Source organism: Eucyclogobius newberryi, unplaced genomic scaffold (assembly GCF_026437365.1).
Source record: "Eucyclogobius newberryi isolate DKJ021-1_F unplaced genomic scaffold, fEucNew1.0.hap1 SCAF_19, whole genome shotgun sequence".
NCBI lineage: Eukaryota > Metazoa > Chordata > Actinopteri > Gobiiformes > Gobiidae > Eucyclogobius > Eucyclogobius newberryi.
The window spans coordinates 6,953,481-7,076,502 of record NW_027315823.1 but is presented as its reverse complement, the minus strand read 5'-3'; the positions used below and the strand labels follow the sequence as shown (position 1 = coordinate 7,076,502).

At 44.7% G+C, this 123,022-nt stretch overlaps 1 protein-coding gene across 1 annotated transcript; it reads left to right on the top strand.

Moving 5' to 3' along the window:
* The first annotated feature begins 16,960 nt into the window (after positions 1-16,960).
* Positions 16,961-102,147, top strand: kif21b (kinesin family member 21B). The gene is made up of 33 exons (XM_072451534.1): positions 16,961-17,121; positions 46,823-47,045; positions 47,792-47,974; positions 48,046-48,195; positions 48,776-48,904; positions 49,388-49,636; positions 50,376-50,491; positions 50,932-51,127; positions 55,222-55,544; positions 57,270-57,467; positions 60,072-60,249; positions 60,396-60,546; positions 61,517-61,705; positions 61,823-62,022; positions 63,019-63,126; positions 64,237-64,550; positions 65,831-66,014; positions 66,175-66,378; positions 66,460-66,561; positions 68,475-68,640; positions 68,975-69,035; positions 69,144-69,201; positions 69,871-70,124; positions 70,973-71,041; positions 72,010-72,120; positions 80,387-80,425; positions 87,080-87,216; positions 87,327-87,507; positions 87,701-87,865; positions 88,916-89,033; positions 91,608-91,778; positions 98,189-98,388; positions 101,984-102,147. The coding sequence occupies exons 1-33, from the start codon at positions 17,078-17,080 to the stop codon at positions 102,030-102,032; spliced, it is 5,220 nt and encodes a 1,739-aa protein (XP_072307635.1). The 5' UTR covers positions 16,961-17,077; the 3' UTR covers positions 102,033-102,147.
* The last annotated feature ends 20,875 nt before the right edge of the window (positions 102,148-123,022 follow it).

Below are 123,022 nucleotides of genomic sequence, written 5' to 3'. Positions count from 1 at the left end.
AGACTCTGCTCCTCTCTCTGCTCCTCAGACTCTGCTCCTCTCTTTGCTCCTCTCTCTCTTCTCCTCTCTCTCTGCTCCTCTCTCTCCGCTCCTCTCTCTGCTCCTCTCTCTGCTCCTCAGACTCTGCTCCTCTCTCTGCTCCTCTCTCTGCTCCTCAGACTCTGCTCCTCTCTCTGCTCCTCTCTCTCTGCTCCTCTCTCTCTGCTCCTCTCTCTGCTCCTCTCTCTTTGCTCCTCTCTCTCTGCTCCTCTCTCTGCTCCTCTCTCTCTGCTCCTCTTTCTCTGCTCCTCTCTCTGCTCCTCTCTCTGCTCCTCTCTCTCTGCTCCTCTCTCTCTGCTCCTCTCTCTCTCCTCCTCTCTCTCTGCTCCTCTCTCTCTGCTCCTCTCTCTCCGCTCCTCTCTCTGCTCCTCTCTCTCTGCTCCTCTCTCTCTGCTCCTCTCTCTCCGCTCCTCTCTCCGCTCCTCTCTCTGCTCCTCTCTCTCTCCTCCTCTCTCTCTGCTCCTCTCTCTCCGCTCCTCTCTCTCTCCTCCTCTCTCTCTGCTCCTCTCTCTCTGCTCCTCTCTCTCTGATCCTCTCTCTGCTCCTCTCTATCTGCTCCTCTCTCTGCTCCTCTCTCTGCTCCTCAGACTCTGCTCCTCTCTCTGCTCCTCAGACTCTGCTCCTCTCTTTGCTCCTCTCTCTCTCCTCCTCTCTCTCTGCTCCTCTCTCTCTGCTCCTCTCTCTGCTCCTCTCTCTGCTCCTCTCTCTCTGCTCCTCTCTCTCCTCCTCTCTCTCTGATCCTCTCTCTGCTCCTCTCTATCTGCTCCTCTCTCTGCTCCTCTCTCTGCTCCTCAGACTCTGCTCCTCTCTCTGCTCCTCAGACTCTGCTCCTCTCTTTGCTCCTCTCTCTCTTCTCCTCTCTCTCTGCTCCTCTCTCTCCGCTCCTCTCTCTGCTCCTCTCTCTGCTCCTCTCTCTCTGCTCCTCTCTCTCTGCTCCTCTCTCTCCGCTCCTCTCTCTGCTCCTCTCTCTCTGCTCCTCTCTCTCTGCTCCTCTCTCTCCGCTCCTCTCTCCGCTCCTCTCTCTGCTCCTCTCTCTCTCCTCCTCTCTCTCTGCTCCTCTCTCTCCGCTCCTCTCTCTCTCCTCCTCTCTCTCTGCTCCTCTCTCTCCGCTCCTCTCTCTCCTCCTCTCTCTCTGCTCCTCTCTCTCTGCTCCTCTCTCTCTCCTCCTCTCTCTCTGCTCCTCTCTCTCCGCTCCTCTCTCTGCTCCTCTCTCTCTCCTCCTCTCTCTCTCCTCCTCTCTCTCTGCTCCTCTCTCTCCGCTCCTCTCTCTCCTCCTCTCTCTCTGCTCCTCTCTCTCTGCTCCTCTCTCTCTCCTCCTCTCTCTCTGCTCCTCTCTCTCCGCTCCTCTCTCTGCTCCTCTCTCTCTCCTCCTCTCTCTCTGCTCCTCTCTCTCCGCTCCTCTCTCTCTCCTCCTCTCTCTCTGCTCCTCTCTCTGCTCCTCTCTCTCTGCTCCTCTCTCTCTGCTCCTCTCTCTCCGCTCCTCTCTCTGCTCCTCTCTCTCTCCTCCTCTCTCTCTGCTCCTCTCTCTATGCTCCTCTCTCTCTCCTCCTCTCTCTCTGCTCCTCTCTCTATGCTCCTCTCTCTCTTCTCCTCTCTCTCTGCTCCTCTCTCTCCGCTCCTCTCTCTGCTCCTCTCTCTCTGCTCCTCTCTCTCCGCTCCTCTCTCTGCTCCTCTCTCTCTGCTCCTCTCTCTGCTCCTCTCTCTCTCCTCCTCTCTCTCTGCTCCTCTCTCTCCGCTCCTCTCTCTGCTCCTCTCTCTCTGCTCCTCTCTCTCTGCTCCTCTCTCTCTGCTCCTCTCTCTCTGCTCCTCTCTCTCCGCTCCTCTCTCATTTACATACATGTTGAGGACATGTTGTTTCTTGGCAGCTAAAACACTTCTCTTTATGAGCTGCTCCTCTGACTCTGCTCCTCAGACTTTGCTCCTCTCTCTGCTCCTCTCTCTCTGCTCCTCTCTCTGCTCCTCTCTCTGCTCCTCAGACTCTGCTCTTCTCTCTGCTCCTCTCTCTGCTCCTCTCTATCTGCTCCTCTCTCTGCTCCTCTCTCTGCTCCTCAGACTCTGCTCCTCTCTCTCTGCTCCTCTCTCTGCTCCTCAGACTCTGCTCCTCTCTCTGCTCCTCTCTCTCTGCTCCTCTCTCTCTGCTCCTCTCTCTGCTCCTCTCTCTTTGCTCCTCTCTCTCTGCTCCTCTCTCTCTGCTCCTCTCTCTGCTCCTCTCTCTGCTCCTCTCTCTCTGCTCCTCTCTCTCTGCTCCTCTCTCTGCTCCTCTCTCTCTCCTCCTCTCTCTCTGCTCATCTCTCTCTGCTCCTCTCTCTGCTCCTCTCTCTCTGCTCCTCTCTCTCCTCCTCTCTCTCTGCTCCTCTCTCTGCTCCTCTCTCTGCTCCTCTCTCTCTCCTCCTCTCTCTCTGCTCCTCTCTCTCCGCTCCTCTCTCCGCTCCTCTCTTTGCTCCTCTCTCTCTGCTCCTCTCTCTCTGCTCCTCTCTCTGCTCCTCTCTCTGCTCCTCTCTCTCTGCTCCTCTCTCTCCTCCTCTCTCTCTGATCCTCTCTCTGCTCCTCTCTATCTGCTCCTCTCTCTGCTCCTCTCTCTGCTCCTCAGACTCTGCTCCTCTCTCTGCTCCTCAGACTCTGCTCCTCTCTTTGCTCCTCTCTCTCTTCTCCTCTCTCTCTGCTCCTCTCTCTCCGCTCCTCTCTCTGCTCCTCTCTCTGCTCCTCTCTCTCTGCTCCTCTCTCTCTGCTCCTCTCTCTCCGCTCCTCTCTCTGCTCCTCTCTCTCTGCTCCTCTCTCTCTGCTCCTCTCTCTCCGCTCCTCTCTCCGCTCCTCTCTCTGCTCCTCTCTCTCCGCTCCTCTCTCTCTCCTCCTCTCTCTCTGCTCCTCTCTCTCCGCTCCTCTCTCTCCTCCTCTCTCTCTGCTCCTCTCTCTCTGCTCCTCTCTCTCTCCTCCTCTCTCTCTGCTCCTCTCTCTCCGCTCCTCTCTCTGCTCCTCTCTCTCTCCTCCTCTCTCTCTCCTCCTCTCTCTCTGCTCCTCTCTCTCCGCTCCTCTCTCTCCTCCTCTCTCTCTGCTCCTCTCTCTCTGCTCCTCTCTCTCTCCTCCTCTCTCTCTGCTCCTCTCTCTCCGCTCCTCTCTCTGCTCCTCTCTCTCTCCTCCTCTCTCTCTGCTCCTCTCTCTCCGCTCCTCTCTCTCTCCTCCTCTCTCTCTGCTCCTCTCTCTGCTCCTCTCTCTCTGCTCCTCTCTCTCTGCTCCTCTCTCTCCGCTCCTCTCTCTGCTCCTCTCTCTCTCCTCCTCTCTCTCTGCTTCTCTCTCTCTGCTCCTCTCCCTCTCCTCCTCTCTCTCTGCTCCTCTCTCTATGCTCCTCTCTCTCTCCTCCTCTCTCTCTGCTCCTCTCTCTATGCTCCTCTCTCTCTTCTCCTCTCTCTCTGCTCCTCTCTCTCCGCTCCTCTCTCTGCTCCTCTCTCTCTGCTCCTCTCTCTCTGCTCCTCTCTCTGCTCCTCTCTCTCTGCTCCTCTCTCTCTCCTCCTCTCTCTCTGCTCCTCTCTCTCCGCTCCTCTCTCTGCTCCTCTCTCTCTGCTCCTCTCTCTCCGCTCCTCTCTCTGCTCCTCTCTCTCTGCTCCTCTCTCTCTCCTCCTCTCTCTCTGCTCCTCTCTCTATGCTCCTCTCTCTCTTCTCCTCTCTCTCTGCTCCTCTCTCTCCGCTCCTCTCTCTGCTCCTCTCTCTCTGCTCCTCTCTCTGCTCCTCTCTCTCTGCTCCTCTCTCTCTCCTCCTCTCTCTCTGCTCCTCTCTCTCCGCTCCTCTCTCTGCTCCTCTCTCTCTGCTCCTCTCTCTCTGCTCCTCTCTCTGCTCCTCTCTCTCTGCTCCTCTCTCTCTGCTCCTCTCTCTCCGCTCCTCTCTCTGCTCCTCTCTCTGCTCCTCTCTCATTTACATACATGTTGAGTACATGTTGTTTCTTGGCAGCTAAAACACTTCTCTTTATGAGCTGCTCCTTGTGTGAACTGAAGCCTGAGATTTACAGTCAAACCTCATCAGACGAAACACTCCACGTAATGTGATTAGAACAGTATTTATGTGTTTCAAGTCAATACAACATGCAGCGGTCAGGAGCAGCGGTCAGGAGCTGCGGTCAGGAGCAGCGGTCAGGAGCAGCGGTCAGGAGCTGCGGTCAGGAGCAGCGGTCAGGAGCTGTGGTCAGGAGCAGTGGTCAGGAGCTGCGGTCAGGAACAGTGGTCAGGAGCAGTGGTCAGGAGCAGCGGTCAGGAGCTGCGGTCAGGAGCTGCGGTCAGGAGCTGTGGTCAGGAGCAGCGGTCAGGAGCAGCGGTCAGGAGTTGTGGTCAGAAGCAGCGGTCAGGAGCTGCGGTCAGGAGCAGTGGTCAGGAGCAGCAGTCAGGAGCTGCGGTCAGGAGCAGTGGTCAGGAGCTGCGGTCAGGAGCTGAGGTCAGGAGCTGCGGTCAGGAGCAGTGGTCAGGAGCTGTGGTCAGGAGCAGTGGTCAGGAGCTGTGGTCAGGAGCTGTGGTCAGGAGCAGCGGTCAGGAGCTGCGGTCAGGAGCAGTGGTCAGGAGCAGTGGTCAGGAGCAGCGGTCAGGAGCTGCGGTCTGGAGCAGTGGTCAGGAGCAGTGGTCAGGAGCTGCGGTCAGGAGCAGCGGTCAGGAGCTGCGGTCAGGAGCTGTGGTCAGGAGCAGCGGTCAGGAGCAGTGGTCAGGAGCAGTGGTCAGGAGCTGTGGTCAGGAGCAGCGGTCAGGAGCAGTGGTCAGGAGCTGCGGTCAGGAGCTGTGGTCAGGAGCAGTGGTCAGGAGCAGCGGTCAGGAGCTGCGGTCAGGAGCTGTGGTCAGGAGCAGTGGTCAGGAGCTGTGGTCAGGAGCTGTGGTCAGGAGCAGCGGTCAGGAGCTGCGGTCAGGAGCAGTGGTCAGGAGCAGTGGTCAGGAGCTGTGGTCAGGAGCAGCGGTCAGGAGCTGCGGTCAGGAGCAGCGGTCAGGAGCTGCGGTCAGGAGCAGTGGTCAGGAGCAGTGGTCAGTAGCTGCGGTGAAAAGTTACAGTTACATCTACTGCGCAACAGAAAATAGTTAACCCTAAATGTTTATGTATATAACCGTAGATACAGGATACAAGTATATTTTATTTAGATTATTTTTATTAGATACTTTATTTGACTCACTGTCGACACGTTTGACCAACATTTCATACATAATGTACATATGTATATATACTACACACAGACTGAACATACATGAAACACAAACCACTCGCTCTCCTAAGTCTGTTTAGGAAAGATCAACGTTTCTGTGTTTTTGATTTACCATCGATGCTCGTTTAAATCATTATCTATAATTAAATGAATATCTGGTTTCGATACTAGTTTTATCGGCTCGTATCTGACAGGATCCTCAAACAACATCCTCCTTTGTCTTCTCCTTTTAACGTCCGCCGTCTCAGGAACGTGACTCCAGCTCCAGTGAAGCAGCAGCGGTCAGAGAGGGTCAGTGACTCCTGTAGAACGCCCTCAAATCTACTGTCAGCCCCCCACCTCGTCCTCCCCCGTCTCACCCTCTCCTCACCCTCTCTCTGCTCGTTCTCTCACCCTCTCCTCACCCTCTCGCTGCTCGTTCTCTCACCCTCTCCTCACCCTCTCTCTGCTCGTTCTCTCACCCTCTCCTCACCCTCTCTCTGCTCGTTCTCTCACCCTCTCCTCACCCTCTCTCTGCTCGTTCTCTCACCCTCTCCTCACCCTCTCTCTGCTCGTTCTCTCACCCTCTCTCTGCTCGTTCTCTCACCCTCTCCTCACCCTCTCTCTGCTCGTTCTCTCACCCTCTCCTCACCCTCTCTCCGTTCGTTCTCTCACCCTCTCCTCACCCTTTCCCTGCTCATTCTCTCACCCTCTCTCTGCTCGTTCTCTCACCCTCTCCCTGCTCGTTCTCTCACCCTCTCCCTGCTCATTCTCTCACCCTTTCTTCACCCTTTCCTCACCCTCTCGCTCATCGCTCCGTCGTTAAAAAGCTTGTGGTTCCCTCCAGGGCCTGAACTCTCTTGATGATTTTCTGAGGGGCTTTTGTGGGACTTTCCCTGTCAAATAAAATAACCTTTTCTTTCTTTCGCTCTCTGACCCGTCCAGCAATTTCCCCCCCGTTTTATTTTGCGTTCCATTTACAGCGGCTGCTTGGGATAAATCCGCAGCGATCCTTCTACAGTGGCATTTATAGCGGTGCGTAAACGTGCAGCGCCGTGTCGGAGCCGAGGTGGGTTTGGGCTGCTCTGCAGTCCAAACCCACCTCTCGCTCTCTTACATAAGGCTTTTTAAAGGGCTCCGACCGTGTGACTGTGATACAAATAGACTGCGGTCCCCGGATCACTGTCGGCCGGGGCCACACTGACTCACTGTCGACACGTTTGAGCACTTTGGGGCTGGAAATGTACTGTACTGGGGAAAGGACCCGTCCCTGAGGTCTTCCGACATCTGACAGGACGACGCTCGGGATGTTCGGCGAGTCTTCGGCGGTCGGTGCCGTCGTGTACGCTCAATGAGATCGTGAAGAAGGCCGGACGTGTCGAGTGGGCCGTTCACGTTCTTCTTCTCTTTGTAAAGTCTCTTCTTCATTACACTGCAGCTTTTAGTGTCATGTATTTTCTTCTTACAATGATTTAGTTCCAGATTCTTCATTTATTTAGGATCGTTTTATTTCTTCTTCTGGTCTTACAAAAATAATTTCCAAAAAGTAATTCTGATCAGACCATCCATAATTCTTGTTTTGGAGTGTGTTTAATTTGAATAAAGAGTGCATCTTCTATGTCAAAAAAGGCAGCAATAAACATAAAACAAAAACTGAAACTTGTAATCTTCGTGTAAGGTTTTCAAATTTTACAGTTAAAGCTGCAACAATTGATTCCTGCCTAGACTGTAAAAAACACAATTGTAAGTGTATTTTGTAAGTGTGTTTGTTACCCGGACGATACAGACTCCGAAACACATACAAACATAACTTAGAAAAATAGGTAAATAAATAAAATAACGACAGTAATGACAGCAGCTTATTAAATCAACACAGTTCAACAATGTCTGACTTTCAACTAGAAGCCTTCAGTCATATTTCAATCTTTATTTGCTTGATAATGTATTTAAAACGTCTCAATCTACAATATGAATATAATAATCGAAAAGACAAACAAGTATGGACTCGGCGACTATTAAAATAATTCAACCTCAACCGCGATAATTAGGCGCATTAATAAAGTCTTTCATAAACCAGACTCCGAGCCAGGATCAGAAGTATGAGGAAGATCAAAGTACTAAGCCTTGTCAGGGCGGAGTCACACTTGCAGACGGACGACACGTCAAACCCGAAGATCAAACCTGAAGATAAACCTGGAACCAAGAGTTTACATGCACCGGGACTTAGGAGGACCTCAGGAGGACCTCAGGAGGACCTCGGGAGGACCTCGGGAGGACCTCGGGAGGACCTCGGGAGGACCATGTGCGTGTGTTTCCTCCTCCTGAAGCTCCACAGTGAGTTTGAGCCGGTGCCTGGAGGCCTCAGGCTGCGGCTCGCTCTGCGTTTGTGGGTCAGCTTCAGAATCGAGGGCCTGGTGCAGTGACACACTTTCTGCTCTCGGGGCCAAACTCACGCTCTGGAACATCACTGGACCATGAGCGCTACAAACGCACGTGCGCTACAGCATAAACGTGAACGACGGCAGGCAGAACCATCCATCTGTCCGTGAGAGGCTTTTCCCCGGCGATTTTAACATTAGCAAAACAAGCGTAAGGCAGTGTTAAAAGGGCTTTTTCTTCTTCCCACTCCGTTTTCAATCTATTAGTCTATTGTTAGTTTTTGGAAACATGGACACACGGTGGACACACGGTGGACACACGGTGGACACACGGTGGACACACGGTGGACACACGGTGGACACACGGTGGACACGGTGGACACGTCGGTGCGGTGTGAGAATGGGCGAAGTCGATGTCATATTTTCTGGTCCTCTGCCCAATCGGATCAATGCTGAACTGTACAGCCGCTTTTCAGCATTCAGCTGTTGGCTCGTCATCTGCCCCCCTCTGTCCTTCTGATGGTTCTGGACCCCCCTCTGTCCTTCTGATGGTTCTGGACCCCCCTCTGTCCTTCTGATGGTTCTGGACCCCCCTCTGTCCTTCTGATGGTTCTGGACCCCCCTCTGTCCTTCTGATGGTTCTGGACCCCCCTCTGTCCTTCTGATGGTTCTGGACCCCCCTCTGTCCTTCTGATGGTTCTGGACCCCCCTCTGTCCTTCTGATGGTTCTGGACCCCCCTCTGTCCTTCTGATGGTTCTCGACCCCCCTCTGTCCTTCTGATGGTTCTGGACCCCCCTCTGTCCTTCTGATGGTTCTGGACCCCCCTCTGTCCTTCTGATGGTTCTGGACCCCCCTCTGTCCTTCTGATGGTTCTGGACCCCATCTGTCCTTATGATGGTTCTGGACCCCCTCTGTCCTTCTGATGGTTCTGGACCCCCTTTTGATGGCTCTGGACCCCACTCTGTCCTTCTGATGGTTCTGGACCCCCCTCTGTCCTTCTGATGGTTCTGGACCCCAGAATTTATAAATCTGTTCTCATAGAAGTGCCTGCCCTCTCAGGACCTCCTCCTGCTCCCGCTCTCAGGACCTCCTCCTGCTCTCAGGACCTCCTCCTGCTCCCGCTATCAGGACCTCCTCCCGCTCTCAGGACCTCCTCCCGCTCTCAGGACCTTCTCCTGCTCTCAGGACCTCCTCCTGCTCCCGCTCTCAGGACCTCCTCCTGCTCTCAGGACCTCCTCCTGCTCTCAGGACCTCCTCCCGCTCTCAGGGCCTCCTCCTCCCGCTCTCAGAACCTCCTCCTGTTCCCGCTCTCAGGACCTCCTCCCGCTCTCAGGACCTCCTCCCGCTCTCAGGACCTCCTCCTCCCGCTCTCAGGACCTCCTCCTGCTCCCGCTCTCAGGACCTCCTCCCGCTCTCAGGACCTCCTCCCGCTCTCAGGACCTCCTCCTCCCGCTCTCAGGACCTCCTCCCGCTCTCAGGACCTCCTCCTGCTCTCAGGACCTCCTCCCGCTCTCAGGACCTCCTCCTGCTCTCAGGACCTCCTCCCGCTCTCAGGACCTCCTCCCGCTCTCAGGATCACGAAACATGATGTTGACCTGCAAATGCTTTATTCATTTTGATTCAATGTCTGTCTTTGTGCAAAAGGCACGTGTCTATTTATGATGCAGATAATAATGAACAATTATTAAAATGGTCAGTTTTCCTTTCAGAAATAATTTATAGTCACTATGATTTTCCACATCATTATTTCCAGCTCCTCCGGAGTTTTCCCTCTGTGCTGGAGCAGAAGCTCTACTCCGTGCTCTTACCTTTTATTATTATTTTATGGCTGACCATTCAAAAAACGAATTAAATGAACTAAAATATGACAAAACCAGGAATAGGATCAAAAAAGTCTGGAGTAAACCTGGAGCAATCTACAGATAGAGTTTGTACAGCACAAAGTAACGAGCTTTAAAGAGCTTTAATTAGATTTAAATCATCCTTTCACGTTTCATAATGAGGTGATGCAGCCGTCACTGAGACTTGACTTGCTTCAGACCTCTTCCATGGAAATACTATGATCGTACGTGTCAAAAATTACATAATTCCTGGTTTCTGATTGATGCGTTGCATTTCCTGGTTGTCATTTCCAGCCAATCACACTCCTCGGTTTGTGCAGAACGAAGGATTATCTTCAAAGGCAGATTTTGAATAGAAAAATGGATTAAAGACACTTGGAGTCGCACACGAGAGACTACACACTGTTAGACACTGCTACACACACTGTCACACACACTGTCACACACACTGTCACGCACTGTCACACACTGTTACACACTGTCACACACTGTTACACACTGCTACACACACTGTCACACACACTGTCACACACACTGTCACGCACTGTCACACACTGTTACACACTGTCACACACTGTTACACACTGCTACACGCACTGTCACACACACTGTCACACACTGTCACACACTGCTACACACACTGTCACACACACTGTCACACACACTGTCACGCACTGTCACACACTGTTACACACTGTCACACACTGTTACACACTGCTACACACACTGTCACACACACTGTCACACACTGTCACACACTGTTACACACTGCTACACACACTGTTACACACTGTCACACACACTGTCACACACACTGTCACACACACTGTCACGCACTGTCACACACTGTCACGCACTGTCACACACTGTTACACACTGTCACACACTGTTACACACTGCTACACACACTGTCACACACACTGTCACACACTGTCACACACACTATCACACACACTGTCACACACTGTCACACACACTGTCATGCACTGTCACACACTGTTACACACTGTCACACACTTACACACTGCTACACACACTGTCACACACACTATCACACACACTGTCACACACTGTCACACACACTGTCACGCACTGTCACACACTGTTACACACTGTCACACACTGTTACACACTGCTACACACACTGTCACACACACTGTCACGCACTGTCACACACACTATAACACACACTGTCACACACTGTCACACACTGTCACACACACTGTCACACACTGTTACACACTGTCACACACTGTCACACACACTGTCACACACTGTCACACACACTGTTACACACTGTCACACACTGTCACACACACTGTCACACACTGTCACACACACTCACACACTGTCACACACTGTCACACACTGTCACACACTGTCACACACACTGTCACACACACTGTCACACACACTGTCACACACACTGTCACACACTGTCACACACTGTCACACACTGTCACACACACTGTCACACACTGTTACACACTGTTACACACTGTCACACACTGTCACACACTGTCACACACACTGTCACACACTGTCACACACTGTCACACACTGTCACACACTGTTACACACTGTCACACACTGTCACACACTGTTACACACTGTCACACACTGTCACACACTGTCACACACTGTCACACACTGTCACACACTGTCACACACTGTTACACACTGTCACACACTGTCACACACTGTTACACACTGTCACACACTGTCACACACTGTCACACACTGTTACACACTGTCACACACTGTTACACACTGTCACACACTGTCACACACTGTTACACACTGTCACACACTGTCACACACTGTCACACACTGTTACACACTGTCACACACTGTTACACACTGTTACACACTGTCACACACTGTTACACACTGTCACACACTGTCACACACTGTCACACACTGTTACACACTGTCACACACTGTTACACACTGCTACACACACTGTCACACACACTGTTACACACTGTCACACACTGTCACACACTGTTACACACTGTTACACACTGTTACTGTGGATATTGATCAAATTATTGTCATGTCTGTGCCCTATTTATCACTACACACTACTACACACACTGTTACACACACTGTCACACACTACTACACACACTGTCACACACTGTCACACACACTGTTACACAACTGTTACACACTACTACACACACTGTCACACACTGCTACACACACTGTCACACACACTGTTACACACTACTACACACACAGTTACACACTGTCACACACTGCTACACAGTTACACACTGTCACACACTACTACACACTGTTACACACTGCTACACACTACTACACACTGTTACACACTGCTACACACTACTACACACTACTACACAGTTACACACTGCTACACACTGCTACACACTACTACACAGTTACACACTGCTACACACACTGTCACACACTGTTGCGGTTTAAACGTTTACGCTCTGCAGAAAGGCTCCAGAGGTTATAAATACTCACCATCACATGTTTCATGGTTTAATGTACAGTAAATGTTATGATTATTCATGTTGTTTGTAGTTTTTAATGTTCCTTTTCTTGTTCTGTAAAGCACTTTGAAATCATTTGTGTTTGGATTGTGTTCTATAAATAAACTTGCCTATAGCAGTAGAAAAAGAGGAGAAGTGATACTACCTTCAGCACTGGGGTCAGTGGCTCTACCAGGATGTGAATGTCGGGAGCGGGATTCGAACCGCAAACCTTCGTATCAGCTGTGACCATTCAGGGCACTAAAAGTGGCAGGAGGGTTTTTGTGTTGGGTTTTTACTCCAAAATCCTCTGCAGAGCTAACCAGAGCGTGTAAGTCCTGACTGCAGACAAAACAGAAACACTGATTATTGCCCCTGATGATGCCATTCCAGGGCTCTAGATTCCAGGGCTCTAGATTCCAGGGCTCTAGATTCCAGGGCTCTAGATTCCAGGGCTCTAGATTCCAGGGTTCTAGATTCCAGTGATCTAGATTCCAGTGATCTAGATTCCAGTGATCTAGCCAAGTCTTAGAAACTTGGGTGTTATTTTTGACAGAGACATGTCTTTAGCAGTTGATGAGGAACTGTTGAGGAAAATCTCTAAACTCAGGAAAATGGTGTCTCAAAATGATCTGGAACTCATAATTCATGCTTTTGTGTCTTCACGTTTAGACTATTGTAACAGTTTGTTTTCCTGTCTTAACAAGAAGGAGCTCTCTCGTCTGCAGCTGGTCCAGAACTCTGCAGCGAGGAGCTTGAGCCGCACAAATAGAAGCACCCACATTTCACCCATTCTCAAAGCCCTTCACTGGCTGCTGGTCTCCTACCCCAATGTGATGACTTAAGTGTTGGTTTATAATATATTTGTCATTTGTGAACCTTTTGCACAATAAGGTTAACTTTCTGTAACATAAATAGGTTATTGTATCAAACATGGCCCTACATATAGAAACATAAAATAAAATATTATATGTAATATTTAATTTAATGTAATGAAATCATCTTGCATGAGTTAGAGACAATTACAACTTCTACGGAACTTAATACGGTCTTAATTGTAGAAAGTCATTAAAACGTTTTGATTTGAAATGTAACCAATTTCTTTATTTAGTACATGTTTAAAAATCTAGTCAAAAAGTACAATTACCCCAAAGATCTACTCAATAACATGAGTATTTCTAATGAGTTACTTCCACCTTTACGTTTTATAAAGACACTATTTCTATAAAACATCTTGGGCTGTAGAAGCCTTTGCTGCAGTTACATAACGATAAGCAGATAAACAAAGACTTAAGTAACGCAACACACCAGATGGATTTCACAAGCTCTGTGTTCTTCCAGGAGCAGCTCGGGAGCCGCTCGGGAGCAGCTCGGGAGCAGCTCGGGAGCCACTCGGGAGCAGCTCGGGAGCAGCTCGGGAGCCGCTCGGGAGCAGCTCGGGAGCAGCTCGGGAGCCGCTCGGGAGCAGCTCGGGAGCAGCTCGGGAGCCGCTCGGGAGCAGCTCGGGAGCCGCTCGGGAGCAGCTCGGGAGCAGCTCGGGAGCCGCTCGGGAGCCGCTCGGGAGCAGCTCGGGAGCAGCTCGGGAGCAGTTTGGACAGTGCAGTGCAGTGTAGTGCTGTGCTGTGCTGTGCAGTGCTGTGCAGTGCAGTGCAGTGCAGCACTGTGCAGTGCTGTGCTGTGCTGTGCAGTGCTGTGCAGTGCAGTGCTTGGGACCGGGCTCTGCAGATTTGTGGATCAGACTCATAATCTGGTGGGGAATCCAGCTCTGCTCTGGACTCACACAAAACAAAACATAAGCTACTCAAAAACGCAAGGGATTATGGGTAAGGCAATGTACACAGGTTTCATAACTGTGTCAGGAGAGAAGGATCAATGTTGTATACAAGAACTGTTTCATAACGTGTGCCCGGCTTTTACAATGACAAATGTATAAATCAGAACTTTGACTCATCACAGGAATATCATCGTTCAAGGGTAAATGCGGCTGCACAGAACCTTAAAAGATCAATTTAATGCCGCACTGAGCAACATTCTGGGCAAAATAATGACAGACTAGTGGTGGTTACGTAGAGCAAAGATCAGACACAAAAAGATGCTTCTTTATATATATTTATTTGGATTTCATGGACCGCACCAGTTGTCCTCTCCATACACCAAAACACTTGGTTACACCTTGTGACATCATCAGGTGGAAGTCCGGAAAGTCTTTGCTCTGTTTTTTAAAGTACAATATCCAAACTACGGTGTCCAACGTTGTTTAAAAAGTCTCAATAACTCAGAATATGCAGAACTTTAAGATTGACCTTATCTCGCAATGCCTTCAAATCCTTTAAAACTCATGGAAATTAGTTTTAATGAATGCCAGACTCCGAAACAACAGGTTCACTTTATGGAGGAAAGATTTACATAAAAACACAGAAGAGAACAAAGCGTGTCACTAAACGCCACATCAGGACAGTAGTTCCGCTTTCCTGACTCAGCGTTTGAGGAAGTGGAGAGAGTGGAACTTCTGCTGCAGATCTCGACACTCCAACGCAACAACAATAACCCCCACACGTGCCTCTCACCTTTGACCCCGCGGTGCTGGAGGCGCGCGGGCCCCACCTTTCCGCTCGTGGGAACAGGCGCGCGTCTGTCCGTGCGTAAATGTGATCCAGGTTTGCGTCCGGAGCGGTGGGGCCGTGGAGGCGGGACCAGACAGGCAGAGCGGGCCTGGGATTGGTCGGAGGGGCGTGACTGGCAGCTGGGGGCGTGAATGACGGTGGCGCTGCAGCCTGTCAGTTTAAAGAGATGATGGTGCGTTCAGGAAACACGGGATTTAAGGCTTCTGTCAAGTGTTCTTCTTCAAACCGGTTCGATGTGGCGTTTATCGGCGGTTCTTTCTCTCAGTTTATTCCTATATAAATCAATAAATGTTCAACAAGATATTTTAAATGAGTTTATCAGAATTTGAATCACAACGGGGTTTATTTACCATTGTCAGTGAACAAAAGTCACAAATTAGGAACTTGCTTTAACGTTAAGGTGCAACACAAATCAACAATAGTAGCAAAATATATAAAAAAGGGCATGCATAGATATTTGGAAAAATTCAGAATTTACAAATAGAATTAAATATTGGTCTGAATATACACACAATGTACAGATGGTCAGAACGAGCAGTGCAATGAATGTTTATTGGTTTGAATAATTGTTAAAATCAACCACAACAACTGCGCATTAAATAAAGACATTTCACTTTTATGACATTTGCTGTGCAACTTTTATGTATAAGGACCACTTTATGTACGACACGACGCAAGGCTGACATAATATACATGTGACAAATACATTTAGCATTATCGGCCCCGGCTATAGTTACGGTTGTCATAAAAAAGCGGCGCTCCACTTCCTCCTCCACTTCCTCCTCCACTTCCTGCTCCGTTCATTCCTTTAATTAGCCGAGTCCCACTCAAATAAATCAATAATTAATGAAGTGAGTAACAGATGGATAATCACAGTCAGCGCGTTGAGACCTTTACGAGCCGTGTAAATACTTATGTGCAAGTGCTTTTGTCTCTAAGCTAATGCTAACGCTCAATAAATGTCATAATGTGAACACAACACCACAAACTGAACTAACCTGTTTACATGTAATTCTATCACTTGTCAGCTTTATATTTCAAGGCGTTATGGAAGATTTTTCGGCGATTTGAGAACGCAGGCGGAAGTGCACATGCCACTCCCCCGCGTGGACTGATACAACTCACACGTGCGTTTGTTTATTAGCGCGACGGATCGCATCGCATCTCTCGTCTCCCGTAGATTTTCGTCTTCTTCTGCGTCAGCTCGAACTGTCTTTCTCCGTCTTCATTTTGTCCCGTACACTGAGGGAACTATATTATGATAGATCAATGCACTTACACACGTGGAAACATGCTGCTCATGGGGACGAGCCGCACGCGGCTGCAGGTGAGCGGTAGGTGAGTTTTATGATTGATACGTGGCAGGACTAATTGGCAGTCCACGCCACGAGGAAATGAGACTCAGATTTGGGCCCAAAAAATTGTCCATTCAACCTTTAAGTTAATTTAGTTATTGACATATTTACATTGTGGTAAAAGAACGCGCTGCCAGCGATAATCCACCTGGAACTCGCTTTGTAACAAAATGTTTTTGAAATCGACACGTTTCGACTGCCACCCGTACGTCATTTTCAATCTGAAGGTACCAGTCTAAAGAGCGAGATCATTTATACCGTATTCTGTTAATTACAGCCACAAACTTTTCAGACCAAAACCCACCAAAATAACGGTATAACCAGCCCAGAACCCGCAACCTGTGCAATCTTTAATCAAGCAAGTTTAATTGATTCATATTTATTGCGTTATTTAACCTAATTAAACAAAAACATTCTGTTATTTACAGTGTCCACTTCCAAATTATCCCGCAATTCCCACTTTGGAACCCACATTTTTATTCATATTCTATTATATTAGTGTTTTTTCATTATTTTTATTGGAATCCTTCAATCTTTTCATGTTTGTTATTATTCATTTTGTTGACACATCACATTTGAAATGAAAAACTTCCCCCTTTTCACGCAACAAAATGAAACCCGCACCGACACGTTCATCCACGCGCCTTTGCCACACGACGCGTCACTCTTCCCAGTTTCCCGTAGGTCCCGTGAACGCACCGCGAGCCCTTCACGTCCCCGTCGCGTCTCACATGCGGCGTGTCCGTGCCACAGCGGGGCCAGAACGCATCGCACTCGTGCCACAACCTGACGTGTGCGCACACGCTCCGCTTTTACGCACGGGATTAACGACAGGATGCGGCGGCGGCTCGCGACGTCGACCGCGGAAGCCCTCGCCACTCTCGCCCGGCTTTGACACGCTCCGTGACGGCCGAACTTCACCCAGAAATGCCCGCGTCTCCTTCTATAACCAGCAGCAGCAGCAGCAGCCGTACGAGCAGCACCGCCGCGGAGGACACGCCGCAGCCGCAGACGGGAGCGCGGAGGAGACGCACCAGCAGCAGCAGCAGCAGCAGCACCACGGTCCCCGGCTCTCGCTGCTCCTGACGCCCGCTCCATGCCTCCGCGTCCCCGCCGCTCCCCGCACGCGTGTCCCCGTCTCCTTTGGGTCAGTCCTGCCGTGTGAGAAAGAGGAAGGAGCCGCGCGACAATGGCCACGCACCCGGGCGACTGCTGCGTAAAGGTGGCGCTGAGGTGAGAGTCGAACCCGCAGCCGCCGCCTCTCTTGTCCCCTTCTTTATCCGCACATTGCCGTATGTCTGTGCATGTTCGCGCGCCCCGTGTCGCGTTTGTGGATCTTTGGACTCTTGCGTTTCACGCGTCACCCCTGCGTGTGTCACCCCTGCGTGTGTGTGTGTGTCCCCGCGTCTGCCGTGCGTTTGCGCCGCCGCGGCACGTTTTAACGCCTCGCTGTCACCGCAGCCGCGGGTGGGGACAGTGCGCCGCGGCCGTGTCTGTCCACGCACGTGACACAAGTTCACGGCGCGTCTGGTTTCGCAGCCGCCGCGCCGCGTCCCGATCCGCAAGGTGAACGCGCGGGACAAACACGCGTCTCCCTCCGGTTTATTGTGACGCGCGCGCACGTCTCGCGTTGTTCGCAGCGGGTTCTTGCTGAGTCGCATCACAAAGAAACACGGGACGCGGGTGGGCTTTTTTCCCATCTCTTTTATTGCCTTTGTCAAGCGGGAGATAAACGCGACCACCGCGCGCGCGCTGCGGCTCGGGACGCGGAAAGGTGATTGTTTGAAACGGCCTCTCGCGGCGCGCGCGGGGCGTGACGGCGGCGTGGGGTTTGGCGTCACGCGCGTGTGTTTTGAGCTGGTCTTTATTTATAACTTATCCCAATTTGTGATATTTTATGAAAGACAATAAAATAATAATTGAATGAGAGGCGATTCGCACTTTTCCTCTTATTAATTGTAGAATATTCAAGATTGTACAGCTGTGTCAAGATAATAAGCGTCATTTTTAGTGAGAAGAAACATCACAATTTGACGATTTTTCACGATTATTGACCAATAACTGGCCTGCCACGAGCGTCTTATTTCTAGTGTGTTTTGATACTTTTGAAAACCAAATAATGAGTGAAATATTGTGACGATGGAGAATATTATCAACGAATTATATTATTGGTGAAATTCTGTTTGACATTTTGATTTAATAATGCCACTTTCTTCGTTATGAGCGGTCTTTTGGCTTCAGTTTAGCCCCGTTATTCATTCACTGGTGTTTTGGATTATAAATATGATGTAACTCCGCCTCCCGCTTATCTCCATGGAGATGTTATTGCTCTGGCTTAAATGTTCCGCAGTAAACTTGTCTCTGTCTTGCATTTTTAAATTACAGCTGTTTTTTGCATCATTATTTTATTTTAAACACGCATTCATACTCATGGAGACCAATGAGTTTAATGTTGTAATGTGGAACCTTCTGGGCAAAGGGCCTGGATCTCCGTGGAGACGAGCAGGTGGCGGACCCTCCTCTATAAAAGTTAGAAGTCGGTTATGGAGAATGTTGTTTTCCAGTAAAAGTACTACTACTTCAAATAATATCACTCAAGTTGTACACAAACATCCTCACGTAACAAATGTATATTAATTATCACATAAAAGTGATGGTTCATTGTAAACAAACACCAGCTGACGAATCGGAATTGGCATTTTTGGCAGTCGGGCCCACCTTATTACTATGTTATTACAATATTATTACCATGTTCTTACTCTATTATTAGTATATTTATCACTTTGTTATCACTATTATTACTATTTTCTTACTCTATTACTATGTTATTACTATGTTATTACTATGTTATTACTATGTTATTCACATGTAATACTCCATGTGCATAGGAAAAGCAGCCAGTACGCAGTACGTGTCAGTATACGTTGTATGTGGTTGTAAAAATATGGTCAAAGTACGTTAGCTTTATGCTAATGCTAACCATCCTCTTCATCCTGTAACTAACAGTGAAAAGTGGCTTTATTAAGGAGCCATTTGGAGGTCAGTTTGTGGTGCATTGATTGGTCCTGGAGGGGGGCAGCGGCCAGGCGGGGGTCTTTTTGGGGCACAGCTGATGTCCCCTGGCCCCTGGGGAGGTCTGTGACTCTGCAGCTCTTTGTGTTTGTGAGATCTGGAGGAGCAGAGGACACAGCTGGGGGGCTCCAACGCATTTATTGATTTAAGGTTTAAGAGGAAAGAGTTTGTTGAATGAAGAGCAAGTGAGGCTGCAGATACCGGCCTCTTCATCAGGATCACAGCGCAAAGTCCTGGTTTGGTCCTGTTCTAGTCCTGGTTTAGTCCTGTTCTAGTCCTGTTCTAGTCCTGTTCTAGTCCTGGTTTAGTCCTGGTTTAGTCCTGGTTTAGTCCTGGTTTAGTCCCGCTTTAGTCCCGCTTTAGTCCTGGTTTAGTCCTGCTTTTAGACCCGGTTTAGTCCTGGTTTAGACCTGCTGTAGTCCTGGTTTAGTCCTGCTTTAGACCCGCTTTAGTCCTGGTTTAGTCCTCCTTTAGTCCTGGTTTAGTCCTGGTTTAGACCTGGTGTAGTCCTGGTTTAGTCCTGCTTTAGTCCTGCTTTAGACTGTTTAGTCCTGGTTTGGACCCGGTTTAGTTCTAGGTTAGCCCTGGTTTTGTCCTCATGTGCCCCTGAGCATCAGAATGGAGTACCACTACTACTATTACCATTACTGTTACTACTGTTACTCCAGTTGCTATTACTATTACTACTATTACTACATCACTATAATACTATTACTATAATTACTACTATTGCTACTATTTCTATTGTTACTTCTATTACTACAATTACTACTGTTACTACATTACTATTAATACTAATACTATCATTACCACTATTACCTTTACCATTACTACAATTACTATGACTACAGTTACTATTGCTACTATTTTGATTACTATTATTACTACTACAGTCTCATGTTGAATCTAAGGCCCTCAGGCTTCTTTATGAGTTTTCTTTTTACTGTACAAACCCTTTTATAAACCCCATATAAACCCTTTATAAAGCCCATATAAACCCTTTATAAACCCCATATTAAACACGGGTTTAACCTGTGCTAAATGCACACACTTTCACTATAGTGACCATAGCTTCATTCTTCTATTTATGTTTTACAGCTCATGCTTTTTAATGTATAATACTATTACTACTATTACTACTGCCACTACTACTACTGTTATTGTTTTAGCTCAGTTATTTCTTGCTTGTTACATCCTTCAGTTTCCTCATACTCTTATCTTCTCCTTGTACACGCTGTACATGTGGTACACGTTGTACACGTGGTACATGTGTTACACTTTGTACATGTTGCACACGTGGTACATGTTGTACACGTGGTACACGTTGTACATGTGGTACACGTTGTACATGTGGTACACGTTGTACATGTGGTACACGTGGTACACGTGGTACATGTGGTACATGAGGCACACGTGGTACACGTGGTACATGTGGTACATGAGGCACACGTGGTACACGTGGTACATGTGGTACATGTGGTACATGAGGCACACGTGGTACACGTGGTACATGTGGTACATGTGGTACACATGGTACACGTGGTACACGTTGTAGACGTGGTACATGTGGTACATGAGGTACACATAGTACACGTTGTACACGTGGTACATGTGGTACATGAGGTACACGTGGTACATGTGGTACATGTGGTACATGAGGTACACGTGCTACATGAGGTACATGTGGTACATGTGGTACACATGGTACACATGGTACACGTTGTACACGTGGTACATGTGGTACATGAGGTACACATAGTACACGTTGTACATGTGGTACATGAGGTACACATGGTACACGTGGTACATGTGGTACATGAGGCACACGTTGTACACGTGGTACATGTGGTACATGAGGTACACATGGTACACGTGGTACATGTGGTACATGAGGTACACGTTGTACACGTGCTACATGAGGTACATGTGGTACATGTGGTACATGTGGTACACATGGTACACATGGTACACGTTGTACACGTGGTACACATGGTACACATGGTACACGTTGTACACGTGGTACATGTGGTACATGTGGTACACGTGGTACACATGGTACACGTTGTACACGTGGTACATGTGGTACACATGGTACACGTGGTACATGTGGTACATGTGGTACATGAGGTACATGTGGTACATGAGGTACATGTGGTACACATGGTACACGTTGTACACGTGGTACATGTGGTACATGAGGTACATGTGGTACATGAGGTACACATAGTACACGTTGTACACGTGGTACATGTGGTACATGTGGTACATGAGGTACACATAGTACACGTTGTACACGTGGTACATGTGGTACATGTGGTACATGAGGTACACATAGTACACGTTGTACATGTGGTACATGAGGTACACATGGTACACGTGGTACATGTGGTACATGAGGCACACGTTGTACACGTGGTACATGTGGTACATGAGGTACACATAGTACACGTTGTACACGTGGTACATGAGGTACACATAGTACACGTTGTACACGTGGTACATGAGGTACACATGGTACACGTGGAACATGTGGTACATGTGGTACATGAGGTACACGTGCTACATGAGGTACATGTGGTACATGTGGTACATGTGGTACACATGGTACACGTTGTACACGTGGTACATGTGGTACATGAGGTACACATAGTACACGTTGTACATGTGGTACATGAGGTACACATGGTACACGTGGTACATGTGGTACATGAGGCACACGTTGTACACGTGGTACATGTGGTACATGAGGTACACATGGTACACGTGGTACATGTGGTACACGTTGTACACGTGCTACATGAGGTACATGAGGTACATGTGGTACATGTGGTACACGTGGTACACGTGGTACACGTGGTACACATGGTACACGTTGTACACGTGGTACATGTGGTACACATGGTACACGTGGTACATGTGGTACATGAGGTACACATTGTACACGTGCTACATGAGGTACATGTGGTACATGTGGTACATGTGGTACATGTGGTACATGTGGTACATGTGGTACACGTGGTACATGAGGTACACATGGTACACGTGGTACATGAGGTACACATGGTACATGTGGTACATGAGGTACACATGGTACATGAGGTACACATGGTACATGTGGTACATGAGGTACACATGGTACATGTGGTACACGTGGTACATGAGGTACACGTGGTACATGAGGTACACATGGTACATGTGGTACATGTGGTACATGAGGTACACATGGTACATGAGGTACACATGGTACATGTGGTACATGAGGTACACATGGTACATGTGGTACACGTGGTACATGAGGTACACATGGTACACGTGGTACATGAGGTACACATGGTACAAGTGGTACATGAGGTACACATGGTACATGTGGTACATGGTTGAGTCTCTTGGAGGAGTTGGACGTTCGTAATAAAACAGACGGAGCACTTCCTGATCCTCGTCGTTTTTCCTCTTTTTTTGTGTGAGAAAGTCTGTATCAGATAAGAATAGGCCGAGTGTAGCGCTGCCATGTTCCTGTGCCATGTTCCTGTGCCAAGTTCTGTGCCCTCGGGCTCCTGCTTTAGATCTGTCTATCCCTCTGTCCGTCTATCTCTCTCTGTCTATCTTCTGTTTTCCCTTCTTCATCCTCTTTCTCCTTTTCTCCCTGTCCTCTTTCTCTCTTTCTCTCCCTTCTTTCCTCACAGTAGTTTTAAGGTCAAACCCCTCCCTCCCTCCTTTCCTCTCTCCCTCTCCTCCCTCTCCTCCCTCCCTCTTTCCCTCCCTCCCTCCCTCTTTCCCTCCCTCCCTCCCTCCTCTCCTCCCTCTTTCCCCGCTCTCAGCCCTTTAATGCCGACTTCCCTCGTTCAGACATTGTCCAGTGAAGATCTGACCCATCCAAACGGGTCAGTGAGTCTGAGCTGTGTAAGAACCACTTTGTGTTTCTCCCAACAAGCTACGGTCGCCCCGGATACGAACATGACTCAAATCTGGGTCAAATGCAGAGGATGAACGTACAATAAAGCCAACCATACCCTGTGCCTTGGAGAGGTGCAAAATCAAAACACTGAGGATAAAAACTATGACCTCAAAAAGACAAAGAAACGTCCAGTGTCATTTTATATAAAGTCATATTTCTGCACTTTTCTTTTGACCCATTGGCGTTCTGAGCGATATTTGGACCTGAAAAAGACGTTGACCGGTGCATTTCAGCCCCATTCCCGATGCATTGTCACAGCGTTGTTGAGATGACGCAAAACATTATCGATGACTTTGAATTTTAGATTTAATTTTGTCTGATTAAAAGCTAAATTCGATGTTCTTTCTACCTGGAAAGTCTGAACTCTGCAGTAGATCGACCTGAAACTTTGACTATTCGCAATGACTGAATCTGGATTAAAACCTGATTAAAGCTCCACCTTGTACTATTATTCTAACTGACACATTTAAAGGTGTTCCGTCTCCTCTCAGCGCTGGTGTTTTGTGTCGAGTGCATGTTTGAGCCTTTGACTGAATGTCCAGCCTCGCTCTGGGCATGCCCTGTAAACCTGTCACTCTCTCTTTATTTTTATCCATAGAAAGAACATTTCATTTTCAAATCGATCCCTTCTCCTCTGCTGGAGTCAAACCCTCTCAGACGCGTAGTGCACCTCAGGGCGGCTGTGACTGCCTCTTGTGACTGTCAGCTCAGGATCCTCAGGCTTGTATTTTAGGGTCTGCTTTGTTCATTGTTTCAAAAAACGCTGCCAGAAGGAATTTGTATTTTAGGCTCCTTTTGTGTGAACACGAGGTCGGACTTAACGGCTTCTCACCGGCTACGGAATCATTGGAATCAATCGAACTTGTACAGCTTTTTGTCCCACGTTAAAAGACACAGATTGTGCAGATGTGTGCTTGTTTTGTTGTTTACGAGGTCTTCTTCTCTGCTCCATCTCCTGAGCCTCAGAAAAATGTGTGTCAAAGGTAGAGATCCAGAGGTCTCCTGCGCCTCAAATCAGGTTAATTACAAGTGCACGCTTACATCGGCAAGTCGGGGTTGGGTAGCTTTTGTTTACTTCCCTCTGGCTGGTTGATGCAAAAGTTAAGTTCATCAAGATCATGTTTAAAGTTTAATAACGGTAAAAATAAAGCGTAGTATGTGTCCTTCGTAGATTCAGATGTTGGCTCTCTCCTCTGAAGGTTCTGGGCAGTTCTCTCTCCACTACAAGCGTCATGTGGCGGTGATACTGTTTCTGTTTGCTTGCCCCAGGGCAGCTGTGGCTCCAGCAGTGACTTGCCACCTCCAGAGCGTGAGAGCGACGGGCTAGTGCCAAAGTGGTGCTAACAAGTAAAAGTTAACAAGTGTGATGTTGATCTGAAGTGGTGGAGAGGTAGAGGGAGGGGCTAGGGGGGGACGGGGGACGGGTGGGACGGGGGACGTGGGACGATGGGGGGGTAAGTGGGCGAGCGGGGGGGAGTTTAACTGGACTTTAAAGGTGTTTGTTGTGCTCTGATTGTCCCGCGCCACTGCTGTCTGGCCTGTTTCCTGTAACTCTGGTCTGTGTGGGGCCTGTGGAGAGTGGTCTTTGGGGGGAGGTTTTTCACTGTTTGGAGCTTGAAACGTTCATGTAAATCAGCAGCAATGGTCAAAGCCAGTGTTTCCTATATTTACTTCTAGACAGAAAAAGTCTTACTTATCTTGTTTTTTAGACATTTCTACTAAATAAACGCTAGATAAGTATGATTATTAAGCTAATTTCCAGGACATTTTCTAAAACATTTTGTATTTTTGAGAAGGTGTTTTGTGCAGTGTAGTACAGTATATTGTACATTGTCCACAAAATTGTCAACACATTATCAACAAAATAAAAGTTGAAATATGTTGACTGAAGGCAACACACATACACAGCATATAGTTTTTTGACATTTTGATGTAATATTGTCACTGTCTTAGTTATTACAATGTCTTTTTGTGTGTGTTTTAGCGTCTGTTTGGTCCAGATTATGACTTATGACCTGCTAAACAAGCACAAAAATCACACACATCAGAGCATGTTTTAAGATAAGATGAGATAAGATTAGAGGGACACAACCCCATGGAGGAACATGGTTAAGAGGGACACAACCCCATGGAGGAACATGGTTAAGAGGGACACAACCCCATGGAGGAGCATGGTTAAGAGGGACATGACCCCATGGAGGAACATGGTTAAGAGGGACACGACCCCATGGAGGAACATGGTTAAGAGGGACACAACCCCATGTTTTAGAGGGACACGACCCCATGGAGGAACATGGTTAAGAGGGACATGACCCCATGTTTTAGAGGGACACAACTCCATGGAGGAGCATGTTTAAGAGGGACATGACCCCATGGAGGAACATGGTTAAGAGGGACACAACCCCATGTTTTAGAGGGACACGACCCCATGGAGGAACATGGTTAATAGGGACACGACCCCATAGAGGAGCATGTTTTAGAGGGACACGACCCCATGGAAACACAGGGACATTATTTCGGCCAATCATGGGGTTTGTTTGTGGGAGTTGTTATTTCGAACTCAAATCGGGTCAGAGGAAGTGTGACGGAGCAGCCGCCCAAAACCGCCTCAGCACTACTTCCTGTTCTATCTCTCTGTTCTCTTCTGTCTCTTCAGTCTCCTCTGTTTTCTTCTGTCTCTTCTGTTTTCTTCTGTCTCTTCTGTCTCATTAGGAGTAGAACCAGTATATCAAGTCTGTCCCACACCAACATGTTTGCTATAGTGATTATGATTATACACGGTTTTAAATTTGGAGTGAAAAATACTTCTTATGTGGATTTGAGCACAGACTTTTACTGTGAACTTCTGAAGTTTAGAAAAGACTTAAGATTAAAATGTGATTAATTACACAGACTAAATAAGCCCTAATCACAGCAGGTCTGACTGAACTTCTCCCATTGAAAATGTAACGTTTAGGTCCATTTATGATGCATCCATCCATCCATCCATCCATTTTCTACCGCTTGTTCCCTTTCGGGGTCGCGGGTGACTGGAGCCTATCCCAGTGACTTCGGGCCTTAGGCGGGGTACACCCTGGACAGTGGCCAACTTGTCGCAGGGCCAACACAGAGACATAGACATTACAGACAGTTCACTCTCACATTCATTCACTAGGGCCAATTTAGAGTCACCAATTTTACCTAACACATACATGTCTTTGGACGGTGGGAGGAAGCCGGAGAACCCGGAGAGAACCCACGGTAACACGGGGAGAACATGCAAACTCCACCCAGAGAGATCATGTGATGTTGGTCTGGTCCAGGAATCGAACCCATGATCTCCTTCTTGGGAGGCAAGAGCGCTAACCGCCTTTGCCACCGTGCACATGCATTTATGATGCATTATTGGTATTATAATGATTATTCATGAATTTCTGCTTTTATACGTTAGAGCAGTGGTTCTTAACCTGGGTTTGATCGAGGGGTTCAGTAGAGGTCAAGACACACATCCGACTCAGTCTTGGTACCAGCTTGTACCTAAAAGGGCCAAAAGGGCCAAAAGGACCAGGGAAATCGCCCAGAGTCTAACCTGTATCCAAACCCTTTTGGGATAAGACCTGTCCTAGGGCCTTGGCCCCAAAAGGGCTAAAAGGACCAGGCCAGAGTCCCAACAGACTAGCCTATATCAAAGCCCTCCTTTCTAGGCTAAGACTGGGCAATAGAATGGCCCCAAGAGGGCCAAAAGGACCACGGAAAAGGCCCTTGAGTCGAGCCTGTATCAAAGCCCTCCTTTTTGGGCTACGTTCTGGCATGTTTTTGTTTTTGTGTGAAAATGTTCTTTGAACACAGTGAAGTTGAATAAGCGGCTGCGAGCTCGAGACCAGTAAAATATACACCTATGTTTTGAATTTGAAAAAAATTCTTCTATTTTATTTTACCAATTACGAAGTGTTTGGTGAATGTGCTTCTGAAACTGGTGGGTCCAGTACCTCCAAAAAGGTTAAAGTGATGCTTCATATTTACTCAGGATGTCACTCCAGAAGCGCTCCTCTGAGTTTTTAATTATTTTTTTAATTATTATTATTATTTTTTGGGGAAAATCTATAAAAAATAAAATGAAGAAACAGGACCGAAGAATAGGACAAAAAATAATAATAATAATTATAGTAACAATTATGGTAATAATAATATTGATGATGATAATAATAATAATATTATTATTATTATTATTATTATTGTTATTATTATTATTATTATTATTATTATTATTATTATTATTATTATTATTATTATTATTATTATTATTATTATTATTATTATTATTATTATTATTATTATTATTATGTGTCCTCCCTTTCCTGTGATTGCCTCTGCGTTTTTAAAGTTCAGGTAGTGCTCCAGCTATCGCATTTAGCCTCATTCGACCTGCCCCTGATGAACCCGTCGATGATGAACTGCACCGTGGCGGTTTGCTGTCGCTGCAGAATGACTTCCTGTATCGCCTCTGCACTTCCTGTTCACTTCCTCACGTCGCAGTCAGTCACAGTCTTCACACGTTAGAGTTTGTTATGGCAAATCGACCTCTGACCCCTGACCTGTTGTTGTTCAGGGCGGAGCCATTTTGGAATCATTCTGTCTAATTGTCAGAAGTAATTTGCGTTTAGATTGGCAGTACGCTGTATGTTTTGAAACCTTAACTTGGTTCAGAATGTCTTTCTCTCTTGACTCTTTCTTCTCCTCTCTCCGCCCTCCTTCTCTCTCATCCCTCTCTCTCTCTCCCTCTGTTCTTCTTCTTCCCTTCTTCTGTGTTTTCTCCCCCTCCTCTTCTCACTCTCTGCCCACAGCTGCAGATGTGTGGACAGAATCCCCCGCTCACACAGAACAGCGCTTGTCTCTCTCCTCTCTTTCCTTCTCTTTACCCCTCCCACTCTTCTCTCTCTCTTCTCTCACCCTTTCTCTCCCGTTCTCTTCTCTCTCTCTCTCTCACACAGTATAACACTGGTTTGTCTGGCTGGCCTTTTCTCGTTCAGTCGATTAATCGGTCCAAGGTGTGTTATGGCGTTATCACATGTGCGCTGCTCTCGTCTTTCACCTGTAGTAAACTCCCTCTCTACCCTCTCTCTTTACCCCCTCTCTCTATTCTCTCTCTTTACCCTCTCTCTCTCGCTACTCTCTCTAGTTTCTCTCACTTTTTACTCTAAATCTTTACCCTCTCTCTTTTCTCTCTCTCTTTACCCTTTCTCTGTGGTTTGTCTGTATTTAAATGTTCTGTGTGGGATGAAAGGAGCTTCAGTTGTAACATTTGCATTTGGTTGTTATCAGGTCCATCGTATGTCACTGGCCTTTGGCTGGACAGACGCGCTTTTCTCTTCAGACTCGCACACTCAGACTCTGAGTCTGTATCTGAGTATTATCTGTTTTCACTAAAGTCTCTGTTAGAAATGGACTACTCTTTGGTTGAACTCACCTCCAGGTTAAGCTGCGCAAATTACATTGTATCGAGGAATACATTGGACTTGTTTAGGATTTTCCTCAATAATAAACTTAAATAAACCTTAATTTGGTTGATAACGTTGGACTAGTTGACCCCTAAAATAATTGATAGGTAGTTGCATAATTATTAATTTACTCACCACTTGATTTAAACCTACTTTATTCTGTATTTTCATTTGACTTTACGCAGGATTTATTGCTATGCTAAATGATATTATTGAAACTACTTTACACTTGACATTATAAAGCAGGAACATGCAGTAAACCAGTTTGTGTGCAGTATACGGTTAAGGAAGTTAGTTATTCAACCCGCTATAGTTCAAAATACAAATGATGTATTATTTACGTCATTTTATCTCTTTTCTACAATCAATATATGGACGTTTTCTTGTCTAACTGCAGCTCAAATTAATAAATGATAAGTTGATCCTTATTGTGACAAGATAAGGAAGAAAGGAACGCATTATTGTGTTATTATTGTGTCATTATTGTGTCATTTTTGTGTTATTATGGCATTATTGTGTTATTATTGTGGCATTATTGTTGCATTATTGTTATTATTGTGGCATTATTGTGGTATTATTGTGGCATTATTGTGTTATTATTGTGGCATTATTGTGTTATTATTGTTGCATTATTATGGCATTATTGTGGTTATTGTGGCATTATTGTGATAATTATTATTGTCATCATGGTGTTATTGTCATTATGGTGTTATTATTGTGTTACTATTGTTATTATTGTGTTACTATTGTGTTATTATTTTGTTATTACTAAGAACTAAAGTGTTTTGTTGTCAGTCCATTAATGTTGTTTTTGGTCGACCAGAATTGGCTGGACGGTAGAAAGTACAAGACCTGGAGTGAATCGTGAGTTAAATGTGCATTTTCACACATAAATACACTGTTTTCTAGTGCTTTTTTGTTTTAAATAGTTTCCTTTTGCGTGAGCTCGTGTGCAGTTGGGTTCAGATGGTCAGATATTAGAGATACTGAATTGTTTTGAGAGCCACTGCCCCCTTCAGGCGACTAATCGATCAGCAGAGCGCGCTTTTAATGGACTTCAGCCGTACTGGGTCTTTGCTTTTAGAGTCTGCATTGTTCTCCCTGTGTCTGTGGGTTTAATGTGGGTCGAATATGGGTCAAATATGGGTCAAATGCACAGCAAGAGGACACATAGAAGTGAGATATATTGATTAATGCATTATGTGAATTAATAGCTAAATCTGTTAAAATGTTCCTCGGTCGAACGACTCATTGAACTGAAATGCAGTTAAGATAAATATGTTTTGAACTTTGCTAACAAATAAAAAAATATAGAAATAATTTTTTTTAGAAAATACATTAAAAAAATTGCACATTTTTTAGGTTTAAAATTTCACTTTCTGTATGTAATCGATGACATCGCTCTAGCAAATTTCCCAGAATCTCATCTAATGTTTGTTTTATTTGACGAATAAAAATACACGAGAGCCACTTTATTTTGTTGAATTCATGTTTAGAAAGTCACAAAAGTTGTTTCTTTTGTGTACATTCTGCATAAACTTTGACTGGAATGATTGTCCCTGATCTGATGTCACTTCTTGTCCTTTTCTACAGATTTGTTGATGTTTTCTCCACAAATACCTGCTCGATTGGAGTAAAACTATAACTTATTTGTACAACAGGTACAAACACACCAAATAAAGTCAAAATTAGAAAATCGTAATAACCTGTCATAGGCACTTTAATAATAGAAGTTGCAGTATACTCTTATTTGTGGATAATGTTACAGTTCATTCACATTACATTTCTGATAAGTTGCCATAAGATTTATCCAAAAAAATGTATTGATTTTCATCAGAATTGTCCAACCCCAAAAATATACAAACGCACCGATGTTAAATGTGTCAAATGTTAATCAAGCAACAATTGTCCTGAATTTTCATCACATTTTCAGTCGCATTCAACACTTTAACACTTTTATTTCAAATTCCCACATTGAACTTGAAGCATCCGCGAGCTCGAGACAATGACCACGTCCATCTGCTCCATAATCACCTCGTCGTAAGCGGCTTACGCTGAGCTCGCGTTGACACCTGAGCGACGTCATGACAACAAACGGACTCGTGTTCACGTGGTTACGCAAACGTTTGTGCAGATAAGATAAGATAAGATATTCCTTTATTGTCCCACATGGGGAAATTTCATTGATGCAACGCAGGTAGATACAGAGGTAGATACAGAAGAACAGATCACGTATAGGAAGTTTGAAAAACACTCTCAGTAGAAGATCTCTTATAGACCATGTCAAACTTTGCGTTTTTCTTAGGATGACCGCCGGGATAACGTGACGATCTCCGGCTAAGACGACGATACTCCGCAGTTTCATGAGTTCTTCCTTTGTGTAAACACGCACCGGTGCCGATTCGTGCTTAGATTGTATCACGACACTTTGGGGAAAGTCTGGAGTCTCATCGATTCCAGGAAAATGGCAGAAGAATCAGGAAACATTCTTTTAATAATGATCGTCTTGTGGTTCAGCTGCTCGAGAATGTCGTAAACCGCAAATGAAAGAAAATTAAAGATTTCACTGTTGTTTCGTCACAGTCTCGATAATCGTGAATAATCGTTAAATCGTGATGTTTTTTTCTCTCAAGAATCATAACACTAACATTTTATATCGTCACATCCCGGTCCAATATATATTTTAATTTTTTTCCTATTTTGCAAACTAAAATATTTGACAACATATGTGCCACAAACTGAACAAAATCTTTGGTTACGGTCACAAAATGCTTCACTTTTGCAAATATACCGTATTGTCTGGACTATAAGTCGCACCTTTTTTCATAGTTTTGGTCGGGGTGCGACTTATATTTATATTTGTACTTATATACCAGCGACTTACATGTGATATTATTTGTTATTTTCACACTTGCAACCGCATTTCATACTCCAGTGCGACTTATATATGTATTTTTCTTCTCTATTATGCATTTTTTGGCTGGTGCGACTTATACTCCGGAAAAAAAACAGTAAATGCAACTCTAAATATGCGACGCTGAATATTGAGAAATGTTTAAAATTCGTATAATAATTCAAATTTAAATTCAAATTTCTGTTCGTCCCGCTCGCTGAAGACGACGTATTTAAATGTGTGCTGTGTAACTTTACCACCTGCGCGTCTCCATGGCGATAGATCAGTTTCATGTGGACCATTCCAGATGAAGTATTTACTGCGCATATGAATGATAAAAGTAAAAAATAAAGCGTTCCATTGAATATTTCGTGTTATTTAACGACATTTAAACGGTGTCGCTGTGTCTTCTGTCCACTGCAAAATGCTTTTAACCACATTTAATCATTCATTGAGTTAATTGAATAAAGTCTGGATTATGTTCTTCACCATCTGCCGCCCATTGTCCGACACTGAAACAAACTGAATACTTCCATTATTAAGTTAAGCCAGACACGCATGACAAAACATGAAAACATTAAATGATTGAGATATAAAAGAGGGATAAAAGAACATTACTAATTAAAAATAAATATATATATAAAAAATGAAATTAAATAAATACAATTCATAAAATGTATAAAATAAATAAAATTAGATATAAAAGTACAGGGGAGCATTTAATATCACATACACAATGAAAATTTATTTTATTATAATTAACTAAACCTTTTTGCTTTCCTAAATTTTTCTATAATTTCGATTTTTAAAATTGTATTTAATTTTTTGGGGTGTTTGATTGTTGAAGAATTGTTTTATATTGGTAGAAGTGTTGTTTGTTGTTTTGTCTTGCCGTCTGATCTTTAGTGTGAAGCACGTGACGCTGTAGCGGCCCAAACAGAGCTAACCTCATTGAGGACGCGCCGCCGATGCAAAACAATGGCACTCTCCCTGAACACGGCCCGTGCTCCGTCCTCGCCGTCTGTCACAGAGACGAGGACCAGGCTAATTGGGCGGCTCCTCCCCCTCATCCCCCATGTCCGAGGGGCCAGAGGGGCGAGAGGGGCCAGAGGGGGGAGAACAGAACAGCCATCATTAGTCAGAACCATCAATTATTTTCACATTAGTTCTTATTATTGAGTCAGGAAGTTTCAATCTTTTTTTACCAAACGTGTCCAAACCTTCTGTCACCAAGGGCCACATAGTGAACCATAAAGGGCCAGGCCACATGGTGAACCATAAAGGGCCACATAGTGAACCATAAAGGGCCAGGCCACATTGTGAACCATAAAGGGCCAGGCCACATAGTGAACCATAAAGGGCCAGGCCACATAGTGAACCATAAAGGGCCAGGACACATAGTGAACCATAAAGGGCCACATATTGAACCATAAAGGGCCACATATTCAAAAAGGGCCACATAGTGAACCATAAAGGGCCACATAGTGAACCATAAAGGGCCACATATTGAACCATAAAGGGCCACATAGTGAACCATAAAGGGCCACATAGTGAACCATAAAGGGCCACATAGTGAACCATAAAGGGCCACATAGTGAACCATAAAGGGCCACATAGTGAACCATAAAGGGCCACATATTGAACCATAAAGGGCCACATATTCAAAAAGGGCCACATAGTGAACCATAAAGGGCCACATAGTGAACCATAAAGGGCCACATATTGAACCATAAAGGGCCACATATTGAACCATAAAGGGCCACATATTGAACCATAAAGGGCCACATATTGAACCATAAAGGGCCACATAGTGAACCATAAAGGGCCACATAGTGAACCATAAAGGGCCACATAGTGAACCATAAAGGGCCACATATTGAACCATAAAGGGCCACATAGTGAACCATAAAGGACCAGGCCACATATTGAACCATAAAGGGCCACATATTCAAAAAGGGCCACATATTGAATCATATTTGAATTCGAGGCCAATGGTCAGCACATTGACCTTTGACAGAGCCAGTGTTCCTTTAAAAGGCCTGGAACATTCTTAGACCTGGATCACGATGCTGTTAATGAGATTACTTGGATTATTTGGAACAATTCCTGGTCCGATTTTGGCCCCGGGGCCATAGATCCAACATCCTGATAGTAAAATAAACCTCAAGCGGAAGTGTTTTCTTTTTTTATCCCGCTGTTAATTTCAACGTAACTTTCATCCAAAAAGTGTCAGTAGTGGGGACGTCACGATATCAAACTTTAGCGTTACGACGATTGTGAGAAAAAACATGACGATTATTCATGATTATCGAAATTGTGGCCAAACAACAGTGAAATCTTTCATTTTCTTCCATTCCGGTGGTCTGACATGTTTCTATTCTAACATAGAAACATGTCAGGTTTCTACCGGCTTTAAACCGGCTTAGACCGGCTTTAAACTTTCTGAAAGACGAAATACAGTTAAATGTGACAAAAACAGCCAGATAAATAACAGTTATTCACATTTTGGTCTATTTTTTGGGCTGTATATTGAACACATTTTGACTGGAGGAGGGGGAGGAGAAGCAGGGGGTAGAGGAGGAGGAAGAAGAGGAGGAGGAAGAGGAGGAAGAGGAGGAGGAAGAGGAGGAGGAAGAAGAGGAGGAGGAAGAGGAGGAGGAAGAGGAGGAGGAAGAGGAGGAGGAAGAGGAGGAAGAAGAGGAGGAAGAAGAGGAGGAGGAAGAGGAGGAGGAGTGACCCAGAATCAGGCTCAGCGACGCGGATTGATGCTCATTTCAATACCCTGATCCGATGGGCCGCTTCCACGCGGCTTTACACGTTATGTGAGGAAACGAGACCCGGAGCTGCGTTTGGAAGGCCGGACGTCACGATGGGGGTCGTTTTGCGTTCGCCGACCCCCTGAAGCCCCCCGTCCCGCTCGCCATCGATGCAGTATTTGTCCCGCTCGTCCTTTAAAAGTAGTGTAAACGATACTTCCGTCCCGTCGTCCTCCGGTGCTTGAATGTAGGTCTCTTTGTGAATGGGCGGAGCCTCGGGGCAGGTCGCTTCCCCTCGTCCTCTGTCTCGTCCTCTGTCCCGTCTCTGTCTGTCCCACTTTTCATGCGTCGGCGAGAGAGAAACGTGAACCCAAAACCCGTCAAAAGGCTTTAATTGCCTCCTCGTTATGACCCGAAGTGAAGTGCTGGAGAAGTTCATGGTTTAAAACGGCGAAAACGAGACGTGTGTTTGGTTTATGTCACATTTAAAGCGCCCCCTACAGTTCGGAAGACTCGTTGAACTAAAATGCAGCAAGATAAATATATTTGGAATTGGCTAAAAATTTGAAAAATTAGAATTGACTAAACATTTGAAAAATGTCATCACAGAATAGCAAATTTTTTAGGTTTAGAATTTCACTTCCTGTTTGTACTTGATGACATCACACTAGGAAATTACCCAGAAAACACTGGGCCAAAACTCATCTCATGTCAGTTTTTTTTAATTTGACAAATAGAAATAGGTGAGAGCGACTTTATTTTGTTGAATTAATGTTTAGAGTAAAAAAAGCTGTTTCTTTGTGTAAATTATGCATAAACTTGTGTGTGTGATGTCACTTCCTGTCATTTTCTACAGATTTTTTTTACGTTTTCTCCACAAATACCTGCTTGAATGTTGTAAAAATATAATTTGTATGTACAACAGGTATAAACACACTAAATAAAGTCAAAATTAGACAATCGTAAAAACCTGTCATACGTCCCTTTTTAACCTCGCTTTATTCACATAAAATCAGTTTGTTTGTTATTTAAATGGAGAGGTGGTCTTATCGCGCAGTCGTGCTTCAAACGCCGCGTCTCGTCAGGTTTTACCATCCCTCCTCCTCCTCCTGATGCCGATGGGCACTTGACTCCGCTTGTTCCCGTTTGGATGTGTGTCGCCTCCTCTTGTGTACCCGCCCGGGCGTCAAACCCGTGACCCTGCCGTCGTGAGTCATTAGCTCTGGGTCAGCACTCCTCCGATGTGATTCGATAGCTTCACGCTAGTCGAGCTTTTTCAGCTTCATTTGGTTTCGATTTCCTTTTCCTGGCGGGGCGGTTGTAGCGATAAATGGGGAGGGAGCGGGTGAAGGCATTCGGCAAATTCATGTTTTCATATGTTCATTTATTGATCCCCGGCCGTGGCTCTGATGTAGTCGATAGATAGAAAAGTTTAAGGCCACGCTGCGCCATAACATCTCCATGGAAACAACCCTCCACCAGAAATTATACGTTTTAGACACACTCAGATTGTCTTTTATTTAGCTTTTTTTTTTGTATGTAATCTTTTCAATTAATTTTAATAAATATACAATAAAACGAGAAACGGGACAAAAGAGATGAAAAAAAAAAAAAAACTTAAAAAAATAATAATAATAATACAAAAATAATATAAAAATACAAATAAAGAAATAATACTAATACTAATACTACTACTACTACTACTGCTGCTGCTGCTGCTGCTGCTGCTGCTGCTGCTGCTGCTGCTGATGATGATGATGATGATGATGATGATGATGATGATGATGATGATGATGATGATGATGATGATGATGATGATGATGATGATGATGATGAATTTGGACTGGCTTTTTAATAAATAAAATCTTAATTGTACCTAAATTACACTTTTAATGATAAACCGGATCCCAGTAATTCACAAAAAGATGTTTAGTATTTCTAAGTTTGTGCCACTGAAAAAGAAACCGTAACCCTACTTTAGCCTGATCCGGATGTTTTTTTCTTTGTGTAAATTCTGCATAAACTTTGACTGGAATGAGTGTCGCTGGTGTGATGTCACTTCCTGTCATTTTCTACAGATTTTTCAACTCTTTTCTCCACATATACCTGCTCGATCGGTGTAAAACTATAATATATATGTACAACAGGTACAAAGACACCAAATAAAGTCAATCATAAAAACCTGTCATGCGTCACTTTAATATTCACGCCATTTAGTCCAATAATAAAAGAATACTTCGTTTATTTAGTGCCACCTCTCGCCTCATTAACATAAGAGCGTTTTTAATATGTTGAAAGAGCGACGCGACTTTTTAAATCTATTTCTTTTAAATCAATGCGGAAGTAGAAGAAGACGGTAATTAGCACTCCTTAACGAGACGAGAGCGTTCAGTTAATTAGACTTTTGTCAACGTCTGGGGGAAATCTAGCAAATTTGGAAACGAGTCGCACCGAAACGACAATAAATTTAAATATTGTCCAGATAATCCGTCTAAAGTATTAAAGCTACAGACACTAAAATGTAATCTAATGCACAGAAAAATGGTACAACAATTATTTACAGTAAATAAAAAAAGATTTTATTTAAAAATAATGAATATTTAATGAACCATTATATGCACTTTTCTGTTTGGATTATTGTGTAAAATATGGACATTTGGAACCAACGGGACAAATCTCAAGTCTCTGCAGTGTTTGTCCTCTTTTATCCGTTCATCTCTTTACCTCTGGGCCTCTCCAGTTTCTATCACATTCTCTCTCCTCACCCTTTACCTCCCTCCTTTACTTCCTCTCCCTCCTTTTTAGGCGTAAACCTCGTTATCCAGTTAGAAATGTTCCAAAATGTGCTTGAAATGTGCAAAAATGTAACTTTATGACGATTATTTCAGCTGTTGATTAGTCTTCTCCCCCTTTTCTCCATCACGCCTCCCCTCCTCTCTTCTTTGTGCACCTCCCTCTTCCCTCCTCCCTCCTCCCTCCTCCCTCCTCACTCCCTCCTCCGTCTCCACGAGAAACCCGGCTTATCTCTTGTCTTCCACTTTCCTCTCTCTCCTCCCTTTTTGACTCTTTTCTAGCCTCATCCTCCTCTCCTTCGACCTCTTTTCTCTTTCTCACTCCTCAGTTTATTTCCTCTCTCTCTCGCTCTCGCGTTTTCCCTCCACAATCTTTCCTGACCTCTTTCTCTCACTTGTCCCTCCTACCATCCTCCCTCTTCTCTCATCTCCTTCCTTTTTAAACCTTTTCTCCTCTCTTCCGTCCATGCTCCCTCATGTCTGCTCTCTCCTTTCCCTTTTCCTCCCTCCTCTCTCCTTCTCCTCCCTCTTCTCTCACACTTGTCTTATTCCTCTTTCATCTTCGTCTCTCTCCCTCTCTCTCTCCCTCCTTCCTCCCCCTCTTTCCATGAGAAACTTGACTTTAAACCTTTTCTCTCCTCTTTCCTCTTTCATGTTTCTCTCTCTCTCTCTCTCTCTCTCTCTCTCTCTCGCTCTCTCGCTCTCTCGCTCTCTCGCTCTCTCTCTCTCTCTCTCTCTCTCTCTCTCTCTCTCCCCCTCTTTCCATGAGAAACTTGACTTCTAAACCTTATCTCTCCTCTTTCATGTTCCTCTCTCTCTCTCTCCTTCCTCCCCCTCTTTCCATGAGAAACTTGACTTCTAGACCTTCTCTCTTCTTTCTCCCTTCTCTTCCTTTAACGTTTCTGAGTGTTTTGTTAAACTTTGTCAAACGCAGCCACGCCTCGTCTCTTTTCTCGTTCATTGTCTGCTGTGAAAAGCCGACTCGCCCTCGTCCTCCAGTGACTTTATGAACAAAAGAAAACAGTAATAATAATTGCAACGTGCTTTTAAAACGTGGAATACAGAGTTCAGAAGTGACCCGGAGCTTTTGTGCTCGTCCTGGTTTAGTTTTCTGTCTTTTGTCTTCACGTCCGATAAAGAGCAGCGTTCTAAAGCGTTTGTAAAAGTTCTTGTTTGATGATGAAGGATGTTTCAGATTTGTAAAAGGTAAAGGACGTTTGGGCGTGTTCAGGGTTATGAATGTGACGATATACAAAAACACGTCATCATATCATTGTAGATACTTTTTCACTTTTAAATGACTCGAAGACTTGGATTATTGCAGTAATAGTTCATGCATTTCGTGTCGTCTGCACGGAAACGAAGCCAAGAATTCGCTCTGCTCCTCTTTGATCCTGTCACTGCTCCTGTCACTGCTCCTGTCACTGCTCCTGTCACTGCTCCTGTTACTGCTCCTCCCTGCTCCTCTTTGCTCCTCTCTGCTCCTCTCTGCACCTCTCTGCTCCTGTCTCCTTCTCTCTGCTCCTCTCTGCTCCTCTCTTCTCCTGTCTCCTTCTCTCTGCTCCTGTCTGCTCCTGTCTCCTTCTCTCTGCTCCTGTCTCCTTCTCTCTGCTTCTCTCTGCTCCTCCCTGCTCCTCTCTGCTCCTCTCTGCTCCTCTCTTCTCCTGTCTCCTTCTCTCTGCTCCTCTCTGCACCTCTCTGCTCCTCTCTCCTCCTGTCTCCTTCTCTCTGCTCCTGTCTCCTTCTCTCTGCTCCTGTCTCCTTCTCTCTGCTCCTCTCTGCTCCTGTCTGAGTCTAATCTGGATCACCATGACGACGCAGATGGCGCTGGTGTAATCTGTCCCGAGCACATGTCATATTCTGCTCTGAACATGACGGTGGCTTTAGAGTTTGAGGCGACTCGTTTACACCGGCCGAGCAAAGGCAGTTATTGTGAGTTTATCGTTTATTCAGAGAGTTTAAACCCTCGTTCATCCAGGAGTGGCCCCTGGGAACAAAGGTCTCAAAGGATTCAAAGGATTCAAAGGTCTCAAAGGATTCAAAGGATTCAAAGGATTCAAATGATTCAAATGATTCAAAGGATTCAAAGGATTCAAAGGATTCAAAGGATTCAAAGGATTCAAAGGTCTCAAAGGTCTCAAAGGTCTCAAAGGTCTCAAAGGTCTCAAAGGTCTCAAAGGTCTCAAAGGTCTCAAAGGTCTCAAAGGTCTCAAAGGATTCAAAGGATTCAGAGGTTTCAAAGGTTTCAAAGGTGTGGAGGCATTACAAAAATGAATTGAATTGAAAAGGTAGTTTGTATTTGTTTTACTTCCATCCAGAAATCTATAAACTCTGAAGTAGTGAAAAGCAGATACTAATCGATCTTAAAACTAGTATCGAAAGTACTTGTAGTAAATGAACAAGTATTTGTACTAAACACGTTTCCTGAGCCGTTTAAGAATTATCTTGATCCCAAGGAAACGTATAGAAAGTACTGACCAAATGACTCCATCCATCTTCTTCCGGGGCCGGGTCGCGGGGGCCAGACTTCCAGCTCCCCAGACACTTCCTCCAGCTCCTCCGGGGGGATCCTGAGGCGTTCCCATACTCCGTCCAGCGAGGCCTCTTCCTGGTGGGACATGCCCGGAACACCTGTGTGACTGAGCTTCTCCCCCTATCTCTAAGGGAGCGCCCAGCCTCCCGGCGGAGGAAACTCATTTCGACCGCTTGTATCCGCGATCTTGTCCTTTGGGTCATTCCCCAGTGCTCATGACCATAGGTGAGGGTCAGGGACGTAGAGTGACCGGTAAATCCAGTGCTTTGCCGTTCGACTCGGCTCCTTCTTGACCACAACAGTCCCATGCTCAACACGGCCTCCCTGATCTGAACTCGAGCAGTGTTCATTTATTGGACCGGGGGAAATAAACAAAAGCTAGCTCGCCCGACATGCTAACGTAACCACGCTATTGTAATGGTTTGAAATGCTCACAACAAGACAGAGGATGATGAAATATGAAACCGAGGCCTTTCTGAGGCGTTAACATCATTAGACTCAGAGGAAAAGCCGGTTGCACGCTCACTTCTAATCAGAAAGTACAGAGGATTCTTAGTGATCTGATATTGCTCGATGCATTTCCATATTCTTCGACTTGACTCGAGCTTTATGTAAATGGTCCCGTCAGGATCGAGCCGACGTGTCACGATAAAACCACAGGAGCGTTTGGAGCTCCTGCAGGATCTCCTCACATTCATATTCATGTGACCTTCTCCCACTGTGTTAAGTCCACTGGCCGCTCTCGCCACGTTTACGGTTTCCCCGGGAGAATGAACCGCTTCTCGTCTGGAAAACCTGACTTTGAAAACCTGACTTTGAAAACACTTCAGGGTCTGGACGGTGTTGTCGATTTGGTAGATCGCTCCTTAAACACGTTCTAATGTTTTTATTTCACTAACTTACCTGCATTATTGTGAGAAGAAACAACAGAATGTTCCTGTTATTTTCCATTAGAGACGCCATGACAACAACAGTGACATTTTTAATTCAATTTATAACATTCGGCTTTGTAGAAATCTAACTCTGAATGATAAAGCACAGACCTTAAAGTGCCCCCTACAGGTCAGACCACTCATTGAACTAAAATGCAGTCTCTCTCTGCTTGTTCTCTCTCCTCTCTCCCTTACTTCCTCTCCTCATCTCTTCCTCACTTCCTCTCTTCCTCCTCATCTCTTCCTCACTTCCTCTCCTCATCTCTTCCTCACTTCCTCTCCTCATCTCTTCCTCACTTCCTCTCCTCATCTCTTCCTCACTTCCTCTCCTCATATCTTCCTCACTTCCTCTCCTCATCTCTTCCTCACTTCCTCTCCTCATCTCTTCCTCACTTCCTCTCCTCATCTCTTCCTCACTTCCTCTCCTCATATCTTCCTCACTTCCTCTCCTCATCTCTTCCTCACTTCCTCTCCTCATCTCTTCCTCACTTCCTCTCCTCATCTCTTCCTCACTTCCTCTCCTCATCTCTTCCTCACTTTCTCTCCTCATCTCCTCATCTCTTCCTCACTTCCTCTCTTCCTCTCGTCATCTCCTCATCTCTTCCTCACTTCCTCTCCTCATCTCTTCCTCACTTCCTCACTTTCTCTCCTCATCTCTTCCTCACTTCCTCACTTCCTCTCCTCATCTCTTCCTCACTTCCACGTTTTATATTTAAAATTTTGCAAAAAAACCAAATAGAAAAATGTATCCTGGAATAGCTTTTTTTTAGGTTTATAATTTCACTTCCTGTTTGTAATTGATGACATCACACTAGGAAATTACCCAGCAAATTGTCACATTGGTTTACTTGACAAATTAAAATGTATGAAAGTGACTTTATTTTGTTGAATTAATGTTTAGAGAGTCAAAAAAAGTTGCTTATTTGTGTAAATTTTGCATAAACTTCCTGGTGTCCCTGGTGTGATGTCACTTCCTGTCATTTTCTGCAAATTATTTGACTTTTATCCACAAATACCGTATTTCCCGGAGTATAAGTCGCACCAGCCAAAAAATGCATAATAGAGAAGGAAAAAAACGTATATAAATCGCTCTGGAGTATGAAATGGTGTTGCAAGTGTAAAAATAATAAATAATATCACAAATGTCTGGATTCTGGTGGAAGTTCACGTCCAGGAGCATCAGCGTTTTACACAGAAAAAGACAGGATCATTTGTTGTTTGCAAACGAAAGAATGTTTGCTCAGTAATAATTGCAGTTTTGATCTGATTTTCGATGAATCTTCCTGACACGGTTGTTAATCGTCACAGTGAATACAATCACTGTTTCTGGTGTTTTCACGGACGTAACTCTGAGAAAACACGCTCCGTCTCTGTTTGTGACGCACTGTTTTGAGCAGAAGTCGCTCGCGTTAATTCTCTGAAGTTATGGTTTTGACTCTGTTTGGTGGGATTATACCTGATTATACCTGATTATACAGTCGTTTTACACCAGGGAAGCAGCAGGTCGTGAGGACAGAGTGAGCAGAGTTCGCTTTTAAATTTTGGCACAATTTGCACTTAAACACATTTTTCCAACTCTTTAAACAGAAATTCCACCAAATAAATGTGTTTTAATGTATTTGTAGGTGACGAAGGACTAAGGACTATATTCAACAAAAAATAATAGTACTTCCTCTCTTCTTCTCTTCCTCTCTTCTTCTCTTCCTCTCTTCCTCAATTCATCTCTTCCTCTCTTCCTCTCTTCTTCTCTTCATCTCTTCCTCTCTTCCTCTGTCGTTCCCTCTCTTCCTCTGTCGTTCCCTCTCTTCCTCTGTGGTTTCCTCTCTTGCTCTCTTACTCTGTGGTTTCCTCTCTTGCTCTCTTACTCTGTGGTTTCCTCTCTTCATCTCTTCCTCTGTCGTTCCCTCTCTTCCTCTGTCGTTCCCTCTCTTCCTCTTTCGTTCCCTCTCTTCCTCTGTCGTTCCCTCTCTTCCTCTGTCGTGTCCTCTCTTCCTCTCTCGTTTCCTCTCTTCCTCTCTCGTTTCCTCTCTTCCTCATTTCCTCTCTTCCTCCGTCGTTTCCTCTCCCTCGATCCGTAATGAAGCCTCTCGATTCTCGTGAATAATTCAGACGTGCTTTAAACAATAACAGACGAGGCTTTTTTATGGCTGGATCTTAAAAGCCAAAAGCCCTGACTGCGCAGAGCGAGCCCGGCTCAGCCCGAGCGCTCGTGTAATTAACAGCAGAGGTAATTATCTAAGTGGAGGATGTGGGCTAAAGCCGCTGTGAGCTGCACAAACCCACTTTTACACTACCATTACAGTAGAAGAAGTAAGAACTCACACTTTTGAACAAATGTCACTGTTATTTTGCAATTTAAGAGGCCGCACCAGATTTTTATCGTCTGGAAAACGTGAAAAACAGATCAAATCCCTTTTAACCGCTCGTGTTTCTCACGTTCTCTTTCTTTACACGTCCAGAGCGATGCCATGACTCGGACTTTGGGTCAGAGAAACGTGGAGAGCGCCCGTAGTTCATCTGAAAATAGCCTCCCGTCGCTTTAAGTGTCGCGTCTGTCGACAGGCGATGATTAACCCGGCGTTCATGTCGGGGGTCAAAGGTCAAGTACACGCGTAAAATACTGTCTGTCTGACGCTTCGAGACGCTTCAGTTTATGGGCCGATGAGTGCGATCATGAGCGAGCGGACTTTTGTAGCATGTAACACCATATTATGTAATTTACTGTATATCATCACCACCACCACCACCACCACCACCACCACCACATGTTCCAGAGCCTCATTTATCTCGGTCAGATTCTGGAAATAATATGTGCATTTATTATAATAAATCTGTCTCTCATTAACATTGAGGTTAAAGGCGGTATGGACGATTTTTCGGCGATTTGAGAACGCAGGCGGAAGTGCACATGCGCACTCCCCGTGTGGACTGATACAACACACACGTGCGTTTGTTTATTAGCGCAACGGAGCGCATTGCATCGCTCGTCTCCCGTAGATTTCTGTCCACCTCTGCGTCAGCTCGAACTGTCTTTCTCCGTCTTCATTTTGCCCCGTACACTGAGGGAACTATATTATGATAGATCCATGCGCTTAGGCACGCGGAAACGTGGGGACGAACCGCACGCGGCTGCAGGTGAGCGGTAGGTGCGTTTTATGATTGATACGTGGCAGGACTAATGATTTATCCACGCCACAAGGAAATATGATACAAAATTTGCTAAAAAAAAATCGTCCATACCACCTTTAAGGTGCACTTTATTGTCAGCGTAAATTTAGTTTGTTGGCCTGATTTAGCGCCATGACGACGACTAAAGACACGCCCCTGCCGCTCGATTCAGCATCTAAACGGCTAAAAGTCGACAGCGCTAATGCCACAGTGTGGAACATCCCGGGCCGTTTGAATCCTCTCTGCGTCGTGTGCAGTTTGAATCCCCTCTGCGGCCTGTGCAGTTTGAATCCCCTCTGCGTCGTGTGCAGTTTGAATCCCCTCTGCGGCCTGTGCAGTTTGAATCCCCTCTGCGTCGTGTGCAGTTTGAATCCCCTCTGCGTCGTGTGCAGTTTGAATCCCCTCTGCGTCGTGTGCAGTTTGAATCCCCTCTGCGGCCTGTGCAGTTTGAATCCCCTCTGCGTCGTGTGCAGTTTGAATCCCCTCTGCGTCGTGTGCAGTTTGAATCCCTCTGCGTCGTGTGCAGTTTGAATCCCCTCTGCGTCGTGTGCAGTTTGAATCCCCTCTGCGGCGCGTGATTAGTTTGAATCCCCTCTGCAGCGTGTGATTAGTTTGAATCCCCTCTGTGTCGTGTGCAGTTTGAATCCCCTCTGCGGCGCGTGATTAGTTTGAATCCCCTCTGCGTCGTGTGCAGTTTGAATCCCCTCTGCGTCGTGTGCAGTTTGAATCCCCTCTGCGGCCTGTGCAGTTTGAATCCCCTCTGCGTCGTGTGCAGTTTGAATCCCCTCTGCGTCGTGTGCAGTTTGAATCCCCTCTGCGTCGTGTGCAGTTTGAATCCCCTCTGCGTCGTGTGCAGTTTGAATCCCCTCTGCGTCGTGTGCAGTTTGAATCTCCTCTGCGGCCTGTGCAGTTTGAATCCCCTCTGCGTCGTGTGCAGTTTGAATCCCCTCTGCGTCGTGTGCAGTTTGAATCCCTCTGCGTCGTGTGCAGTTTGAATCCCCTCTGCGTCGTGTGCAGTTTGAATCCCCTCTGCGGCGCGTGATTAGTTTGAATCCCCTCTGCAGCGTGTGATTAGTTTGAATCCCCTCTGTGTCGTGTGCAGTTTGAATCCCCTCTGCGGCGCGTGATTAGTTTGAATCCCCTCTGCGTTGTGTGCAGTTTGAATCCCCTCTGCGTCGTGTATGCAGTTTGAATCCCCTCTGCTTCACGTGCAGTTTGAATCCCCTCTGCGTCCTGTGCAGTTTGAATCCCCTCTGCGGCGTGTGCAGTTTGAATCATTTTGAATCCCCTCTGCGTCCTGTGCAGTTTGAATCCCCTCTGCGGCGTGTGATTAGTTTGAATCCCCTCTGGGTCGTGTATGCAGTTTGAATCCCCTCTGCGGCGTGTGCAGTTTGAATCCCCTCTGCGTCGTGTATGCAGTTTGAATCCCCTCTGCAGCGTGTGATTAGTTTGAATCCCCTCTGCAGCGTGTGATTAGTTTGAATCCCCTCTGCAGCGTGTACAGTTTGAATCCCCTCTGCAGCGTGTGATTAGTTTGAATCCCCTCTGCGGCGTGTGCAGGAGCGAGGGGGGACGTGGGGCTTTGGGCGGGGCAGAGCTCTGTGTGGTCTCGACAGATAGTGGTATTTCTTTGGTCAGAACGTGCACACATGTAAACGACGGCTTTGCTCCAATTATAACTCGAGCGCTCTTAAATCTGTGAACGAGCCGCCGCACGCGCTCAGTTTGAACGAGTCCACCTTTATCTCGCAGTGAATTTCAAGTACGAAAAGTAAAACCATTGGAAAACATCACATCAGACATTTCTGTTATAAAAATCTAAATATGGAACATGCTGCTGAAATATGAAACGCTAAACGAATGTAGTCCTTTTTGGCGTCTCGTGTGACCTCAAAGCTGTTCCCATGTATCGTTTCTGTCCCAGGTCTAATTAAAAAAGACTTTTCTCACTAAAACTAATTACCTTCAACGAACTCGCTTGTCACTTTGAGAAATCGGTGCAGAATTATCCAGGATTAACCTTTGCCTCCGCAGCTCGTTCCGTCTCACTCTGAACTGTACATTTCTTTATGCCAGAGATTAAAAGTTTTCCGCTTCGTTTCTCAAATAGGAAACGCCACAAAGACTCTCTTGTGTTTTGAGTCCTCGGGGTTGGAATTTTTCACTTTCACAATTTGACTTTGACAATGAATCAGTTTTACACTTCATGATATCGCTGTGTAAACTGTGTAAAGTGTGTTTGTTGGCTTTAGATAAGGGCATTTCTCATTTATGTTCTATGTAAGTGTGAGATGAGTAGCTTCGAGGGATGTGTAAGAAATGAAACATAAATTGTGTTGTTGTAATGAGCCTGTCGTGCGCCGTGTTGTTTCCGTGTGCGAACGAGCCGGGCCGGGCTTTTATTTGTGTTCATCATGTGTTTATTACAAGCAATGGAGGAAATGCCCGTCTTTAATACGTTTAACCAGTACTTGGACGATACCTGGTTGTCAGTAATTGTACCTGAATGGCACTATTTAACCATAGAATAACATGTAAGAATTATAATTCTCACAAATGACATTGATTTGAGTAAAAACTATGGCTCTAGTTAGGCACAAAATGTGACTGGACCTTAAAATGAACCAAAAAAGTGCAGAAATATAACTTATTTTCACTTTATACTCACATTACACACTCAACATTTCTCTCCCTTTTTTGAGATATTTTAAATAGTTTGATTTATAGACATTTCACTCGGTTTTGTAATTTAGCAAATTTCCAAATGCAAAATTGTTACATCTCTGATTGTGGTCACACTGTCTGGTAAAATCATCTGAACATCGTCATTGGGATTACCCAGTTATGAACCAGTTTTCAAAGCAGAATCCTTTATACCGTATTTTCTGGACTATAAGTCGCACCAGCCAAAAAAGGCATAATAGTGAAGAAAAAAACATATAAGTCGAACATGCTAACAAGTTTACCAAAGCATCAGTATTACCCACAAATCACTAAATCCATTGAATTCTTCTTCCTCTGTGTCACTTCTAAACAACTCCACAAACTCCAGAGGTAGAGGAAGTGCAGATTCTTCTTCTGCGTCACTTAGAGCCTAGAGCGCCCTCTTGTGGTTGTCAGTGTGAAAATAACAAATAATATCACACATAAGTCGCTCGGGCTATAAGTTGCACCCCGTCCAAAACTATGAAAAAGACTTATAGTCCGGAAAATGCGGTAATATGACTTCAATAATCAGCACCATCAGCTTCCTAAACTCTTATCTAAAATGATTTCGTGCTCATGTTGAACTTTGACATTGGACTGTGACTCTCATGAAACGTCCCTGATCCGTGTCTTCTCCCCGTGCGCTCCAGGGTCCGTCCTCAGATGGCCAAAGAGAAGCTGGAGGGCTGTCACGTGTGCACGCTGGTGACCCCCGGCGAGCCCCAGGTGCTGCTGGGTAAAGACAAAGCCTTCACCTTCGACTTTGTGTTCGACCTGGACTCGGAGCAGGAGCAGGTCTACCAGCACTGCGTGGACCGGCTCATCGAGGGCTGCTTCGACGGCTACAACGCCACCGTCTTCGCCTACGGACAGGTAACCGGCGGGGGTCCGAGCAGCCATCTTGGTTTAGGGTCGACCCAAACATGCACTGACAGATCCTCTATAGTCTATGGTCTGTCTTACATCTGCTGAATGGTGAAAAGTCCTCAAAATTCTGTCTAACTGAAGCCGAAAGCCACTAATCGTTGAGTCGCGCTGAGGAGTGAGGCTAAAAATAGGATCTCGAAACAAAGGTACATGAAAATAAATGCCCAGACATGATCAAAACAAGTCTGGGGAAGGTTTATTTTGAGCATTTTGAGCAGTTTGAGCTCTGGAGAAGGAAACGACCACTACTTTAGCCAGGTTTTGATTTAGAAAACATTGTAAAGTGTTTAAAATGTAAAATAACGACCTATGGGTGTCGTAGATCACAACTACAACGCAGATAAAAGCACAGCATGAGTTTAATAAATGTACATGTATTTAAACATAGTGAGTACATTTAAATACATGGTCAGGAAAAGAGAACCTGTTTTATTTTTAAAACTTCATTTTACACATTAGTATGCTCTTTTTTTGACACCATTTTCCTCGTTAAAACCTTTACAGTTGTGAACAATCAGAGAGAAATCAAACACCTACATTAGATTTAACTGTTACATGACTTTTGAATAGTCTGATAACTCCAGAAATCTGTTTGTCTCATCTCCAATATTAGTAGTAAAATGGTTATCGTTGGGTTTATATTTAAAAAACGGCTTATAATTGACGGTTCCTCCTCATTCCGTGTGTTCCAGACGGGTTCAGGGAAGACCTACACCATGGGCACGGGCTTCGACATGAACCCGAGCCCCCCGGAGAAGGGCATCATCCCGCGGGCCGTGCACCAGCTGTTCCAGGGGGTCCAGACCCGGCGGGAGAAGGCGCAGGAGGCGGGGCTTCCACCGCCGGAGTTTAAGGTCTCCGCACAGTTCTTAGAGGTAAACTAAAAGATTAACGATGGAAAACACTGTCAAAAGCGCAGGTGAAAAGGAGGCTTGGTGTTTTACAGTTGTACAACGAGGAGATCCTGGACCTGTTCGACGGATCCAGAGACTTAGAATCCAGGAACCGAAAGTCCAACATCAAGATCCACGAGGACGGAAGCGGCGGCATCTACACCAGTGGGCTCACGTCCAGGCTCGTGCACTCGGAGGAGGAGGTACTGGAGCGGGACTGGAGCGGGACTGGAGCGGGACTAAACCGGGACTAAACCAGGACTAAACCAGGACTAAACCAGGACTAAACCAGGACTAAACCAGGACTAAACCAGGACAAACGCAGGACTAAACCAGAACTGGAGCAGGGCTAAACATGGGCTAAACCAGGACTAAAACGGGACTAAACCAGGACTAAACCAGGACTAAACCGGGACTAAACCAGGACTAAACCAGGACTAAACCCGGACAAACGCAGGACTAAACCAGAACTGGAGCAGGGCTAAACATGGGCTAAACCAGGACTAAAACGGGACTAAACCAGGACTAAACCGGGACTAAACCGGGACTAAACCAGGACTAAACCAGGACTAAACCAGGACTAAACCAGGACTAAACCAGGACTAGACAGGGACTAAACCAGAACTAAACCAGGACTGAACCGGGACTAAACCGGGACTAAACCGGGACTAAACCGGGACTAAACCGGGACTAAACCGGGACTAAACCGGGACTAAACCGGGACTAAGCCGGGACTAAACCAGGTGGACGTTCTCATGTGTCTTCTGCCTCTTGTCGCTCCAGTTGCTGCAGTGTCTGAAGTTGGGCGCTCTCTCTCGGACCACGGCGAGCACCCAGATGAACGCCTCGAGCTCCAGGTCCCACGCCATCTTCACCATCCACCTGTGCCAGATGAGGATATGTCCCACACAGGTAAAGTACACGGTCATAGTACTCTGAATACTGCATGTAAAGTACCATCTACCCTGTTTCCAGATGAGAATATATCCAACACAGGTATAGTACACGGTCATAGTACTCTGACTACTGCATGTAAAGTACCATCTACCCTGTTTCCAGATGAGAATATATCCAACACAGGTGAAGTACACGGTCATAGTACATAGTCATAGTAATTGTATTAATTGTGTTTTTAAACATCCTAGATTCATGTATTTATCAAGTATTTTTAAGTACATTTCTTCTTGGGCTTTGACTCGAGCTACACAAAAAAAATACTATGAATATAATCTGAACTGTATGTACTATTCAGTTAACTTTATTTATTAGTAGTTTTCATAAATCATACTTTTACTTACTGTTTACTGTCCTTCCACTTAGCAGACGACCCCTCTTACTTTAATTGTAGTTTGTACTTTTTAACTCATTTTACACATTTTCTCACGTTCCCGACAGAGCGGCTCCGAGGAGAACTCGGCGGAGAACACTGTGGAGAACGCCGTGGAGAACGCCGTGGAGAACGCTGTGGAGAACGCGGCGGAGAACGGAGTGGTGAACGGCGTGGACTCCTCTCTCGCGCAGCCCGAGTACGAGACGCTGATGGCCAAGTTTCATTTCGTGGACCTGGCGGGATCCGAGCGGCTGAAGAGGACGGGGGCCACGGGCGAGCGGGCCAGGGAGGGCATCTCCATCAACTGTGGACTGGTCCGTACGCTCCGGTTATAGCTATTGGCCCAGAATATTCCGCACTGTGGCATTAAACGTGTCTTATCTACAATATCAGGCGACGAGGCGAAGGATCCGATGATCAGTTTCATCGATAATTGTGAATATTCAGGTCACAATATAATCATAAGAACCCAAAAATAATAACTGACTATGTTAAATAAAGTATTTTTAGTTCAAAATACAGCCCAAAAAATAGACCTAAATGTGAAAAATTGTAACTGGCTGTTTTTGTCACATTTACCGTATTTTCCGGAGTATAAGTTGCACCAGCCAAAAGTAAGTGTCTGGTATGTTAACGTCACATATTAACAGTTATTCAGATAACTATAGCATAAAGAACATGCTAACAAGTTTACCAAAGCATCAGTTTTACCCCAAATCACTAAATCCATTGAATTCTTCTTCCTCTGTGTCACTTCTAAACAACTCCACAAACTCCAGAGGAAGAGGAAGTGCAGATTCTTCTTCTGCGTCGCTTAGAGCCTAGAGCGCCCTCTTGTGGTTGTCAGCGTGAAAATAACGAACAAAGTGATATAATATTGTGTTCTTTATGTCAGTGGGAACGTACCGCAGACATAAAGCAATGTGTGTTTTTGTAGATGAATTGTTTTAAGTTCTAAAACATGAGATGCCAGAACAAAGAGCCAATGACGATGCAGATAATGTGTCACACGTGTCCTCAAAGTTGTAAATAGTGTTTTTCTTTGTGTTTTAGCTGGCTCTGGGGAACGTGATCAGCGCTTTGGGAGATCAGATGAAGAAGGCGGCGCACGTTCCCTACAGAGACTCCAAACTCACACGACTGCTGCAGGACTCACTCGGAGGAAACAGGTCTGTGCTGAACCCACCACCTGACACTTTATTTATTAGGATCAGCATCAGGAATACATTATTTATTTAAATTTAATTTAATTTTAGCTTATTTTATTTTAATATTTTATTTTTTAACTTATTTTTTCAGTTGTTTGTGCATGACAGAAAAGTTATTTATAATTTATTTTTGGAGAACAGATTGCGCAAATTGGTTATTTTAGTTTCTCAAATCTCTAATTATAATTTAATTTGTTCTAGTTTATGCAGCAAATACTCAAAATAAAAAAAATTAAAAATATATAAATGAAAAAATAAATAAATGAAAAAATAAATAAATGAAAAAAATAAATAAATGAAAAAATAAATAAAGGAGAAAATGTATAAATGAAAAAATGTATAAATGAAAAATAAAACCTGGAGGATGCGTGTGTAATTGTGTGCTCTGTCCTGGTTTGCAGCCGCACGGTGATGATCGCGTGTGTGAGTCCGTCCGACCGCGACTTCATGGAGACTCTGAACACTCTGAAATACGCCAACAGAGCCCGAAACATCAAGAACAAAGTGGTGGTGAACCAGGACAAGACGAGTCAGCAGATCAACTCACTGCGGGCGGAGGTGGCGCGGCTGCAGATGGAGATCCTGGAGTACAAGGCTGTAAGAGAGGGGGGGTGAGGAGGGAGAGGGGGAGTAAGAGAGGGAGTAAGAGGGAGTAAGAGAGGGAGTGAAGAGAGGGAGTGAAGAGAGGGAGTGAAGAGAGGGAGTGAAGAGAGGGAGTGAAGAGAGGGAGGGAAGAGAGGGAAGGAAGAGAGGGAGGGAAGAGCGGGAGGGAAGAGAGGGAGGGAAGAGAGGAGGCGCGGTTGCAGATGGAGATCCTGGAATACAAGGCTGTAAGAGAGAGGGAGGAAGAGAGGGAGGGATGAAGAGAGGGAGGGAGAGAGGGAGGGAGAGAAGGGAGGAGAGAGGAGGTGGCGCGGCTGCAGATGGAGATCCTGGAGTACAAGGCTGTAAGAGAGGGGGGGTGAGGAGGGAGAGAGGGAGGAAAAGAGGGAGTAAGAGAGGGAGTGAAGAGAGGGAGTGAAGAGAGGGAGTGAAGAGAGGGAGTAAAGAGAGGGAGTAAAGAGAGGGAGTAAAGAGAGGGAGTAAAGAGAGGGAGTAAAGAGAGGGAGTAAAGAGAGGGAGTAAAGAGAGGGAGTAAAGAGAGGGAGTAAAGAGAGGGAGTAAAGAGAGGGAGTGAAGAGAGGGAGTGAAGAGAGGGAGTGAAGAGAGGGAGTGAAGAGAGGGAGTGAAGAGAGGAGGCGCGGTTGCAGATGGAGATCCTGGAATAGAAGGCTGTAAGAGAGGGGGAGGAAGAGAGGGAGGGATGAAGAGAGGGAGGGAGAGAGGGAGGGAAGAGAGGAAGGGGAGAGAGGGAGGGAAGAGAGGGAGTAAAGAGAGGGAGTGAAGAGAGGGAGTGAAGAGAGGGAGGGAAGAGAGGAGGCGCGGTTGCAGATGGAGATCCTGGAATAGAAGGCTGTAAGAGAGGGGGAGGAAGAGAGGGAGGGATGAAGAGAGGGAGGGAGAGAGGGAGGGAGAGAGGGGAGGAGAGAGGAGGTGGCGCGGCTGAAGATGGAAATCCTGGAGTACAAGGCTGTAAGAGAGGGGGGGTGAGGAGGGAGAGAGGGAGGAAAAGAGGGAGGAAAAGAGGGAGTAAGAGAGGGAGTGAAGAGAGGGAGGAGACGGAGGTGGCGCGGTTGAAGATGAAGAGGGTGGGAGGAAGAGGAGGAGGGAGAGAGGAGGCGGAGGTGGCGCGGCTGCAGATGGAGATCCTGGAATACAAGGCTGTAAGAGTTCCATGTTCATAAAAACAACAATATTTAACTGGTAATAAACGTGAGTAAAAAGTTCTGTGCAGAGAAACATCGAGGTCAGACGACTTTAGTGTGATATTTCATGTGTTTGGTGAAAGATATTTACACTTCTTTATCTTTGTGAACTATATTTAACTTGATTTTATTGAAATTACCCGTTTCCTGCTGTTTAAATAATGAAAATAGAATGAAACTTGAACAAATGATTGACACACGTCGATGACTCAGACTGTGGAATGACGAGGGGGAAGAGTTTACCTGGAAGCTTATTAGTGTTACTTCTATAGCACAACATGAGTATTCTATCAAGACTCGTGCTCCAGTATTTAAAGGTGCACTGTGGAACTTTACCACCTGCTCGTCTCCATGGAGATGTAGTTGAATGTTCCACAGCCCTGCGTCCTGAAAGCGTGAACGGTTTCCACGCTATTTTTGAACTATAAAAACAGTCATTGAATACATTTAATGAGTTAAATGCCATACTGTGGAACATTTCATACAAAGCAATATATCTCTATGGAGACTTACTGTTTTATTATTATTTTCCTCATAATAATTAAATGGAGTATACAGACTCTACAACACAAATACACTAAAAAAAAAAAAAAATATATATATATATATATATATATATATATATATATATATATATATATATATATATATATATATATACTAAATCAAAATGTTCAAAAATAATACACTATTTATGATTTTTTTTTTTTTCAATACGTTGCCAAGTAAGTTACTTGTCATATTTAATTAAACCTTAATTTATAAAAAAAATTATTTAGATGATCTCAATGTGCAATTGAAACGATTGTATGACTACTGTATTTTCCGGACTATAAGTTGCACCTTTTTTCATAGTTTTGGCCTGGGTGCGACTTATAAGTATAAGTATATAGTATAAATATAAGTCGCTCCGGAGCATAAGTACAAGTGATATTATTTGTTATTTTACACTTGCAACAGCATTTCATACTCCAGTGCGACTTATGTTTTTTTTCTTCTCTATTATGCGTTTTTGGATGGTGCGACTTATACTCCCAAAAATACGGTAATAAAACAAAATGGAAAAAAAGGGTTAGTTTGTTAGTTGAGGGACTAGTTTATTGCCTCTTTGTGCACGTTTAAAGACATGTAGAAATAATCATAACGAGTGTTGACAGAGACGCGGGTTAAGATGGTGCAGAGGATGATTCCCAGGCTAAAAGTGCAGAGTCCCATTGTGAACAACCAGAGACCTGCTCGTGCGCTCAACCCGATTATAATGACACCGTTTGTGCGTCTGAAGCTGCAGGACCTGTCGGACGAGCTGAGTCCACGCCGCCTCAGCGCTTTGTTAGCACGTGTTAGCATTATGCGCCGCGTGGATCGATAAACACGGCGTCCAGGGCTCGTTTATGGAGCAGAGGGACCGTTAGATGGACGATGCTTGTGCTTTGGTGTCCGGTGCCGTCGAGCAAAACGCTTGACCCGGCCGGCCGAGCGTGGTTTAGGGCTGTAATCGTTTCATCGGGCAATAACGTCTCAGTCGACTGATATTTGTATTATAAGGATTCATGTGGCACGGCAGCAGAATGTGTTAAATACACAGTTTCCTTGTACTTTCCTGTATAAATACTGGTGTTTACTTGAATTTCTGTGCTGGTGTCGTCTCGTGAATGCAGTTCGGGTCAGTTAAACAGAGATACTTCATAGTTTTGACCGCCTCATTTGTAGTATTTTCACAATACTATCAGGATATAAGAATGAGGAATAATGTCCATATTTGATACCAATTTCGATACTGAAATTATAATACAAAAATAATGCCTTTTGAGACAACAGCCAGTCATTTTCAACACACTTTGTTACCATGTGGTCTTACACACCACTTATCTTATATAGGAAAGGTAGTATTTTGTCCTATTTATGTTGTTTTTTGTATTGATACTTGATCAAATGAAGCTCTGCATGTCTTCAGTCGACTCGTGTGTTGTGTTGTTGTGTTTGGTGGTTTAATGACACGCGCTCGTTCTTCTCCTTTACATGAACATGAGTTGTGCCAATGCGCCGGAACCTTCTGCAGGAGAGAATGTTTGTGCCGTGACTGTGGCTGAATGGAGAGTTTGTTTGCAGTTTAAACAACACAATGTCTCACACGTGAATCACCCAGGAGCAACACAACACAACACACTGACAAACACAACACACACTGATAAAAACACAGAGCAGTCCAGGTTTGTGCGAAAGGCAGGATTAGACGCCTCTTCTAATGCTTGAGATCTGTAAAATAAGAATAATAAGAAAAAACGCCATTTTCCCTTCTCTAAACAGTGATGAATAAACCGAGAACAAACTGTGCAACAAACGTAAAGCTGTTTAATCCCGTCGTGTTCTTTTCGCCACAATAACATGATGCAACTTAAAGTGAGCTCAGAACACATGACCTTTTAATCTCAAGCGTTTTCCTTCCAAGACTTTGAAAGCGCAGTTGTTGTTGTTGTTGCTGCTGCACTTTCTTTCCGAGTCGAACTGCTGGACACTGTATATCGCCATCACAATGGTCAGAATTATCAAATCGCATCGTCTGCAATAATTTAAGCAACAATATCCAGTGCAAATGACAAAATATCTTGTCTCGCTAACGTCTATAAGCTAGTTCTTTCACATGTTCCTGCTCCTGGGCACGGATAAAATGTGAACTCTGAACAGAATTTTCCATCAAAACGTTAAAAAGTGCTAATCCAATCGCATCGACAAACAATTGCAATTCGATATTTCGCCACAAATCGTTCAGCCGTATTTGCGACTAACAGTAATATGTCAACACTATAGGTCGAGGAGTACAACGTATCTGTCATCGTCATGTAAAAAACACGCTCGAGCTCAGCGTCCTTGTGCGTGTGCCCCCAGGGCAAGCGTGTGGCGTGCGAGGAGGGCTCCGAGGGCTTCAGCGACCTCTTCCAGGAGAACGCCATGCTCCAGCGCGAGAACGACACGCTGCGCCTCCGCGTCAAAGCCATGCAGGAGACCATCGACCACCTGAACGGCCGCGTGACCCAACTGCTCGCCAACCAAGTGGGCCACCTGCTCGCCAAGTCCGGTAAGCGGCGGCGGCGGCCCAGACACCGGCGGGGTTTTGGGGCATGTCTGACCGTGACTTGTGCTTTTGTAGGCGGCGGCGAGGAGATCGGAGCGCTCGTCCAGAACTACATCAGGGAAGTGGAAGAGCTGAGGTGAGCGCGAGAACCTTCTGGACAAACCTTCGACTAACGCGCGGAAGTGTAAAGCGACTTTGATCGTTGGGGGGGAAAAAAGAACGGCATGAAACTCATTTCACCCTGGAGAGACGCAGAGACGACGAGAAAGGACTGTTTAGCAAGCTTTATTACGTGGGTTATTTGGCGCTCAGACCCCGGCGGAAGACGTTGCGATCATGGGCACTCCATGATCTATTTGTATTAGATGTCTCCCCCCGGAGCCTGGAGACTGGTGATGGTAGATGTTAAGAGAAGGTAGAGGATGAGGGGAATGCAGAGGAGGAGCAGGGGAGGTGGTGGGTCGCAGTACGGTTTGAGCGGCCGAGCCATCTGCCTGAGGGCTTAAATGCCACCGCCTGGGCGCTGATTGGGAGCGGGGAGGAGTCACTTGAGAGCGTTGATTGGGGATGAGGAACAGGTGCGAGGGCCATGATGCAGACGTCCCCTGTCCTTCCACCCTCCTTCTTGACCGGGAAAAACTGCATAACCTCTTTGGGATGAGCGCAGAAACCTGGAAGAGCCCATGGTGAAGTGAGGGATCTGACTCTCTCAGACGGACGCCGCTTGAGTGCGATGATGCCGCTGGGGAGAGGGGTCCTTCCATGGTGGCCGACGCCCGGACTGGGTGCGTTGGTTGAGCTGGGGAGCAGGTGGCCTTGACGTAGATGGGTGGAGTTAGGTCTTCCAGGCTGAATTTACGCAGGCTTCATTTGTGTTATTATTATTTATTTAAGATAAGAGAACCTTCCTGGGAAATTCCTGTGTTGCAACGTACAGTTCAAGAGCTTTACGTAAACTTTACACCATAAAAACAAGATAAATAACTTGAAACTGGATGAACTAAAATGACACGTTGCAGAACTGTGACTAACGGATGTAACTGTGGTTCTTTGAATGCACTGAATGTTGCAACACTTGAGATTGAGCATTTCCTAAGTAATAAACATTAAGATGCTCAAATTTCACTTATTTTTGATGCTAAGGAGGCTTAATACTCGACAATGATGACAAGCAAACAAACAAACACTCTTTTTGTAGACAATCGTTTTCCACACAAAAAATATAGTACTTTCTTACATGTGGTTTTAAACGGTTTCTGATCAAACTGTCCAGGTTTGTTTTTCAGTATTATCGATACTTCAAACGAGTATGTGGTTTTGGAGGATTGGAGTTGCAGCATCAGATTTTTGATACTTTTGACAACTGTGAAAGCCGATATTCCCATTTTCAAGAGCAGAGAGAGGGAACGGCTGACAAAAATAGAAATCCAACGAAAAAGAAACAAACCAAGCGTCCGGTTTAGTCCACTGTCTTTTCAGTTTTGTCCCTTTTCGAGTCAAGAATATTCTATTTTAATCGGAAAAGGTGGATGTGGGTAGTTTAAGTGGCGTGTAGTGACTCGTAGCTTGTACTAACTCCCTGAAACATCACTATAATCACATGCATAAATCCTTCTAGTTTGTAATGACTTAATAAACACAAATAAAATGAACATTCATATTTATCCAGAGAGGAAACTGCAAAAGAAACGATCAGATAAAACAATGTATTCATGTAAAATACTCGAGTCAAAGTGACATCGTGCCCCCGCTGACCACTCCAGGCTCATAGTGTCCAGGGGGAAGGGCATCCAGGTTGAAGGGTGGGGCATCCGGGTTAAAGGGAGGAGCTCTTTTCTTTGACGTATGTCCCTCTCCTCAGGTCGAAGCTCCTGGAGAGCGAGGCCATGAACGAGTCGTTGCGTCGGCAGCTGGCCCGCCTCTCCGCCCGCGCCCCGTTCTCCCCCGGCCCCGCCCCCGGCTCCGTCGGCATGGAGACCGAGACCAGCGACGTGATTCGCCGGGCCAAACTGGACATCGAACGGCTCAAGAAAAAGGAGCGGCGGCAGAGGAGGATGAGGTACTTTTACTCACAAAGAGTATGACAAAGTCTTTCCTTTTATTATTGACACATTTTATGATTATTATTACCGTATTTTCCGGACTATAAGTAGCACCTTTTTTCATAGTGTTGGCCAGGATGTGACTTATACTTATATTTATTTACTTATACTTATATGAACGAATTATATGTGATATCATTTGTTATTTTCACACTTTCAACTGCATTTCATACTCCAGTCCAACTTATATATGTTTTTTTCTTCTCTATTATGCATTTTTTTGGCTGGTGCGACTTATACTCCAGTGCGACTTATAGTCCAGAAAATACAGTACTTTTATTTCTTTTACTGGTCTGATAAACAGGGTATAAAAGTTTGTCGAATGAACGAGTGGTGAATTTATATTAAACACTTATAATGTTTGTAGATTCAGTAACAATGCAATTATTAAAATACCTTAAAAGTACAATAAAATAGACATGGGGCAAAAAAAATAAATAAATTGAATATGAGATTTAAGCAGGTTTAAACCCTCCCCAAGTGACAACTTTTTTTCTTTCTTTTAATCTGAGTCGTTCAAGCTTTCTTGTCCTAATGTGAAGGAGTTACTGACGGGAGGGTGTTAACTGTTGGCGCCCCCTAGCCTTTAATCCCAGTCGTTCTGGGCAGAGCTGGTTTGGGTCCGGGTCGGTCTGGATCTGGTCCCTGCCCCGTGCCCCGGGTCAGGGTTTAACGGGCTCATTAGGCTTATCTGAGCAGGAAGGCTGGAAAAGGGACCTTTTAAAATTGGTTGTAAAAAAAAAGAAAAAGTTAAAGTAGTAACTGGCTCCAGATGTGTCGACGGGCTCTAATGACCTTTGTGTCGCCGGGCTCTAATGACCTTTGTGTCGACCTACAAACATTTCACACTTGATTTCGATACTATCCCTCATCCGAAGGTCGTCATCTGGACACCGTTTTTAAGACATTTCCACTTCTTTCCAGAGATTTTTATTTTAAATTCAAGCACAAACTAACGGAATGAAACCGAAGAGAGAAAAGCGACATAAAAAAGAAGACAAAAAGAGCATCTCAGGGAAATATCCAGACTCTAAAACGTCCCAAATGTCCCTGTGTCGAGTAAATGTGTCCATGTTTAAAGGGACGTATGGTAGATTTTTAAGATGTTCCAATCTGGACTTCATTAATGATGGTTTAAAATGATAGTTTGATAGAAAATGTTGGAAAATCTGTAGAAAATTCTATTCATTCCAGTCAAAGTTTATGCAGAATTTACGCAAAGAAACAAGTTTTTTGACTCTCTAAACATGAATTCAACAAATAAAGTCGCTCTCATATATTCTTATTTGTCAAATATTTTTTTTTTAACATTAGATGAGTTTTGGCCCAGTGTTTGCTGGGTAATTTCCTAGTGCGATGTCATCAATTACAAACAGGAAGTGAAATTATAAACCCAGAAAATTTGCTATTCTGTGATAACATTTTTATCATTTTTTTTTAGCAAAATTCTAAATATATTTATCTTAACTGTATTTTAGTTAAGATAAGATATTCCTCTATTGTCCACACATGGGGAAATTTAATTGTTGCAACGCAGGTAGATACAGATAGATATAGATACAGAGGAAAAGGACAGATAATTTATAGGAAGTTTAAAAAACACTCTTAATAGAAGAACTCTTATAAACAAAACTCTTATAAACGAAAACTCCTATAGACAAAACCTCTCATTTCCTAATAAGGAATGGAGGGGAAAAATAAAGATAAAATAAAAACAGCTAGCGTAAGACAAGATAATACAAATAATAATGGTAAAATAAACACTCTATTTACATCAGTTATATGCACATGAATGTGACATTATTGCATGTGAATACGACAGTAATTGTACATGAATATTACAATTGTTCCAACGAGTCGTACGACCTGTTGGGGGCACTTTAAGCTCAATGTAAGTCAGTTTTCCCCATTTATTCTCTCCTGGGCTCTGATTGGTCAAAGGGAGGAGTTAGAACTGTGCAGACTTATGCTTTTCAGTAATATTTTATAGACTTACATTTTTTATTTTACTTGTGAGACTGTATTGTTATACACCCAAGTTACTCTCCTGCACGTATTTGTAAGAGAATGGCGCCATCTGCTGGTTGACCTCTGCAGGACAATATTCCATGTTCCTTGTCACAGATTGGCCTGGTCCTCTGTGTTTGCACTTGTACGAGTGTGTAATTATCTCTGTGTCCACTACTGTTTAATGCTCTCCACCTCAGCAAGTTACTTCATCATTTTATCGACTTAAAAGTACACAAAATGACAGATTTATTAGCCAAAACAACACATTTTATTAAGAAATGATTTGATCCTGGTTTGATCCTAGTCTGATCCAGATTGTCCGGGTTTTGTCCCTGTTTAGTCCCGCTTCTGATGTGGTGTGTTTGCAAGTTGTGAACTTATCAGCGCTTCGCAAAGTTGGCGCTTCGCAAAGTTAGCGCTTAGACGTTCAATACAATCGAAAACAGTAGCGACAAACAAAAGAAGTAAAACAAAACAGATAAACTGAAAACACAAATTAAATAGGGCAAAAGAGATATTGAAACTTGTACTTTTTGTGTGTTTTGTCGCAGTCCGGAGATCGAAAAGGGTTTGAAGAAGCGCGTGAAGCTCCACACTCAGGAAAACGGACAGAACGGAGAGAACGGTCAGAACGGAGAGAACGGCCACGGCGCAGAGGAGAACGGACAAAACGGAGAGAATGGCGACAACGGCGAAAACGGCGAGATCGACTCGGACGACTACGCGGAGGTACCGGTACCGTTCTTGACGAGATAAAACTGTTGTGGAAGAAATAAAACTGTTGTGGACGAGATAAAACTGTTGTGGACGAGATAAAACAGTTCAGGAGAGGTCATAACGTTGGCGTGTTCTCAGTTGGCCTCGTTGTGTTCCAGGACCCGATGTCGCCTCTGCAGGAGGAGAGCGGCTGCGAGGAGGGCGAGGACGAGGGGGAGGAGGGCGAGGAGGAAGAGGAGGGGAGAGAGGAGGAAGACTTCGACAGCGACGAGAGCTGCGTGGACTCTGACTCGGACTCTGACGACAAAGGTACGGTCTGTTCTTTGTTCGTCTGTAGCGCCGTGATGCGGATACTTAGAAACCTAAACGCGCGGCGAGGGCAGTGGCAGAGTGGTTTCACATTTACGGCGTCGTGATTGCGAGTGCGCTTCGGATGATTTTGGCTGATTCCCTCTTGGTTGTCAAGGGAAACGGACAGAGATTGTGCCCGAAATTCGCGGTTTTCCAAGTTGTCCTGAAAAGATGTTCGCTCCAGGACCAGTAGTAACAAACATACGACTTATTGAAAGGATTTCTCTAAAAGCGTCTAGACTCTGTAAGATCCTGTGTGTAAAGGACGTCAAAGTGTTGCAAATTTAAAGCGCCCCCTACAGGTTCGGTTGACGCATTGAACTAAAATGCAGTTCAGATAAATATATTTTGAATTTGGCTAAAAAAGCTAAAAATGTTATCACAGAATTTTTTCAGGTTTATAATTTCACTTCCTGTTTATGATTGATGACATCACACTGGGAAAAAGTTCTTCTAATGTCCCATTTTTTTATTTGACAAATAAAAATATATGAGAGCGACTTTATTTAGTTGAATTACTGTTTAGAGAGTCAAAAAGTTGTTTCTTTGTGTAAATTCTGCATAAACTTTTGAAATGAGTCCCTGGCGTGATGTCACTTCCTGTCATTTTCTACATATTTTTTGACGTTTTCTCCACAAATACCTGCTCGATTGGTGTAAAACTATCATTTATATGTACAACAGGTATAAACACAACAAATACAGTCAAAATCATAAAATCCTGTTATAGGCACTTTAAGTCTTTCTCATCTCGTTACCCAAACTGATAGCTAACATATAACTTCAATAGGCCAAAACAAGTGCTGAGCAGCCTTTGGAATATCAAAAATGAAATAATGACTATGGGCCATATTGATATAGATTTTATTAAGCGTGCACATTGTTGTAAATAGCTTTGTGTAATGGCTGGACATGTGTGTGGTGGCAGGGGACTTGCAGGCGGACTTGGCCGAGCTGACCTGTGAGATGGAGATAAAGCAGCGTCTGATCGACGAGCTGGAGAACAGCCAGAGGAGGCTCCTGATGCTGAGGCTTCAGTACGAGGAGAAGCTGATCATGCTCCAGAACAAGATCAGGGACACTCAGCTGGAGCGGGACCGCGTGCTGCACAACCTCAGTGAGTCCACGCCGATACGTCGCTTTAGCCAAACGCAGCAGAGAGACGATTGCAGACATCAGAACGTGTGAACGATCGAACATCTCGGGCTGAATGTGGCGCTTGTGTTGTCCTCAGTGTCGATGGAGAACTACACGGAGGATAAGGCCAGCAAGGTGAAGCATGAGTACGAGAAACGACTCAAGGAAATGAACCGCGACCTCCAGAAACTGCAGGCCGCGCAGAAGGAGCACGCGCGCCTCCTGAAGAACCAGAGCCGCTACGAGAGAGAGCTCAAGAAGCTGCAGGGGGAGCTGGTCGACATGAAGAAGGCCAAGGTAACTGTAGTGGGAGCTGGTTGACATGAAACAGGCCAAGGTAACTGCAGGGGGAGCTGGTTGACATGAGAAAGGCCAAGGTAACTGCAGGGGGAGCTGGTCGACATGAAACAGGCCAAGGTAACAATAGGGGGAGCTGGTGGACATGAGAAAGGCCAAGGTAACTGCAGGGGGAGCTGATCGACATGAAACAGGCCAAGGTAACTGTAGGGGGAGCTGGTCGACATGAAACAAGCCAAGGTAACTGCAGGGGGAGCTGGTGGACATGAGAAAGGCCAAGGTAACTGCAGGGGGAGCTGGTTGACATGAAAAAGGCCAAGGTAACTGCAGGGGGAGCTGGTCGACATGAAGAAGGCCAAGGTAACTGTAGGGGGAGCTGGTGGACATGAGAAAGGCCAAGGTAACTGCAGGGGGAGCTGGTCGACATGAAGAAGGCCAAGGTAACTGCAGGGGGAGCTGGTCGACATGAAACAGGCCAAGGTAACAATAGGGGGAGCTGGTTGACATGAAAAAGGCCAAGGTAACTGCAGGGGGAGCTGGTCGACATGAAGAAGGCCAAGGTAACTGTAGGGGGAGCTGGTCGACATGAAACAGGCCAAGGTAACTGCAGGGGGAGCTGGTGGACATTAGAAAGACCAAGGTAACTGCAGGGGGAGCTGGTGGACAGGAGAAAGGCCAAGGTAACTGTAGGGGGAGCTGGTCGACATGAAAAAGGCCAAGGTAACAATAAAGGGAGCTGGTCGACATGAAGAAGGCCACGGTAACGAGCTCACTGACACGAGGAAGGCCAAGTTACCAATAGGCAGAGCTGGTCGACATGAAGAAGGCTAAAGTGTTTTTTTGTTTAGTTTGCTCAAAGTTGGGATGTTGACTCAAACTATGAAAGCGCTAAAAATCCCTCTCTGTCGATGTTGAGCCTGTAGAACATGTGTCATGACCTCTGTATCGCTTGTATCGTATCACTCATTTTCATGTTTGTCTGTGCTTGTCCTGCAGGTGGCGCTGATGAAGCAGATGAAGGAGGAGCAGCAGAAGAGGAAAATGGTGGACGCCAAAAGGAACAGGGAAATTGCACAGCTCAAGAAGGAACAGCGCCGCCAAGAGGTTAGACATGGCACTTGCAACATCATTTATCTCAGTCGTTTCCTGTATTTGTGGCTGGTTTGGCTGTGACTTTTTGCTTAATAAAAGTATTGTTTTTAGTCCAGAAGTATTGAGTTTTTCCACACAGAATATACTGTGCATAAAAAGTATGCTATTCTGCAAAAAATCTGCATAGTTATTAAACTTTTAGTCAAATGATCAGACTCATTCAAAGCCTGCACTCAGTATGTTCCTACTTATGTACGTACTTACTTATTTACTACTTACTAACTTACTTACTGACTTAAACTGGCACAATTAACGAGTGCAGCAGTATTTCTTGCAAGCAAATCAAAATCACTTTATTTCCTGTCTTCTTCTGTATAGCGCCTGATGACCCTGTAGTTTAGACCTCTACAAACAGGTTCTTGATTAGAGTTTAGTTCAGAAGTTCAGAGTTCATTCTTCTCTCAAAGGCTGATGCTCCTGGACGTGTTAAAAACAGAATTTTACAATTAAAACATGAACCAAAAATCATAGAAAAAGCTTCAAAAGAAGTAATCTGAACAACGTTTCAAACAATCGTAACTGTAGGGGGACCTGGTCGACATGAAGAAGGCCAAGGTAACTGTAGGGGGACCTGGTCGACATGAAGAAGGCCAAGGTAACTGTAGGGGGAGCTGGTCGACATGAAGAAGGTCAAGGTAACTGTAGGGGGAGCTGGTCGACATGAAGAAGGTCAAGGTAACTGTAGGGGGAGCTGGTCGACATGAAGAAGGTCAAGGTAACTGTAGGGGGACCTGGTCGACATGAAGAAGGTCAAGGTAACTGTAGGGGGAGCTGGTCGACATGAAGAAGGTCAAGGTAACTGTAGGGGGAGCTGGTCGACATGAAGAAGGTCAAGGTAACTGTAGGGGGAGCTGGTCGACATGAAGAAGGACGTGTTAAAAACTGAATTTTACCATTAAAACATGACCCACAAATCATAGAAAAAGGTTCTCCTATGAACAATGTTTCAGAAAATCGCGACGTTTCGACTAATTGTCCTGTTGTAAATTCCGTGTTTGTTCCAGCCCTTATAACCTCTAATCGCTCCTGTTGAGACACTAACGAGCCCTTGTCCCGCTCCAGTACCAGATCCGATCGCTGGAGTCCCAGAAGCGGCAGCAGGAGCTGGTGCTGCGGAGGAAGACCCAGGAGGTGAGCGCCCTGCGGAGACTGGCCAAGCCCATGTCTGACCGCACGGCCGGGCGGGTGGGCCAGCGCTGGTCGCACGCCTCTCCGGACTCCGGGGCCGAGCTGTCCGCCTCCACCCCGTCGTCGGAGCCCGACCGCGGGAGGGCGTCGGTCAGCGGCCTGGTCCGGCACTGGAACAACAGGAACATCGTGTACGGGGGCTACCTGGCCGAGAGCGAGGGCGGCATGGACGGGACGAAGGTCATCGGGTAGGTCACGCCTCCGCTTCGTGTGACGTGGCAGAGTCGTTAGCGTTTGTGGGAGCCTCTTTGCTCTGTGCACAGGGATTGAGTGAAAGAACCCACATAAAAACAGGGTATATTTAGTTATATTTACACTTGTAATATTTCATCGACAATCGTGATTATTCAGGTCACAATATAATGACCAAAAAAATTATAATTGGGATAATTTTAGAAGTTCAATCTAGAAAATTGACCTCGCTATAAATAGCTTTTTTATCTGGCTGTTTTTGTCACATTTAACTTTCTTTTGTCTTTCAGAAAGTAAAATGACGTAAAGCTGCTCACAAACCTGAGGAATAAAAACATGTTAGACAATTTAAAATGAAAGAAAATGAGAGATTTCACTGTTGTTTAGTCAAAGCCTCAATAATCGTGAATAAATGTTTAATCTCGATGTTTTTTCTCACAGTAATCGTAATTCTAAAATTGGATCGTGACTTCCCTATATTGGAATCTGTGTATAGAGCAGATCATGATTAATAAAAGACTAAATTAGTTGACAGTTAGTTCCATAATTGATAGTTTAATCGTTAAATGTAAACAAAAATGTGTTTATGTTGAGTTTAGTGTGTAAAGTTAACAGATTTAAAACCATTTCAAATTAAACAGTGTAGACGACTTTTGTCTTGTAAATGATTCATCTGTGTGTTTTCCTTAGCAGAGTTTATCGTGAAGGTACTGTAAAAGTACTGTAAAGGTACTGTAAAAGTACTGTAAAAGTACACCAAATTGGTTGAAACTAAATTATTCAGTAGATTTATTAAGTTGCGTTTTAAATCGCTCATGACAGATTTTTAAATTATGACTTATTTCAATGCATCAATATTAGTGGTACATATTTATCAAAGTTTCATATCAGTCAAGTGGCAGTTTGTGACGGAAGGTCGAGGGGGAAGAAGCTGAAAAAAGCTGAAAGTACTGCATTCTTGAAAGATCGAATTCCATCCAAAATGCAGCGACAATTTAAGCTCAAGAAACACATTTTTCTGTCAGTTTAATCGTTCAAAAGTGGTGTCTCTTCTGTTTATCCGTCAAGTAAGAACTATTCTGTAGATTACCGGTATGTAACAGTATGGTTGCCAGGTAACAATTACAAAATTACCTCTGCTTATGTCACTGCTGCACAGACACACACCAAAATGTTAAAACTAAACAAGTCAAATTTTAAAAAAGTCCTTATGTGAAGTATGTTTGAGTGAAATGAGTGAAATGCACTCTTCTGACGTGGTCTTCTCTCTCTGCAGCAGCAGGAGGAAGTTGGCCCGTAAACCCGCCCTCTTCCCTCACCTCGGCCCCGCCCACAGAGCCAGCTCCTCCTCCAAAACGGCCCGACAGAAGTGGCAGACGCTGGAGCGCCGGATCAGGGACATCGTGATGCAGAGGATGACCATCGCCAACGTGGAGGCCGACATGGACCGGCTCATAAAGGTACCAAAACATTTGAAACGCACCGCTCACAAGAACTACTGCAGCTAAAGGGTCTGTTGTTGTTGTGTCAGTTCATATGGGACACCGTAAACTTCACAGAGACTTAAAGATCAGCCCTTAAAGTATTTATAACTCTGCTTTTGTGCCGTTGTGTTGACAGAAGCGAGAGGAGCTCATCTCCCAACAGGAAGCTCTTTCCCATAAAAGGGAGGTGCTGATGGCGGAGGGGGAAGGGCCAGAGGCTGAAGACCGCCTCCTGCAGGAAATAGGTGAAGACATGGAGGTCCTGAACGCCAACATCGACTACATAAACGACAGCTTGTCCGACTGCCAGGCCACGATCGTCCAGATCGAGGAGACCAAAGTGCGAGATGAACCTGCTCGTAATCAAGCGCACACGTAAACGCTAAATATGAAACCCGCTGTCGTTTGTTTTTCTCTTCAGGATGAGCTGGACTCAGTGGACACGTCTGTGGTCATCAGCTCCTGTTCTCTGGCTGAAGCGCGCCACCTGCTGGACCACTTCCTCAAAGCATCCATAGAAAAGGTTCACTTTAAAGATGAAAAAAATAACCTTTTATCTCCTTTTGTTAGATCATGTGTTTGTGCCGTTGTTGTTGTTGTTTTATGGCGGTTGGCCATACCACCCCCACCCCCATCTCCCATCACCCTGACTCCCCAAAAGCAGACCCCCATCACTCCAACTCCCATTTAGCGCCTTTAGCCTGTTTTCTATATCTGCCCAATCAAGCTCCTTTGTTCCAAGGAATCTCCCTGCAGCTTTAGCAATGATCCTGATCCTTTCAGTTCTGCTTTGAGTCTGAGCAGCACTGTTTACAACATCCACCATAAAGAGTACAAAATCCTCTCTATCCACAACCAGGGTATTCTCATTAATTCTGGAACCTGCACACTTGGGACCTCCACTCTTGAAACCTTCACACTTCTTGGGAGCCACGCTGGCCTTTCTCATTTCGCCCTGGCTGGGAGCAGCGCTGGCTCCTCTCTGTATTTACTCTAAACTCGTTACTTGAAACTTTCTTGACTGCATCTGCATAGGATATACCTTGAGAGACCTTTATTTTCTGCACCTCAGCAGCTCTTTTGCTAAACCTGCATCCCCCGTAGGCAGAGCTATGTTCTTCCCCACAGTTACAGCACTTCAGTTTTGCTCCCACGTCACACTTCCCATACTCGTGGTCTCCTGCACATTTACCACATCTTTGCCTCCCTCTACAGACCGCTGCAATATGCCCAAAGCGCTGGCACTTAAAGCAACGCAGGGGCGGTGGAACATATGGCCTAACGTCATGGCACATGAACCCAATGAACACCTTACTAGGCAGGCACCTCCCTTCAAGTGTTACCATTACAGACAAGCTGTCACATCTTACCCCAGACCGGGTCCCCTTCAACCGCCTAGCGTCCACCACCGTAGCTCCCGTCAAATTCTCCTTAACTTCATCCACAGACGTCGCCGTAGGGACACCTATGATAACTCCTCTGACCGTGTTTCTTTCAGCACAAGAATGTCCTTTCCACCCAGACGTTTAGTTCCAATCGCCTTCCGTTGCTGAGCCGCGTCCTTGCACACGACCAGCAGCGAGCCATCTCTAAGGACACTCGCACTCTTGATCACTCCCACAGCTACAGTTAGGCTCTTTGACAATGCCACTGAATTCCACTCCTTAAAGGATGCACTATCCTGTGCAAGCTTTATGATCACCTTACAGTCTCTGCTCTCACTCCGGATATCAATAGCTTCAGCCTCATCCTGCTGCTCATTCCCAGAACCCTCGGACGAGCTAAGGGACTTTTTACGTTTCCGGGCACATGCAGCCAGAAAAGGCTGCCCCTCCACGCCGTCCAGAACGTCTTCGACCACCGATCCACTCTCCTCCGCCATCTCCCGTCTCTCCAGACCGGAGACTAGACCCGTCGCCACCGGTTTATATTACATTAGACTGCAGAAGAGGACATGAAGATCAATCATTATCATTATTTTTCACACAAGTGCTGCAGTTTTATTGGTAACACTTAGTAAAAGAAGGCCTTGTATAAGCAATAGTTATTTATTTGGAAATAGTTTCATAAGCAGTTTATTGATGCTCTCTGCAACATTTTGAAGTTGGTTTATTAACACACATTTATTATTGGTTAATGTGGCTCAAGCACACTTGTAACACCTCTAAATGTCCATGTGTGTGTCCATGTGTGTGTCCATGTGTGTGTCCATGTGTGTGTCCATGTGTGTGTCCATGTGTGTGTCCATGTGTGTGTCCATGTCCGTGTGTGTGTGTGTCTGTGTGTGTGTGTGTCCGTGTGTGTCCGTGTGTCCGTGTGTGTGTGTGTCCGTGTGTGTCCGTGTGTGTCCGTGTGTGTGTGTCCGTGTGTGTGTGTGTCCGTGTGTGTGTCCGTGTGTGTCCGTGTGTGTCCGTGTGTGTGTCCGTGTGTGTGCAGAGTTTGCAGGTGGCGCAGAGAGAGTCTCAGGTCCGCCTCTTGGAGGGGCAGCTCAGACAGACCGACGTGATTGGCTCTTCTCAGAATCACATGATCCTCGATGCGCTCCGAGAGAAGGCCGAGTGTATCCCAGAACTACAGGCGCTCATACACAACGTAACACAGGGTAAGGACCAGGACCAGGACCGGACCAGGACTCGATCAGGACTGGACCAGAACCCGATCAGGATTGGAATAGGACTGGACCGGGACCGGACCCGGACCGGGACCGGACCCGGACCGGGACCGGACCCGGACCGGGACTGGACCCGGACCGGACCGGGATTGGAACAGGACCGGACCGGGACCGAACCAGGACCGAACCAGGGCTGGACCAAGACCCGACCAGGACCAGGACCAGGACCAGGACCAGGACCAGGACTGGACACGGGGCAGAACCTTTAGTGCAGATCATCAGTTTAAGACTCTCTTTTATTCTGCCGTGTTTGTTTGTGTCCCAGAGAACGGCTACGTGAGCACGGACGACGAGCCCTCCGAGGTCAGCCAGGCCTCAGACTGCAGGTACTCTCTCCTCATACATGTGCCACAATATCCACACTGCGTCACCACGGTTACACGGGTGGGGTCTCCGCGCTCCGCTCTGACCTCCCTCGCTCTGTCTGTCCGCAGTGTGTCCCAAATGAAAGAGTCCAACAGTCAAGACGATTTCAAGCTGAAGGTCATGCAGGTTTGTCCCCGGCTCAAACTTTTACCTCAAACTTCTGAGAGTACTGTGCATTTCCCGAGTACAAATCCTATGAGAGAGTTGATCAAATGTGCAACTGCAAACCGACATGTATGACTCCATCCACCAGGGGGCAGTGTAAGCCTATTTTTAAACACTGATTTAGATCCCTGTATTAGTCTCTCCATTGTTTCTGCTGCTGTTCACGTGATACTTAAGTAAAAGTACAGATACAGGGGCAAAAATACTCAATGTAATGATGATGTACAGTACAATATGCATCGAGATCATTTTAAACTGTTCAGGAACGGTCCAAATGTGTCCTTTTTATAAATTTTCTTTGCATTCAGCTTTAGTAATTGGGTATTTATTTAGTTTTTTGACAACCCTAAAGACATGTTTAACTCCATCCACCAGGGGGCAGTGTAAGCCCATTTTTAAACACTGCTTTAGATTCTTGTATTAGTCTCTCCAGTGTTTATGCTGCTGAACATGTTTAAAATGTACTCTACTCGAGTCAAATATTTAGGTATTTTACGTCACTAGTGTCCCTGTGATACTTAAGTAAAAGTACAAATACAGGGGCGAAAATACTCGACTTTACTCGTAATGATGATGTGATGCAATATTCGTCAGAAAAAGACTGTTCATTTCACGTATTTGCATTTGCAGTCGGAGCCCCGCCTCTCGGTGCAGATCAAGGCCGTCTCCGCCGAGTACTTGGGTCCCACGGTGGACGGCGGCGGCAGTAGCAGTAGCAGTACCAGCAGCAGCGGCAGCAGCAAAGCGCAGTACATCACCAAGTCCCTGGCCTCGCTGACCGACATCCAGGAGGACGCGGCGAGCTTCGGCCTGTCCCTGCGAGAGCCACTGCAGCGGGACAGAGCGTCCAGAACCCTCAGCCTGCCCGTGCGCGGACACACTTTGTAAGTCGTGCAGCGGCAGCGGGAATGTTCCGCACTGGGGCATTAAACACGGCCGACACAAAAGGTTTCCCGATTAGTCAAACTACTTTTTCCACTTTACGTTCCGATTTTTTAAACACACAGTCAGCTAAATAAAGGTTAAAATATGCTTTTAGATTGAGAATATTTACGAATAAAGTGGATTATTTATAAAAATCTGACATAGTTTATTGTTTTTTGACATTTTGATTTAATAATGCCACTGTTTTTTGTTTTTTTTCCTGTTTTTTTTGAGTATAACATTTATTAAAATTCAACAACAATCATCTTTATAATAGTTTTATAGTAACAAACGTATCTGGCATATATTAAATTCCCTGTGTTTTCATTCTGGCGTCGCCTCTGACAGATCTGACTTGTAACGTGGCCTGATTATGTCATCTTCTTGTCTCCATGGAGATAGACGCAGAAACGAGCGTCAGAAAAGTTGCTTATCGCGCCCTTAAACTTGACTCTCTCCTTCTTTATGGTCTCGTGTTGTGAGGAGGCTTTGGAAATGCAGTGTTTTACAACGTGCGCGATGAATAAACAGTAAATATGAGACGAAAAGCCCGATACGTCTCGTCAAAAGTTGTATTTGCAGTTTGTTTGCGCGTGCCGCCCACCTCCGCCTCTGGCTCGACTCCGGCGGGTTACGGAGCGCTGCAGGGAAACGCAATGCATCACTGACATTAGACACTCGCTCTCAGCTTTAAAAAAGAACATTCAATTGAGTTATAAATGTGTCAGACGGAGCGGGCGACGCGGTGGAGAAGGTTCTTTTTGAACGATGTAAAGACGGTTTCCTGTTATTTGTTTGTGTGTTTCAGCCCGCGTCAGTCTCGAGGATACGACACGTCGCCGCTCACCAGGAGGAAGTCCTACGACCGCTCGTACAGGTACAGACCGTGTAGAAAGTACACGCAACTATACGCAACACAACAACTACTTTTACAAACACAGGAGTGAGTGAACTTTATTAATACAGCACTTTTCACAGTTTAAAATCACCAAAATTACAGCTACAATGAGTAAAATACCATCGCTTTGTGACTTTAGCTGCTTTAAAAGGATGAACGGAGAGATGGGGGCGGAGCTTTCCATAGTTTTAGGACTTTAGCCTCAAAGGACAGTTTTGAACCTGTTTTTGGGGACTATGGATTAGGGATTAGGACTGTGGGACCAGGACCAGGACCAGGACCAGGACCAGGATCAAGGATCAAGGCCAAGATCAGAACCAAGACCAGGACCAGGACCAGAGGAGTTAAAGGCTCCAGGATGCACTGTCCCTGAAATGCTCTAAAAGTTAACACTTAAGTTAAACTCTTTGCAATATTCCATTTCCTAATCCTTCTGAGCATTTATTAAATTGATTTTCACGACGCTGAGAACCAAAAAACATATTTTCATAGGATTTAAATGAAATATTCAGCATTTTAGCTCAGTAAAACTATGCAGGGATACAATTGTAACCACTTTACTCCTCCTCCTCTTCCTCATCATCATCATCATCATCTTCATCTTCATCTTCATCTTCCTCCTCCTTCTCTTCCTCCACCTCCTCTTCCTCATCTTCTTCCTCATCTTCTTCTTCCTCATCTTCTTCCTCCTCATCTTCCTCCTCCTCTTCCTCCTCCTCCTCTTCATTGTCCTCCTCCCCTTCCTCATCTTCCTCCTCTTCCTCCTTTTCTTCTTCTTCTTCCTCCTCCTCATCCTCTTCCTCCTCTTCTTCTTCTTCATCCTCTTCCTCATCCTCTTCCTTCTCTTCTTCCTCCTCCTCTTCCTCATCTTCTTCTTCCTTATCTTCCTCCTCCCCCTCTTCCTCATCTTCTTCCTCCTCTTCCTCTTCCTCCTCCTCCTCCTCCAGGCCGACAGAAGGCTACACTCCTCCCTCGTCTCCTCCGCTCCGGACCAGGAACGACCGGAACGTCTTCTCTCGCTTGACCAGTAACCAGGCCCAAGGCTCCGCCCTGGACAAGTCAGTGTCACACGCACTTTTCACCTTCACCTTCATCATCGTGATCCTCTGTTCTTAGGGTCTGAGGTGGAGGTGGGACATACGGCAAACATATATTTAATCTCATAAAAAGTCATAAAAAGAGTTTACACAATCAAATAAATCAAATGTTCCGTGTAATCTTTCAAACGGGTATAAAATAAGAATAAAGTCCCTTAGTAAAGTAGTTATAATGAGTTAATAAGCACATTTACCAGCATTACTAAGGAACTTTATTTAAATCTTTACTCTGCTACACTTTATTGCTCATTTTAGAATCTTTAGAGTTTTTGTGCACCGTTTAATTGTCATAAAACTAGATAAAACACCCAATTACTAAAGCTGGATACAAAGAAAGGACATGAAAAGCACACATTTGGACCTTTACTGAACTGTTTAAAATGATCTCGACCTGTATCGTACCAAGACCACGTTTACGTCTATTTTCAGTAAAACAAATGTGTGTCTTTATCGCCATCGTGTTTTAAAATTGGTTTCATCGAGTTTGACCAAGAAAGACCAAGAAATGTACAGGGCAGTTTTGAAACATTGCGTTAAAGTCTGAATAACGTCATTGAAATCCGAGATAAAGAGTAAATCTATGACCTTATTTACACACAAGAGTCTTTAAGTGCTTTTCGTGTCACTACAGTCAATCATAATCACAATCTGGATGGCACAGACTCTAAAACACAAACGAAAATGCAAGCAAAATGTCAAAAACGATTAAACAATTTGTCATTTTAATCAATAATGCATTTAATTTGTAAATATTCTCCCTCCGGACGTCTCCAGTCGCCACAGTTCGACCTTTATTTGGTTGATAAAGTATTCAAAAAGTCTCAATGAACAACATAAATAACTGTTTGACTTGTCGACTACTAGAATAATCCTTTCCTGGAGTCCATTATGTTTGTATGAATATCACAAAAATATTAAGAGCTAATAAAGGAGAAGCGTTCTGATGTTTGAACAGTTTATGCAGATTTTCTTTCTTCTCCGCCGGTGGCAAAGGTCAAACGTTTGGCATGTCCAGCCTTCACCGAATGTTCTGTTTCTAAACCCTCGCTTTACCTTGATTCTGAACAAATATAATGTCAAAAAAACACATTTACTTCCAAGTTGTGAGGCAGAACTGTCATGAACCGGGTCAAGTGTGTACACAGGAGTATTCATGGTACTATCAGAATATACAACATCCTACTTTAAACACAGGACTGAGCTTCACCCGACACAAGCCTCGCCCCAAATCTTAAATCATGGAGAAAGTTATATTTTCAATTCATTAAAACATTCTCTGTAGGTGCTTTATATAAGTGCCACTTAAGGGAAAAATCGTTGAAAACCTGCAGAATAAACAATCCACAATCAATTCTGGCTGTTTTGAAAAATGTCCGTTTAATCCCGTTCTGTTGTTGGTTTTGCATTAAGTGAGTAATCTTCATTAATCCTCTGTATTTGTCCGTTTTAATTGGACGCTCGTTTATTGGTTTAAAGGTCGGAATTCAAACGTACACAAAAGCTATTGACCAATGAGAGATGGAGACAAAAGGGCCACTTTACAGGGGCTGGTCCAGGTCTCAATGAAGACTAGATCTGGACCAAATCAGGGCCATATGAGGACTGTGCTAGAACTAGACCAGGACTAAACCAGGACTATGCTAGATTTAAACCAGGGCTAAACCAGGGCTATGCTAGATTTAAACCAGGGCTAAACCAGGGCTAAACCAGGGCTAAACCAGGGCTAAACCAGGGCTAAACCAGGGCAAAACCAGGGCAAAACCAGGGCTAAACCAGGACCATACTAGGATTGTACTAGAACTAAACCAGGGCTAAACCAGGACTAAACCAGGACTAAACCAGGACTAAACCAGGACTAAACCAGGACTAAACCAGGACTAAACCAGGACTAAACCAGGACTAAACCAGGACTAAACCAGGGCAAAACCAGGGCAAAACCAGGGCAAAACCAGGGCAAAACCAGGGCAAAACCAGGGCAAAACCAGGGCAAAACCAGGCCTAAACCAGGCCTAAACCAGGCCTAAACCAGGCCTAAACCAGGCCTAAACCAGGGCTAAACCAGGGCTAAACCAATTCTATGCTAGAATTAAACCAGGACTAAACCAGGTCTAAATCAAGCCTAAACCAGAACTAAACCAAGCCTAAAGCAGGACTTGACCAGATCTCGTTCTAGTTAGATCTAAATTATTATTGATGCCGTTTGAGAGTTCACTGTGATTGGTTGAATCTACCTGTCACTCATAACGTAGGCGGGGTCCGGCTCATTTGGAAGACCACAGCAGCTCAAGCACACGGAGCTCACCGGCTGCATCAGCCTCCTATTGTAACCGGGGTTACTCTCTCTCCTCACTGGCTGATCGCCCATAACAGGACCATTAGGAAACAAAGAGGTCAGTTTGATAGTAAACAAAGCGGGTTAGTTTCAAGTGAAACCAAAAACACCCTTTATCAGGAGGTCCCGCCCAGTGGGCAGGTCTTACTCAGAGTAGGATAAATATTGTTCTTGTTCTTGATTCGCAGATCGAGAACGACTCTTGGATGAGAGTCGAAGCGAGTTCAGATGATACGACAAATGAGGGATTACACCGACCCTAGTTAACTGTTATATTTGATAATTCTAATCATTATCACGACAAAATAGATTAGTATAATAAAGGCAACAAATATTTCAGATTTTCATCAATAATACGTCATATTTCAACCTTCATTTGGTTAAAAACAGCAGAACTAGTCGCTGGCTGGTCGACTGCTCTCATCATTAGTCGCCTCTTCTCGCTCCAGTAAAAGCCCCTGTACCACATTTTGAGACGCGCACCATTTGGAGTGTTGTGTGTTGGATCACTCGCCTCGCCGGGGCCCGCGCTGGCCTCGCCGGGGCCCGCGCTCATCCCTTGTTAGTGTCACAGATGCCATTTTCAATTCAGTCTGGGATAGAAATGAGGAGGAATATTGGCTTTCAGGGTTTGTACCGTGCCCACAATGCACCAGGGGGAGAAGGCGGCGTCGGTTTGTGTTTTCACTCTGTTCACGCCAAGAACAAACTGATAATATCTGGATTTCCAGCAGATCTAAACCTGGACTTTATGTCGCCCAAATTAGGTCTAAACTTGGTCTAAAATCGAGTCAAGTGATTATGGCGGCGTTTTTTAAGTAATCGATCAGTTGTTTTGATCGCAAAGAATTTAAAAATATGAGATATTCACAAAATTGCAGTGACGCCGCTTGAGGCCATCTCCATATGATTATACGATTATACAATCAATTATTGTATTGTATTGTATTATAATTATACAAACAATTTCAAAATTAGTCGTGATTATTTAACTCGATTGGAACTAATCGAACCAAGGATCGTACCGGGGATCGAACCCCAGGGATCAAACCCCAGGACCGAACCGAGGACAAAACCACATAAAACCTGGCAACACTGCACCTGCCTTTGTGTTACTTAAAAATGTTAAAGTATTCTTATTTATACTTTTGTAGAGGTGAAAGTTTTGCTCTGGTCGTGTCTCCCTGACGACTGTAATGTGACTTTGTGCTCGTTAGCTGAATGCGACTCGCTGATTGTAAAAGTTTCATTGCCCCATTTCTATCCACACAGAGTCTTCCTCTTAATAAATGATCACAGGATTAAAGTCACTGCCAGAATCTCCCATTTTCACAGTTATTACAAAGATTGGAAAAAAAAAAATTCTGTTTTCGAGCGAAGTCCACGGAACAATATCCAATTTTAATCTTGTTGATTTGTTTTGTAAGGTTGTGAAATGTTTTGGTATAAATTGTGACATTTTCAGGAGAATGTGTCAGCAAGGGAATACATGACTAAACCAGGACTAAACCAGGACTAAACCAGGACTAAACCAGGTCTAAACCAGGTCTAAACCAGGACTAAACCAGGACTAAACCAGGGCTAAACCAGGGCTAAACCAGGGCTAAACCAGGACTAAACCAGGGCTAAACCAGGGCTAAACCAGGGCTAAACCAGGACTAAACCAGGACTAAACCAGGACTAAAGCAGGTCTAAAGCAGGTCTAAAGCAGGACTAAACCAGGACTAAAGCAGGACTAAAGCAGGACTAAAGCAGGACTAAAGCAGGACTAAAGCAGGACTAAAGCAGGTCTAAAGCAGGTCTAAAGCAGGACTAAAGCAGGACTAAAGCAGGACTAAAGCAGGACTAAAGCAGGTCTAAAGCAGGTCTAAAGCAGGACTAAAGCAGGACTAAAGCAGGACTAAAGCAGGACTAAAGCAGGACTAAAGCAGGACTAAAGCAGGTCTAAAGCAGGACTAAAGCAGGACTAAAGCAGGACTAAAGCAGGACTAAAGCAGGTCTAAAGCAGGTCTAAAGCAGGACTAAAGCAGGACTAAAGCAGGACTAAAGCAGGACTAAAGCAGGACTAAAGCAGGACTAAAGCAGGACTAAAGCAGGACTAAAGCAGGACTAAAGCAGGACTAAAGCAGGAGCAAATAATTTTATCTTTTGATTTATTTAAATGTTATTTATTTTTGTATTTATTTGTATTTTGTACTTAATTTGTATTTATTTTCTTATTTAAATTATTATTAATATATATTTTTTAATGTATTTAATCTTACCAGGAGGTCCCGTGGATATTCAGACGCAACGCAATCAACTCAACAGAAAATCACTAAATATTACATTATAAAAACAGCTCTCTGAGGAAACTCAAACAATTCTCAATCACTAGACTTTTTATAATTTTATTGTAGTCATCAAGTGACGATACAGCTTCCAATTCAAGGTCTGTTTGTATATTATTCCAAGACCACGGTGCAGAGGAGGACAAAGCTCGGCGAGGCTATTATGAGCTACTTTCAGTGCGTTTTGGTTCAATAGAAAGAGCTTTTTCCCTTAGAGGCTGATGTTTGGTATCACATTGTGAGCTGGAACTAGATATTTAAACCCCAAGAAGCCAATGAATAATTTATTTTATCGGCTTCTTTATGAGATGCGATATTAAAAGTGCACTATGTAACATTTCGGGTGGATGTCCGCTTGCTGTTTAGACCAGATATTAGATTTATTAAAGATTGACATTACCTGCTAATCCTGAAGTGCGTTGATCACAACATCAGATAAAAAGATAAAATATTCACGTAAAAGTCCAAAGCTCTAGGTAGAAAAGATGCAAGAATAACACCAGCAAGCGACGACCACAAGACCGAGTTTCAGGTCAGATTTGAAACAGAAAAACAGAATAAATACACACGGCGCAACACTCCAGGCAACGCAGTAACATCACCTGAGAGACGCGTAAGTGCAGCGACGTTAGTGCCCTTTAAGTACCTTGTGGAGGAACGGACAAGGCATTTACCGTGTTTTCCGGACTATAAGTCGCACCCTTTTGCATAGTTTTGGCCGGGGTGCAACTTATACTCCAGAGCGACTTATATGTGATATTATTTGTTATTTTCACACTGACAACCACAAGAGGGCGCTCTAGGCTCTAAGCGACGCAGAAGAAGAATCTGCACTTCCTCTACCGCTGGAGTTTGTGGAGTTGTTTAGAAGTGACACAGAGGAAGAAGAATTCAATGGATTTAGTGATTTGGGGTAATACTGATGCTTTGGAAAACTTGTTAGCATGTTCGACTTATATATGTTTTTTTCGTCTCTATTATGCCTTTTTTGGCTGGTGCGACTTATAGGCCAGGCAATACGGTACCTCCGAAACAGAGTCCCTCCGCGACACTTTGAGCAACAGAAGGACTAAACCCGGACTAGATCGGTAACAAACCAGAACTTGAACAAATGTGAACGCAGTCAAAGTTATTCTTTTTTTTCTACCACGATGTAACGCAGCGTGTTTACGGATTACAGTGGGATTTAGACGATGTAGAGAACAGCTGCGCATGTGGTTTGAGGTACAACCCGCGACATCCTCTTTTAAGCTCGTTCTCGCGTTCAAGAGCACGGACAACACTATGCTAATAGCGTCGTTAGCTGACGGTAAATGCCCCCAAAGGCACGCCGGCGTTTGAATATTTCATGCCAGCAATCGAAACCTGGGGCTGTGAAATATTTACACTGCGGTGGCGTTTTTATGAGCGGTTAAAGCTGCAGTTTTATGGTTAGAGTCCCTCGATGTCGGCGAGTGCCGGCCGGCGAATTGGACCACAATCCTCCATAATACGGCATTTTTCTTTCAATTTTTTCGAAGGAAAAAACTCTGGCGTGTCCTCGTCGGCCCCCCGAGCACAGCATTGTTCAAACTTTAGACCTCTTTTCCTCCAGTTTGTGTTTGATATCACCGCGGCTACGGACAAACTTTGGAAACCACTAGATTGGCATTTAAAGGTGCACTGCGTCACTTTTCTGGCGCTCGCCTCCGGTCATGCGTTATTTATTTGGCTGGAATGTACCGCAGTATAGCTTTGAACACAGGTCTCTCTTGCTTCCGTTGTAATTTGTTTTATTGCTCAAAAAGGACTCGATAAACATGCATTTTTACACCAAAGGGCCTCGCCGCGCCACAGATCTGGCCTGTAACGTTGGCCATTAAATCCCATACTGTGGAACATTCCAGCCAAAGTGACAACGTCTCCATGAAAAAGTTATATAATGCACTTGAATTACTTCTTCTAGCAGACAAGGGGCGTTTAAAGGGGCTGTATCTGATATTTTCATCTAATAAAGTCACATTTGTTCTTCCCCAGCACAAATACATGTGAATGCAGCTCCCAAAGTCAAAATTAGACCGCAGTTTGCCCTCTGCATCGAATTGAAAAGCAGTTTATTCTTGCGCAAAGCAGGAAGTCTGCCTTTAGCACGCTAGTCGTTGTTAGCTTTACCATGACGGCGAATCATCCAGGCACAGCACCTTTTGGACTTGAGAATTTAGACAATTTAAAAGTCACGCAAATAGTTAAAATTGTCGCTAAAAATGTGAATGAAATGGCTTTAAATGTGATTAAAAATGTGCTCTTATCGGGGAACATTTTTTGTAAGGTAAAGGTTCAATTCAGGCTACTTTTGTTGGTTGGACTTATTTAAGAGTATGAATGAATTGTTAATTATAAAACAAATGTCTGATACTTTGAGAAATGTTGCCAGTCGATGCAATTTACCATTTTAAACTTTACAAGTAAAACATCTGTACTTATCATCCAACTGTGTAAATGTAACTGATCCCTCAATCTGTCTCTTCATTTTGTCTGGTGCCTGGTCTAAACCTGGTCTAAACCCTGGTCTAAACCCTGGTCTAAACCCTGGTCTTAAAACCTGGTCTAAACCTGGTCTAAACCCTGGTCTAAACCCTGGTCTAAACCCTGGTCTAAACCCTGGTCTTAAAACCTGGTCTAAAACCCTGGTCTAAACCCTGGTCTAAACCCTGGTCTAAACCCTGGTCTAAACCTGGTCTAAACCTGGTCTAAAACCCTGGTCTAAACCCTGGTCTAAACCCTGGTCTTAAAACCTGTTCTAAAACCCTGGTCTAAACCCTGGTCTAAACCCTGGTCTAAACCCTGGTCTAAACCCTGGTCTTAAAACCTGGTCTAAAACCCTGGTCTAAACCCTGGTCTAAACCCTGGTCTAAACCCTGGTCTTTTGACTCTCTGTTCAATGTGGTCACACCCCGGGTTTATCCTTGATCCCGATCCAAACCCGGTACAACCATCTCCTCTCCCAGTCTAATTGGTCCAACTCTGGTCTAAACCCGGTCTTTAAGTGGTCTAATTTGGGTCTAAACCTGTCCTATCCTAGGATCTCTTCTGTTTGTTGTTGTTCAGAGCCTTGTTTTGTCCTGTATCTTGGTCTAAACCTGGTCTAAACCCTGGTCTAAACCCTGGTCTGAACCTGGTCTGAACCTGGTCTGAACCTGGTCTGAACCTGGTCTGAACCTGGTGTCTGAACCTGGTCTAACCCGGGTCTAACCCGGGTCTAACCCGGGTCTAAACCTGGTCTAAACCTGGTCTAAACCTGGTCTAAACCTGGTCTAAACCTGGTCTAATGTAACTATGCTGTTTTTCCTATGACTCAGACCCGGGTTTGTCCCTGATCCTGGTTTAAACCCGGCCTAGCCCTCATCCTCACCCTAGTCTATACCCTCTCCTAGCCTTTTCTCGGTTTGTTGTGGTTCAGAGTCAGATCCTGTATCGACTCTGATCCGGTCTAAACCCTGGTCTAAACCCTGGTCAAACCCCAGTCTTTACCCGGTCTTTCCCCGGTCTAACCCTGGTCTTTTCCCGGCCTCTCTGTCCGCTGCAGGTCTGACGACAGTGACTCCTCGCTCTCAGAGGTGCTCAGGTAGACCCCAGTCTCCTTCTGTTTGATCAAACGTTGCATCTTCTTCATCTTCGTCTTCTTCACTGGTTTCCGTGGCTGTGTTGATGTGATGCATGCTTCAGTAGAACACGCACCGTTTTGTTCTGTGGAAATGTTTGATTTTTGAATGTTTTGAATGCTTTGGGTTGTTTTCGGCGAATGTTTCACTCACTAATAAGGCTTGTGTTTCTGTGTCCATTGTATTGAATTATCATAAATTATCATAAATTTCACAGGAAGTTGCACAGAGTCCGTGTTCCTGCTGTACTTATCCAAACACACAACATCTGCTAACTATTGGCTCTGTAAAACTCGATGAGGGTGTCGGATTTTGCCAAAATATGATGATATGCATTCTATTATGTTTATTTGTACATAAGGCAATTCAAAGTGCTTCACAAAATCACTATTAAATTAAAATATTAAGCATTTGAATGGAATTAAATCGATGGAAATGTTTAACCGCTCATCTATAGCAGCAGAGGGAATCACGGGGAAATAAACAAAAGCTAGTTCGCCCCCAACATGCTAATGTGAACGCGCAGTCGTAACGAGCGGGATTGGACCGAGTCCTGTGCTGATTTAATGGTTTAAAAACGCCACAGGAGACGTCAGGATGTCGTCCCAAGATGTCAACAAACTGAAATTTGAAACTGAATGCTTTCTGTGGCTCAGAGGGGGAGAACCTCGTAAACAGGAGTAATTCAAGTGTGAATGAAGCTAAATACAACTTTAAAACCTTTAAAGCCAGGAAAAAAGGCTTTTCCCTGAACTAGAATATTAGAAATATAAATCGGGTGTAGACACTTTGGGGGAAAAATAACATTGTTTATTTGAGTCGAGGGAAACGAAAAAAGTAAGCTTGTTAAAAAAAACTGAACTTGGCAAATATCCCCACCCGTTACGTTGCCCAGGTAATGTGTTTGCGATCGCCACGAGTCGACCCGCGGCAGCCACGTGAGAACTCCCGCGTGTGTGTGCGCGTTCAACGTTCCAACATCTCACAACGGAAATGTCCGTCCCCATTAGCACATTAGCGCGTTAGCACATTAGCGCATTAGCAGGATAATGCTCCACGCGCGGGGCCCACGCTGTCGGCACATTAGCTCCTATGTGTTTTGTGCCGGCGTCTCCGTGTCGTCATTACCGTAGCCCGCTCCCAGCGCTCCTTCATTAGCGGCTAACGTAGCGGCAGCGGCACGCAGCGTGGCCCGCCCCCCTCCGCCCCCCCGCCGCCACGAGCGGGAACAGCGTCCTGCCGGGTGATGCCATTCAGACAAATTGAATGGCATTCTAAAACGTGGCTCCCATTTACCTCCCATAGCTCTTCACTCAACGAGGATTAAAGAATTTCAGAATTATTAGAGATTTTGCAATAGATTTTGAAACATTTAGTTGAAGAATTGTGCCGTTGAAAAGGAAAATGATCAGATGCGCGCGCCAAATTGCTCAGATCCATCAGGAATACTCGCAGTAAAGTGTGAAATGATCAGATTTTATGTTCTCCCCGTGTCTGGGATCCATCCAATTTACATTTAAAAGATCCACTTCTTGTCGCTATGGGGATGTAATTGCTTTGCCTTGACAATACAGCATTAAACTAGTATTACAGGTATTTTTATTTCTCAAAAATCCCTTGAAAAACATCAGGAAAGGTTTTAGTGCCACTGTTAAAGAAGAAAATTCACAAACTGGGAACTTGCTTCGGTGAAGTGCAACGTGAAGCGCAATGTGTGATATTAACAGTAGTTAAAAATAGATTAGGCTTAAATAAGAGACAATAAGAGACAAAGAAGACTTGAACGAACCTAAAAATAACAGAAAATTGCTTAATTGTTTGCTTAATTGGGCGAAGGAACATATTCCAGCATCGTTTACACACTTTTATATCTAAACAACTGAAAAGCACATTTCACAGTGAGTGAATAGAAGAAAAACCTAAAAGCGCCATCTACAGGTCGGACGACTCATTGAAGTAAAATGCAGTTAAGATGAATATAGAAATTTGCTTAAAATTATAAAATGTTATCACAGAATAGCTAATTTTTAGGTTTATAATTTCACTTTCTGTTTGTAATTGATGACATCACAGAAGGAAATGACCCAGCAAACACTGGGCCATATCTCATCTAATGTCACCATTTTTTTTATTTGACAAATAAATATATAAGAGCGATTTTTATTTAGTTGACATGATGTTTAGAGCATCAAAAAAGTTGTTTCTTTGTGTAAATTCTGCATAAAATTTGACTGGTGTGATGTCACTTCCTGTCATTTTCTACAGATTTTTCAACGTCTTCTCCACAAATACCTGCTCGACTGGTGTAAAACTATAATTTATATGTACAACAGGTATAAATACAACAAATAAAGTCACAATTAGACAATGGTAAAAACCTGTCATAGGCATTTAACTGAACAAGAACGAGAAGCGGCGCATTATTCTCTTTGTATGTTCAATCCAAACTGCATGAGGCCGATGTGCTGTGATGTTGCTTTGTTTTGATTTTCTACTGCTTTGTGTGTGTGTTTTTATTTGAAGCTTCTTTAAAAGTTTGATTTGATTGGCCGCTTCAGTCTGCAGCCGGAGCGTGAGGGCGCATGCCTCGGCCTTCACGCAACGAGCGACGCATTTTCACTTTTTCCACCCGAACATGAACGTATTTTACTTTGACATGTGTGTTTGTGCTCTCTCTGGACGCACTGTAAAAAATACTGTGTTTTATTGTTTGATTTGCCTTGTTAGCCCCACGACCAGATGGTTTTAGGTTCAAATCTGACTTGAACAGTTTTCTATGGCTGAAATGTGAGACAATAAAGGACTATTTTATGATCTCTGAAACAAAAAAATAAAATGGATCCATGACCAAGCAGAAGTTTATTAAAGTCTTGTCCCCAAAAAGACAAAAACGGAGCATTCTGGAAACATTACCAACAGATATCCCACTATAATCTGTCCGTCATACAGTTTTATCATTTTATTCTCTTTAAAGTAAACTATTTAAAGGAACAGAAAAAGAGAGACATAAAAATACAGATTTGAATTGGACATTTTAACCTCAAGTCTCTGTGTTTGTTGTTGCAAAGAGAGGATTTACACAGTTCTGCTTTTCAAAAAATAGATTGGCTCTGGAAGACGTTTCTGTTTGAAATGTCTCCCACTTTCCTCCAGCACCGGCGTAAACCAGCTCCTGTTTTTAAAAAGCCCTGGAGACCAATTTACCCCACTCTTTCCCTCCTCTTCTCTCACTCTCCCTCTCCATCCACCCGCCTCCTCTCTCCTCTCGCTTCCATCTCCGCTCGCTGCGTTGTCACTTTGCCGACGCTCTCTCCCTCCTGACAGTTCGGCACAGATTGGACGTAACCGGCGGCGATAGACTTCACACGACGAGGCTTTGAAAAACCCCTTGTTTAGGAGCGCGGACTCGGGCGGAATCAGGGCCGCGCGGGTTAAGGGTTTGAGCTCCGCATCCGGCCGTAATTGGGACGTTTTGAGCCGCTGAACGAGGCGGAGCTCCGCAGAGAGAGGCGGAGCTCCGCAGAGAGAGGCGGAGCTCCGCAGAGGGAGCGCACGCCGGACAGTTCAGGGCGAAATTGACGAGATGAGAACTGACGATTGGCGCCGACTGCGGTTGTTTAGTACTGAATACACGGCAGGTATAAAGTTACTGCAGTGTATGGTATTATTCAGTTCTACATAACAAAATTAAACGTATATAAGCTCAGTCCACTGCAGGGATGTCAAAATTTAACCGGTTAATCGATAATCGTGATCATTCATGCCACAATATCATCGTAAGGACTAAAAACTAATAATCGTGACCATTTTAGAAGCAAAATTATGTAATTTCTATTCAATCTGGAGCCCAAAAAGTACACTCAAAAGTACAGTGAGTTTTATGTGTCAGTTTAAATCACAGTAACTTTTGCCTTCAGAGAGTTCGATTGAATAAAGCCGGTTAAGTAAAAATGGAACTGTGATGCGTTAGAATGAAAGAAAATTGAAGGATTTCTCTTTATTCATTCATCGTTAAATTGTGATGTTTCTTCTCACATTAATTGCAACAGTAAAATTTGATATCGCAAAAATATAAACAGTGTTTCTGAGTTACGGATCAAAACATTGGATTTTCTGCAGCAAAAGCATCTAAATACATCTAATTGTGCTTCATTCATTGACAGAAAAGTGTGAAAAGGTGTAAAAAATATACATATTAATGCAGAAACATTTGCTTTTACTTTTACGTTAGCTTCATTTGAACTTGTAGAATAAATGCATTGAAGTGTAGGCGCTTTATTCCACTTGCGTCTTATTCATTTATCGGCCTTGATCTGTTTTTCTGCTTCTGAGTTTAAATGTCACATTGACAAGGCCATTTAATAAAACCTAGTCGAGGTCATCTTACAAAGCTCAAAAATCAACAAAATTATTAAAATCTAATATCATATCCTGCGTTGAAGTGGGTAAAACGTGTGTACCTAATAATACGGTTGGCCAGTATTTGCCGCAGTATCAGGTAAATCTCCGAGACGCCGCACGAGCTCATATTAAAAAAAAGACAATTTGCGGCTCCCAGAGGATTTTTACCGTGTTTTGTTGTTGTCAAAAGTGTCCAATTACGGCAGAGCTCGGCGCGATCCCCAACATCTCCATTTCAATTCGAGACGGATATATCTGACGGGGTGAATAGTCTCTGCAAACACGAGACGGGGTTGAGTTTACGGCGGAACATCTCATTAGGTAAAGAATTAAAGGTGATTAAAGGAAACTGCAGCTTTAGTAGTTACAGTTTGCCAGTGGGAAAAAGCTTCTTCAGGTAATATAATGTCCTTGTGTCTCCAGGGGCCTTGTTCTGTCTGAAAAGCTGCTGATCTTCTTCACAAACGCTCTGAAATGCTCTGAAATGCATAAGTTCATATATTTCGGTCACGTTGAACGCTCTTTGACGTGACGCATAAAAACATAGTCATAACGTCTGTCAGAGCTCTTTTTTATCATTGTGAAATACTTAAAGTAGTCCATTGGTTGGAAGAAGGCGAAATGCAGAAAATCCCGATCACACTTTGAGTTTGTCTTCTGTTCAATTGTGTTTGCACAGTCTTATTGTTCTTCGGTCTATGGCTTTATTTTATTTCCCCAAGTGCAGCTCATTGGAAACGCTTTTGTTTGGGGAAAGTTACAATAGAAATTGTGGACTTGATTGTGTGGATCTGTTCACAATGTTCTTCAGGAGAGTGAGCTGTCCTCTAAGGGGGAGTGAGCTGTCCTCTAAGGGGGAGTGATCTGTTATCTAAGGGGGAGTGATCTGTCCTCTAAGGGGGAGTGATCTGTCCTCTAAGGGGGAGTGATCTGTTATCTAAGGGGGAGTGATCTGTCCTCTAAGGGGGAGTGATCTGTCCTCTAAGGGGGAGTGATCTGTCCTCTAAGGGGGAGTGATCTGTCCTCTAAGGGGGAGTGATCTGTTCTCTAAGGGAGTGATCTGTCCTCAGGGGAGTGATCTGTCCTCTAAGGGAGTGATCTGTCCTCAGGGGAGTGAGCTGTCCTCTAAGGGGGAGTGATCTGTTCTCTAAGGGGGAGTGATCTGTTCTCTAAGGGGGAGTGATCTGTTCTCTAAGGGGAGTGATCTGTTCTCTAAGGGGGAGTGATCTGTTCTCTAAGGGGGAGTGATCTGTTCTCTAAGGGGAGTGATCTGTCCTCTAAGGGGGAGTGATCTGTCCTCTAAGGGGGAGTGATCTGTCCTCTAAGGGGGAGTGATCTGTCCTCTAAGGGGGAGTGATCTGTCCTCTAAGGGGGAGTGATCTGTCCTCCAAGGGAGTGATCTGTCCTCAGGGGAGTGAGCTGTCCTCTAAGGGGGAGTGAGCTGTCCTCTAATGGAGTGATCTGTCCTCTAATGGAGTAATCTGTCCTCTAATGGAGTAATCTGTCCTCTAATGGAGTAATCTGTCCTCTAAGGGGGAGTAATCTTTCCTCTAAGGGGGAGTGATCTGTCCTCCAAGGGGGAGTGATCTGTCCTCCAAGGGGGAGTGATCTGTCCTCTAAGGGGGAGTGATCTGTCCTCTAAGGGGGAGTGAGCTGTCCTCTAAGGGGGAGTGAGCTGTCCTCTAAGGGGGAGTGAGCTGTCCTCTAAGGGAGTGATCTGTCCTCTAAGGGGGAGTGATCTGTCCTCTAAGGGAGTAATCTGTCCTCTAATGGAGTAATCTGTCCTCTAAGGGGGAGTGATCTGTCCTCTAAGGGGGAGTGATCTGTCCTCTAAGGGGGAGTGATCTGTCCTCCAAGGGGGAGTGATCTGTCCTCTAAGGGGGAGTGATCTGTCCTCCAAGGGGGAGTGATCTGTCCTCCAAGGGGGAGTGATCTGTCCTCTAAGGAAGTGATCGGTCTTCTAAGGGGAGTGATCGGTCTTCTAAGGGGAGTGATCGGTCTTCTAAGGGGAGTGATCGGTCTTCTAAGGGGGAGTGATCTGTCCTCTAAGGAAGTGATCAGTCCTGTAAGGGAAGTGATTGGTCTTCTAAGGGGAGTGATTGTCCTCTCGGGGGAGTGATCGTCCTCTCGGGGGAGTGATCGTCCTCTCGGGGGAGTGATCGTCCTCTAAGGGAAGGAGGCTTCTGTTGTGTCTAACATACGGTCATGATCTTCAGGGGAGTGATCAGTCCTCTCGGGGGAGTGAAGGGAACCAGGACGGCCCCTCTGCAGTGTGTGTCCGTGGCGGAGGGACACTCCAAACCCGTGCTGTGCGTCGACGCCACCGACCAGCTGCTCTTCACCGGCTCCAAAGGTACCGGACACGCCCAACGACCACTCCTGCCCAGGATTCCGCTCAGGCCCTGAGAACAGGACGATAAACCGAGCCCTTTTTTAAATGAACACTGCTGTTTTTCTCTCCAGACCGAACATGTAAGATGTGGGACCTGAGCACCGGGCAGGAGGTGGCGACTCTGAAGGGGCATCCCAACAACGTGGTGTCCGTGAAGTACTGCCCCTCCTCGAGGCTGCTCTTCTCCGTCTCCTCCTCCTACATCAAGGTCTGGGACATCAGGGACGCCAACAAGTGTGTGCGCACCCTCACGTGAGTTCAAACCAATTAAACTACATTTACACACAAAGATTCTAGATTAGATTGTTGAACATGAGGCCGAGTACAGATGAACCAGCTGAGAAAGCACCATCAGAACCAGTGAATCGCCCACGGCTACAGGGCTTGAAATGTGTAGGACTTGTTATCGTCGCACAAATACAAAAATACCTTTTCCTCCCCTCAGTTCTTCAGGTCAGGTTGTCAGCGGCGACGCATGTGCCGGGACCACGACTCGCACCATCACGTTTGCTCAGGGCGAGTGCCAGATCAACCAGATCTACCTGAACCCGTCTGGATCCGTGCTGTACGCAGCCGCGGGCAACACCGTGCGCATGTGGGACCTCAACAGGTAACGTCCCAAAGTCAAACACTGTGCGCATGTGGGACCTCAACAGGTAACGTCCCAAAGTCAAACACTGTGCACATGTGGGACCTCAACAGGTAACGTCCCAAAGTCAAACACTGTGCGCATGTGGGACCTCAACAGGTAACGTCCCAAAGTCAAACACTGTGCACATGTGGGACCTCAACAGGTAACGTCCCAAAGTCAAACACTGTGCACATGTGGGACCTCAACAGGTAACGTCCCAAAGTCAAACACTGTGCACATGTGGGACCTCAACAGGTAACGTCCCAAAGTCAAACACTGTGCACATGTGGGACCTCAACAGGTAACGTCCCAAAGTCAAACACTGTGCACATGTGGGACCTCAACAGGTAACGTCCCAAAGTCAAACACTGTGCACATGTGGGACCTCAACAGGTAACGTCCCAAAGTCAAACACTGTGCGCATGTGGGATATGTGTGTATAATATATATATTCTATACTGGACATACAGTATGTTGCACACATATACATACACACATACACATATACACATATACACATACACACATACACACACTGCTTGCCCAGGAGCTCAGGTGACTATAACGAGGTCTCAGAACGCCCTCGTGTTGTTTGTCTCGAGGCAGAACTGAGTTGTATAAAAAGATTTATTTTTGCTGTACATTTTTCATGGAAGGAAAACTGCAAACTGAGATTGTGTTTAACAATCTGGTCTCACTAAACTGTCAATATCTTGTTATGTTATTGTTATAGAGTTGTACTTTTTATACATTTTTCCTGCTCGATGTGTGAACTGACCCTAAATGTGTGTGTGTGTGTGTGTGTACATGTGTACATAAATAGTTGTGTTGTGTGTAGATAAATCACTGTTGTGTTGTGTTGTGTGTAGATAAATCACTGTTGTGTTGTGTTGTGTGTAGATAAATCACTGTTGTGTTGTGTTGTGTGTAGATAAATCACTGTTGTGTTGTGTTGTGTGTAGATAAATCACTGTTGTGTTGTGTTGTGTGTAGATAAATCACTGTTGTGTTGTGTTGTGTTGTGTGTAGGATGTGCGCTATGGGGAAGCTGATGGGACACATCGGCTCAGTCATGTGTCTCACTGTGGGACAATCTGTGCTCGGGAAGGACCAGGTCATCACCGGCTCCAAGGACCACTATGTGAAGGTACAAATATATACTCCTACTGCAGTACTTTACAAGGACCACTACGTGAAGGTACAAATATATACTCCTACTGCAGTACTTTACAAGGACCACTACGTGAAGGTACAAATATATACTCCTACTGCAGTACTTTACAAGGACCACTACGTGAAGGTACAAATATATACTCCTACTGCAGTACTTTACAAGGACCACTACGTGAAGGTACAAATATATACTCCTACTGCAGTACTTTACAAGGACCACTACGTGAAGGTACAAATATATACTCCTACTGCAGTACTTTACAAGGACCACTACGTGAAGGTACAAATATATACTCCTACTGCAGTACTTTACAAGGACCACTACGTGGAGGTACAAATATATACTCCTACTGCAGTACTTTACAAGGACCACTATGTAAAGGTACAAATATATACTCCTACTGCAGTACTTTACAAGGACCACTATGTGAAGGTACAAATATATACTCCTACTGCAGTACTTTACAAGGACCACTACGTGAAGGTACAAATATATACTCCTACTGCAGTACTTTACAAGGATCACTACATGAAGGTACAAATATATACTCCTACTGCAGTACTTTACAAGGACCACTACGTGAAGGTACAAATATATACTCCTACTGCAGTACTTTACAAGGACCACTACATGAAGGTACAAATATATACTCCTTCTGCAGTACTTTACAAGGACCACTACGTGGAGGTACAAATATATACTTCTACTGCAGTACTTTACAAGGACCACTATGTAAAGGTACAAATATATACTCCTACTGCAGTACTTTACAAGGACCACTATGTGAAGGTACAAATATATACTCCTACTGCAGTACTTTACAAGGACCACTACGTGAAGGTACAAATATATACTCCTACTGCAGTACTTTACAAGGATCACTACATGAAGGTACAAATATATACTCCTACTGCAGTACTTTACAAGGATCACTACATGAAGGTACAAATATATACTCCTACTGCAGTACTTTACAAGGACCACTACGTGAAGGTACAAATATATACTCCTACTGCAGTACTTTACAAGGACCACTACGTGAAGGTACAAATATATACTCCTACTGCAGTACTTTACAAGGACCACTATGTAAAGGTACAAATATATACTCCTACTGCAGTACTTTACAAGGACCACTATGTGAAGGTACAAATATATACTCCTACTGCAGTACTTTACAAGGACCACTACGTGAAGGTACAAATATATACTCCTACTGCAGTACTTTACAAGGATCACTACATGAAGGTACAAATATATACTCCTACTGCAGTACTTTACAAGGACCACTACGTGAAGGTACAAATATATACTCCTACTGCAGTACTTTACAAGGACCACTACGTGAAGGTACAAATACTCCTACTGCAGTACTTCACAAGGACCACGACGTAAAGGTACGCATATATACTCCTACTGCAGTACTTTACAAGGACCACTACGTAAAGGTACGCGTATATATTCCTACTGCAGTACTTTACAAGGACCACTACGTCAAGGTACAAATATATACTCCTACTGCAGTACTTTACAAGGACCACTACGTCAAGGTACAAATACTCCTACTGCAGTACTTCACAAGGACCACGACGTAAAGGTACGCGTATATACTCCCACTGCAGTACTTTACAAGGACCACTACATGAAGGTACAAATACATACTCCTACTGCAGTACTTTACAAGGATCACTACATGAAGGTACAAATATCTACTCCTACTGCAGTATTTTATAGGGACCACAGTTATACTTATACTGCTTACGAGGAAAAAAGAAAGGCAAAAAATACCACACAATCTCAAAAACATTGAATATTTCTGCAGAATCCACGAGCGACGCACAAAACTCTGTGATTCTGAGGCGAGAGGAGTTTGAGTTTGTTCTAAATGACAAATGAACTTGTCACAGACATAAACACATCTGATTGCACGTTACATTTGGGGTTTGGCTTGAGGCTCGGCGGGGGGCGGGGTCAACGTTCCCAATTTCAGTTACAGATTGAGCGTCATTTTGAGAAACCAAGATATAAAAAGTCTCTGCTGAGGCTTTATTTCTCAGAACCTCTTGTTTTCCTTCGTCTCGCACCTTATTGTCAGTGTTTTTGTCCCCGCTGAGCCTCAATTCAACGTGTGGGGCCAACTTTAGCTCCTCGGGTTCTGCAGCTTCACTTTGTGTCTTTAATGGTGGTTTCTGGCTCGGTGAAAGTCATTTTGGGTCATTTCAGGTGTGAGGTTTCAGGGTGAGATTGTTTGGAGCCGTGGGAAATTATGCGCAGGTCATGAAGATGTAATTAATCAAGTTTTAATTGAGATTCAGTTTCTTTATCTCAGTAATCTACAGTAAAAGTCTGTGGTTTGGAGCAGAGTTCAGAGTTTCGAGGAAGAACTATTACTTTTTTCATGTGATAAATGGCACTGAATATGAAAGCCCTTTTTTAAAATGAGACATAATACAATTGAAATTCGTGAGCTCCATGTAAAAGTTTGTCTTAATATCTGTAGGATTATAATGGCTCCGTTCACTAACGTGTTTCCCGTTCTGGCCTCAGGTGTTCGACGTGGCAGAGGGAACTCTGGGAAATGTAGGCCCGGCCCACAACTTTGAGCCCCCTCACTACGACGGGATCGAGTGCCTCTCTGTCCAGGGGGACGTCCTGTTCAGCGGCTCCAGGGACAACGGCATCAAGAAGTGGGACCTGGACCAACAGGAACTGACTCAGGTGGGTTTAGACCGAGGGAGGACCTGGTTTAGGCCTGGTTTAGGCCTGGTTTAGACCTGGTTTAGACCTGGTTTAGACCTGGTTTAGACCTGGTTTAGGCCGAGGGCGGACCTGGTTTAGACCTGGTTTAGACCAAGGAAGGACCTGGTTTAGACCTGGTTTAGGCCGAGGGAGGACCTGGTTTAGACCTGGTTTAGGCCGAGGGAGGACCTGGTTTAGACCTGGTTTAGGCCGAGGGAACCCCTGGTTTAGACCTGGTTTAGACCTGGTTTAGGCCGAGGGAGGACCTGGTTTAGACCTGGTTTAGGCCGAGGGAGGACCTGGTTTAGACCTGGTTTAGACCTGGTTTAGGCCGAGGGAGGACCTGGTTTAGACCTGGTTTAGGCCGAGGGAGGACCTGGTTTAGACCTGGTTTAGACTTGTCCAGCGACGCAGGGGTTTGTCCAACTGCTTAAAGAAAACCTTTTTGCTTTTGCTACGACACATCTATGAATCATTATTTTCACAATAAAACTAGTCTTCTCCATCTATCACCATTTGATATTTGGACCAATGGTGTTTGAAGGGTCAACGTTTTAGACAATTGACCGATAATTTCCACACAAAATAATTATGTATTTACCGGTATTTTATTTGTATTTATTTTATACTAGTCTGATAAAGCTCAAGATCATTTTAAATCTGTTCAGAAAAGGTCAACATTATTATTTTTTGTACGCCTGGATGCACTGGTTATGCAGCACAATGTCCCGCAAATATTTTACATATTTTGTCATTTCTTGCTTGTGAATCTTGCTCACCCACAATGGCAGTAAAACACCTTCTGATTCTGAAACTACCACTAATGTTTTATTTATGTCATGCACAGGCTCTGGAACTCATCCCATTGGCAGATAATATTGTCCAAAAAAACCCCACAAATGATTTCATGTTTATTTTGTTATTTAAATGATCTGAATTGAAGCCATTTTAACTCTCTGTGGACTGTATTCCTTGTGTCGGCCTCCGGAACATTCCTCTGATCACTTATAGCCTTCACTTTCATGTACGTTCATGCTGTAGGGGTCAACGCTCTCCCCTGTGCAGTGTGTGTGTTCATTATGTGCATATTAATGAACCGTGTGGGCGATGTAACCTGCTCATTTACATCCATATTTAAATACACGATAAGCTGCACTTACCCCACATCCGCTGCTCTGAAATATTGATACACTGCTCTCTGGATGTTTAGTTTGTTTTCTTACTTTGTCGGTAAAAAAAAAGCCCCGGGGTCGGTTGAGATTGTGTCTAAATCAGCAGCGTCTGAAACATTCCCGCCGTCCAACCAAGTCCCTCAAATCCATTTCGCATTCTGGTGTAAAGCAGGACTAAATCGTGACAAAACCAGGACTAAATAGTGACAAAACCAGGACTAAATCATGACAAAACCAGGACTAAATAGTGACAAAACCAGGACTAAATCATGACAAAACCAGGACTAAATTGTGAAAAATCAGGAATAAATCGTGACAAAAACAAGGACTAAATCGTGACAAAACCAGGACTAAATCTTGTCAAAACCAGGACTAAATTGGGACTAAATTAGAACTAAAACAGGACTAAAACAGGACTAAATTGGGACTAGATCAGGATAAAACCAGGACTAAACCAGGACTAAACCAGGACTAGACCAGGACTAGACCAGGACTAGACCAGGACTAGACCAGGACTAGATCAGGACTAGACCAGGACTAGACCAGGACTAGACCAGGACTAGACCAGGACTAGATCAGGACTAGACCAGGACTAGACCAGGACTAGACCAGGACTAGATCAGGACTAGATCAGGACTAGACCAGGACTAGACCAGGACTAGACCAGGACTAGACCAGGACTAGACCAGGACTAGACCAGGACTAGACCAGGACTAGACCAGGACTAGACCAGGACTAGATCAGGACTAGATCAGGACTAGATCAGGACTAAAACAGGACTAAAATAGGAATAAACGAGGTCTGAATCCAAGGTCTGAATCTGAGACTTTACAAACTAAAGCAGAACAGTCCAACAAAAAACTAAGCCAAGTACTATATAAGGTCTAAACTCAAAAAATCAAAAGATGTGACTAAACGAGGACCAAACGAGGCGCACATCAGGACTAAAATAGGCTAAACACACCCTTATTCTTCATTCCAATGCTTGAAACCAAATCAGGACTAGAACTAAACCACAGGATAAAACCAGGTACAAGCCGTGTCCAAACTAGTCACAACAAAGACCGGAATTCCAACCTAAACCACGGCAAAACAAGATTATTTTCAAATCACAATTCGCACACAAATTAATTTAAAGATTCTTTCCGTGGGCTCGGTTAATTCAAAGCATGTCTCCTTTTGTTTTCAGGGCACAGCCTGAGCATTAGCCCCGTCAAACCGCCACGTAGCGTCTTTAGCCTCTGTTCTTGTGTAATTGGATGGTTGCCGGGGGTAAACACAGCGCTACAGAATCTCCCTGCGCTTGTGCATAATGTGTACCTCCAGGGGGCAGCGAGGAGCGCCTCATTTATGCATCTACATTACAGATTCCCAGCACCATAAACTGCTGAGTCCAAATTTTGAGAAGTTTCACCACTTTCACTGGGTTAGGCTCCGGATCTCTGGGTGCAGTGTGCCTAGGGCTGGTCAGGGTAATCCTCAGTGCTATTTATACAGCCTATAACGCCCATGATGTCTATTTTAGTTCATTGTAAATTGGTTTCATAGTTTATAAGCTTTTTACATCTATTCAATGATACTCATGCCCAGGGGAAAAGGGGCGGGGCGGGGCTGCTGCTTTCACTGTCCCGCACTCTGGGTCCAAGAAAGAACAATTAAACTACAGATTTCACAGATTAAACTACTTCAAGATGTTTGCGGCTCCGTGCGCAAGGCCTCGATGAATGATTTAACGATTTAACGATTTAGCCGTTTGTCTCGCCGTCAATTATTAAAGACCCGAATTGTACAAATGAGCTTTCAAGGAAGACGTTTCATTGCTTTTTAGTATTAAATGGAGATCAAAAGTCTGTGTGTTTAATGTTCATGAAATCATTACTAAATTACCATTTTTATTTTGTTTCGGAAGATCGCGATCGATCAAGTTCAAGGGAAAAAAATGGAATATATTTTTTTCCGTTAAACAAAACACCCAGTTTTAGTGAAACACGGGTCAGCTTTTTTCAACCAAATCCCACCTGACCTGCTGGAGGGTTCAAATGCATCTATTAGGGATGAACACACATGAAAATATAAACTCTATAATCAGACTTAGTTAAACAGAGCCACATGCTGCAGGCGTTTGACTTTTATGCCACACCCGGCCCCCACACCGGCCCCCACACCGGCCCCCACACCGGCCCCCACACCATCAGAATCTCTACGTTTTAACATAGACTATATGCTATACATTTCCATTTCTCATTAGTATTTTGACGGTTGGAAATTCTCGTGCCAAAATGTTATGGACAAAAATGGAAGCCAATAAAAAAAATGTGTGCCAAATACTTTTCGGTGCCACTTCCACACAAAGCGGAGAGAAAGTAATGAGCAGTTTTACTATGATGTGTTCTCAGTTTGTAGAGCCTTTTGCCCTCTAACCTTTTGGTGTACGGTTCAGTCCTCAGTATTGCATAAGTCAAATAGATATTAGTTAGAATTAAGTTAAATATAGTTGAGTGAAGAGAAGTCTTTTTACAGATGAGTGAATTTAGACCCATGAGTACACTTTGTCTCACTCTTAGTACGCTTCATCTCAGTTATTATTACTATGATATTTATGTACAAAATCCTCCAAATAAGATGTGTTTACTACATATAACATGTTGTCAGGACCCGAGCAGCAGCGTTCTGGATGTACTGCAGCTCGTTTGGAGAGGCCAGTGAGCAGGCCCTTACAGTACTACTACTAGTAGTAGTAGCAGCTAGTGGCTATGTCCCAAAGCTCTTTCCATGACCTGCATTTTAAAACGACTACAAAATATTCCATTAAATCTCTTTACAAAACCACCCAAAGCTATTATTGAATATTATGTTCACGGAGGTGGAATCTAAAATACTTTTGCAACTTTTCAACTAAACTAAATAAAATACTTTTGCAACTTTTCAACTAAACTGTCCAAAACCCACCAAAGAAGATGCACAATTTACTACAAATAAAGATAAAAATATACATTCAAACAATATTAAATTCGACTTTCTCTTCTACTCTGAAACCGTTTCAAGTGCTCCCGGAGACCCGCTGGTTGGGCCTCGCGAGGATGGATAAATGCTGTTTTCGACGTGAAGAGTTTAGAAAAGAGTCTCATAATATCCCAGTGTTTTCCGGAATACTTGTTGTTTTCTGTGGTTTGGACGTGTGAGGCGCATCTGTCCAGAGGCTGGTGCCAGGCCTCAGCTTGACTTTCTCTGTGGAGTTTGTTTATCTCTCATTAAACTCGGAAACATCTGGAGCCGCTGCTGTCGCTGTCCGTGGTGCTGATCAGAGACTCACTGCGACGCATTGGATTACTGTGGTTATTGTAGAGCTACAGACTCCGCCCCCTGCTGGTAGACTTATTAAAGACAGACAGAGCAAGCACTATTTCCATTCATAATCATATTTTTTTTACCCATTTGCATATGTTAAAACTTTGGCACTGTAGAAAAGAAAGTTAAAAGACACATTTACTTATAACCATATTGTATTTTGCTTCATTCTTGCTTGTTTCATTAATTCTGTTTCACGAGCTCTTGTACTTTACCTCAAAGAACACAATGTTCCCCAGACTGTGATGTCAGAAGTACAATTCTGGTTCAACTCAGTTTTTAAATCAATAAATCATCTCCAGAGTTGTTCATTTTTGTCTCAAATTGCGTTCATTACAACTGCACATTATCATGCCCCAGGCAGGTTGTTACATGGCTTTTTGTTGTATTTTCCTCTATGGTAATTCCCCCTCTGGCCAGTAGATGGCGTGCTAAACCTAAATCACTACAGTGAGCGCTGCTGATGCAAAGTTACGTACGTTTTCTATACTTTGGCATTATTTTAAGCTCTAAAACACACGTAACTTTCTCTCAGCCAGGCGTTCCCACATCAGGATTTGTGTTAGCCACGCCGTCTACTGGCAGCAGAGGTAATTACCATGGGGAAATACACAAAAGCTAGCTTGCCCCGACATAAGTAGAGGCTTAAAGTACTACTCAAACAGTTCTAAGATTTATAAAAGTGTTATTTTCTTATTTCACTCCATTTTAGATCAACAGCAAAAATATTCCATAATCGCTCTTTATAAAACAGCCCACAGCTTTTACTGAAAAGCTCTACCATTTTGTATTTGTGGAGGCGGAATTGAAAATGTCACTTTTTCTCTAAACCGCTAATTTTCAAAAAGCTTGTTATCTCTGAACTGCATAATTTACCATATTTAACGTTGAAAATACCTTTACAAACACATTAAAGGCCACAGTTGTGAATGAAATGTCACAACATTATATATGAGTATTGGCATTTACATAGAGAAGAGAAGAGAATAAATCATACTTTTTTATCCTTAAAGGTGCATTATGTTCCAGAGTGTGACATCAAACTTATCAAGCTTGCATTTATTCAACTGCTCTCCACAGATCTGACCCGTAACTTACCACCTGCTTGTCTCCATGGAGACAAGTAGGTGGAAAGTTACACTGCACACCTTTAAATTTGTATTCTTTTGTATAGTTTATTGTTAACTGAATTCTCCTGGTGATTATGTGTCAGTGAATTTAGTATTTTAAAAAAAGGTAAAGTTAAGTAAACCACTCTCAGCCTTTTCTGCTTTTATGACGGCAATTAAATGTTTTTCACGTGTCAGCAACATAAAACGAGTAATTAATGTCACCGGCGCCTAAAGAAAGGGAGAAACAAAACAGAATTAATAGACTTTTTATTCCTCCATCTGTGTCCAAACCAGGATTTTTAAAGAATTAAGAGCAATTATTTGTATTTACATTTTCCCCTAAAAAAAAACCCTTTATTTCCAAAGTCTAAATTACACTTTAAAAGGCAGTGAATCCAAACATATTAGAGTTACCGTATTTTCCGGACTATAAGTGGCACCTTTTTTCATAGTTTTGGCCGGGGTGTGACTTATACTTATATACTTATACTCCGGAGCGACTTATGTGATATTATTTGTTATTTTCACACTTGCAACTGCATTTCATCCTCCAGTGCAACTTATATATGTTTTTTTCTTCTCTATTATGCATTTTTTGGCTGATGTGACTTATTATCTGGAAAATACGGTAGTTATTTTGGGAAAAGCCACATAATAACAAAGGAAACAAAGTTAGGTCGTATCCTTGAGGAGTTTAGCCAAAATGACTCACTTTTATTCACAATTCTCTCTCAATATTTCCTCTTTGTGTCCACAGCAAATCCCCAACGCTCACAAGGACTGGGTGTGTGCGCTGGCGCTGGTGCCGGGGCGCCCCCTGCTGCTCAGCGCCTGCCGCGGCGGGATGCTCAAAGTGTGGAACGTGGACAACTTCAGCCCCATCGGAGAGGTCAAAGGCCACGACAGCCCCATCAACGCCATCTGCGCCAACGCCAAGCACATCTTCACCGCCGCCAGGTGAGGAAAGCGCTTGACCCTGCCGCAGGGAACGTGACGGGCGCAATGCCAAAGCAAAGGAAATGATGTGGAGTTAAAGGCTGCAAAGTTATTACGATGAAAGGAACTTGGGTTTATTTATACTCTGAAAACCACACGTTGCTTGGTAGAAGTCGCTCATCAGGAGTTGGTCTTGGCGCTCCATCTACTGGCGGCAGAGGGAATTACAAATTGGATGATAGAAATGCTCAGAACAAGTCGGACGATAATTTCTGGACTCAAAAACAGTTCTAGACGTTGAAGCTTTACCTATGATGTCACAGAGCTGGGCAATTTGAAACTGAATGTTTTGTGAGGCTCAAAGGGCTCAACAGGATCAAATAAGCAAAAAAGAAGCGAAAAACGACTCCAGATATGATTTTGATAAGAGAACAATATAATATGGTTAAAAAATGATTATTTAAAAAACGTTTAAACTAACTATATTTTTTGCAGATATTGTTGTACATTTGACGGGAAACGCAGTAGCGCTCAGTTTTTAAAAAGTGAACCGTAACTTTTCTGGAGGGGGAATCACCCGTCTCCATGGAGATGTTCTTACTTTGCCCGGAATGTTCCACAAGCGTTTAACATTTATATCCTGCATTTTGTTTCATTCTTTTGTTTGTTGAAAAATCCCTGACTGTGAGCGGTGTCGCCTCTCCACAGATCAAACCTGTAACTTGGCCTGGTGGCCCTGCAGACTTGTCTCTAAAGGGATTAACGGGGGGATGTTCCATAGCATCTCCATGGAGACGAGCAGGTGGCAAACGTTACACGCCTTTACTGAGAAAATGGGAGGAAATTTTAGATTTTGGTCAAAATTACCCGGACGATTTTCTAACTTTTAAAAGAAATGACTCATAATCTATTGTTCAATATTATGTAAAAATATAGTTTATTTGCTCGTGCCGGATTTATCAATACATTATCCATAACTAATGTAACTTTATGATCACTATACGTATTCCGGCCTTTGTAAAGCATGAATAAAGACCCAGACTTTAATGTTACTAAGCCTGAATCATGCTTAATTAACTATTTGATCATTATGAATTAAGTCTTTGTTCATGCTTTGTTAAGGCAAAAGAAGGTGGAGTTATTACAAAGTGGAACACGGTAAACTTTTGCAAACACTGGTCAGTCTGTCACCTATAAATGCACCTAAAGAACAAACACAGGTGTATTTTAAGCCTTTTATTTCCTGAGTGGGTTTATTTCCGGAGGATTGTGGGTTTATTTCTCCGACAGAGAAAACTGAGGCTTATTCTCCTCGAGCGGCTGTAGAAATCCCCTCAGATCACTCACTTCCCTTTTTCTCTGCGAACCGAGATTTAAACTATTACAGACAGACACAGTTGGAGAAAAGACTGACCACGTTACAGCAGCAGTGGCGTTTGCGTGTTCTCCCTGTGTCTGCGAGGATTTTCCCCAACGACATTCTAAAACTTGTAAAGAAGACAAATCGTCCGACTGAGGCTTAGAGACACTGAAACGATGGAGGATGGGTCAAATGCACAGAGGAACTTCACATCAGGTCAATGCTTTTTAACCCCTTGATGAAGAGTGTCGGGGACAGCACTGTACCTTGAGGGACGAAGTGTTGGGATGTGGGCGGGGGAACTCAAACGTGCAGGAATCAACCCCACCTCTACACAGATCTGCGACTGGACCAGGGGTGGGCAAACTACGGATTTTGGCCCTCGGAGGAAAATAATTGCCCCTGAACTAATGAGGAGGAAACTCTGAGCTGAAGTTGATTTTTGCTGAATACATCGTCTTTGCACGGTGGCAAATGCGGTTAGCGCTCTTGCCTCCCAAGAAGGAGATCATGGGTTCGATTCCTGGACCAGACCAACATCACATGATCTCTCTGGGTGGAGTTTGCATGTTCTCCCCGTGTTACCGTGGGTTCTCTCCGGGTTCTCCGGCTTCCTCCCACTGTCCAAAGACATGTATGTGTCAGGCAAAATTGGTGACTCTAAATTGGCCCTAGTGAATGAATGTGAGAGTGAACTGTCTGTAATGTCTATGTCTCTGTGTTGGCCCTGCGACAAGTTGGCCACTGTCCAGGGTGTACCCCGCCTAAGGCCCGAAGTCACTGGGATAGGCTCCAGTCACCCGCGACCCCGAAAGGGAACAAGCGGTAGAAAATGGATGGATGGATGGACATCGTCTTTAACTTTCTCTCCTCTCTTTCTCCTGTGCGCTCCTCCTTCACCCCTCCTCTCTCTTCCCCCTCTTCGCCTCCTCTCTCTCTCTCTCTCTCTCTCTCTCTCTCTCTCTCTCTCTCTCTCTCTCTCTCTCTCTCTCTCTTTCTCTTTCTCTTTCTCTTTCTCTTTCTCTTTCTCTTCTCCTCCTCCTCCTCCTCTTCAGCGACTGCCGGGTGAAGCTCTGGACATATGAGCCCGGTTTAACCCCTTGTTTGCCGCGGAGGGTTCTGGCCATCAAGGGTCGGGCCACGAGCCTGCCCTGAACCCTGACTTCTCCTCCTCTGGTACTGCTGCTCCTCCTTTCCCTGCTTTTACTCCCCCTTTTTCTTTCTTTTTCTCCCCCTCATTAACATCTGATTTTTCTCATTTTTACAGCTCTATAATTTGAATGATTTGGCCTGTTTTTAAAGCTACAACCTGCTTGATTTGTCGGGTTATTCCCCTGCTCCGGGCGAGAGACACGTTCACGCCGCCGCTCGTTACAGTCGATCCCGATTCCTGTTATTTTTTTATGTTTTAATCACACTTTCCAGATGAAGTGTTAAACCTCACGTTCTCTGCACTTGGCGTGTCTTTTTACTGTAGAAATTGAGAACCGTGTGACCAGTGTGTTCAGACTGCAGTCGCTTTGCGAAAATGTGTCCTGTTTTCTGATTATTCGCTCCAGATTTAGTCATTTTAATCATCTTAAAGGTCCAGAAGAGCGACGATAATCAGATTTTGGTGCGTTTAAACGAGCGGCAGCGTGAACGTGGCCCTTGTTTAGCATGTTTATTGCATATATTTTTATTACCCTTCATATTTTGGTTATTCACATGTTTTCAGTTGCTTGAAGAAACTCACATTCCTCACTATGAACTCTAATGTTTGGAAATGTTTGAATATTTGTTTATGTCACAGAAAAACACTTTGGTTGGTTTGATGGATAAAGAATATTACCATTACAGCTTTTAATTTGATGCTTCGACCGTTTTCTTAAATTGTCATCCATTTTTATCTTTAGAACACATTTTTTCAGACGTTCTTTTCAAATAAAACACAATAATATTTTATCTTCACGAAACTAACAAAACCTCCAACGCCCCAAATCGCTCATTAAACGTATGAATTTTGGGGGATTTTTTACGTCAAACGTAGTCGATCTTATTGGATTTTCTTATAAATAAAGCAAACTACAATTTTACACATTATTCTAATTGTAATTCAAATGTAAAACACGCATTCATCGAGAAAAGATCGACACATGACGTTATTTGATCGAAACGGGTCCCACTTGGGCGTTTCGCGACCGTCCGTTTTTGAAGCGTTTTCCTCGTCTTTCCACCGACGCCGCGTTTATACATTTATCCCTTTCTCTTTTCCAGCGACAAGACGGTGAAGATCTGGCTGTCAAAGGTTTGGAGGAAAAGGTGACGACAACCGAAGCATTGAAACGCCGGCCGTCTCAAAAGATGGGATTACGGATTTCCGTGGCGACGTTCACATCCTTTACTGCCAATTTTCAAGTGCCATTGTTGCGTAAAAAAAAGAGACAAACTCGTACATTGTTGAGTTGTTGAAGGAAACGCACGGCCAAAGAAGTGTCCTTTGTTTATTTTTGAGCAACGAACAATCTTTTTTTTCTGTGGATTTCGTGCGGTTTTTTTGGTCAATACTGTATCGACTCGACGCTGTACATACGTTTTTTGAAGTACTTTTTCGCGATACTGTAAAGGACGACGTCGCGCATTTCAACCAAACTCTCTGAGCCAAATCCGGTTTTAGGATTTTTATTTAATTTATTTGTCGTCCCGCCTACCTCAGCGGTCGGAGGAATCACTTTTCCATGTGGCAAATGTTTTCGCGTTTTTCGACTCGGCCTATTATTAGGTACAGTCGAGATGTGAACAAGCGACGGATCAGAACTTTTAAATCGATGACATGACGTGAACGCAAGGTCAATGAATGAATGAAGGAATGAAAAGCAAGAATACTGCAGTGATAAGTATAATCATAAGAAGACACAGTACTAATTTATTCCTACAAATATTTTGTCACGGCAAAATGGGACAGGAAACAGGAAATGTACCGAAAATAAAATGGAGAAAATTATTCATAAGAGTAAATATAAAATATAATTTTTTTTACAAAATTATGGTGGTCAAAATTGAAATTGATATTAAGATTAAGTTTATTTCTTGATTTTATTCATACAACAATATCTAGACGATATTATGTCAATTCAACAGAAATGTCTTAAAATGTCTCTTTAAATGCGTTAGTTGTGGTTTAATCATCAGACAAACGTGAAAAATCTGTAAAATTAATCACAAAAAGGCAGATTTATGCCTTTATTTGAACGTTTACGAGATGCATTTTCAAATTTTCCTTTTTAATCATCCGTTCACATTCTTATCATAATAAACTCAACATTCAGATTTTTCATTCATGATTTAAGATACGTTTTTACTCATTGCCGTCGTATAATAGTTATAAAACATAAAAACACAAACTCTTTCATACATCATCATTTTCCACAAAATCAGACGACTCACATGGAGCAGTACTTTCCTAGTCTTATTTCAAGGCTGAAATATTATAGATAAATAAATATACAGCAAAAAAAAAGAGTGCCAAGTGAGAAAAAAGTTAAAAGTTCAGAATTCTCTCTCTTTTCCAAAGCCAGATCTGTCAGACATAATCCTGGTCCTTCTTTCTTAAAGTCGCTCGACGCTCATGAACGATCTGAGCAGAACAAACAACAAAGAGAAAAGAACAAAACCTTTTCCTGACGAGTGTCGCTCTCAGTGGTTAATTTTCTTTTCCAGTCACAGATCGTTTCGCAGTAGAAACACTTGAAGGACAAACCAACAAACGCACGTGAACAACGGGATTAACAGGTTTTAGTGCCGTCTAAATAAATACAACGTGAATGGAACTGAGTGTAAATGAAAGTATTAGAATGTGTGACTTTCCCCTCTGATGTTCAGCGTTAGAAAGTGTCTCTTTTAATGAGTTCCTCCAGCCACAATCTGCTCCGGGGCCAAAAGACTCAAACTGGGTCAAAGTAAGACCGGGATTTGACTGTCACAATCTGAATCTGACCCCGGCCTGACCCCAGCCTGACCCCGACCTGAAGTGTGAAATGTCCTGAAATGTGTGTTATGTTTGCACTTTCACAATAAGATGAATCAGACTCTGCTGCGGTGGCACAGTGAGTAAGTCTTTGCCTTCTAACCACAGAGTTTCCAGTTCAGGTTTAACAGAACCAGTGCACTCTCCTATAACCGGAACTAAACCTGGACTAAACAAGGACTAAATCAGGATAAGGTTTAAACCAGGTCTAAACTAGGACTAAACAAGAACTGAACCCAATTTAAACCAGCACTAAACCAACCTAGAACTAAACCAGGACGAATAAAGTGAAATTTATTGATTTAATATGACTAAACCAGGTCTAAACCAGGTCTAAAATGGGTCTGAACCAGGTCTAAACCAGGACTAAACCAGGTCTAATCCAGGTCTAAACCGGGTCTTGATGCTTGTATTTGGTTAGTTAGATATTTATATATTATATAGAACTGCTGTACCTAATAAAATGGCCAGTCATCGTCCACTTGTCATTTAATGTCATTTTCAGATTCAATCATTGTGATTTCTGTTTTACATTTTGCCAATCTCAGGTACAGACTGAAATGTTCTTATGTTTTGTACATTTTAAATCCCAGAATTGCCTTGTTTATGACATTTCACTTTGGTAGAAAATGGTACAAAGTTGTTGATATAGATTTTTTGTAAATATTGTGTAAAAAATGTGAGTCGAGCCAAAGCTGTATCTGGAGTGCACTGGGTTTGTCCATCATTGTGTGAGTGTGAGTGCTGCAAATGAAATGTACAAATGAAATGTACAAATGAAATGTACAAATGATGGGACACGTAATGATTTTGACCCGTCCTCCAGAGTCTGTCCCAATTATCAGCAGCCATGTTCAACAACAACACAACACCACCACAACAACAACAACAACAGCAACAATAACAACACGTACACGTTAAGTCTGTGCTTCAAAACAGGTGATTATTTCCACTAATGCAGCTGCCAGTCCAGTAATTTTTCTATTTAAGTGCATTTTTCTGAACTTCTTTGGCAGGAAATGTATCTTAAAAAGGAAATATGATTTAAAATATACTATAATATTTAAATAATCTGCAACACTTTATTATAAAAACCTTAATAAAGCACGAAAAGGTCCTAATTCATAATGATCAAGTAGTTTTATTAAGATTGATTCAGGCTGAGAAACTTGCTTGAATCATTCTTAATAAACCATTTGTTTCTTGTGAATTAGGACTTTGTTCATGCTTAATTAAGGCTAACGAAGGTGTAGTTATTTTAAAATGTAGCGGATCTAACAGGTTAAGTCATTCTATGTCATTTAAGTCGATTTATTAAACAAATATTCTTAATTATGCAACTTGCAACTCATCGTAACTTTCGCCGTGTAAAGCCAACAACAACAAGCTGTTTAGAAAAATGCAAAAATTGCTATAAAAGAACCCAAAATGTAAGATTGCATTTCAACACGCATTTTTCACTTACAAACTTTAAAGAGTCACATTAAACCTGTTGAATTTGCTTTGAGACAAATGTAGCGTAAAGAAAAAGTCATTTAAATTACCATATTTTCCGGAGTATAAGTCGCACCAACCAAAAAATGCATAAAAGAGAAGAAAAAAACATAAGTCGCACTGGAGTATGAAATGCTGTTGCAACAACAAATAATATCACATATAAGTCGCTCCGGAGTTTAAGTATAAAATTGAAAAAAGGTGCAACTTATAGTCCAGAGAATACGGTAAGTCTTTTCATTCTGCTTCATGCACATTCTCATTCAAACCAGGCTTACGTCACAAAAGTCCCGTGTGGACATGAAGTATCTGGTAATTTTGTAATTCTCTTTTACTGAACTTTCACAGGGTCAGCGCTTTGGTCCTTAAAAAACAAACAAAAAAACAACAATAATGAAAAAAATGAATAAATAAAGAATCTTCTGATCATCTTGAATCATTTGTAAATAACAAACGTCTCCTTCCACGATCCCCGATGTCCAGAAACCAAATATTTAATCTGCTTTTCAGGTTTATTTCTTGGTACGGACGCCATTTTGAGGGTTTTTCAAACGGGATTGTAACAGGATAAAAAATACACTTTAATTTCTACCTTAAGTCGTATTTTATTTATTGTACATCTTCTGCAAAGTCAAGAAGTCTCCCTCTCCAGAGCTCGACACCTTCCACCTTCCACCTCATGACATCATCAGGTGGTACGGACCAGAAGTACTCCTCTGTGTCCTTCGAGCTGCACCAGACTCATTCCTCAGGACGCGTGCAGCTACTGTGTTCGGCATGATTTGAGCCTCTGGCGTGTGCGTCCGAGCGCGCACTCTCCCGCCGTGTAGATGTGTACAGCCTTTTGTAAGTCGTGTACAGTCGTACGTGTAAATAATGTCAGGACATATTTAAGAACAAAATAAAACGGGTCAAAAGTTCAAACGTGTGCGTCGCTTTGTTTGTGATCGACAACCAACCCGACCACTAAACAACCGCCTGACCCAGACAACCCACCCGACCACTCCACAACCGCCTGAGCCAGACGACCAACCCGACCACTCCACAACCGCCCGACCCAGATGACCGACCCGACCACTCCACAACCGCCCGACCCAGATGACCGACCCGACCACTCCACAACCGCCTGACCCAGACAACCAACCCGACCACTCCACAACCGCCTGACCCAGACAACCAACCCGACCACCCCACAACCGCCTGACCCAGATGACCGACCCGACCACTCCACAACCGCCTGACCCAGACGACCGACCCGACCACTCCACAACCGCCTGACCCAGACGACCAACCCGATCACTCCACAACCGCCTGACCCAGATGACCGACCCGACCACCCCACAACCGCCTGACCCAGACAACCAACCCGACCACTCCACAACCGCCTGACCCAGATAACTCACCCGACCACCCCACAACCGCCTGACCCAGATGACCGACCCGACCACTCCACAACCGCCTGACCCAGACGACCGACTCGACCACTCCACAACCGCCTGACCCAGACGACCAACCCGATCACTCCACAACCGCCTGACCCAGATGACCGACCCGACCACCCCACAACCGCCTGACCCAGACAACCAACCCGACCACTCCACAACCGCCTGACCCAGATAACTCACCCGACCACTCTACAACCGCCTGACCCAGATGACCGACCCGACCACCCCACAACCGCCTGACCCAGACAACCCACACGACCACTCCACAACTGCCTGAGCCAGACGACCAACCCGACCACTCCACAACCACCTGACCCAGACAACCAACCCGATCACTCCACAACCGCCTGACCCAGACAACCAACCCGACCACACCACAACCGCCTGACCCAGATGACCACCCCACAACCGCCTGACCCAGACAACCAACCCGACCACACCACAACCGCCTGACCCAGAGAACCAACCCGACCACCCCACAACCGCCTGACCCAGACAACCAACCCGACCACCCCACAACCGCCTGACCCAGACAACCAACCCGACCACTCCACAACCGCCTGACCCAGATAACTCACCCGACCACTCCACAACCGCCTGACCCAGATAACTCACCCGACCACTCCACAACCGCCTGACCCAGACAACCAACCCGACCACTCCACAACCGCCTGACCCAGATAACTCACCCGACCACTCCACAACGCACGCACGCACGCACGCACACACACACACACACACACACACACACACACACACACACACACACACACACACACACACACACACAGAATTCATCATGTGTCTTCAGTCAGATGTTTGCTTAATAAAAAGGCGTAGTCTTTTACCTGAGCTTGAGCTTTCATCTTGGGAAATAAAACAGCTCTTGAGATTTCATTTTAATCCGGTTTCCAATTGAAAGCAGTTATTTTTCCATAAATAGCTGCTTTAGTGATTTTAAATTGCAATAGATGTGAATTTATTTAAAACAAAGCACTGAAGCCAGTTCTGACAAGAATTGTTATTGCCACTACCTACAACATGTACCCAACATGTACTCAACATGTACTCATCATGTACCCAACATGTACCCAACATGTACTCAACATGTACTCATCATGTACCCAACATGCACTCAACATGTACCCAGCATGTACCCAACATGTACCCAACATGCACTCAACATGTACCCAACATTTACCCAACATTTACTCAACATGTACTCAACATGTACCCAACATGCACTCAACATGTACCCAACATGTACCCAACATGTATCCAACATGTACCCAACATGTACCCAACATGTACTCAACATGTACTCAACATGTACTCAACATGTACTCAACATGTACCCAACAAGTACCCAACATGTACCCAACATGTACCCAACATGTACTCAACATGTACTCAACATGTACTCAACATGTACCCAACAAGTACCCAACATGTACCCAACATTTACCCAACAAGTACCCAACAAGTACCCAAAATGTACACAACATGTACTCAAAATGTACTCAACATGTACCCAACATGTACCCAACATGTACCCAACATTTACCCAACAAGTACCCAACATGTACCCAACATGTACCCAACAAGTACCCAAAATGTACCCAACATTTACCCAACAAGTACCCAACAAGTACCCAACATGTACACAACATGTACTCAACATGTACTCAACATGTACTCAACATGTACCCAACATGTACTCAACATGTACCCAACAAGTACCCAACATGTACCCAACATTTACCCAACATGTACCCAACAAGTACCCAACATGTACTCAACATGTACTCAACATGTACTCAACATGTACCCAACAAGTACCCAACATGTACCCAACATGTACCCAACATGTACCCAACAAGTACCCAACATGTACTCAACATGTACCCAACAAGTACCCAACATGTACCCAACATGTACCCAACATGTACCCAACACGTACCCAACACGTACTCAACACGTACTCAACATGCTTCTCTTATTTGTGACGCAGATGAGGAAAGACTGATGCAGGCACATTACAGCGCCCTCAGGAGGTCAAACATGTCAACACAGCAGGGGCCATTTCTGCTGCTGCTTCTCGCTGCAAACTCTCCTGAATCTGCCTCCTCGACAGCTCAGAACTGCATCGTCAGCAGTGGCATCAGCTGTGTATCGAGTTGTGTTGTGTTGTGTTGTTCACACAGCACACACAACATTTGGACTTTGAGTGATGAAGAAGAGCATGTTGTTTTGGCCTCACACTCGCTCCACAAAGTTCTGGTCAGATACGAGAGGGATCTTCTGTTTAGTCGTTTTTGTCGTCCAGTTTGAACAGGCAGCAGCAGCTCACACACAAAGCAACACGGCTCAGTCACAGCTCACGCTCTGCCTTGCCTGAGTGCCAACTGTGCCTGGGGTCGGCCCTGTGAAGAAAGGCTGGGAAAGGGCCCAATGACAGTAGCCGAAGGGCCCACATGAGCCTGGGGCCGCAGTCCAGATTATAGACTGTGGGCAGCATGGCTGAAGGCGTCATGACAACGCTTCAAATGCCAAAAGTGTTGTCGAGAATAATGAGTGACATAAACTTCCTTTCTCTGGGTTTAGGCCAACATCAGCGTCATGTTTTATTCAATCTATTTCCTGCGTCAAACACTTCCTAAAACTCTCTGCACGAGTGTCTCCAGACCATCGCAGACCTTACTCGGCCTCGGTCAGCGCAGAGATGAGCGAAGTCCTGCGCTGAGTGGAAGTTCTATAAAGACCTCGTATAGCGCAGAGGGTGAGCTACACGCGAGGCCTAGCGAGGCATCTGTCCAGAAGGGGTTTGTTCTTCTACCTGACACTCTGGGGCCAGAATGTCCGGTCAGCGTTAGGAAACCGGACAGATCTGACCCGCAGAGGAGGCGACGTCGGCATGTCTGCGCATCCATGCCGTTTCTGTATATGAACATCTTTTAAAATGCAGATGCTAGTGTCAACGGGTTCTTCTTCTGCGTGTATTAAGTTTTACAACAGGCTTCACGACATGTTTAAGCTGCGATATGGACGATGCAGTGACGGAAAATAACATTCTGCTCAGGGTTTTCCTCTCTGTCCTGGGTTCTTTTCGAACTTGCCTTGGCTCTCCGGACACAGGACACCTGCCGTCTCCACCGTGCAATCTTTTGAATACTCGCCTTCGGAGAAAGGCTTGCTAGCTTTTGCTCATTTGAATGCCTTGGGTACATGCCTAGTTTTATCGGTGAAACGAATGTTGCTGAGTCTGTAAATTAGCCGCCAACCTCTGAGCCGGAGCCGCCCGCTCTTGCGTTGACTGCGAGCGTAATTGGCATGCTTCGTAGCAAAGTGACGGCTGATATTGTTCTCCTTGAAAACAGTTTCTTTCTATCCGGGGACGTCGCATCTCATTCTTCCGCTTCTCTCGGAGGGGAAGCGGAACCGTGGGGGAAAAAACGTCCCGCCGTCTCCATCGCAGTCTCCATCGCCCGACTCATGCTGAGGACATCTGCGCGCGGACCAGACACGGGCTCGACAAAGACCCAAACACAGCCGCTGATCCGCTTACTTACCGAAACACCGCACGCCAACGCGCCGCACGCTCCTGACATCGCAGGGACCTCGTGCGGCGGCTAATTAAACATACAATGGACGTTTCAGCACTCGGGTTTGCTGGACAGCTCCGGGAAATGTGGTTTAGGAGGATTTAGGAGTGGGATAATGCACTGGAGAGAGGACTTCTGGGAGTGAAAAATAAGTTACCGGCTGCCAAGACGTGAGGCAGCGTTTACGTGTTCAAAGTCATGTGAATAACGCGTACTGAAGGAACATGTGGAATTGTTTTGTACCTGAATTTGGGGCCTTTTAAGTCAGATTTACATTAGTGTTGTAGCTTCTGTCACCTGTCAATCACAGCTGAAACGATTGGAAGGAGGCTGAAGTGTGATCTTTAAAAACACAGAGGAGCACTTGACGACATCACAAGGTCAAACAATGGTTTACTTTACTTTACAGTGGTTTACTTTGTAGCTGTACTATAATTTACGGTGGACACTTTTTCATTGTTTACTTCTTTACATTTGAGAGCAGATATACTTTTTTTTTTTTAAAGAGGACCAAAAAGTTAAAACAAAAGGTACTTTACATATGTTTGAGTATTTTCTAAATTAGCTAAATATACACATAAGTTAATATATAAAGGAATTAATTTACTTTAAAATGTTTCTGATTTTTTTTCAATTTAATTTTAAAAAATCAAAATCACCACGTTTCCCTCTTTTATTGTCTGAAATACTTTTTACACTAAAAGTTACATTTTAAACATGTAATGCAAAATGTTTACTTGAGCAGATATTCATATAATGCTCCTGTATTTGTACTTTTAATCAGGTAACAAAACTGAGTACTTCTTCCACCACTGTCAATCCAATCCAACGTTATTTGATCAATAAATTGTCAATAAATGTCCGTAAATGTTTTGATGGGGAAACAGCTTCATGGCTGAATTTAGGTTAAATAGAAGACCTTTGGATGTTATTAGCCTAATTTAACAAATAAAAGGCCAAACAAAAGCTAAACTCGACCGTAATACCGTAATCTTGTTTAGACAATGTTTAACTGCACTTTACGACGGAGCAAAGGTCCGAGTGTCCCTCCGACTCTCTCAACACTTCAAAACAACTCGTCTGCTTCTGGCTCTGCGTCTGAGCCCAACGTTCTCTCCTCCCAACCCAGATTTGCGGAGCCCAAACCCGGGAGCCGACATGGCGGAGCTGGCGTTCTACCCGGCCGTGGCGCTGCTGTATTTCTTCGGCGTGATGCGGGCGTCGCAGGAGAACCGCGTGGAGCTGGACGACCGGGCCTCGCTCAACGTCTTCTGTCTGTTCGTCCTGGCCCAGCCGCTGTGCCTGGTCATCGGGGCCTACACGGGCATGGCCGCCTACCTGGTCACCGCGCTGGTCTCCTACCACCATCTGCCCTGGAGGAGCGCCACAGGGAGCGCCACGGGGAGCGGAGACCAGAGCGGCGGGAGGAAGGAGGCGCGGAAGAAGGAGGCGCAGAAGAAGAAGGACTAGACTTGATTTGGAGGAGGCCGTGACATCAGAACTTTATTTATGTCGTTGAGGTTGTCGCGGGTAAAAATGTGAATATTTGACACTAAACTTGGTGATGCAGTGTCTATATTGTGGGATTTATTTTTTGGTTTATTTTACACAATTATAGCGTTTGAATAAAGGAAATCTACGCTATTTATTTAACATATTCACTGTTTTGGTGATTACAATAGTTTTGTTTCATATTAAATTGTCGTGGATTAACAACGAAATGCTTTTGTTACATTTGTATTTGGTTTTCAAAATGTCATGTGCAATATTGAATGCAAAACGGTGATATTATTGTACCGTGAGCCGTGTATCGCTTGACATGTTGAATCGCCCTATTGTTAAAGCGCCCCCTACAGGTCGGACGACTCATAGAACTAAAATGCAGTTAAGATAAGACAAGATAATCCAAGATAAATATATTTAGAATTTTGCTAAAAATTAGACAAATGTCTTCTCAGAATAGCAAATTCTTTAGGTTTATAACTTCACTTCCTGTTTGCAATTGATGACATCACACTAGGAAATTACCCAGCAAACACTGGGAAAAAAACTCATCTAGTGTCAGAATATTTTTATTTGGCAATTTCAAATATATGGAATCAACTTAGAGAATTCATGTTTCAAGAGTCAAAATGTGTTTCTTTGTGTAATTTCTGCACAAACTTTGATTAAAATGCCCCTAGTGTGATGTCACTTCCTGTAATTTTCACACAAATACCTGCTCGATTGGTATAAAACTATGATTAACATGTACAGGTATAAACACACCAAATAAAGTCAAAATTTGAAACCAAAACCATAAAAAAAAACTGTCATACGTCACTTTAATCTGCAGTTTCTTTGTTTTTTCTGTCGTTGGTTAAATTTGCCCTGCACAGTTTTAAGTGATCACATTTGATATTATTTTCAATTCAATGTATTTTTGTTGAAAATGAACAAGAAAAACAGATTAAACGGCGTTCAGAGGAATCGCTTGTCCTTAGATCAGGGGTGTCAAAGTCATTTTGGGCCGCGGGCCGAATTTGGACGCTCAGGCTGGGTCGCGGGCCGAACATAACGTAAAACATAAAACAATAAAAAAAAATAGAAGAAACAAATAGCTTTATAAAGCCTACGCTGTTTTTGAAGCAATTACTGGCTCAATTAAAAGAAATTACAAACACGTTTGTTCTCATCAACTGAAATGTATTAAGAAAAACAAGTGTAATTTCACCAACACTGAGCTTCAGTTTATGTGAATCACAACTTCAGAGTTGATCTACAGAGATAAACATTTAATCTATTTAAATCTTTTAAATCTATTCTACATTGTCGGGGGGGCCATTGTCGGGGGGGGGGGGGGCATTGTCGGGGGGGGGGGGCATTGTCGGGGGGGCCATTGTCAGGGGGCCGGACACAATTGTATTATTTATATCCAGTGTCCACAAACGAGTCACAACGGTACAATTCCACGGAAATCTGTTGTTTCTTTGAAGTAAATAAGAACAGGACTAAAGCTACGTACAGACCGCCGCGGCCTAATCGCGCCCGACGCAGAATTTGAGCGCGTGTACATTTAAAAGGTTTATGCACCGGACGCGCGCTATCGACGCCCCGGCCACTGTACCTAGGCGCGCGTACGGCGCGCTTGAGCTCTCTGCGCACATGCGCAGTAGAGGTGTTGTCGCATGAGCAGTGGAGTTGTTGTCGGTGGGGCCTTTCATTGTGTAAAATGGCGGATATCGAGAGTGTTGTTTTCACGTATTTGGTTTTCAAAACCCTCACACGGAGGCGCCGGTCTCTGTATTCCACCGTGAATACATCGTACAGTTCCTTTCTCCCACACACGGCCACAATCTATCGTTCGTCTGCCATTGTTGACGAGCAAGGAAAAAGTGGCGCTTCATGGGGAATTCCAAGGGGAATACCGGAAATGCGAGGGGAAATACGTACATACGTCACTGGAGCGTCAGCTCTGATTGGCTGCTGCGGCTGCTACTACGCTTCAGCTGCAGGAGACCTCAACATATCTGAATGCGTCGCGTAAGCCGCTTTCGTCGCCTCGGCCGGCTCATGCGCGCGCTCAAAGCGTCGAGAGCGTAAAAAAACGCACCAATCGCGCCGCAAAAACGAAGAAATCGCGCCGCGGATAACGCACTACGTGCTCGACACGCGTTTACCATAGACTTTGAATGTAAACTGGACGCTTCGGCCGCGGCGGTGTGGACGGGGCTTAAGAAAAGACCAAACCCAGACTCAGACTAGACCACAGACCCTGGACCAGGACTAGACCACAGACTCTGGACCAGGACTAGACCACAGACCCTGGACCAGGACTAGACCACAGACCCTGGACCAGGACTAGACCACAGACTCTGGACCAGGACTAGACCACAGACCCTGGACCAGGACTAGACCACAGACTCTGAACCAGGACTAGACCACAGACTCTGAACCAGGACTAGACCACAGACTCTGAACCAGGACTAGACCACAGACTCGAGGCAGGACTACAGCGCCCCCTCTAGTCCGACTTCTTCATGACAGTATCCCAGATGCGTGATAGTGACAAATCCCCCCTCGTCTCTGTTCACTGACTCACAGGGCGACTGGATTATAGAAAATATAATTATCATGATTATTTTTGTCAATTTTATTCAGACAATTCTACACCAAAAGTCTGAAAAACACAATAAACAAGCAAAAAAACAGAGTACATTTTCTTCTGCAGCATCATCAGGCGTGAGAGGGATGAAACTCGCTGCAAACACGTTATTGTCGTCATCCGTTATGAACTGTCACCTCTTCATTACACATTTTTGTAATTGCTGGACGTTAGTGTCGTTATTGTAATCAAAATTTGATTAATTGCTGGGCCCTAATGTCTCGTGGACATGTTTTCATGGGCCCGTCCTGCACTCGGCTCTGGGTAAATGACTTTACACTCTCAGTCCGACATCCATCCTTTATTCATCCACTCCACTCTTTCTATTCTTCTACTCCAGCCACAGCAGCCCTGAGGCAGACTGACGGGAGTGTGGCTGTCACACACACACACACACACACACACAAACACACACACACACACACAAACAAACAAACAAACAAGCAAACAAACAAACAAACAAACAAACACACACACAAACACACACACAGCATCCCCCTCCTTAGCCAAATGTCCCAGCGTCCTGTGTCCTTAGAGAAATGTCCCAGCGTCCCGTGTCCTTAGAGAAATGTCCCAGCGTCCCGTGTCCTTAGAGAAATGTCCCAGCATCCCCTGTCCTTAGACCCTCCTTCTCGGCCAGGAAAAACTACCAAACCTCTTTGTGTAACAGTATAAACCTGGAGGAGCTCGAGATGAAGGGTCGGACTCAGACGGACGTGAGGTGAGACAGTGGAGCCGGAAATGGAAAACTTTTGCTTCAATAATTGTGCTGCCATGTTCACTTTCAGTTATATGAGCCGAGTTCTCAGGCTTTGAGTGTTTCATTATTCTCATTCAGACGGTCACATCCAGCAGTGAATCAAAAGCAGGGTTTAAAGAGCTGGAAGTGTTCAGAACATTTTTTAAATATATATTTTACATACATTTGTGCCAATGGCCCACAAACCCAGAGGTTGCACTTTTCTGTTCTGTTTTCTGTAACTTTTCTGTCTGAAATGCTGTTAGTTTCCCTGGAATGTTCCATAGCATCTATCATTTATTCCATTGCGGTGTATTTATTATTCAGAAATATCTTGAAAAATGTCTTGTTGTTACTGTGAATGTGCTCACCTCTCCAGAGATCTGACCTGTAACTTGGCCTGGTATAGTCACCGGTTTGTCTCAAAGGAGTTGCTGTACTGTGGAACATCTCCATGGAGACACGCAGATGCAAATCTCCTATTTCATTTATATTTCATTTTTTAAATAATCATTTCTGTGACATCGGAGTTAGAGTTTTGGCCCAGTGTAACATGGTTACTAGGTAACAGTTATGAAATTTGTGAATGTGATTTAATGTTTGGAATTACAGTTATAAACCTAAAAAAAAAAACTTTTAGTAAAATATTTAATTAGCTATATATATATTGTTAAACCTTCCAGGCAATAACATCTCATGGAGGCACAATTTCTGCACCAAAAAGTCCATTAATGACGTTTGAGATGTTTGACTTGAATAAAACTGGGCTCATTCCGTGTCCCAGGCTTTAACTGGACAGGCTTTTTAGCTCCTTTTTCTTTCCGGACACAAAGGCTGATATTTGGGAAAAGCATGACGCAAGAAACCATTAAACACTGTAATTATCCTTGAAAAAAAAGACAGGAAACGCTGTGAACGGGCCAGAGGAACGGGTCCAACGTGCATCTGATCCCCCAGCGGTGTTATTAATGCCAGTGACAAAGCCCCCCGCGCCGCTCCTCGCCGCCCCTCGCCGCCCCTCGCCCAATGATGGACAGAAGAACGCTCAAATACTGTCTTTACTCTGCTCCTATTGATCACAGGGGAGCAGAGGAAGACGGAGACAATTAGGATCAATTCAGCGGAAGAGAGAAGGGGTTTAAAAATATCTAATGTCCAAAGTGGTCGAGCTAATTCACAAGAGCCGCTCGCTGTTGATTGGAGAGCGACAAAAGAGACGTGTTTTTGTGTGAATAACACAATAAGGATCCAGAGCGTTTGTCAATGCGATATTTGTGAACTAAACATGACTCAATGTTTGGAGGAGACAGAACCCAAGCGCCAAATTAACTCGATTTAAACTAAACTAAACTAAACGATTCACTGCAGAAAGAGATCTTTTTTTCTTTTCAGGGTCAAATAAACAAAACACAAAGCAAAGAAGACGCCACACAGACAAACGCTCTGAAGAAGATACTGAACGTGAGAGACAGAGCGACGAGGCAACTGCTTCTCAACCCGTGGTTTGTGTCCCTCCGGTCTCCATGGGCAACAGAGCGAGGACATATGTGGATGGCCGTCGGGCGATTGACAATTCAACGGAATAAATGTACGGTTTTCCATTCATTACAACTCAAATGCATGCTTTTTGTCCCCAATGAGCAATTTTAAACCAAACACATAAAAACAGACATGCATAGATAAAATCCAAGTGCTAGAATTAAAGTGCAAGGCTGCATGATGAACAGTAGGGGGCACACTAACCACTAATGCTCCTTTGTACAGTATGAAGCAGCTGAACGTCTCTTGACACAAAGGTCGCTCGTCTCCTTTGGGTTCTGCGTCCAGAGGAAAGCCACTCAAAAGCAGTGAACAGAGGGTGGGATCTGTCCCTCCGAAGCTTCTGAGCGGATTGATCCCGAGAGCTCTAACAGCGCCCCCTACGATGTTAGAACAGACCTTAGACATGTTCATCAGACAATTGTAGTCCTGAACGCCAATGGAGGAAAAACCAGCGAGTGAAGAATACTCTCAATGAACGAGTGATAGAAAGTTCTTGAAATAGACTCACAAACACCAGATACTTTTAGCTTTCTTGTCTCTGATTGCACTTTTTGAGAATTTCCTCTGTGTTTGAAGGACATTTAAGGAATCTGTCCAGAATAGTTCCAAGGTATTTGTATGTAACTGTCTGTTTATTGGAGAATGTAACTACCATGTGTTTGGTCTTGCTCACATTGAGTTCAAGTCCTATTATGTCACTCCAGCTTTCAGAGTCCTGCAGTGTGGCAGTTTGGCTGATCTACAGTCGTCCGTGTATAGAAGGAACAACAGAGGAGGGAGAACACATCCTTGCGGAGTTCCGCCCTCCGTGACCTGTCAGAAAGTCAACACTCCACGGAACAAGGTTGTGAATAAACCTGAATCTCGGGTTTATTGAACGCTGAGGAGAAATCTGCAACGTATGGTTGTGATGTTTGGGGTTTTGAGATGCTCGAAATGGAAAAAAGTCGTTAGAATATTGTCCAAAACCAAAAGTCCATCGCAGTATAAAAGTATAAAGAGAGCACACGCTTCCAGCTCAACAGTGTCCTCTGGTCTGGACGCCTCTCCGGGAGCGGACCAGTGTGCGGCAGGAGGAGAGCGGAGGTGAACGGGTGAACAAGCTTCTGGGTTGCTATAGTGATGGATTCTTGTTTTCAGTCCACGCGAAACTACTTTGAAATCAGGATTAAAACTGCTCTGGCTAGTCTTGGGAAGCCAATGCGGCCTGTGACCTTCAGAAGTCGGATCGATACGCGATATTGGTCTTGGTTCTACACAAGATGAATCTGGGATCGCTCTTTGGGAAAGCGATCAGGAAATGTTTCTGTACCTTTGGCTTCCGCTCAAACCACAGTATTGGTTTGGTCATTCATCCAGTGTCCAGTGTTCAAACACCTTCAGACAGCAGAACGGAGCAGTTTGTGAGGATGTTAAATAAAGGCCCTTATCCTCCTCCTTCTTCTTAAGCACTGAGACTCTCCACCTTGAGAGCTGCTGCAGACGGAAAGCGAGTTTTGTGGAGAAGTGGCTAATTATCTCCAAACAGTCAGGATCGACGCCGTCTTATCAGGTGTGTGCGAGGAAAACACACCGCATGAGGTTAGCCGCACTTTAATTGGATGTGTGTGAATCAAGGGCTTTGTAAATGTTTTTATTGGTGCGGGGAAAATACCTCAAAGGCAAAAGGTACGAGCTTGGCCCACATCGCAGCCACCGGTGGAACGAGAACGTGTGGATCTGCATTCGCGGAACAACATCCGTCCCACAGGCGTGAACATAACTCATTTAAAGGTGGTATGGACGATTTTTTTCAGCATATTTTTAATCATATTTCCTAAATCAATCATAAAACGCACCTACCGCTCACCTGCAGCCGCGTCAGGCTCGTCCCCACATTTCCGCGTGCCTAAGCGCATGGATCTATCATAATATAGTTCCCTCAGTGTACGGGGTAAAATGAAGACGCACTTCCACCTGCGTTCTCAAATCGCCTTTAATATAAGACTCTTTGCGGGTCATAAGAGTGCGCCCTTCTGTCCCGGCGAGGCGAGTGTGTTCCACGTGCTCCGGCGAACGAACCCCGGACCTCACCAGGAGTTCAGTGGAAGTGACTTGGAAAATGTCAAAAGCGATTGACGCGTTTGAATCCCGGATCGAAGCGAAGTTTGGCTCACATTCAGGTCGGATTTTCTCGCGTTCTCTGCAGCGCTCGCTCTCAAACGCCTAATAACCACCGACCGCTGGACTCTGATCCATTCTCTGAGCCACTGCCGGGCACGAATTCAACGGAAAAGCAGCTCCACAAGACCTTTCCCTTCAATAACCCCCCCCCCCCCCCCCCCCCCCCCCCCCCCATCTGTCTATCTCCCCTTCTCTCTCCCTCGTTCTCCCCCTCTCTCTCCCTCGGCCTCCTCGGCGCTTTATCGGTTAAGCGCACCCACGGCGATCCCGAAAAACATGAATCGCTCTTTGAACGTGAACGGGAAACAATAATGGGCTCAAAAATGTGCCGTTGTTTCTCTCGTAACCTGTGTGATTTCATGCTGTTCTTTTGTGTGTTGTACTCCCCCACCCGCATCATCACCCTCCCCCCGGAAAAGAGGATTTGAATCTCAGTGGGACGCTCCTGGTTAAATAAGGGTAGGAAAATGTAAAAAAATGAAATAAAAAAACGCGGAGGGTCTCGGCGACGGCGAGCGCTGGAGCATGTGCAGCGCTGATCCACCGCCTGAGGGGGGAGTGGGCCGAGACGGAGAGAGAGAAGAGGAGAGGGAGAGGGAGAGAAGAGGAAGATTATAGAGAGAAGGGGAGAGAGAAGCCAGAGATTTCAAAAGGGGGAGTGAGAAAGACAAGGTTGAGAGAGAACGGGTCGAAAGAAGAGAGGGGAGAGAGAGAGAATGGGGATACAAAGAGAGGGGGATGGCTGAGAAAGAGAGGAGGGAGGGCAAGAGAGAAGAGTTGGCAGAGGAGAAAGAGAGAGAGAAGGAGGAGAGGTAGGAAGAGGAGAATAGCGAAAAGAAGAAGGGGATAGAAAGATGAGAGAGAGAAAGGAAGAAAGAGAAGAGAAAGAGAAAGGAGTGGGCAGAGAGAGAAATGAGGATAGGGGGAACGAGGGGGAGGAGAGAGTGAGGGGTGGAGAAGAGATAATGCGAAAGGAGAAATGGAGGGTGCAGCGGGAGAAAAGGCGAGAGGGGGAAGAGAGGGTTTTCAAAGTGGGGGAGTGAGAAAGAGAGGCATAGAGAGAGAGGGAGGGAGGGAAAAGAAATGAAAAGAGAGAGAGTAAAGCCCTCGAGAAGGAGAAGAAGAAGAAGAAGAAGAAGAAGAAGAAGAAGAAGAAGAAGAAGAAGAAGAAGAAGAAGAAGGAGAAGAAGAAGAAGAAGAAGACGAAGACGAAGAAGAAGAAGAAGAAGAAGAAGAAGAAGAAGAAGAAGAAGAAGAAGAAGAAGAAGAAGAAGAAGAAGAAGAAGAAGAAGAAGATAGGAAGGGAGAGAAGAGACGTAAAGACGACAGAGAAAAAGAGGAGGAAGAGGGGGCAGAAGAGAGAGAGATGAGAGCGGCGTTACATTCATTTGTGGATCTGAGCCTGGTAAATATGGGAAACGCTGAGCATGACGAACAAAAACAGAAATTTGATCCGAGCGGGAGTTTAGATTCGGGAGGATTTAAGCGAAATTGATTGAATTATTTTTAACAACGCGCTACGTTTCTGCTCCGTGTCCGTGAACGTCTGGAGACTCATCGCGACTATCGACGATCGAACAATAGTCGCGGTCGATCATCATCGTTATCTGGACGACACAGACTGACGTTTAAAGTATATTTTATGGTTCAGGTACTTTGTTGTTATATCAAAGACAGCTACATAATTAATTCAAAAGGTAAAACAAATAATCAAGTGGGTGTAATGCCTCCTTCATCCAGGAGTGTTACAAGTCAGATCTGAGGAGAGGCAAGCACGGTCACAGTAAGAATAAGCATTTTTAAAGCTGTTTTTGAGACATCCACAAGCAAAATAAATGCAAAAACGGTCGTGTAGCTTTATTTGATTGTTATTTTGCCGCACTTCCCTTTGACTCTTACACATTCATCGCCCTGGCTGTCACTGGAAATGGTCTTGCGGTTATTTTTGTCATTATTTATACAGCGTTTCCTCTTTCGCGTCTGCAGGACTGAGAAGAAACTATTAACTCGTACAAAAGAACGCAGAGAAGCATACTGCAACATGTCCGCTCGGGTGTTAATCTGCGGCAAACAGATGAAGACGCCCTCTAGAGGCGTGTGCCGGCGCGTCTTTGTGGGCGTGTGCGTGTGACTGTGGGCGTCGACGTGCCGGAGGAACCAAACTCGTGGCCAAGTCTGCACCTAAAGATGTTTCAGTGTTTCATCAACGTGCATCACAAAGGCTGTTTTCTCATAAAGACCACCTTAAAGTAACTCCTACACCAGGAGTCTGCCCCCTGCTGCACGGGAGCAAACAGCAGCTCTGCACCAAGTGTCTCCCCAAAGGATTACGCAGAATAATTCAAATGTGATTCTTTGCATGCCGTTGTGTTTTTCAACCGGGGGACACTAGTCTTTCCTGAAAAAAGTCAATATCAAAAGAGGCAGATATTAGTTTTATATCCAAATCTCATCAGTAAATGTTTTTTGTAGGGATTTAAACCTGGCCGCATGGTTTTTCAGTAATTTTGCCAATTTTTACACAAATAATGCCTGATTTTTATACAGAAACTTTACATAATGAAAACGAATGTCTGTATTTGTATTTTGTTTCTTTGTAAAGCGACATATAAAAGAACATTTTCCTTGATAATATGTTAAGATTAAAGCCAGCGTGGCCAAATTCCATCTTCAGTCCACATTGGCACATCAAATATCTAAAGGAAGAAAACCAGTCATTTCGAAAACCATTTAGAGTTAAACCAACAACCGCTCGATTTTAAAAGTTACCGTAGTGACATATTTGACCCTCCAACAACAACCATCTTTCAGAGCCTTAGAAAAAGCTGCCAATGTTGACCCCTCTCTCGTGTTCACCTGAAACATCACACCTGAAACATCTCACCTGAATGTCCCACAAGTGCCGGTTCATCACGTCTCTGACAACGGTCCCGCCTCAAGCCCAAAGTAGCGGCGCGTTTCTCCTGCACAAACACGTGTTGACGACTCCTCCGTGTTCCCCCCGTCATTCTTCAGTGTCTGGGAGGAATCAACAGATGCAGAGCCCAGAATAGCGCGGCCCGAAGAGACAGAATCTGCATCAGAAACAAGAGCGGTGCTGAGGTAATGATGGAGGGATGAGAATAGCATCGTGAGCTGGTGTTAGAGGAGGGAGAGGGGGATGAAGGCGCAGGAAATCACTGATGTGGAGATCGGGGCCTCACGTGTCACAGGTACAACTCTTTTTCAACGCGAAAAACAAACAAAACAGAATTAAAGGGACGTTATAGCAACCTGACAGTCAATGATGTTATAAGAAGCCTAAGTTTGTGTTGTATTTAATGGCGACGAGTAAAGAAAATGCTAAAAACAAACCTTTAACCATCATTGTTTTCTTCCACACGCAAAGTATTTAGAGCGATTCACGTTTGAGTTGTCTTTATTCAGCAGGTGGAAAACCAGTGCACTCAACATGTCCCACAATGCACCATGAAAGGTATTGTGCAGAGACACTAGACCGGTCAATATAGACCACAATGCATTGCGAGAGTCGGAAAAACCACAGTGACAGGTCTTTAACTGGACACAACAGACTGAATGAAGCAGAAGAGCTGTTTAAACGCACCGTCGACTCCAGAATATGAACTAAATAAACCGCTACGCCGCAAAGAGGAGGGGTCAGGGGACGAGGGCGGGAGTGGAGGAGGGGTCAGGGGACGAGGGCGGGAGTGGAGGAGGGGTCAGGGGACGAGGGCAGGAGTGGAAGAGGGGTGGAAGAGGGGTCAGGGGACGAGGGCGGGAGTGAAGGAGGGGTCAGGGGACGAGGGCGGGAGTGGAGGAGGGGTCAGGGGACGAGGGCGGGAGTGGAAGAGGGGTCAGGGGACGAGGGCGGGAGTGAAGGAGGGGTCAGGGGACGAGGGCGGGAGTGGAGGAGGGGTCAGGGGACGAGGGCGGGAGTGAAGGAGGGGTCAGGGGACGAGGGCGGGAGTGGAAGAGGGGTCAGGGGACGAGGGCGGGAGTGGAGGAGGGGTCAGGGGAAGAGGGCGGGAGTGGAAGAGGGGTCAGGGGACGAGGGCGGGAGTGGAGGAGGGGTCAGGGGACGAGGGCGGGAGTGGAGGAGGGGTCAGGGGACGAGGGCGGGAGTGAAGGAGGGGTCAGGGGACGAGGGCGGGAGTGGAGGA

What these genes read in the sequence shown, in the direction of transcription:
- kif21b (XM_072451534.1), top strand. Translation starts at nt 17,078, where the DNA reads ATGGCCACGCACCCGGGCGACTGCTGCGTAAAGGTGGCGCTGAG. An exon ending in CCGTCTTCGCCTACGGACAG is followed by an intron (nt 47,046 to 47,791) that starts GTAACCGGCGGG and finishes CGTGTGTTCCAG; the next exon opens with ACGGGTTCAGGGAAGACCTA. An exon ending in TGAGGATATGTCCCACACAG is followed by an intron (nt 48,905 to 49,387) that starts GTAAAGTACACG and finishes CGTTCCCGACAG; the next exon opens with AGCGGCTCCGAGGAGAACTC.